Below are 121,896 nucleotides of genomic sequence, written 5' to 3'. Positions count from 1 at the left end.
ATAAATTACTATGGATGGGATGGGGCAGGGAATAGGGATTTAAGGCTTAAAATATACAAAGTTTCTCTTTGGGATGATAGGAAAGTTTTGGTTACGGATGGTAGTGATAGTAGCACAGCATTGTTAATGTAATTAACAACACTGCATTATTTTATTTAAATGTGGTTAAAGGGGGAAACTTTAGGAGATATATATATATGGTACTGGAATAAAATTTAAAACAATCCATGAGAACTGCACAACACAAATAGTAAACCCTAAGTTAAACCATGGACTATAGTTAATAGACAAGAGTCATTTTCATTGATGTCTGAGTCATGCTGATGTTGCTATTATAATCATTCTCATTTTCATTATCTGAATTCTTAGAAAACATAGTCCCAGTATTCACAACTACTAATTAAACTAGCACTATCTTAATACAAAGCACAAGCAAAGACAAAGACTGATTGTTAATGTTCATGAATACAATGCACTTAAATTACACACTTAAGTTGTATCACATTGTGACCTGCAACTAAGTTGCCAATAATAGTGGTCATGGGGAAAAAACAGCAATAGCAATTATGAAAGACAGAAAATGAATGCCATATTTATTTGACAGCAAACTCAGTGTTGCTTTTGTGAAAGAAGGGAGCTGACTCCGTCTTTCTGTTTCTGCAAGTTCTTTATTTGCTTTTTAGTACAAGGTTATATAGCATAAGCATTCTTTGGACTACGTGCCTGTTTTCCCGTTTCACAAGGGAACTGTGTTTTTTCTAAAATCATAAGACTCACATGTTTACAGCTTTGGGGAACAAACTTCAGAGTCATAATAACCTTGAGTACAATCTCTTCTAGGCAAGGTGGGAGGCATGGAGAGAACCCAGCTTCATTCCTTATTTTAGTTGCCTGCCTTCAGGCACACACAGCCTTGGCCTCCTCCTAATCTTTTAGGAGGCAGCCTCCCTGACTAACTTGTCAAGCTAGGAAAGCTTCTGTGCCTCTACAGCTTTCAGCTCTATTTTTTGGGCCACCATACAGGTTTTGTACTTCCTCCTCAACTTCCCACACCTATCCTCAAAAACTAGGACTTTTCAAGTCCCTGGGAGGGATTTACCGGGACAGTGTCAGGAAAACCCTGATTTAGTCTCTCCTCTTTGTTCAGTGTGTTTCTTTTTCTGTGTCTCAGTCTCCCTGTCTCTGTTCTCAATCCTTCAGCTTCCCCACCCCATCCCTTAGGCTCCAACTCTGTTCTTATGTCTTCCCACTTTTGCTCCTCAGTCTCCATTTCTCTGTTCCTCAGTTTCCACTTTATTTTCTGCCTCAATCTCCTCTTTCCCTCTCTTTCAATTTTCCTGTTTCCATTTCCTCATTGCTAAAGCAAACATCGTGCAATTTGTTGGCTTAAACAATGGGAATTTATTGCCTCACAGTTTCGAAACTAGGCGAAGACCTAAATCAAGGCGTCATCAAGGCAATGCTTTCTTCTAGAAGACTGTAGTGTTCTAGGGCTGGCTGCTGGTGCCAGTGCTCCTTGGTCTTTGGATTTCCTGTTATGCGGCAATGTACATGGTGCCATCTCCTGGCTTGCCCCTTCTTTTCAGGTACAAGTGACTTTCAATTTCTGACTGCTCCCTCCATCTTTCTCACTGTGACCTTCCCTTATAGGGCCTTCAGAAATAAGATTAGGACCCATCCTTTTACAGTTGGGCCACATCTTAACTGCAGCAACCTCGTCAAGAAGTCCTATTTACTGTTACGGTGCCTGCGAGTTAAAGTACGAGACAGCCAAACAGAATTTAAAGAGCCTTAATTAGCCGGCCGGGGACTGCCCACCGTCACTCCACGCAGGGAGTTCGGCAAGCAGCCTCGACCTGAGTGTGCTTGAGACTTATATAGGCAGAAACCACATCCTGAAAATGCAAGCAAGCTATTTTGACTAAAGCAGAGTTGGCGGTTAATTAATGGTTGCTTAAGATCTTTAACAAGGTTGAGAAATTTTCTCAAAGTCGGTGCAATGGTTAATTGTTGAAACGGTTATGCTTGGCTAATGCGTACATCCGCAAGTCTCACTCCCTAAAACGGTACAGTTTCACTCCCTTCTTCTCAGGGCTTAATGTTTACTTTGCAGTTGTTGCCGGCTGAAGGGGAAGGGGACTCTCTTGTTACAGATTAAGGGGAGGGGGCCCACTTCATTTACAAGGGTTTATACCCACAGAAATGGATTAAGTGTAAGAATGTGTTTTTCTGGGGTACATAGCTCCAGGCCACCACATTCCTTTCTTTTCCAGTCAGCCCTTGCAATTTATTACTGAAGCTGCAACCTCTCTAGGAGAGTTTCTTGTAATTGTTATTACCATAACATTTATTATTATTGTTTATCCTCTTCCTCTACTTCCTAGTGAACTCTTCCATCACATTTACCCCTCTATCCCACGATTGAAACTCCCAGAAGACTGTACAATTCCATCTTTTCTCCTCAGCAAGGAGAATCTCCTGGTACGGTGCTGCAGCGCTAATAAACACTTTTCGCTCTTAACAAGTAGAATCGCCTACGGAAAGATTGTACCATTCCAAAGTCTTCCTCTTTTACCATTTGCAGTCTTGAGGAGAGTATCATTCCAACTTCTTCCTCCATTTCTCTGTAAAAGTCTACACCTTACTGGTTTATGCCCTAACTTTCTTTTCCGTCATCTTCCTCCTCCCCTCCTTTACTTCGCTATCCTGGTGAAATAGCCCCATCTCTAGGATTGGAATAAATTGCATTTCTCCGCTTGTACGGAATTGACCAAACTCCCAAGATGGCGGCTCCCATAGTGAAGTAGTGCGTAGGAGCAGCCATATTGCCTTCAGGACAAAGCCTTAGAAGCTTGCGGAATGGGCAAAACCGCCTGATCGGGAACAGCGCAGGCTCCGGAGCATCGCAGGCTCAAGAGCAGCGCGCTTCGGTCAACGACTGGAAGTGGGCGGGTTCATCAAACTGGATGTGACAGTTTGATAACTGAATATCGGGACCTGATAACCGAATTGGGGTCAGAGGGGGGGGTTTTATGTGTTGAGCGATGGGGAAGTCTGGGATTGATAATGGAATGGGGGTCCGTGAGAGTGTGTGACCGTGTGAGGTCAATGATGGGAAGTCTCTGGGATGAATGTTGAGGGTGAAAGGGGATCAGTTATAGGGTGAGCTGTCTGATCGGTGGGTCAGAGATAGCTGGTCTGTCTGAGTGATGGGGGTATCTGCGTGTCCTGCGGTTTGTGGACCTGTATGTTCAGTGTCCTCAGTGGCGGGAGGTTGCTGTGAGGTATCTGTGATTTCTGGGCCTGGGGATTCAGAGATTTGTAGGGTCGTTAATGGGATCAGGAGCTGATAAAGGTTAACCCCAGTTTACTGGGAAAGGCCTCACATTATAGTCTCTGTAGGTCACAGATGACCAGGCTAGTCCCTCAAGTTCAAATACCTCCTCAGATGTTTTCTCAAACCATCATGTCCCCCATCACTCGTGTCCTCACAGAAGTAAACATCCTTTTGAAAACTGAACCAAACAAATCTAAAGGAATAAGTTTATTATTGTTACCTCTAGCCAAAGACCACCAAGAACACCCTGTAGTTGAACTAGTTGGGTTTATTGCTCAGGAAGCAAGGAAGAACGCACACCAAAGGGACTGATGGGGGTAGCTCAGTAGGAGACTGTTAGAGAGGACTTTCAGTATTTGGGCAAGGATTTAAGGAAGTAGGCCTAGTTCTGAATGGGATGCTGTCAGGAAGCAGGGGTAAATCAGTGACTGGGAATTTTAATAAATCTAAATAGAATGAAGAAAGACTAGGCTGAAGCAAAAGCTGTAATAGGTAAAGAAGTAACAGTCCTCATGTTAGCTGAGAGAGGGGGTTGTTTGGTATTTTGTGGCGTGGAGAATGTTCTTGTTTTCTCTGTGTTTAGAAATGATTTTAGAGAGGTCTTGTTTTTGTCTTGATCTATCATAGTCACAGAGTGGCCTTGTCCAATGTCAATGCTCTGTGAAATTATTTATGTTAAAGAGGAAATTTTGAATGCCACACCAGCTCTCAGATATCAGGGGCCGCTTTTCTTTTTCATTATGAAAGGTGTGACTTCAACCCTGCCCCTTCCTAAATTTATTGAAATCATTCTACAGTCTGTTCAACAAACATTTATTGAACACCTGCTGTTTATTTACTGCAGAGATGGGTGTCCAGAGACAGATGAGCATGACTGTTTCTCTTGGTTGTTTCCTTCCAGGGGTTCTTTGATAAAGCCTGGGTCACCTCATATGACACAGTCTCCCTGTCATGGGAGCTCCCACTTCCTCTGAACAAGTTCAGCCCTGTCTGCACAACCAATTCTGGGGTTGAAAAGAATTTACTAGGTAAGTACCTTCCTGCATTTGGTATATTCTCTTTTATCAGTGGTTCCAGCCTATCAGCATTTTTGTATGCAGACAACTGAACTGTTGAAACTGAGCAATAATCATTTAAACAAAACCCATCTTAAAAACGATGTTTTAGTCCATGAATATGGATTTGGCAGGAGAGTGCTAAATTGGGGGAAAATATGAGATGTCTTGGATAATTATTGGAATGCATCAGGAATGCATTCCTGTTTTCCAGTTGGTCACATTCCCATTCTTATTGCCAGTAAACTGTTGTTCCATCTGCAGTTAAATATTTTATATATATATATCCATGATTATTGCCTTATGATAAAGTTCTATGCTCTGGTTTGCTAATGGTGCCATTATGCAAAATACCAGAAATGGATTGGCTTATATAAAGAGGGGTTATTTGGTTACAAATTTACAGTCTGAAGGCCATGAAAATGTCCAAATTAAGGCATCAACACAAGTATACCTTCACTGAAGGAAGGCCAATGTCATCCAGAAAACCTCTGTTAGCTTCGAAGGCACATGACTGGCATCTGCTGATCCCGGGTTGTGTTCCAGGTTCTCTCACAGCACCTGTGCATTCTTCAAAATGTTGCTCTTGGGACGTTTTGTCCTCACTTTGCTTCTCCAGAGCAAACTCTGGGATAGAGTCTCCAAATTGTCAGCAAAAGTCTCCTTTCATCCTCCATCTCCAAAATGTCACTCTCAGCGGCTCTGAAGTCCTTCTGTTTGTGAGCACTTTTATAGGACTCCATTTATTAAATCAAGACCCACACTGAATGGGCAGGGTCCATACTTCCATGGAAATAATTTAATCAAACATTTCACCCACAGTTGATTGATTCACATCTCCATGGAAACAATCAAAGGATTCCAACCTAATCAACACTAATATATCTGCCCCCACAAGAATGCGTTAAAGAATGTGGCATTTTAGGGGACAGAATACATCCAAACCAGCACATTCTATAAGTAGAGTTGCTGGTTCAAAGGGGAACAATATGTTGTTAGTAATCATTAGGAAACACATCTTTATATCTGTCCAATTAAAAACCTGTCCAAGTTCCATATAATCATATGATAGTCACAAAAGGACTAAAGGTTGATGTCTCCTTCGCATGGTACTTGCTGACCTTTCTGTAAGGCCCAAATGACCTTCTTCATTCACCTGACTTCTGGTGGTGATTGTTTCTAGATTGGTGAATGGGGAAACTGCAGTCTGGATCTGGTTGTGAAAACTTCATTCTAGTCACTAGTGTTGCTTTTTCAGGCATCTGCTATTTTGCAGGAGAAGCCAAAAATGACAAAGTCTCAGGTAAGTTGCTTTGTTCATTTTTTATTCTTCCCTTGGTTTTTCATACAATCAAGTAGAATATTGCAGCTAGATTAAAATTAGGATTAGGGAACAAAAGGTAATGAGGATAAAGATCAAAACCTGGAAAGAGTTGGTAGGTAATATGCAGATAATCTTGTCTGAAACCATTTTTTATAAATTGATTTACACATTTTTCTGATCTTCCTAGCAAACATCATCAGTTACATGATTGGGTTTTCCATAAAGATAAAGCAGATAAATTTCCCATTGGAAGAAAATGTTTCTTGCTCTGTAGGACTAAAAGAAATTTCCCTTTTTGTGTCTTCTTTTAGGTAATAACATATACAATGTTCTCATCAACATTTCTGTAGTAAATGCAACAGATTTCTTGTAGCTGTGACTTAAAATACTTCTTTACAGGGCAGATATCATGTCAGAGCTGAACTCCGTAAGCATTATTCCTTAGGGAACCAAAGTGGTTTCAAAGGTTTCTGATGGTATAGTTTATCCAGATGTAAAACTTAGGTCAGATGGAATGACAAATGTCCACTTATCTGTAAAGTAAATATTTCTCTCAAATAGGTAGTTCTTTAGTCATAATTCTCTGGCAGAGACTTGGAGAATAGGGGTCTCTGTCTCTCCATAGCCTTTACTGTAGTCTCAGGGTTTGCCCCAACTTAAGGCAAGTTCTTTCTCTGTCCTGCCATTTATAAAGTCTTTTTAATATTTTTTTCCTGACCAAAATTATCTATACATAGTGTAAACATTTAAAAATCTCCCTCCTCTGAGAATAAACAGTATTTATAATTTGTGATGTTTAAATTTTTGTTCCATTTGAAATTATTTATTCTATTTTTTTCTTTTTTTAATTCATTTTATTGAGATATTTTCACATACCATGCAGTCATACAAAACAAAGCATACATTCAGTTGTTGACAGTACCATTACATAGTTGTGCATTCATCATCAAAATCATTCCCTGACACCTTCCTTACCACACACACAAAAATAACAAGAATAATAATTAAAGTGAAAAAGAGCAATTAAAGTAAAAAGAACACTGGGTGCCTTTGTCTGTTTGTTTGTTTGTTTCCTTCTTCCATTTTTCTACTCATCCATCCATAAACTAGACAAAGGGGAGTGCGGTCCATATGGCTTTCCCAATCCCATTGTCACCCCTCATAAGCTACATTTCTTTACAATCATCTTGAAGATTCATGGGTTCTGGGTTGTAGTTTGATTGTTTCAGGTATTTACTGCTAGCTATTCCAATTCATTAGAACTTAAAAAGGGTTGTCTATATTGTGCATAAGAGTGCCCACCCGAGTGACCTCTCAGCTCCTTTTGGAATCTCTCAGCCACTGTAGCTTACTCCATTTCCTTTCCCATCCCCCTTTTGGTCAAGAAGATGTTCTCCGTCCCACGATGCCAGGTCTAGATTCCTCCCAGGGAGTCATATTCCACGTTGCCAGGGAGATTCACTCCCCTGGGTATCTGATCCCACGTACTGGGGAGGGCAGTGATTTCACCTGCCAAGTTGGCTTAGCTAGAAAGAGAGGGCCACATCTGAGTAACAAAGAGGTATTCAGGAGGAGGCTCTTAGGCACAATTATAGGGAGGCCTAGCCTCTCCTTTGCAGCAACAGTCTTCCCAAGGGCAAGTCCTGTGGTAGAGGGCTCAACCCATCAAACCATCAGTCCCCTATGTCTGTGAGCACATCAGCAACCATCGAAGTGGGGAAGCCCAATACCCCTGCATTCTCCGCCAGCTCCTCAAGGGGGCTCTGCATATTTTTTTCATTGTTTTTTTTTTAATTAACTCTTTTTTTTAATCAACTATACAAAAAATAAAAAAAAATTAAAAAAACATACAATAAAAAACATTTCAAACAAACCATAACAAGGGAGTAAGAAAAAGACAACTAACCTAAGATAACTACTTTACTTCCAACATGTTCCTACTCTATCCCAAGAAAGTAACCTAATATAGCAACATTTCTGTGAACTTGTTCCTACTATACCCATCAGAAATTAACAGACCATAGTCATTCCTGGGCATTCCCAGAACGTTAAACTTACCCACGATAGCTTATCTGTTCTTATTGGATTATCGTTCCCCCTCCCTTAATTGCTCTCTATCACTAGTTCCCCTACATTCTACATTATAAACCATTTGTTTTACATTTTTCAATGTTCACATTAGTGGTAGCATATAATATTTCTCTTTTTGTGCCTGGCTTATTTCGCTCAGCATTACATCTTCAAGGTTCATCCATGTTGTCATATGTTTCACTACATCGTTACTTCTTAATGCTGCGTACTATTCCATCATGTGTATATACCACATTTTATTTATCTACTCATCTGTTGAAGGACATTTGGGTTGTTTCCATCTCTTGGCAATTGTGAATAATGCTGCTATGAACATTGGTGTACAGATATTTGTTTGTGTCACTGCTTTCAGATCTTCCAGGTACACACCGAGAAGTGCAATCGCTGGATCAAAGGGTAACTCTATATCTAGTTTTCTAAGGAACTGCCAGACTGACTTCCAGAGTGGATGAACCATTATATAGTCCCACCAACAATGAATAAGATTTCCAATTTCTCCACATCCCTTCCAGCATCTGTAGTTTCCTGTTTGTTTAATGGCAGCCATTCTAATTGGTGTGAGATGGTATCTCATTGTGGTCTTAATTTGCATCTCTCTAATAGCTAGTGGAGCTGAACATTTTTTCATGTGTTTCTTGGCCATTTGTATTTCCTCTTCAGAGAACTGTCTTTTCATATCTTTTGCCCATTTTATAATTGGGCTGTCTGTACTATCGTCATTGAGCTGTAGAATTTCTTTATATATGCAAGATATCAGTCTTTTGCTAGATACATGGTTTCCAAAAATTTTTCCCATTGAGTTGGCTGCCTCTTTACCTTTTTGAGAAATTCCTTTGAGGTACAGAAACTTCTAAGCTTAAGGAGTTCCCATTTATCTATTTTTTCTTTTGTTGCTTGTGCTTTGTAAAGTCTAGGAAGTGGCCACCTAATACAAGGTCTTGATGTTTCCCTACATTATCTTCTGAGAGTTTTATGGTACTAATTTTTATATTGAGATCTTTGATCCATTTTGAGTTAATTTTTGTGTAGGGTGTGAGGTAAGGGTCCTCTTTCATTCTTTTGGATATGGATATCCAACTCCCCCAGCCCCATTTGTTGAAAAGACTGTTATTTCCCAGTTCAGTGACTTTGGGGGCCTTATCAAAGATCAGTCGGTCATAGATCTGGGGATCTATCTCCGAATTCTCAGTTCAATTCCGTTGATCAATATGTCTATCTTTGTGCCAGTACCATGCTGTTTTGACAACTGTGGCTTTATAATAAGCTTCAAAGTCAGGGAATGTAAGTCCTCCCACTTTGTTTTTCTTTTTTAGGGTGTCTTTAGCAATTTGAGGCATCTTCCCTTTCCAAATAAATTTGATTACTAGCTTTTCCACGTCTGCAAAGTAGATTGTTGGGATTTTGATTGGGATTGCATTGAATCTATAGATGAGTTTGGGTAGAATTGACATCTTAATGACATTTAGCCTTCCTTTCCATAAACATGGAATATTTTTCCATCTTTTAAAGTCCCCTTCTATTTATTTTAGTAGAGTTATGTAGTTTTCTTTGTATAGGTCTTTCACATCTTTGGTTAAGTTTATTCCTAGGTACTTGATTTTTTTCATTGCTATTGAAAATGGTATCTTTTTCTTGAGTGTCTCTTCAGTTTGTTCATTTCTAGCATATAGAAACGTTACTAACTTATGTGCATTAATCTTGTATCCCGCTACTTTGCTAAATTTATTAGCTTTAGTAGCTGTAACGTCGATTTCTCAGGGTTTTCCAGATATAAGATCATATCATCTGCAAACAATGACAGTTTTACTTCTTGCTTTCCAATTTGGATGCCTTTTATTTCTTTGTCTTGCCAGATTGCCCTGGCTAGCACTTCCAGCAGAATGTTGAGTAAGAATGGTGATAGCAGGCATCCTTGTCTCGTTCCTGATCTTAGAGGGAAGGCTTTCAGTCTCTCACCATTGAGTACTATGCTGGCTGTGGGTTTTTCATATATGCTCTTTATCATGTTGAGGAAGTTTCCTTCAATTCCTACCTTTTGAAGTGTTTTTATCAAAAAGGGATGTTGTATTTTGTCAAATGCTTTTTCAGCATCTATTGAGCTGATCATTTGATTTTTCTCTTTTGATTTGTTAATGTGTTGTAATACATTGATTGATTTTCTTATGTTGAACCATCCTTGCATGCCTGGAATGAACCCTACTTGGGCATGGTGTATGATTTTTTAAATACGTCTTTGGATTCGATTTGCAAGTATTTTGTTGAGAATTTTTGCATCTATATTCATTAGGGAGATAGGCCTGTAGTTTTCCTTTTTTGTAGCATCTTTGCCTGGTTTTGGTATTAGATTGATATTAGCTTCATAAAATGAGTTAGGTAGTGTTCCATTTTCTTCAATGTTTTAAAAGAGTTTAAGTAAGATTGGTGTCAGTTCTTTTTGGAAAGTTTGGTAGACTTCCCCTGTGAAGCCATCTGGCCCTGGGCATTTATTTGTGGGAAGCTTTTTGATGACTGATTGGATCTCTTTGCTTGTGATTGGTTGGCTGAGGTCTTCTGTTTCTTCTCTGGTCAGTCTTGGTTGTTCATATGTTTCCAGGAAATTGTCCATTTCCTCTACATTATCCAGTTTGTTGGCATACAGTTGTTCATAGTATCCTCTTATAATTTTTTAAATTTCTTCGGAATCTGCAGTAATGTCACCTTTCTCATTCATTATTTTGTTTATATGGGTCTTCTCTCTTTTTGATTTTGTCAGTCTAGCTAGGGGCTTGTCAATCTTGTTGATCTTCTCAAAGAACCAACTTTTGGTGATATTTATCCTCTCTATTGTTTTTTTATTCTCTATGTCATTTATTTCTGCTTTAATCCTTGTTATTGCTTTTCTTCTACTTGGTTTAGGATTGGTTTGCTGTTCATTTTCTAGCTTCTTCAGTTGATCCATTAGTTCTTTGATTTTGGCTCTTTCTTCCTTTTTAATATGTGTGTTTAGTGCTATAAATTTCCCCCTCAGCACTGCTTTTGCTGCATCCCATAGATTTTGGTATGTTGTGTTCTCATTTTCATTCGTCTCTCTATATTTAGCAATTTCTCTTGCTAGTTCTTCTTTAACCCACTGATTGTTTAGGAGTGTGTTGTTTAACCTCCAGGTATTTGTGAATTTTCTAAGTCTCTGATGGTTTTTGACTTCTAATGTATTCCATTGTGGTCAGAGAATGTGCTTTGAATAATTTCAATTTTTTAAAATTTATTGAGGCTTGTTTTATGTCCCATTATATGATGTATTCTGGAGAAAGTTCCATGAGCACTAGAGAAGAATGTGTATCTTGGTGATTCGGGATGTAATGTTCTATATATGTCTGTTAAACCCAATTCATTTATCAGATTGTTTAGGTTTTCCGTTTCCTTATTGGTCTTCTGTCTGGTTGTTCTATCTGTAGGAGAGAGTGATGTGTTGAAGTCTCTCACAATTATTGTGGAAACATCAATTGCTTCCTTTAGTTTTTCCAGCGTTTGTCTCGTGTATTTTGTGGCACCTTGATTGGGTGCATAAACATTCATGATTGTTATTTCTTCTTGTTGAATTGCCCCTTTTATTAGTATGTAGTGGCCTTCTTTGTCTCTCATAACATCCTTGCATTTAAAGTCTATTTTATCTGAGATTAATATTGTTACTCCTGCTTTCTTTTGGCTGTAGCTTGCATGAAATATTTTTTTCCATCCTTTCACTTTCAATTTCTTTGTGTTCCTGTGTCTTAAGATGAGTCTCCTGTTTGCAACATATTGATGGCTCATTTTTTCAAATCCATTCTGTGAATCTGTATCTTTTAATTGGGGAATTTAATCCATTTACATTCAACGTTATTACCATGAAGGCATTTCTTGACTCAGCCATCTTATCCTTTGGTTTATGTTTGTCATACATATTTTTTCCCTCTCTCTGTTAATGTCCTTTAATGTACCCATACTGAATCTCTTTAGTACTGAGCCTTTCTCCATATCTCTCTCTCCTTTCTTTCTTTCTCTGTCGGTAGGGCTCCTTTAAGTATCTCAAGTAGGGCAGGTCTCTTGTTAGCAAGAGAAAAATTTAAGCTCTCCCTCAAATTTGAAGAAGAGCTTTGCTGGATAAAGAATTCTTGGTTGGCAGTTTTTCTCACTCAGAATTTTAAATATGTCATGCCACTGCCTTCTTGCCTCCATTTTGGCTGCTAAGTAGTCACAACTTAGTCTTATGCTGTTTCCTTTGTATGTGGTGAATTGCTTTTCTCTTGCTGCTTTCAGAACTTGCTCCTTCTCTTCCGTATTTGACAGTCTGATCAGAATATGTCTCAGAGTGGGTTTATTTGGATTTACTCTATTTGGAGTTCACTGGGCATTTATGATTTGTGTATTTATGTTGTTTCGAAGATTTAGCAAGTTTTCCCCAACAATTTCTTTGAATACTCTTCCTAGGCCTTTACCCTTCTCTTCCCCTTCTGGAACACCAATGAGTCTTATATTTGGATGTTTTATATTATCTATCATATACCTGAGGTCCATTTCGATTTTTTTGATTTTTTTCCACATTCTTTCTTTTGTTCTTTCATTTTCCATTCTGTCATCTTCCAGGTCACTGAATTGTTGTTCAGCTTCCTCTAGTCTTGTACTATAAGTATCCAGAATCTTTTTAATTTGGTCAATAGTTTCTTTAATTTCCATAAGATTGTCTATTTTTTTTATTTATTCTTGCAATTTCTTCTTTATGCTCTTCTAGGGTCTTCTTGATGTCCTTTATATCCTGTGCCATTGTCTCAGTGTTCATCTTTAGTTCTTTGATTATTTGCTCCAAGTATGTGTCTCCTCTGATCTTTTGATTTGGGTGCTTGGGCTTGGGTTATCCATATCGTCTGGTTTTTTCATATGCTTTAAAATTTTCTGTTGTTTTTGGCCTCTTGGCATTTGCTTAACTTGATAGGGTTCTTTAGGATTTGTAGACCGATTAAAACCCTTATCTCTAATTTGTCATAGCTATAGCTTCATGGAGTACACTTTCTCTAACTAACCAGCAGGTGGCATCCACAAGCCACCTATTCCCCTCAAGCCAGTCTCCGCCACTTTGTCTTTGTGGTGAGTGGGGGAGTGAGTCTTGTGGGGTCCGATTGGTGTACCAAGCTTGCGTGTGTAGTTGGTGTTGCCCACCCTGTATATGGGGCATCTGTCTGGGCGGTCAGGGAGGGGGGGTGGCTCTAACAATCAAATCTTCCTGGTGTTCCTGTAGATTTAAAGCTGCTGCAATAGTCTAATCCTTCAGTTCAGTCCTGCCACAGTTTGTCTCTGCCGCTGACCCACAAGTCCTTGGTATTGGCATATGGCCCCTGAGACTTGCGAGTGGGTCCCTCTTCCAGGCTGTGCACCCCCTGGTCCTCTGTTGAGTGCCATCCCCCCAGGGCGGTTCTGGGCTGCAGGGCTGCGTAGGGACGCTCCCAGTCTGCTGAAAGGATAGCTGAATGGGGCGTGTTAATTCACACTGCTCCACCTTCCCAACTCTGGGACAACAAGCTGAGGGTGCAGGGAAGGCTAATGTCCACGCCCAATTTTGTGGTGTGTGCGTGTGTTGTTGGAAGCACTTCCCATCACACTGGGTTGTCTGGGGCAGCTCTGGGCTGTGGAGCTGGCACCTGGCAGGAGTGTTCCCTGCCTACTGGGAAGATTGCTGTGAGGGGACGCCCCCCTTTTCTTGGGAAGTTGTGGTGTTTAGTGAATTTTCTCAGCCACTGGACTTATTGCCTTGTGTCTCAGAGCTCTCTTAGTTCTGCTCTTGTCTTGAGTTGCCCAAATTGCAAGTCTTTGAGCCTCTCTTCTTACTTCTTAGAGTACTTGTTTTAGAAAAAGAGAAAAAGATTAAACAAAAAAAAAAAGGGGAAAGGCCCTCCTTGCAGATCTAATGGGTTATTGAAAAGCTGAGAGACAAGGCAATTAGGGCCATTAAGGAACGGTCAAGGGAGCAGAGAAACCAGTTTTTCAGACAAAGAAACTCGTCTTCTGGATTTGCATATGAGCCTGACTCTGCCTGAGCTCTGCCCTTCCCTTTTTTAGGTTCACCAGAACTCCAAAAAGCCTCCAATTTTATTTTTGGGTTTTTCTTGCTGTTTTTGCGATCCCTCTCTCCTCTCTGGTGGGCTGGCTGCTCCCGGGTTCTCTGGTGTATGGTCTCAGTCTATCTATGCTTGGAGTTTGGATCAGTAGAATGAGTTTCTGATAAGGGCCGCAACTGCAGTTCTCCCTTCTCGTTCCTGGCACTGACAGGCCCTCCTCCCATGGAACTGAGCCTGGCAGGGAGGGGCGCAGGTCCCCTGGCCACGAAAACTTACAGATGTCGCTGATCTCAGCTGTTCCACATGTTCATGACATATGCCCAAAGTCAAATTGCTCTGCGGTGTCCGGTCCACGCAGGTCCTAGCTTTCTACCTACTGCCCTGGAGGAATAACTAAAACGTACACCTTACCACTTCGCCATCTTGCCCTGCCCCCCCATTCTATTGTTTTTAAAATGTGAAGTCACAACTTTATTATGTTCCTGATTGACTATCCAGTTTTCTCAGTGCCATTTGCTGCATAATCCACTCATTTGAAATGCTGCTTTTATTATTTATTAAATTCCCATTTATAATTACGTCTTTTTCTGCTTTTCTGTTCTTGTTGTCTGGCTCTTTTTGCTAAAGAGTCTTACATCATTTTTCTCAAAAGTTATGATGTAGAAGTGGGTATGTAGTTTTGCATGCTATGTAGTAAAAATTATGGCTAGGCATCCCTGAAGATCGAGAAAATGATTAACTGAGAGGAACAAGTAGCAACAGACAAGATAGGATTTAACAAAGGATTATGAATACTGAATCTTTATATTAATACCTTTTTTTAGATGCTAGGGTATTAGAATAGCTAGAAAGAAATAACCGAAATGGTAGAACTGTAACTCAAAACATTCTTTGAAATCTGCTCTATAACGAATCATTAAATTGTACTTTGAAAGTTATCACCATTCTGTATATATATTTCACAATAAAGAAATAACTGAAATTGTGGAACTGTAACTCATAACATTCTTTGAAATTTGCTGTCTAACTACTTGTTAAATCATACTTTGAAAGTTATCACTTGTTCTATGTATATATTTCACAATAAAAAATGTTTTAAAAAATGATGAGAATGATCATTTCAGATTGGACAGGAATATGCTATTACAGGGTCCCGTGTCATTCGAGGATGTGACTGTGGATTTCACCCAGGAGGAGTGGCAACAACTGGACCCTGCTCAGAGGACCCTGTATAGGGATGTGATGTTGGAGACCTATAGCCACCTGGTCTCAGTGGGTAAGGATGGCTTCCTTGCATTACTCAGAATTGTCTAATCCATTGCCTCTCCCTTCTCATTTGTTTGGGTCAGGTGGGACATATATAATAACTTTTATGTCTTATTCAGTAGAAGGTCAATACTTTTTTGAGGGTTAGCAGGACAGCTTCATTGTGCACCTTCTATTCTTTCTTCAATGCAGTCAACCCAATTCCTTTGTGATTTCCCAATAATAGGATATCCAGTTGCTAAACCAGACGTCATCTCCAAGTTGGAACAAGGAGAGGAGCCATGGATCAAAAAGAGAGACATGTCAAATTGGCTCTATCCAGGTGAAAATCTAGCAGATGTGAGATAAGGGACATGAAATCTCAGTTGGGTTGTTTTTGTTTTTTATTGACTGATGGCTTAAGACTTATGTCTCTGCCCAGATTGATACCTTCTATTCCTCAGGCTCCTGTGCTGAGCGTGTAACAGGCATTCAACAACAAATTGATTCCTAGTGAGCAACATACAAGATATTTCTTACTGAGCCACTTAACAATTGTGTCCTTACTGCCTTTCTAAGAGAGATTCAAAGGCAATAGAAAGCAAATGTCTTTCAGGAACATAATTGTACTTGGAAAGGCAAGGTATCAAGATTCACAGCTGTATAAAGTTACATGTCTAATACAGTTACTGCTTTAAAAGTCAGTGAAAATTATAACCTAAAGAGATGTGGCAGAATTTAAGAAGACATATTTCCCAGCATGTAGCAGCTGCTCTTTTAAGTGTGGAATAGGAAGAAGGAGGAGGTGAGAGGGCAGGCTCTGGGAAAGAGGACATGTAAAAAACTTTGAAGTTAAGAATAAACTTGACTTTTCTAGCAGAAATTACTAGTATTACATGACTTCATTAAAAGATATTTATTGAGGGGTAGTGGTTTTTAAGCTGGGGTACACGGTATGAATACAGATAGTGAACTTTTCATTAGCCGTATGCTGAATTTTTGTTATTTTAAACAGCTTTGAGATATAATTCACATAGCATACTATTCACCCACTTAAAGGTACAATTCACTGGTTTTTAGTATATTCACAGATGTGTACAACCACCACCATAGTCAGTTTTAGAACTTTTTCATCACTTCAGAAAGCAACCCCTTACCTTTTAGCTGATCCCCCCTAAGCAACCTCTAATCTACTTTCTGCCTCTATGGATTTGCCTATTCTAGACATTTCATATAAATGGACTCATAATATGTGACCGTTTGTGACAAGCTTCTTTGACTTAGCATGATGGTTTCAAAGTTCATCTGTGTTGTAACATGTATCAGTACTTCATGTTTATGGCTGAATAACATTTTATTATATGGATATGATGTATTTTGTTTATCCATTCATCAGTTGATTGACATTTGGATTGTTTCCACTTTTTGCTTTTATACATAATGCTGCCATAAACATTTGTGTCCAAGTTTTTGTGTGGACATATGTTTTCATTTCTCTTGGGTATATACCTAAGAGTGGAATTTCTGGGTCTTATGGTAACTCTATGTTTGAGGAACTGCCAGATGTTCTAAAGTGACTGCACCATTTTACATTCCCACAATCAGTGTATGAGGGTACAGAGTTCTCCACATACTGATAACGCTTGTTATTATCTGACCCTTTCATTATAGCCACCTAGTAGAAGTGAAATGGTATCTCATCATGGTTTTGATTTGCATTTCTCTGATGACTGATAATGTTGAGTATCTTTTCATGTTCTTATTGATCATTTATATATTTTTAGATAAAGTCTATTCAGATCCTTTACCCACTTTTTAATTGGGCTATTTGTCTGTGCTGGTTTGGATGTATTATGTCCCCCAAAACGCCATGTTCTTTGATGCAGTCTTGTGGGCGCAGACGTATTAGTGTTAATTAGGATAGAATGTATTGATTGAGTGTTTCCATGGAGATGTGACTCAATCAACTGTGGGCAAGACATTTGATCGGATAATTTCCACAGAGGTGTTACCTCACCCATTCTTGGTGGGTCTTAGTTAAATCACTGCTGCCATATAAATGAGCTGACAAACAGAAGGAACTCAGTGCAGCTGCAGCCAAGAGAGACACTTTGAAGAATGCACGGGAGCTGAGAGTGGAGCTGGAACATAACCTGGGATCAGTAGATCCCAGCCACATACCTTCCCAGCTGACAGAGGTTTTCCAGATGTCATTGACCTTTCTCCAGTGAAGATACCCTATTGTTGATGTCTACCTTGGACACTTTATGGCCTTAAGACTCTAATTTTGTAACCAAATAAACCCCCTTCATAAAAGCTGATCCATTTCTGGTATTTTGCATAATGGCAGCATTAGCAAACCAGAACATTGTCTTTTAATTATTGAATTGTAAGAGTTCTTTGTATATTCTAGATACAAGACCCTCATGAGAAATATGATTTGCAAATATTTATCCCCATTCTATGGGTTGTAGTTTCACTTTCTGGATAGTGTTTTTTGATTCACAAATGTTTTCAATTTTGATGAAGTAATTAAATTTATCTATTTTTTTTCCTTTTATTTTTCATGATTTTGGTGTCACATCTAAGAATCCATTGTCAAATCCAAGGCCATGGAGATTTGCCCCTATGTCCTCTTCTAAGAGTTTTATAATTTTCTATCTCTTACATTTAGGTCTTTGATCATTTTGAGTTAGTTTTGTATATGGTGTGAAGTTAAGGATCTAACTTCATTCTTTTGCAGGTGGATATCCAGTTGTCCCTGTACCATTTATTGAAAAGACTATTCTTTCCCCATTGAATTATCTTGGGACCCTTTTTGAAAATCAGTTGACCACATAGGTTTATTTTTGTATTCTCAATTCTGTTCTATTGATCTCTACATCTGTCCTTAAGCCAATACCACACCTTCTTGAGAACTCTTGTTTGAGGTGAGTTTTGAGTTTTGGAAATGTCATTCCTCCAACTTTGTTCTTTTCCAAGATTGTTTCTGGCAATTCTGGATCCCTTGTAATTTCCTATGAATTTTAGAATCAGCTTGTTAATTTCTACAAATAAGCAAGCTGGGATTCAGATAGGGATTGTATTGAATCTGTGGTTCAGTTTGGGAGGTAATGCCATCTTCACTGTTTTAAGTCTTTCAACCCATGACCATGCTTTCGATTTTTTTTTTTTAACATTTTATTTTGGAATAAATTCAAAGTTATAGGAACAGTTGCAAAAACCACACAAACCCCATACACAGAACTCCAGCATTCCCTGACCCCCCGATACCCCCAATACCCCCAATCCACAAACTTTAACATGTTGTCCCACTGCTATTTCTTTCCCTCCCTTCCTCCCTCCCTCCCTCCCTCTCTCCCTATCTATCATCCATCATCTATTGCTCTATCTTCTGAACATATGACAGCTAGCTGCACACATCCTTGAACAAACACTGTAATTCTCATATACAATTCCCATGAACAAGAACATTCTTTTATGCAATCCCATTAAGCACAGCTAAGAAGTACAAGAGATTCAACAATGATGCAAAGCTTGCATTCTATATTTCCTGTTCCTTATGTCTCAACTATGTCCCTTTGAGCCTCTTGTCCTCCATCGTCCGATCCTATCCAGGGTCATCCTTGGCATTCAACTGTTGTCTATTTAGACTGTTTTTTTTTCCTCAACTGTGGAAACATATATACAGCCTAAATCTTCCCATTCCACCCCCTCCCTAGGATTCCATTAGTGGGATTAATCACATTTAGAATGTTGTAATGCTATCACCTTCCCACCCTCCATTGCTAGAAATTTCCCTTCACCTCAAACAGCAACCTTACACTCATTTCTTAACTCCCCATTGCCCCTTCCCCCATTTCTCTTAACCCATACTCTACTTTTCATCTCTATGGTTATATTCTCTGATAATTTCTTTGTGTTTACTGTTGGGCTTAAAATTAACCTCTTAAATCCATAACAATCTTGTTTTTCTTTGACACCACCTCCACCTCAATAGGACACACAAACCATGCTCCCACATTCCTCCATTCCCCCTCTCAATATAGCTGTCCAAAATCACACATTTTACGTTGAGTCCAAAACCACTGATCCATCATTAGAGCCTGTGTACTCTACATCATGTAGGAAGTAAATAGTGGAGTTACAGTCCAAAAATTATTGACTTCTATTTGTAGTCCATTGTGGCCAGAGAATGCACCCTGAGTATATTCAATTTTTTTTTTTTTTTAAATTTCGTGAGGCTTGTTTCACATCCCAGCCCATGGTCCCTTCTGGAGAAAGATCCGTGATCACTAGAGAAAAATGAGTGTCCTGGTGATTTGGGATATAAGGTACTATATATGTCTGTTAAAATTCTCTGTATCTCTTTCTCCTTTCCTCACTTTTCCGTCGGTAGGGCTCCCTTTAGAATCTGAAGTAGGGCAGGTCTTTTATTGGCAAAGTCCCCCAGCATTTGTTTGTCTGTGAAAAATTCAAGCTCTCCCCCAAATCCGAAGGAGAGCCCCGCTGGACAAAGCACTCTTGGTTGGAAATTTTTCTCTCAGAATTTTAAATATGTCATGCCACTGCCCTCTCGCCTCCACGGTGATCGCTGAGCAGTCACAACTTAGTCTTATGTTGCCTCCCCTGTATGTGGTGAATTGCTTTTCTCTTGCTGCTTTCAGAACCCACTCCCTCTCCTCAGCATTTGAGAGTCTGATCAGAATATGTCTCAAAGTGGGTTTATTTGGATCTATTCTATTTGGAGTTCGCTGGGCATCCATGCCCCATGTATTGATATTATGTAGAAGGTTGGGGAAGTTTTTCCCAACAATTTCTTTGAATACTCCCTCCAGACCTCCACTCTTCTCTTCCCCCTCTGGGACACCAACGAGTCCCAAGTTTGGACTCCTTATTTTATCTATCGTATCCCCAAGAGCCACCTCAACCGCTTTGATTTTTTTCTCCATTCTTTCCCTTGTTCCCTCATCTTCTGTTCTGTGGTGTTCTAGGACACTGAGACGTTGCTCAACCCTCTCCAGTCCTGTACCATGAATATCCAGAGTCCCTTCAACTTGGCCAACAGTTTATTTCCATAAGATCTTCTATTTTTAAATTTATTCTTGCAATGTCTTTTTTTTTTATTTTATTGAGATATATTCACATACCACGCAGTCATACAAAACAAATCGTACTTTCGATTGTTTACAGTACCATTACATAGTTGTACATTCATCACCTAAATCAATCCCTGACACCTTCATTAGCACACACACAAAAATAACAAGAATAATAATTAGAGTGAAAAAGAGCAATTGAAGTAAAAAAGAACACTGGGTACCTTTGTCTGTTTGTTTCCTTCCCCTATTTTTCTACTCATCCATCCATAAACTAGACAAAGTGGAGTGTGGTCCTTATGGCTTTCCCAATCCCATTGTCATCCCTCATAAACTACATTTTTATACAACTGTCTTTGAGATCCATGGGTTCTGGGTTGTAGTTTGATAGTTTCAGGTATCCACCCCCAGCTACCCCAATTCTTTAGAACCTAAAAAGGGGCAATGTCTTCTTTATGCTCTTCTAGGGTCTTCTTTATGTCACTTATATCCTGGGCCATGGTCTTTTTGATGTTCTTTAAATCCTTTGCCATGTTTTAATTCCTCGATTGTAGTTCTTTGATTAATTCTGCCAAGTACTGAGTCTCTTCTGATATCCTGATTTGTGCGTTTGGAGTTGGATTCTCCATATCGTCTGATTTTATCATATGCATTAAGATTTTCTGTTGTTTTTGGCCTCTTGGCATTTTCTCTGCTTGATAGGGTTCTTTCAAGTTGTAAAAAAAAGATACCAATCTAATTTTTCAGAAACACAGTTTGGTAACGTACACTTTCTCTAACTAACCAGCAGATGGCGTCATGAGTCACCACACCCCTCAAGTCAGTTCTCAACCTTGTTCCCGCGGTGTGTGGGGAAATGATTCTTGTGGGGTTCAGTTGGAGAACTCAGTTTGGGTGTGTTGCTGGAGCTGTCCACCCTGAATGTGGGGCGTGTGTACGGGTGGCCAGGGAGGAAGGGCAGCTTCAATATTCAAATCCCCCAGCTCCCAGAGATTCAAGGCTGCCGCAAGAATCCAAGCCTTCATTTCATTTCAGCCCCAGACCCTCTCTCTTGCTGTTCCACAAACTACCAGACTTAGCGTAGTGTCCCTGGGTTCTCCGAGCGGGTCCCCCCTCCCAGCCGTGATCCTCCAGGAGCTCTGCCGAGGGAATGCCATGCTACCTCACAAGTGTGCGCCATCCTTCAAGGGAAGCCCCAGGCTGCCGGGCCATGCAGCGATGCTCTCAGCCTGATGCAAAGATTGCCGAACGGGGCTTCTAAACCCCCTCCTCCTCGCACAGTTCCTCCTTCCCAGCTCTGGGACAACTGGCAGGGCTCTGGGCTGTGGGCACAGCCCTGGGCAGGAGTTTATCCAGCCCTCTAGGGAGCCAGCTGCGAGCCATGGGGTTTCTTTCAGCTTCTGGCTCTCCTCTCCGTTCCCCCGGCCACAAGGGTATCTGCAGCGGACTATCCTCCAGGCCAGATACCGAGAGGCCATCCCAGCCCCCTCTTGCTGTGTTTTACTGTGTGGTTCCCACTCCCGCAACTGCAGCTGCTCCTGGGTTTTTCCCTTTTTTTTTTTTTTTTAAAGAGCCAGTCGGTCTCCAAACGCCAAGCCCTGGCTTCCCCACAGCGCCGCGCGGCTGCGGGTCTTCCAGTCAGCTTACTCACTTGTTTCAGAATGCAGACTCCTGGTTTCACCAAGTATATGGCCCCTGTGATACTAGCAGACCTCATCCAGCTGGCGCATCGCTGTAACCGGTATTCTGGGTCACTTTCTGGTTTTTATCTAGTGTTTTTCACGGAGGTGTTTTTTTGCCCTGTCTCACCTAGCCGCCATCTTAGTTTCCCCTGTAATATGCTTTAATGTCAGGAAATGTGAGTACTCCAACTTTGTTCTTTTTAGCTATACAGGACCCCTAACCCTTCCAAAAATTTTTGTTAATTAGCTTTTCCATTTCTGCAAAGTAGGCTGTTGGAACTTTGATTGGGATTGCATTGAATCTGTAAATCAGTTTGGGTAGAATAGACCTTAACAATATTTAGTCTTCCAATCCATGAACATGGAACATCCTCCCATTTATTTAGGTCCTCTTTCATTTCTTTTAGCAATGTTTTGTAGTTTTCTGTGTATAAGTCCTTTACATCCTTGGTTAAAATTATTCCTTGATATTTGATTCTTTAGTTGCTACTGTAAATGGATTTTTTTTCTTGATTTCCTCAAGTTACTCATTATTAGTGTATAAAAACACTAGTGAATTTTGTGTGTTGATCTTATATCCCACCACTTTGCTGAACTCATGTATTAGTTCTAGTAGCTTTTTGTAGATTTTAGGGGATTTTCTGTACATAGAATCATGTCATCTGAGGTTGCCACCACCATCTCGCATTGCCTTAGCTGTGCCCGGGGCCCAGCAACCATCTCACTGCCACCTTTGGCCTGCCTCTCCCATTCGAATTTCCTGAAGCCCTGTATTTAACTTTTTTATGAAGTTGCCAAACTGTTTTCCAAATTTGTTGTACCATTTTGCATTCCCACTAGCAATGTATGAGGGTTCCATTTGCTTCACATCCTCATCAGCATTTTGTATTATCTTTTTTTTGGGGGGGGGGTAGATAGTCTAGTGGCTGTATAGTGGTGTCCATTGTGGTTTTAATTTGCATTTCTCTAAAGACTAAAGATGTTGAGAATCCTTTCAGTGCTTTTGGCCATTTGTATTTAGTTTTTTTTGCCCATTTGAGAAATTGAGCCTTTGTCTTAATATAGAGCTATAAGAGTTTTTGTGTGAATATATCTCAATAAAACAGAATTAAAAAACAAATAGAAAAAAGAGTTTTTCTATATATTCCTTTGTCATATCAATGTTTTGTAAGTATTTTCTCCCAAACTGTGACTTCCTTTTTCATATTCTTAAGGAGAAAAAGTTTTTAATTTTGATGAAATACAATTTATCAATTTCTTTTATGACCAATCATTTATTTATCTTATTGAAGAAATCTTTATCTAACTCAAGGTCACAAAGATTTTCCCCTATTTTATCTTCTTGAACTTAATGATTTTAGTTTTTACCAGTAGGACTTTGATTAATTTTGATTTAATTTTTGTGTTTTGTGTAAGAAAAGGGTCAAGGTTCTTTTTCTTCCATACAGTTATCCAGTTACTCCAACCATTTACTAAAAAAGACTGTCCTTTGCTCATTGAATTACCTGGGCACCTGTTCCGGTTTGCTAATGCTGCCGTTATACAAAACACCAGAAATCAATTGGCTTTTATAAAGGGGGTTTATTTGGTTACACAGTTACAGTCTTAAGGCCATAAAGTGTCCATAGTAAGGCATCTACAATAGGGTACCTTCACTGGAGAAAGGCTATTGGCATCCAGAAAACCTCTGTCAGGTAGGAAGGCACATGGCTAGCCTCTGCTTGCTCCCAGGTTGTTCTCCAAAATGTTGCTCTTGGGGCATTTATCCTCTCTTAGCTGTAGCTCCTCTTCAGACTGTCACTCTCAGTTGCTCTCTGAGTCTGGGCCTGTGTGGCTCTTTTTAAAGTACTTCAGTGATCCAATAAAGACCCACCCTGAATGGGTGGGGCAACACCTCCATGGAAATAATCCAATGAAAGTTGATTGAGTCACATCTCCATGGAAACACTGAACCAATAGGTTCCAACCTAATTAACACTAATATGTCTGCCCCCACAAAATTGCATCAAAGATAATGGCATTTTGGGGGACATAATACATCCAAATTGGCACAGCATCTTTTTTGCAAGATAATTCATCACATAAATGTGGGTCTATTTTTGGATTCTCAATTCAATTCTCCATTGAGCTGTATGTCTATTCTTATGCCAGTACCATACTGTTTTGGTTATTACAGCTTTATAGTAGGTCTTGAAATCAGTATATCTGCTTATCTATCAATATATCTATCCTTGTGTCAGGACCATGCTGTTTTGACCACTGTAGCTTTGTAATGTGCTTTAAAGTCAGGAAGTGTGAGTCTTCTGATTTTGTTTTTCATTTTCAAGATGTTTTTGGCTATTTGGGTCTCCTTACCCTTCCAAATAAATTTGTTAATTGGCTTTTCCATTTCTGCAAAGTAGGCTGTTGGAATTTTGATTGGAATTACATTGAATCTGTAAATCATTTTGCAGAGAATTGACATCTTAATGATATTTAGCCTTCCAATCCATTAACACAGAATGCCCTTCCATTTTTTTTAAGGCTTCTTTAATTCTTTTAGCAATGTTCTGTGGTTTTCTGAATATAGGTCCTTTACATCTTTGGTTAAGTTTATTCATAGATTGCTTGTGTCTTTTAATATAAAGTGAATCCCTTATTCTCTTACCCAGTCTGACAATTTCTGTCTTTTGATCGGAGTGTTATTCGATTCCCAGTTAATGTAATTTTCAGATTGCTTTGATTTAGGTTTGCCATTGTGCTCTTTGTTTTTTATTTCTCTAATATCTTTTTTGGTTTTCGTTCTTTTTTACTGTCTTATTTTGTGTTTAAAGAATATTTTTAGTATGCCATCTTAATTTGTCTGTTGAATTTTTAGCACAATTCTTTGTGTGTATTTGTATATATGTGTGAGTGAGGGAGTTGCTCTAGGGATTACAATATGATCTTTAACTACTCACACTTACTTCAAGTTAATAATGTTTTTTTTTTCCAGAAAAATTTAGAAACTTTTCACCAACATAGCTTTCTCCACTCCTACCTCAACCCATCCTGTGTTCCTTTACTCTCTTGTAGTCATATATTTTACATTTATATTTGTCATAAATTTAACAATACAGGGTTATAACTTTTGCTTTAAAAAGGCTTTTTAAGAAATTAGAAGAAAAGAGAAAAAAATGCTCCTGTACAAAATCCCTTGTATTTGACCACATATGTATATATTTATTTCTAGTGTCCTGTGGATTTGAATTATCTTCTGGTATCATTTTTCTTCAGTCAGCAAGAGTTTCTATAGTATTTTCTGTAGAACACATCTGCAAGCAATTTATTTTTGTTTATCTGGAAATGTCTTTGTTTTGCCATCATTTTGAAAGGAAAGTTTCACTGAACATAGAATTCTTGGTTCATATGTTGATTTATCTTAGCACTTTGAGTATGTCAATCCATTGTTTCCTGGCCCCCTGTTTTTCTGTCAAGAAGTCAACTGACATTCCTATTATTTTTTTTAATGTGTGATGTGTCATTTTTATTGCTGCTTTCACAGCAATTTGGTTATGAGGTGTCTTTATGTGTAGGTACCCTACTTGTGGTTCATTGAGTTCCTTGCTTCTGTAAGTTGTTTTTCACCAAATTTGGTGATTTTTCAGACATTCTTCAAATATTTTTCTGCCTTCTCCCTCTTTCTGGCACTCCAGTTATACATGCCAAATTGCTTCTTATTATTCCTCATATGTATGAAATTATGTTTATTTTTCTTAAATCTTTTTTCTCTTTTTTCTATAGAGTGGATAATTTCTTAGTGATACATATTCATGTCACTGATTTTGTCTTCTGCCTTCTCAAATCTGCTAATGAGCACATCTAGCCAATTTTTTATTTTGGCTCTGGAATTTCCATTTTTTTTATTACTGTTAAAACTTATTTTTAAATTTACATGAAATAAAGTTCACCACCACAACAGAATATTTTTATTACACTTAAAATTCGCTCTACCTGCCTATTCATAGGTCAAATTAGTTCATTTATGTAATTTCCTTCTCCATTGAAATTATCTATTTGCTCACTTATTCCTTAGCATGTTTTCCTTTAATTGTTTTAACAGGTTTATAATAGCTTCTTAAAAATCTTTGTATGCTAAACATCTGAACCCACTTGGAGTCAGTTTCTAGTGACTGATTTTTTTGCATGTCAAGTAATTTTTTATTGAAAACTGAACATTTTAGACAATTGTGGTAGCTATGGATTCTTCTTATTCTTTTGAGGGTTGTTGAATTTTTGTTTTAGAGGCATGTCAACTTTCTTTGGATGTCAAGTAATTTTTTATTGAAAACTGAACATTTTGGACAATTGTAGCAGCTATAGATTCTTCTTATTCTTTTGAGGGTTGTTGAATTTTTGTTTTAGAGGCAATTAACTTGCATGGACTCACATTATGACATTTGTATCCCCTATAGTGTGCCATGGTTAATGTCTATGCTCAGTTTTTTGTGTGTTTTTTTTTGTCTGACTCCCTAAAGGACTCTCTTGTACATACCTAATTTATAGGTGAGCTAGTGATTTGCACAGAGATTTTACTAGGTATCTAAAAGAAGCAGAAAGGCTTCCACACTTTACTGCCTGAGTTGCATGTAGGTTGGAATGCTTCAAGATTATAGCAAGTTCACAAGTCTCCCTTGGCTTTTGATCATTGCTAGGCTGTCTGGGATCTCCTTGCGCTTGTATTTTAGCAGTCAAGTGGGGATGTGTGGTGAGTTTATTATCTCAGCTCTTTAAGGACTCTTTTGCTTCCAAATTCTCCCTGTTAAATTTCTAGCTGCTCTACCTTCAGTCTCAAACCAAGTTTGCTATCTGTGTCTGTTAATGCCATATAAGTTGGGAATGGGGTGGATGGGGAAGGCCAGGAAAAAGGCCCCAAACTCCCCATTTTTACCCATTAAAGCGGCAGTTTGTGATGAATAATCACTTTTCAACATGTGGCCTGCCTTTGGTCATTTTCCAGTGCCCTGAATTTACTGTTTTAATAATTTTATTCTTTTTTATACTTGTTTTCTGAGGGGGATGAAATCAGTGACCATCTCATGCGAACATTATTGAAAGTAAAGTCTATCTTTGTTTATTTATTCATTGATAAACTTAACGTGTTTTTCTGTGCTTCTAAATGACTTGACTTCTTCCCAGTTCTTTACTCATAGACCATTTTGGATAATCCATTCATTCTACCTCTTCTTTCTTTTACTATTCTTCTTTATATCTATTTGATTTCATCTTTTTATTTTTTCAGACAAAGAGAGTAGACTTGACACCCCTCAACTGGGTATTTTTGAATATGCTTTCTTCCCTAAGGAAATAATGGAAAATGTCACAACGGATCATTTGTCGTACTCCATTTTAAAAGTTTGGCAAGGTGATGACCAGCCAGATAGAGATCAGGAAATACAAGACAGAATTTTCTTGCCAGTTAAAATCATCAAGAACAAAGCAGTTACTGAGGAGTCATGCCGTACATATAATGCATTTGGAAAAATATTTCATGAGTGCACAGACCCAGATATTTCAAGACAAAAACTGTATAATAATTCTGATTCATTTGAAAAGGGCTTGAAGCCTAATATAAACCTGAGTAGTTCTAATAGGAGTTATGTGACAAAAAACACTGATGAGAATCTTGGGTGTGGGATCACATCTAGCTACAATTCTTCCCATTCTAAGCATGAGAAGATTCATAATGGAGTGAAACACTCTGAAGGGAAACATTGTGGAAACATTCTCAGCAGTAAACAATCTCTTATTCAATATATGAATGTTGAAACTGGGGAGAAGACCTGTGTTGTGTGTATTGAATGTGGAAAAAGCTTTCTCAAAAAGTCACAGCTCATTATACATCAAAGAATTCATACTGGAGAGAAACCCTATGATTGTGATGCATGTGGAAAAGCCTTCAGTGAGAAGTCACATTTAATTGTACATCAGAGAACTCATACTGGGGAAAAACCTTATGAATGTTCTGAATGTGGAAAAGCCTTCTCTCAGAAGTCATCCCTTATTATACACCAGAGAGTTCATTCTGGGGAAAAACCATATGAATGTAGTGAATGTGGGAAAGCCTTTTCCCAGAAGTCACCTCTTATTATACATCAAAGAATTCATACTGGAGAAAAACCATATGAATGTAGTCAGTGTGGAAAGGCCTTCTCCCAGAAGTCACAGCTTATTATGCATCATAGAGCTCATACTGGAGAGAAACCATTTGAGTGCACTGAATGTGGGAAAGCCTTTTGTGAGAAGTCTCACCTCATTATACATAAAAGAATTCACACTGGGGAGAAACCCTACAAATGTGCTCAATGTGGAGAAACCTTCAGCAGGAAGTCAGAACTCATCATACATCAAATAATTCATACTGGGGATAAACCCTATGAATGTATTGAATGTGGGAAGACCTTCTCCCGGAAGTCACAGCTCATCATACATCAGAGAACACATACTGGAGAGAAACCTTATAAATGCAGTGAGTGTGGAAAAGCCTTCTGTCAGCAGTCACATCTCATTGGACATCAGAGAGTTCACACAGGAGAGAAGCCTTATGTATGTACTCAATGTGGGAAAGCCTTCTCACAGAAGTCCCATCTCCCAGGACATCAGCGAGTTCATACAGGAGAGAAACCTTTCGTATGTGATGAATGTGGAAAGGCCTTTTCCCAGAAGTCAGACCTTGTTGTTCATAGGAGAATTCATACTGGGGAAAAGCCCTATCAATGTGGTATATGTGGGAAAGCATTCATCCAGAAGTCACAACTTACTGTACATCAAAGAATTCATACAGTGGTGAAGGTATAAGAATGAACTGAACGTAGAAAAGCCCCAATATTAACTCAAGCTTTAGTAAATACCACAAACCCAATTTTTGATGAGTTTTGGGATTACATCTCTGTTGATAAAAGTTTACAAGCGAAATCATGTTCCTAGTGTGGTATTCAACTTTTTATCAAAGACAATAGGAAAGTCTTAATTACATAAATGATGGGCATTTTTACTATAGCTTGTAAAATTTTAAAAATATGAACCGAATGGTTAGCCCAATAGTGGCACAAATTACATATATAATCTCCTTTGAAATTACATGTACCTGATTGTACCCTATTACAAAAATCAGATGTGGGGAAAATTGGTAATGTTAAGACCGTAATTATGGCCATTCATTAATTTCCTATAGAGGACATGAAGAAAGCTCAAGTCAAAAATGCTACAATCTAGAAACTGCATTCTAGAGAAGAGACCTGATCTTCACCTCTAAAGATACGTGTAAAATTCTTCTTGTAGAAAGATAGAAAGATGAGTTGATCAGATTCAATAAAGGTGGTATTTATGTGTTCTTGAATTTCAAGAATATAAGTTGAACTGTGTCTCTGAATGGACCAGGATCCTGGAATTGACACTTCTTGCTCATTTCTCCCCCTTACCCTGCCCCATTAGGGACTTGGTATGGTGGAAATACTTTGTTTCTGAAGCCAGATGGTCTTGGGATTTAATCCTGGTTCCACTTCTCATGTGTTGTGTGGTTTCAGACAAGCCCATTTCACTCCTTGGTGTCTGTTTCCTCATCTGTATATGAAACACCAGCATAGAGCACATTCTAAGCTGGTATTTATCCCCTTTGTCTTCACTTTCTATCCTCCTACAATATGCTGTTGATACCATTGTGTGAAATCCAAATTTAAACTTAATTTTCATTCCAGACACTCCACTTTTGACTGCCCAGAGGATTTCCTGTCCTCTCCCCTGTCCATTTCATTTTCCTGCATCTGGTGGCCTAACTCATGCTTTGTGAAGGTGATTTCAATTACTTCTATTTATTTATTTTGTAAACACATATAAATTGTAATGTTTCACCACAAAGACTGTATATATGCATCCCTAGCTCCTGTTTTGCCCCCCTTGCTGCAACTTCAACAATTTTCCCTGAGAAATTGAGTGGTCCTCAAAGAAAAAACCTTGAGGGTAGGGAATCCATGCCTGGGATAGTTTGCATGAGCAAATGTGATGTATAAATATATAAATCCTAACTTCTGTCTACAAAATGCTACTGTCCTCTTTGCTGTGGGCCCAACTCTTCTCCCATGAAAATCTTTCAGTCACCCCTCATGGGCAGAGGCCATACCTGGCAGGGATGTAGTGATTTGTATAGCTAAATATGGTGTCTGCAAATAAAGTTCCTGATTCCTCCACATTTCCTATCCACCTGACCTTCTTCCTGTAGGGTCTAAAGTCTACTCTGAGAAGTGAGAATCCCTTTGCATGAAAACATCTGCATAGGAAAGTGCACATCTCAAAAGGATGTGTGAACCTGTGTGGGCAAATTCTTTGTGTCATCAAGAATAGTGAGCTAAAAGCATTGATATCGTATCAGATATAATTGGCCATTTAGACTTGGGAAATAAAACCTGCTGGCATGTGTGTGGAAGATGGCCCACATAACCCTCATGGAAGGGTTAAAAGGTCAAGGGCTCATACTGGGCACATACAGAAATTATATGAGAAGGGAATTTTATATAATGACCTTGGGATATGGAAAAATGTTGAGTATTAATCATAAAGGATTGATAATTGGATTATATCAAAATTAAAATCTTTTTATTAAACAGTGATTAACTTATTTTATCTGGAATGGTTTTGGCTATATCTAGCAAAATTATACATGCAATTTCTATATATTTTTAGGAATCTGTAGATACAGTGTGAAAAATATTGAGATGTATCATGTTTATTCATTATAGCACTATTCGTAACAGCAAAAAGACAGGAAACAACCCAAATAATCATTGATAGAGGTCTTGTTGAATACAGTGGTATTTCTGCACATTGAGGACCATGCAACCATAAAAAGGAATGAGAAATAGCCCTATATACTGCTATGCACTAATCTCCAGGAATGTTAAAACAAGCAAGGTGCAGAAGACAAGTAAGGTATGCTATCTCCTATCTAAGAAAGGAGGGCTGTGTGAAAACAAATATACATATTTTATTGTATTTAAGTACAAATGGTGAAAAAAAACCAAAATATTAATAAAAATGTTTTTCATGTTAACAGAACAAAAGGGAAAGGATAGGAATTGAAGCTAGGAGTCTGAATGTACTTTTGTTTTGTGTAATTTACTTTGGAGTCATGTAAATATTTTCTATAGTAACAAAGCAATTAGAATAAATATGATCCCTAAAATTTTATAAAATGAAACAAAACTAAATATGTTATATAGTTGGTAGTTAACCACAGAAATAATTTCAAGTGACCTTAAAACAATCAACAAATCAGGGTGTCTTTCCATTTATTCAAGTCTTTGATTTCTTTCACCAGCATTTTGTAATTTTCTTCCTAAAGATCCTGTACATCTATTAAGTTTATAGTTAGGTTTTTCATTTTCTGTAGAAGAGTTGTAAATGGTGTTGTGTTTGTATTTCAACTGCCACATGTTTATTAGTATATAGAAATGTGATTGCTTTTTTTGGGTTGATTTTGTATCTGTGATGTTGCTTAACCAGTTTATTAGTTCTTGGAGGCTTTTGGTATGTTTCTTTGCATTTTCTACATAGACAATCAATCATGTTATCTGTAAATAGGGAGTTTTATTTATCCCTTCCTGATCTGTATTCTTCTTGTTTTCTTTTGTTATGTAAGTGGATTGAATTTCCAGTACTTTGTTCAATTAGAAAAGTGAGAATAAACATCCTTCCTTTGTTCCTAATCTTAGAAGGAAAACATTCAATCTTTCACTGTTAAGTATTTTTCCTGTAAATTTTTTTGGTCAATCATTTTTTATCAAGTTGAAAGTCCCCTCTATTCCTAGTTTGCTGAGTTCTTTTTTCTTAATCATGTTTTTGTGTTTGAGTTTGCAAATGCTTGATCAATATTGCTTGATATGATCATATGCTTATTTGTAGCTTGTTGACATGGTGAGTTACATTTTTTAAAAATTTTTAAATGTTCAACCAGCCTTGCATACCTGGAATAAATCCCACTTCATTGTGGCATATAATTCTATTACTACCTTGTTGGGATTTGGTTTGCTAAAATTATTTGAGGATTTTTTTCAAGTTCATGAGCGATATTGTCTATAGTTTTCTTGTACTGTCATTGACTCATTTTGGTAATAATTGCCTTTTAAAATGATTTGGGAAGTGTTCCCTCTTCTGTTTTCTTGGAGAGATTGTGTAATATTGATATTAATTCTTCTTGTAATTTTTAAATATATTTTCTTTTTGGGGAGACTTTAAATTATGAATTAAATTTATGTAATAGTTATAAGACTATTCTGATTATCTAATTCATGTTGTTTGAATTTTGTAGTTTATGGTTTTGAGGAATTCATCCATTTCTTCTACCTTGTCAAATTTATGAGCCTAAAATAGTTCTTAGTATTCTCTTAACATTTTAATGACTGCAGGATCTATAATCACTTTTTTTATTGTCCTTATCTGCAATTTCTAACATCTTTTGTCAGTTCTGGTTCAGTATTTTAACATTGATTTTTCTCCTTATTATAAGTATCACTTTTCAGTTTCTTTACCTACCTGAAAATTTTTCATTTGATGCCAGACATTGTGAATTTTACCTTTTTGGATGCTAGATACTTCTGTGTTCCTATGAGTAGTCTTGAGCTTTGTTTTGCAGTTCCATTATCTTACTTGGAATGAACGTGATCCTTTCAGGTCTTACTTTTCTGATTTGTTAGGTGGCACTAGAGGAAGATTTTAATTTAGAGGTAATTATTCCCCACTACTAAGGTAATATTCTTTTGAGTACTCATCTCAGTGTCTCAATAATTGTGAAGTCTGATGGGAATAGGCACTAATCTTGTTTTTTTGTAAGTTCAGGTTCCTGCTTCCTCTATTCTCTCTTTTCCCAGCCTCTGGTCATTTCCAGAGCAATATGCCAATGAATACTTGAGAGGAGACCTCTGCAAGTCTTCAGAGATCTCTCTCTGAGACACTTTCTCCTCTTTAGTCCTCTGCCTTGTGAATCAGCTGCCTTGGTTTTCCTGGATTCTTAGTTATTTTTCCCCAACTCTGGGTGACCACTGGCCTCTGTCCACATTCCCCCTTCCTGTCTTGTGTCCTGGAAACTTTCTCAAAACAGTATGCCAGGGCAATCAAAGTAGCACCTTATTTGTTTCCCATTTTTCAAGGATCGCTGTCCTTTATTTCATGATATCCAATTTCTTGATAACCATTGTTTTATATATCTGTCTTCTTTTTCAATTGTTTTGGTTGAAAGCATGCATCCATTCTCTGTTACTTCACCTTGGTCAGAAGCAGAAGTACGGAATTTGTTTTTTAAAATTTAGTTTTGTTTTATAATTATGTAAAATGTTTACATGGCTCTAAAGTAAAATGAACAGAAGATTCCATTGTACATTCCAAGTAGATCAGGTACTATTTCTGTCCCCTCTATCCAATTTCCTTCCTTCCTCTGGTAGGAAACATCTAAGAGGGTCCTCAGTGAACCCCACCTCCTGGTATTCATGGCTTTGTGTAAGCCCCTCCATATGAGTAAGTAGTTTCTGACCAATAGACTACAGCAACATTGAGAGATACACTTCTGTATAAGAGATGGTGACTTACATCTTGCTCAGAGACTCTCTCTTACCTTCTGAAATAAGCAAGCTGTCATGTTAGAGAGGCAAGGTACTGTGGTGGTTTCCAGTCAATAGCCATCAAAAAAGTGAATGCCCTCAGTCCAACAACCTTCAAGGCACTGAATCCTCTGAACAACCATGTGATTGAGGTGGGAAGTGGATCCTTCTCCAGTTGAGCCTTCAGATGAGACCCCAACCTGGCTGATACTTTGCAGACTTTGTGACCCTGAAGATGAAGCAGAGGACTAAATACCCAATTCACGGAAACTGAGGAAAATAATGTGTGTTGTTTTAAGCCGCTAAGTTTTGGGGTAATTTGCTACAGAGCTATATTATTAATAATTCCCTTCATGGATAACATTTTATATGATGCTTTATTTTTCCATATTTTTATTAATAAATATGCTTTCATTAATGTTAAAAAAACTTATTTATTTTTAAAAGATAAATGATTTTTTTCCACTTTTTTTCATATAGTCCCTTAAGTCACTGCATAGTAGTATATATAGTTCTAGCTCTCTCTTTTTTTATAACTCATAGTACTGCTTTATGCATATACCATAATTTATTCTACCAGACCCCTGTTGGTGGACATTTGGGTTGTATGGAGCCTGATTCAATCTGACCCACCTTAGCCCACCTAATAATAACATCTTCAAAAAGTTTTATTTACAAATAGTTCACATCCAAAGGAACACAGATTAAGACTTGACCATGTGTTTATGGGGGACATGGTTCAATCCCCATGGTTTGGTCCCTTCTAATTTCTCTAGCCTTCACTCCTATAACTCCTTGAGCTGAAGTTTGTGAATTAATCATTACTATACCTTTAGTTTCTCATACAGTGGCTCTATTGTCTTAAGAACAAGGCATGTAATAAATACTGATGTAACTGGAAGATTAAATTGAAGTGAGAAATAAAATGACCACATGTAAAATAGCTGCCTAATTACAGAAGCCAAAACTGATGGCTAGTGTGAAAATTACGATCATTCAAAACTGTATTCACTCATGCGCATGAAACATCACCTCGTTTACATGCGTTTTAAAAAGCATAAAACCTTGATGTAGGATCTAAAGGTTAAGATAAGAATTCTAATATTCTTTTTCTGCAGCAAGTGTTTTGCTGGTTTATTTCTTTTTATCAAGTGATTTCTGCTCTCTGAAACCTAATGTCCTCAGCCTCATCCTATCTCTCACCGTGTCCTTTTTCTTCCTGTTTTTCAGTATCCTTTCTGTTTCTCAATCTCCCTGTCCCAGTCCCCTGTGCTCTTTCCCTTAGTCTGCCACTTCTGTTACCAGATCTCCTTCCCCCCCCTTCTCTCTACCTATATAGGCCTCACCTTTGTTCCTCACTATTTGTTTTCTGTTTGATTCTGGAACCCTCGCTGTTTAACACTCTGTTGTTCAGTGTTTCCTTTACTGCCTTGCAACTTTCTTTTCTTTTCCCGTCGGCCCTTGCAACTTATTATTGCAGTTGCAATCTCCCCTAGGAGAGTTCCTTATAATTGTTATTAGCAAAATTAATGTTTGTTATTGTTTATCCCCTTCTTCCGCCCCCCCCCCCTCCCAATCTCAGTACATTTACCCCTCTTCATTAAGATGGAATCTCCTAGGAGTGGACTGTACCACTCCACGTCTTCAACCCCCAGCAAGCAGACTCTCCGGCAACGGTGCTGTACCATCTGCAAATACTCTTCCCTTTTACCAAGTAGTATTGTACCATTCCAAATTCTTCGTCTTTCACCAAATGCAGTCTTTCAGTAAAGGACGGCTCTCACTCCCACCCCATATCCCCATAAATATCTCTCTGTAAAAGTTTGCAATTTACTTGTTTGTATACTAACACTCCCTTCCGTCATCTTCACCTTCGCTTGATCTCTTGTACCGGAAAGAATCTGATTCTTCCGCTTGTACGGAATTGACCGGACTCTCCAAATGGCGGCTCCCATAGAGAAACCACCCGTGCGTAGGAGCAGCCATATTGTCTCCAGAACAAAGCCGTTGAATGACGCGAAATGAGCAAAAACGACCGTTACCAAACGGCGCAGGCTCGAGGCAGCCCCGCGTTTTGTTCGCCGACAGGAAGCCGGTGAGTTCACTAACGTGGAGGTAACAGCCGTCCGGGTTTAAGCTGAAATGGACGTTTCTGGACCTGATAATGAAGCCGCGGGTGAGAAGGAGGAGATGTGTGGTGAGTGATGGGTGAGTCTGTGGAATTGGTAATGGGGACTGGGGACCTTAGGATCGAGGATCAGTGATCGGAGGCTTATGAAATTACTGGTGAGGGAAGTCTGTGGGATTAGTTTTGGGTTTATTTAGAGATCACGGATGGAGTAAGCTATATAATTAGTAATTGGGGAATGACAAGTCAGTAATGGGGTGTCTTTGGACTCAGCGGTGGGGATTACTGGGGTCAGTGATTTGGGGGGTTCTTTGAGAGATCAGTGACTGGGCTGTCGTGTGCTAGTGATTTAATAGAAAGTTGTGATTATGTGATTGCTGGACATGAAGATTCAGAGATTTGGAGGTGCCGAAATAGGGCCAGGGCGTGATGGTGGTCAGCCCCGATTTATTGGCCACGGAGAGACGAGTGGAGGTGGCTGGGAGAACTGGTGGGCCTTAGATAGATTAAAATTTCCAAAGGTTAATAGGTAACCATTGACTTCTTAAAGGGTAAGCCCCTTCTCAGGTCTGTTCTCAATCCACCCCTGCCCCCAAGTCGCCTCCTTAATCTCATGCCCCACAAAGAAATGAACGTCATTTTAAAACAAGACCTAATAAATTTAAAAGCATAGGATAATTAAGAAAAGCGTGGTTTTGGCCTAGCCTCTTTCTAAGTTTATTGAAATGATTTTGTATTTTATTCAAGAAACATTTTTTGAGCACCTGCTGAATGTCCAGAGATGAATTTAACTGTTGCTCTTGATTGTTTCCTTCCAGGGGTGCTTTGATAAAGCCTGGGTCACTGCATATGAAATATTTTCCCAGTCATGGGAGCCCCCACTTCCTCTGAACGAGTTCAGCCCTGTTTGCACAACCCATTATGGAACTGAGAAGAATTTATTAGGTAAGTACCTTCCTGCATTTTGGTGTATTCTTTTATCAGTGGTTCCAGCCTGTCACCATTTTTGTATGCAGACAACTGAACTGTTGAAAATCAGCAATAAACATTTAAACAAAAAACATCTTAAAATCGCCTTTTTAGTCCATGAATATTGATTTGGCAGGAGAGTGCTGAGTTGGGGGAAAGTATGAGAGGTCTTAGGTGATTATTGGAATTCAGCTGTTGGTTTTCTCTGGGGTAAATGGGAATGTATTCATGTTTTTCAGTTGGTCATTCCCATTCTTCTTGCCAGGAAACTGTTACATTTGCAATTAAATATTGTGTGTGTGTGATTATTTGCCTTATGATAAAGTTCTGTAAGTGGAATTGCTGGTTCAAAGGGGGAACAATATGTTGTTAGTAATCATTAGGAAACATATTTACATCCGTCTAATTAAAAACTTACAAGTTCCATGTAATCGTATTATAGACACAAGAGGACTAAAGGTTGATGTCTCTTTCACATGGTGCTTGCTGACCCTTCTGTATTGCTCAAATGACCTTCTCCCACATGGTAGCCCTGCATCCACCTGACTTCTGGTGGTGATTATTTCTAGATTGGTGAATGTGAAAGCCGTAATCTGGATCTAGTTGTGAAAACTTCATTCTGGTCACCAGTGTTGCTTTTTAAGGTAGCTGCTATTTTGCAGGAGAAGCCAAAAATGACCAAGTCTCAGGTGAGTTGCTTTGTTAATTTTTTATTCCTCCCTTGGTTTTTCATACAATCAAATGGAATAGTGCAGATAGATTAAAATTAGGATTAGGGGGAAAAGGTAATCCTGTTTTAGGATAAAGATCAAAACCTGAAGTTGCTAGGTAATATGTAGATAATCTGGCCTGAAACCATTTTACACATTTTTCTGATTTTCCTAGCAGACATCATCAGTTGCATGATTGGATTCTCCATAAGAAAAAGCAGATCAGTTTCCCACTGGAAGAAAATATTTCTTGCTCTGTAGGACTGAAAGAAATTTCCGTTTTTGGGTCTTCCTATACATAGTAGCATGTACAGTTCTCACCAACACTCCTGAAGTAAATGCAACAGATTTCTTTTAGCTTTGTCTTAAAATATCTTTTAGAGGGAAGCTACCATAATATCAGAGACAAACTCTTTGAACATTATAGGGGCTGGCAAACTATATTGCCCGTTTTAATTTTTTAGGCTACTCCAGCAAATACCATGAAATGGGTTGGCATAAACAATAGGAATTCATAAGCTTACAGTTTTGAGGCTGTGAAAATGTCCAAATCAAGGCATCATCAGGGTGATGCTTTCTTCCTGAAGACTGGCTGCCAGTGATCCTTGGCTCCTCTGCCACATAGCAAGGCACATAGCAGCGTCTCCTGGTCTCTTCCTTCTGTTCTGGGTTCTGTTTCAGCTTCTTGCTTCCTGTGGCTTTCTCTCTTTCTCTGTATTCATTCCATTTATAAAGGATTCCGGTAATAGCATTAAGACCCATCCTGAATAAGGTGGGTCATTCCTTGGCCAAAGTAGCCTCATCAAAAGGTCCTATTTACAATCGGTTTACACCCACAGGAATGGGTTAAATGTAAGAACATGATTTTCTGGGGTACATACAGCTTCAAACCACTACATGGTCCATGGACCAAATACGGTTTCCCAATTGTTTTTATAAGCCAAGTTTTATTAGAACACAGTCATGCCATTTGTTTCTGTATTATCTATGGATATTTTCATGCTATAATGGCGGAGTTAAGTAATTATAATAGAGACTAAATGGCCTCTGCCAGTCTTACTTTAGAGTAACTGAGGCTTCCTATGGTCCATTTTAATTAGGGATAAAATGTATATAACATAGAAAGATAAGCATACTTTTAATGGACTTCCAAAATAAATATTTCTCTCAAAAGACAGTTATGGCAGGTTCCCTAAGACCATGCTCAGGGTGAGTGATTTTCTAGAAGGATTCACAGGACTCAGAAAAGCTGTTACAATCCTGGTGGCAGTATTTTTGTTTGTTTGTTTGTTTACAGCCAAAGAATATAGTTTAAAACAGCAAGGGGAAAAGCCACATAGAGTAGTCTAGGAGAAACCAGGAGCAAGCTTCCAGTTGTCCTTTCCCAGTGGAGTCTCACAGACAGCACTTAAATCTAGAACAATGTGCTGTAACATATGCAACGTGTTGCCAACCAGGGAGGCTTACCTGAGCCTTGGTGTTCAGGGTTTCTATTGGGGATCAGTCAAGTAGGTATAAAATATTTGCATGACTGACCTTAGCTACTCTGTCTCCAGCTGCTCCAGAATTCAAACTCATAAAGCATGGCCCAGGGTCCCAGGTAAACAACAACAGGTGTTTACTATAAATCACATTGTTAGCCTAAAGGATCTGGCATGGCACAGGCCCTAGGTATACAAAGACACTCTTCTCAGGCAGGATATTCCAAGAGCTCAGAGGTTATCTCCCAGGTGCCAGTCAAGGTCCAGTCCTATTGAAGACAGTCCTTTCTTTGGCATGTGCAGGGTTCAAGCACTCCAGGCTTGCTGAATTAACCCTTTACTCCACAGCAGTTCTTAAGTTATTATTTTCTGGCAGAGTTTTGAAGAGTAGGAATCCCTGATGCTCCAGATCCTTGCCTGTGGCTTCAGAGTTTGTAGGATCACTCTCCAACTCAAGGCCAGTTCCTTCTCTGCTCTCCATTTTTTAAAGTCCATTATTTTTTTCTCCCTGCCAAATTTATCTATACATGGTATAAACATTTAAAACAACGTAAAAAGATAAAAATTAAAACCAAAGTGGCCTTTTAACTTAAACCCCCCCCCATCTGGGATAATCAGTGTTAATCATTTGTTTCTAATCTTCCACATCTTTTTCAATATGAGTATAACTCAGATTAAGTGTATTTATGTGAAAGTGCAAATGTGTGAGAGTATCTCTTATTTTCTTGTGTTTTTCTTTTGGAAAAATAATGTTACAGAGTAAATATTTTGTTCTGCAACTTGATTTTTTTTAACTTCACTAGTAATTGACTAATATAAACATTTTTGGATACTATTTGAATATCTTCCCATGTTAGTTCATAAAATTCTCCTTTATTAACTTAACAGATACATGCTATTTCCTTGGGATCAGGCTACCTGGAATTTTTTCCCCATGTGTAAAATGGAGATTGTAATCCCCATAGAGTGTTGTGAGGATTAAATAAATTAAAATTACACTTAGAACCATGATTAGGTCATAATTTGTACTGTGTTTAAGTATTAGTTGTTCTGATTACATCTTCACCATTGTCATTGTCAAATCTGGAAAACAACTTTTACATTAGGAGTCCTTACGTATATTTTATAACAGAGTTTAACAATTGAGTTCTTTTACAAAAATAGGTTCTTTTTCTTCTTGAATGTCACAGCTTTTGAACACTTCAAATTGGCTAGTCTGAATTGAGATGTGCTCTAAGTATAAAGTGCTTACTAGAATTTGAAGATTTAGTACCAAGAACCTCATTAATAAGTTTTTAAAGATTGATTACATGTTGGAGTGATAATATTTTGGATATATTGGGATAAATGTCTATAGTTAAAAATATTTTTTTGAGTGTGGCTTTTAGAAAATTTAAAATTACCTACCTGACTAGCTTCATATTTCTGTTGGACAATGCTGCTTTAGAGGATGAAAAAGTTACCTGCATGCTGATTGAAGACTTTTTATTAGCCCAGTAAATCTGACTACCATGACTAACTGATTAATGCCTGTTCCTTTAGGAACATACTGTCCAGTGCTGAATTCATCATATACACTCTCCTTCCCTCCTCTGTCCAATACTACTCTCCTTCCATTCACCTCTAATCACTCAAGCTGTGAAATTGTTTTTATATAACAAAAGTACAATTTCCCACTGATTATGCATTATATTTTTACATATGAATATTAACAAAATTTAATGCATACTGAGTATATTGAAGTATCTGAGTATCAGTAATTAAAGCAAAATCAGAATGTCGGAATTATAACATCTATTCACCTATCAAAATGGATTTCCTCTATATTCCACATTTGTTACCTTTCTCATTTACTGTTCTTCTGATTAAATGACTATAATTGACTAATGCACAAAACTTTTTAACTAAACATGAATTTCAATTTCCCTTATTCTCTATGATCTTCATTCATTTTCAGCAAACAGTTTTTGAATACCCAATGTACATCATATGCACTGGCTAGCTATGGAACATCTCAGGAAGATTTAGGCATGGTTCTTTTCTGCCAGAACTGCAGAGAAAAATGGGGGTAAATAAATGTGAAAACCAATATAGACATAGGTAGGCTGTATAATAGACATGAGAGCTAAGTACTGTTAGAACAGAGAGGAGGGAGCAACTGTCTCTATAAGGAAGTTAGGCGCAGGCTTACAAGATTATTGAACCTTGGGTCATGAAGGAGTAAGGTGAGGAGGGGAAATAGCATTTGCAAAAGTAGAATGGACAATGATTTTAGGAAGGATGAGAATTTGAGGAAAACAAAAGTAGAGGATAGTTTATGGAAACTTTGACTGTGTGACATTGAAGAGATAAAATATAAAGGATCTTGTTTACAGTATCAAGGAGGCAGTTTAGAGTGTGGTGAAGAACCCAGGCTATAAAGTCAGTATACCTGCTTTTAAATTTGAGAGTTAATCACATATTCATTTACCATCTGGGAAGTAATAGTGGTTACTTGACCACTGTAATCCTCAGTTTTTTTACATGTAAAATGGGAAAATTAATAGGGTTGTTAGGATGAAATGCTTGGCAGCGTGATTGGAGTGAATATGGAACTTGGTGTGGGATGAGAGAAAGCTTGAGATTGAGATGACTAAAATGAAACTGATTTTGTATGCAACAGAAGAACCAAAGGTGGTTTTTAAGCAGGGGGATGTTGATATTTGAAACAATATTTTATTTGTTTTAATTCTGAAAGCAATATTTGATAATAATGGAATATTTAGGGGAAAACCCAGAAACATTATTTAAAATAATACAAATCACTCAAATTCCACTAGTAGATGACAACTATAGCAAATATAATGGTGACATAATTAAAATAGTCAGTTTCCCCCCCCCCAAGAAATACTTTATGGCTCTTCACTTACCCAAGTTCTTTATTTTAATGCCTCCTCAGTAATTTGTTGTGGTTTATTTCATGAATTTTTCCTGCACATTTCCTATTAAGTTTATTCCTTGGTATTTTTATTTTTGTTGTTATTTTGATTATTTCATTATATTTTGCTATTGCTTACATATAAAAGCTATGAGATTTGGGGGAAGCTAAGGGTTTTTTTTCCTGTAAAATGAGGGGATTAGACTAATGATCTTGAAGACTGACATTGTATGATTCTCTAAATACGGCTTTTCTCTTTTTTTTTATGTCGTACTTTAAAAGGCCTTTTCCATGCTAATTATCAGTAAAAATTCTCCTATGTTTTGTTTATTACTATTATTATGTGTGGTATTTTTTAGAAGTTAAATTTTTGCTCCATCCAGAATTTATTGTTTTCCAAGGAGTAAGGAATGGCTTCAATATTATTCTTTTCCTATCAACTGTCCAGCTGTTTCAATACTTTATGTTGAATAATCCATCTTCATTTCAGTTACTTGAATGCTGCCTTTATCATTTATTAAATTCCCATTTGTATTTAGGTAGGTCTCTTTAAGGTTTACTTCTTCTGTTGCCCTGATCTAATTGGTTCTTCTTGTTAAAGACAGGATTTTACATTGTTTCTCCCCAAAACTGTGATGTAAATTAGGTGTAATTATAGTTTTGCATACTATAATAGAAATGATGAGAATGATTGCTTCAGATTGAATAGGAATGTACTGTTACAGGGGTTAGTGTCATTCAAGGATGTGGCTGTGGATTTCACCCAGGAGGAGTGGCAACAACTGGACCCTGCTCAGAGGACCCTGTATAGAGATGTGATGTTGGAGAACTATAGCCACCTGGTCTCAATGGGTAAGGATGGCTTCCTTGCATAACTAGAGTTGTCCATTCAAGTGCCTTTCCCTTATTAGTTGCTGTGGTTAGGCACTTTCCTGATACATATAATGGCGTTTGTGCCCTTCTTCCCTCCCCAAATGGAGTTCATTCCTTTTCTGAGGGCCAACTAGATTGCTTCATGTGGACTTCCTAAAGCTGCACCTCCTCTTTTCCCTTCAATGCCGTCAATGCCAATTCCTCTGATTTCCATTTTATAGGGTATCCAATTTCCAAACCAGATGTCATCTCCAAGTTGGAACAAGGAGAAGATCCATGGATCTTAAAGAAAGACATATCAGATTGGATCTATCCAGGTGAAAAGCAGGCAGATGGGAGACAAGGGAAATGAAATAATCAGTTTGTTTGTTTTGTTTTTTTAATTGATTGGTACCTGTGGCTTATGTTTCTACCCATATTGAAATCTCTTATTCTTCTTTGCTCCTGTGCTGAGCATTTAGTAGGCATTCAATAAGTAGTTAATTAAATAATTGTGAACCTTTCAGAGAAAGAAATTTCTTAATGATCTTCTCAACATCATATCTTTAATGTCTTTTATGAAAGGGAATTAAAGACTTAGAAGACAAATGCCTTCTAAGAACATAGGTTGCATTTTAGAAAATAAGACACAGATATAAGGGTTACAAAATTAAATGTCCAATATAGTTATTATTTTACAAGTTCAGTGAAAATCAGAGTCTAAAGAGGTGGCAGAGCAGCCCTGGAAGTTATATTCATTACTGATTAAGCTGAATAGGGAGAGTGAAGGCAAGCTGTGTGGAGGAGAGAGTATATGTACAGAACTTTGCTGTAAGAATAGACATGGGTTTTTTTGGAGAACTTTGCTCGTTTTACTTTATGTGTATAGAAAGTATTTATTAGGAGATAGTAGTATTCAAGCTTGGGTTCCTGGTGTGAGGCTAGGTATTGAATCCTTTAGCTGGACCTTGGATTTTTCTGTTTTTTTTGTTAGTTGTTAATTAGGAAAGTAGACTGAGAAGAGTAAAAGTATTTTGAGTACAGAAGTGACCTTGTTTCTTTGGATAGTGGTGGCAGGATTACAGCAAATGGTTTATAAGATAAATGAATTCAAAAGGTGAAAAAAGTTTCTATTCAGGAGTAGGGGAAATGGGAAGATCCCAGAAGAATAAGTCAATATTGGAGTGATAAGAACCCAGACACTTTTCTGTCTCCTTCAGGTCTAGTTTTTACCTATTTCTCTTTAACATTCTTGTCTATCTATTTATATGATCATCCTACATGCCATATTATCTTCCAAAATGGCCTGTCTTTATTGCTGTTTTCTGAGTTCATTGACAACTTTGGATCATTCATTTATTCCTCTTGTTCTGTGCTCTGTTAACTGATCTTTATGACTGTTTGATTTTATCTTTCCTTCTTTTAGACAGGAAGAGTAACCTTGACAACCCCCAACCATGTATCTTGGGGAGTATCTCCTTCCATAATAAGATATTGAAAGGAGTCACAAAGGATGGTTCATTGTACTCCATTTTAAAAGTCTGTCAAAGTGATGGCCAGCTGCAGAGATATCAAGAAAACCAGGACAAACTTTTCAGGCAAGTCACAATAATTAACAACAAAACAGTGACTGAGGAGTCAGGCGATAAATATAATGCATTTGGAAGAATATTTCAAGAATGCATAGACTCAGATACTTCAAAAGAAAGACGCCATAAATGTGATGCATTTGAAAAGATCTTGAAACTTAATATGGATCTACCTGGTTATAATAAAAGCAATTCAAGAAAAAATCCTGATGAGAGTGTTGGGTGTGAAAAATCATCTAGCTACAGTGTGTCCAATTCCAAACTTGAGAAAATTCACAATGGAGTAATGCCCTCTGAAGATAATCAGTGTGGAAACATTCTTAGCAATAAACAATCTCATATTCAGTATGAGAAAGTCAGAACTAGGGAGAAAAACTGTGTATGTATTACATGTGGAAAAGCCTTTGCTAAGAAGTCACAGCTCATTGTACATCAAAGAATTCATACTGGAGAGAAACCATTTGATTGTGGCGCATGTGGAAAAGCCTTTAGTGAAAAGTTTCACCTCATTGTACATCAGAGAATTCATACTGGGGAGAAACCTTATGAATGTTCTGAATGTAGAAAAGCCTTCTCTCAGAAGTCATCCCTCATTATACACCAGAGAGTACATACCGGGGAAAAAACCATATGAATGTAGTGAATGTGGGAAAGCCTTTTCCCAGAAATCACCTCTCATTATACATCAGAGAATTCACACTGGAGAGAAGCCTTATGAATGCAGAGAGTGTGGGAAGGCCTTTTCCCAGAAGTCACAGCTTATTATACATCATAGAGCTCATACTGGAGAGAAACCATTTGAATGCACTGAATGTGGGAAAGCCTTTTGTGAGAAGTCCCACCTCATTATACATCAAAGAATTCACACTGGGGAGAAACCTTACAAATGTGCTCAATGTGAGGAAGCCTTCAGCAGGAAGACAGAACTCATTACGCATCAGTTAGTTCATACTGGGGAGAAGCCCTATGACTGTACTGAATGTGGGAAGACCTTCTCCCGGAAGTCGCAGCTCATCATACATCAAAGAACACATACTGGAGAGAAACCTTACAAATGCAGTGAGTGTGGAAAAGCCTTCTGTCAGAAGTCACATCTCATTGGACATCAGAGAGTTCACACAGGAGAGAAGCCTTATATATGTACTGAATGTGGGAAAGCCTTCTCACAGAAGTCCCATCTCCCAGGACATCAGCGAATTCACACAGGAGAGAAACCTTACATATGTGGTGAATGTGGAAAGGCCTTTTCCCAGAAGTCAGATCTTGTTTTACATCAGAGAATTCATACTGGGGAAAAACCCTATCGATGTGGTGTATGTGAGAAAGCCTTCATCCAGAAATCACAACTCACTGTACACCAGAGAATTCATTCAGTACAGAAACTGTAAGAATGAACTGGACATAGAAAAGCCTTCAGTATTAGCTCAAGCCTTAATAAATAATAGAAACTGATAATTTGATGAGTTTGGGGGGAGAAAATAAGTTGATAAAATTTTATAAGAGCAGTCATGTTTCTACTGTGGTGATACTGAACTTTTTTTCAGCAAAAATGGTAGACTATACTTAATTGTAAAAAATTAACTATATTTACCATGGCATGTCAAGCTTTTAAAATTATGAATTGAATGCCAGTACTACAGTTGAACAAATTATATATACAAAATATTGTCAACCTACATATTCCTGATTCTACCATATAAGAATCAGATATGGTGAAATTGCTAATATTAGAGTAGCAAAATCATGACCATACAATAATTCCCTATAAAGGATATGAAGACATTTTGAATTAAAAAAAAATCAATTCTTAGGAGCTGCATTCTAGGAAGGGTTCTTGAGCCTAGTCCCTAAAGGTACATGTAAAAATCTTGTAAAAAGATGGAAAGATGGGTTAATTGGATTCAATAAAGGACCTTTATGTGTTTTCCCATCTCAAGCATATAAGTTCTTTGGAAGGACTCAGAAGTTGAAATTGATGCTTGACCAAGTCTCCCCTTTACTGGGAACTACTGGGACCTTGATGTAGTGGAAAGATTTTTGGTACTGAAGCAAGATGGTCTTGGGTTTTAATCATTGTTCAACTACTAACAGATTGTGTTACTTTAGTAGCCTACTTCACTCATTTGGATATTTTTTCTAGTCTGTTAATAAAAATACAATGTAGAACACGTTTTTAGTATTAGTCTTTTTATCTTTCCTCTTTAGCCCCCTACAACATCTGAACTTGCTTTGCACTCCAGATATTCTGCTTTTGATTGCCCACCCCTGTGACTAGTCCATTTTACTTCCTTGGCCTTGGTGAGCTTTTTCTTTCTATTTTAATGTTAATGTTAATTCTGGTTTGTTTCTTTTCATTTATTTTATTTTACATGCTTATATAATTTGTGGTGATTGCATGTAAAGACCGTGCCTAATATCTCTTCAGCTCCTGCCTGCCCCCTGCCCTGCACCTCCAGTTGTTTTTCCTGAGAACCAAGGATGCCTGCAGAGGAAAATCTTGGGGTGAGAAGTTATACCTGCCATAGATTTGAGGACTTAATGTCCCTAAAATGTCTCTTACTCTTCTGCCTGTTTGTTTCCCTGTTCCTTCATGAGCAGCTTCAAATGTGCTCCCCTACTAGAGGTGCCCTGTAGGAGAGCACACCTGAGTTGAGGGATTCTCTGTGGGTAAACATGATGTCTGTACATAGTTCCTCCTTGATTCCTGCCCACGTGATACCCTTCCTGCATGGCTAAACTGTCTACTTTGAAAAGTCAGGTCACCTCTATGTGAGAACTTCTGCATGGGAAAGGGCATACCTGACAGCAGTGTGGGAACCTGCATGAGAAAATTTTTGATATCACCGGGAACAATGAACTGAAAACACTGACATCGAATGTACTTGGCCTTTCAGACCTGGGAAAGAAAGCCTAGAGATATCTCTTTCATGGGTTGAGCTACTCTGAGGGTTCCTGATGAAAGAGGGCCCAGCCCTAGGAAGGCATGAGAAGGACAAGGGATCATATAGAGAACACAGATTTTGTGATGAGGGTATTCTGTGTAGACACAGCTATGGAAGTTTTGTCAGTGTAACAAAGATTCATAGTTCCTACCTTATAGCCCTCCCTTTATGTCTTTCTATGGTCGCAGTTCCAGGGAAACGTGATATGATAATGTGTTTATGTAAAAAATCCATTTCAAACTTTGTATTACTAGTTTAATACTTCATCACTTATATTCAGCATTTTACTAGAGGAGATAGCCAGTGCATTGAGGGGAGGAAAAAAAAAAAGCAGACATAAGAATTAGAAAGGAAAAAGTAAAATGTAATTTTCAGATAATATAATTGTATATAAAGAAAAAATTATACTGATTATGTGTTAGAAATAAAGTTCATTCACTTTATACAGTTTTAATATTTAAAAAATAAACTAATTCTACACACCAACACAGCATGAAAATTTAAAGATACCGTTTACATTAGTATTTGAAAATATAAAATATAAAAATAAATTTGTTGACAAAATACAATACCTCTACATAGAAAATTATAAAACATTATTGAGAAAGATAAACACTGGAACAAATAGATATTCCAAGTTCATTGACTGGAAGACTCAGTACTTTAAGGATATCATTTTGCTCCAAAATGATTTACACGTTGTTGGAAAAAAGAAAGAAACTGAAATCCAAAAGGAGCAAGCCAATTCATAAATACAGAGTTAGCCGATTTTATTATTGAGGAAAAAAAATTACCCTGTTGCATGAATATAGCCAGCAACTGCTTATAAAGTTGTAATGTATTTTCAGCTCTGTTTATATGAAATTAAAGCTAAAGTTGTTACACATCATCCTACTTTTAGTAAACAGCAGATATTCAGTTTATGTCGGTAGTTACACTGAGCTTACTCTGACATCTTTTCCCATAATTCTTTATCAGGCTTACTCTGATGCTCTGTTCTTCATAATCCTTTGTCTGTACTTCCTATGGTTGGTCCTGATAGTGTATCTAGCACATATGATTAGTCATATCCTTCAACATTTCTGATAAAATTAGATTTAAGTTCAGTTTCCTACAGTTTCCAGTATTCCTTATGAAGATCCCAAAAAGCTTTTGAAATCTTAAAATTTGATTCTAAAATGTATATATAGAAATGCTAAGGGGAAGGAATTAGCCAAGAAACTTTGAAGAACATATTTGGAGAATTTACCAGTCTTAAGTCTTCCTATAAAGCTGTAGTAATTAAGACAATGTTGTATTTCACATGAGTAGTCATATAGACAAATGGTACAAGATGATCCAGAAATAGACAATTAATTATAGACATTTGATTTATGACAAAGGTGGCACTGCAGAGCAGTGGGAGAAAGTAGTCTTTTTGACAAATATTTCTGGTTCAATTAATTTTTTTTTTAATTTTTTTTTTTATTAGAGAAGTTGTGTGTTTACAGAAAAACCATGCAGAAAATATAGAGTTCCCATTTACATCCCCTCCCCATTATTAACACTTTGCATTAGTGTGGTACATTTGTTACAACTGATGAAAGAATATTATTATAATTGTACTATTCGCTATAGTCTATGTACTATTTTTTTAATCTTCATTTTATTGAGATATATTCACATACCATGCAGTCATACAAAACAAATCGTACATTCGATTGTTCACAGTACCATTACATAGTTGTACATTCATCACCTAAATCAATCCCTGACACCTTCATTAGCACACACACAAAAATAATAAGAATAATAATTAAAGTGAAAAAGAGCAATTGAAGTAAAAAAGAACACTGGGTACCTTTGTATGTTTGTTTGTTTGTTTCCTTCCCCTATTTTTCTACTCATCCATCCATAAACTAGACAAAGTGGAATGTGGTCCTTATGGTTTTCCCAATCCCATTGTCACCCCTCATAAGCTACATTTTTATACAATTGTCTTCGAGATTTATGGGTTCTGGGTTGTAGTTTGATAGTTTCAGGTATCCACCAGCTACCCCAATTCTTTAGAACCTAAAGAGGGTTGTCTAAATTGTGCGTAAGAGTGCCCACCAGAGTGACCTCTTGGTTCCTTTTGGAATCTCTCTGCTACTGAAGCTTATTTCATTTCCTTTCACACCCCACTTTTGGTCAAGAAGATGTTCTCCGTCCCACGATGCCAGCTCTGCATTCCTCCCCAGGAGTCATATTCCACGTTGCCAGGGAGATTCACTCCCCTGGGTGTCTGATCCCACGTATGGGGGAGGGCAGTGATTTCACCTTTCAAGTTGGCTTAGCTAGAGAGAGAGGGCCACATCTGAGCAACAAAGAGGCATTCGGGAGGAGGCTCTTAGGCACATTTATAGGGAGGCCTAGCCTCTCCTTTGCAGCAACCGTCTTCCCAAGGGTAAAACCTATGGTAGAGGGCTCAACCCATCAAACCACCAGTTCCCTATGTCTGTGGTCATGTTAGCAACCATTGAGGTGGGGTAGGCCAATACCCCTACATTCTCCACAGGCTCCTCAAGGGGGCACTACATATTTTTTTCCTTTTTTTTTTTTTTAACCTTTTTTTCCTTTTTAAATCAACTATATGGAAAAAAAATTAAAACAAACAAACAAAAAAAAACATTCAATAAAAGAACATTTCAAAGAGACCGTAACAAGGGAGTAAGAAAAAGACAACTAACCTAAGATAACTGCTTTACTTCCAACCTGTTCCTACTTTACCCCAAGAAAGTTACATAATATAGCAACATTTCTGTGAACTTGCTCCTAATATATCCATCAGAAATTAACAGACCATAGTCATTCCTGGGCATCCCCAGAATTTTAAATAGCATATCTGTTCTTCTTGGATTACTGTTCCCCCTTCCTCAATTGCTCTCTATTGCTAATTCCCCTACATTCTACATTATAAACCATTCATTTTGCATTTTTCAAAGTTCACATTAGTGGTAGCATATAATATTTCTCTTTCTGTGCCTGGCTTATTTCACTCAGCATTATGTCTTCAAGGTTCATCCATGTTGTCATATGTTTCACTAGGTCGTTCCTTCTTACTGCCGTGTAGTATTCCATCGTGTGTATATACCACATTTTATTTATCCACTCATCTGTTGAAGGACATTTGGGTTGTTTCCATCTCTTGGCAATTGTGAATAATGCTGCTATGAACATTGGCGTGCAGATATCTGTTCGTGTCACTGCTTTTCAATCTTCCGGGTATATACCGAGAAGTGCAATCGCTGGATCAAATGGTAACTCTATTTCTAGTTCTTTAAGGAACCGCCAGACTGACTTCCAGAGTGGCTGAACCATGATATAGTCCCACCAACAATGAATAAGAGTCCCAATTTCTCCACATCCCCTCCAGCATTTGTAGTTTCCTGTTTGTTTAATGGCAGCCACTCTAATAGGTGTTAGATGGTATCTCATTGTGGTCTTAATTTGCATCTCTCTAATAGCTAGTGAAGCTGAACATTTTTTCATGTGTTTCTTGGCCATCTGTATTTCCTCTTCAGAGAATTGTCTTTTCATATCCTTTGCCCATTTTATAATTGGGCTGTCTGTACTATTGTCATTGAGTTGTAGGATTTCTTTATATATGCAAGATATCAGTCTTTTGTCAGATACATGGTTTCCAAAATTTTTTTCCCATTGAGTTGGCTGCCTCTTTACCTTTTTGAGAAATTCCTTTGAGGTGCAGAAACTTCTAAGCTTGAGGAGTTCCCATTTATCTATTTTTCTCTTTGTTGCTTGTGCTTTGGGTGTAAAGTCTAGGAAGTGGCCGCCTAATACAAGGTCTTGAAGATGTTTTCCTACATTATCTTCTAGGAGTTTTATGGTACTTTCTTTTATATTGAGATCTTTCATCCATTTTGAGTTAATTTTTGTGTAGGGTGTGAGGTAGGGGTCCTCTTTCATTCTTTTGGATATGGATATCCAACTCTCCCAGCCCCATTTGTTGAATAGACCATTATGACTCAGTTCAGTGACTTTGGGGGCCTTATCAAAGATCAGTCGGCCATAGATCTGAGGATCTATCTCTGAATTCTCAATTCGATTCCATTGATCTATATGTCTATCTTTGTGCCAGTACCATGCTGTTTTGACAACTGTGGCTTTATAATAAGCTTCAAAGTCAGGGAGTGTAAGTCCTCCCACTTCGTTTTACTTTTTTAGAGTGTCTTTAGCAATTCGAGGCATCTTCCCTTTCCAAATAAATTGATAACTAGCTTTTCCAAGTCTGCGAAGTAGCTTGTTGGAATTTTGATTGGGATTGCATTGAATCTGTAGATGAGTTTGAGATGTAGATTGTAGAATTGACATCTTAATGACATTTAGCCTTCCTATCCATGAACATGGAATATTTTTCCATTTTTAAGGTCCCCTTCTATTTCTTTTAGTAGAGTTACGTAGTTTTCTTTGTATAGGTCTTTTACATCTTTGGTTAAGTTTATTCCTAGGTACTTGATTTTTTTAGTTGCTATTGAAAATGGTATCGTTTTCTTGAGTGTCTCTTCAGTTTGTTCATTTCTAGCATATAGAAACATTACTGACTTATGTGCATTAATCTTGTATCCCGCTACTTTGCTAAATTTGTTTATTAGCTCTAGTAGCTGTATCGTCGATTACTCAGGGTTTTCCAGATATCAGATCATATCATCTGCAAACAATGACAGTTTTACTTCTTCTTTTCCAATTTGGATGCCTTTTATTTCTTTGTCTTGCCGGATTGCCCTGGCTAGCACTTCCAGCACAATGTTGAATAACAGTGGTGACAGCGGGCATCCTTGTCTTGTTCCTGATCTTAGAGGCAAGGCTTTCAGTCTCTCACCATTGAGTACTATGCTGGCTGTGGGTTTTTCATATATGCTCTTTATCATATTGAGGAAGTTTCCTTCAATTCCTACCTTTTGAAGTGTTTTTATCAAAAATGGATGTTTGTTGTATTTTGTCGAGTGCTTTTTCAGCATCTATTGAGATGATAATTTGATTTTTCTCTTTTGATTTGTTAATGTGTTGTAATACATTGATTGATTTTCTTATGTTGAACCATCCTTGCATGCCTGGAATGAACCCTACTTGGGCATGGTGTATGATTTTTTAAATATGTCGTTCGATTCAATTTGCAAGTATTTTGTTGAGAATTTTTGCATGTATATTCATTAGGGAGATAGGCCTGTAGTTTTCCTTTTTTGTAGCATCTTTGCCTGGTTTTGGTATTAGATTGATGTTAGCTTCATAAAATGAGTTAGGTAGTGTTCCATTTTCTTCAATGTTTTAAAAGAGTTTAAGTAAGATTGGTGTCAGTTCTTTTTGGAAAGTTTGGTAGACTTCCCCTGTGAAGCCATCTGGCCCTGGGCATTTATTTGTGGGAAGCTTTTTGATGACTGATTGGATCTCTTTGCTTGTGATTGGTTGGCTGAGGTCTTCTGTTTCTTCTCTGGTCAGTCTAGGTTGTTCATATGTTTCCAGGAAATTGTCCATTTCCTCTACATTATCCAGCTTGTTGCCATACAGTTGTTCATAGTATCCTCTTATAATTTTTTTAATATCTTCAGATTCTGCAGTAATGTCACCTTTCTCATTCATTATTTTGCTTTATATGGGTCTTCTCTCTTTTTGATTTTGTCAGTCTAGCTAGGGGCTTGTCAATCTTGTTGATCTTCTGAAAGAACCAACTTTTGATGATAGTTATCCTCTCTATTGTTTTTTTGTTCTCTATGTCATTTATTTCTGCTTTAATCCTTGTTATTTCTTTTCTTCTACTCGGGTTTAGGATTGGTTTGCTGTTCATTTTCTAGCTTCTTCAAGTTGATCCGTTAGTTCTTTGATTTTGGCTCTTTCTTCCTTTTTAATATATGCGTTTAGTGCTATAAATTTCCCCCTCAGCACTGCTTTTGCTGCATCCCATAGGTTTTGGTATGTTGTGTTCTCATTTTCATTTGTCTCTGCATATTTAGCAATTTCTCTTGCTATTTCTTCTTTAACCCACTGATTGTTTAGTAGTGTGTTGTTTAACCTCCAGGTATTTGTGAATTTTCTAAGTCTCTGATGGTTATTGACTTCTAATTGTATTCCACTGTGGTCACAGAATGTGCTTTGAATAATTTCAATCTTTTTAAATTTATTGAGGCTTGTTTTATGTCCCAGCATATGATCTATTCTGGAGAAAGTTCCGTGAACACTAGGAAAGTATGTGTATCCTGGTGATTTGGGATGTAATATTCTGTATATGTCTGTTAAATCTAATTCATTTATCAGATTGTTTAGGTTTTCAATTTCCTTATTGGTCCTCTGTCTGGTTGATCTATCTGTAGGAGAGAGTGATGTGTTGAAGTCTCCCGCAATTATTGTGGAAACATCAATTGCTTCCTTTAGTTTTGCCAGTGTTTCTCTCATGTATTTTGTGGCACCTTGATTGGGTGCATAGACATTTATGATTGTTATTTCTTCTTGTTGAATTGCCCCTTTTATTAGTATGTAGTGGCCTTCTTTGTGTCTCAAAACATCCCTGCATTTAAAGTCTATTTTATCTGAGATTAATATTGCTACACCTGCTTTCTTTTGGCTGTAGCTTGCATGAAATATTTTTTTCCATCCTTTCACTTTCAATTTCTTTGTGTCCCTGTGTCTAAGATGAGTCTCTTGTATGCAACATATTGATGGTTCATTTTTTTTGATCCATTCTGCGATTCTGTATCTTTTAATTCGGGAGTTTAATCCATTTACATTCAATGTTATAACCGTGAAGGCATTTCTTGAATCAACCATCTTATCCTTTGGTTTGTGTTTGTCATATATATTTTTCCCCTCTCTCTATTAATATCCTTTATTGTACCCATACCGAATCTCTTTAGTACTGAACCTTTCTCCAAGTCTCTCTGTCCTTTCTTTGTTTCTCTGTCTGTAAGGCTTCCTTTAGTATCTCCAGTAGGGCAGGTGTCTTGTTAGCAAATTCTCTCAGCATTTGTTTGTCTGTGAAAAATTTAAGCTCTCCCTCAAATTTGAAGGAGAGCTTTGCTGGATAAAGTATTCTTGGTTGGAAATTTTTCTCACTCAGAATTTTAAATATATCGTGCCACTGCCTTCTTGCCTCCATGGTGGCTGCTGAGTAGTCACTACTTAGTCTTATGCTGTTTCCTTTGTTTGTGGTGAATTGCTTTTCTCTTTCTGCTTTCAGAACTTGCTCCTTCTCTTCTGTGTTTGACAGTGTGATCAGAATATATCTCGGAGTGGGTTTATTTGGATTTATTCTATTTGGAGTTCGCTGAGCATTTATGATTTGTGTATTGATGTTGTTTAGAAGATTTGGGAAGTTTTCCCCAACAATTTCTTTGAATACTCTTCCTAGACCTTTACCCTTTTCTTCCCCTTCTGGAACACCAATGAGTCTTATATTCGGACGTTTTATATTATCTATCATATCCCTGAGGTCCGTTTCGATTTTTTCAATTTTTTTCCCCATTCTTTCTTTTATGCTTTCATTTTCCATTCTGTCATCTTCCAGGTCACTGATTCGTTGTTCAACTTCCTCTAGTCTTGTACTATGAGTGTCCAGAATCTTTTTAATTTGGTCAACAGTTTCTTTAATTTCCATAAGATCGTCTATTTTTTTATTTAGTCTTGCAATTTCTTCTTTATGCTCTTCTAGGGTCTTCTTGATATCCTTTGTATTCTTACTATGGTCTCATTGTTCATCTTTAGCTCTTTGAGTAGCTGCTCTAGGTGCTGTGTCTCTTCTGATCTTTTGGTTTGGGTGCTTGGGCTTGGGTTGTCCATATCGTCTGGTTTTTTCATATGCTTTATAATTTTCAGTTTTTTTTGGCCTCTTGGCATTTGCTGAACTTGATAGGGTTCTTTTAGGATGTGTAGACCAATTGAAGTCCTTATCTCTAATTTATCAGATCTACAGCTTTGTGGAGTACACTTTCTCTAACTGACCAGCAGGTGGCGTCCATGAGCCACCTGTTCTCCACAAGCCAGTTCTCCCCTGCTGTGCCTTTGTGGTGAGTGGGGGAGTGAGTTTTGTGGGGTCCAATTGGTGTACCAAGCTTGCGTGTGTAGTTGGTGTTGCCTGCCCTGTATATGGGGCGTGTTTCTGGGCAGTCAGGGAGGGGGGGTGGCTCTAACAATCAAATCTCCCTGGTGATCCTGGAGTTTTAAAGCTGCTGCAATAGTCTAATCCTTCAGTTCAGTCCTGCCACAGTTTGTCTCTGCCACTGACCCACAAGTCCTTGGTATTGGTGTATGGCTCCTGAGACTTGCATGTAGGTCCCTCTTCCAGGCCGTGCACCCCCTGGTCCTCTGTTGAGGGATGACTGTGCTATGTCACAGGTGAGTGCCGTCCCCCCAGGGCGGTTCTGGGCTGTTGGGCTGTGTAGGGAGGCTCCCAGTCTGCTGAAATGATGGCTGAATGGGGCTTTGTTAATTCACACTGCTCCACCTTCCCAGCTCTGGGACAATCAGCTGAGGTTGCAGGGAAGGCTAATGTCCACGCCTAGTTTTGTGGAGTGTGCCTGTTATTTGAGGCACTTCCGTCCCACTGGGTTGTGTGGGGCAGCTCTGGGCTATGGGGCTGGCGATGGGCAGGAGTGTTTCCTGTCCACCAGGATGATGGCTGTGAGCAGACACCCCCCTTTTCTTGGGAAGTTGTGGTGTTTAGTGAATTTTCTCAGCCACTGGATTATTGCCTTTTGTCTCAGAGCTCTCTTAGTTCTGCTCTTGTCTTGACCTGCCCAAATTGCAAGTCTTTGAAGCTTTCTGTATTGGGCTTCTTAGAGTAATTGTTTTAGAAAAAGAAAAAAGGGATTAAAAAAAAAAAAAAGGGCCCTCCTCACAGATCTAATGGGTTATTGAAATGCTAAGAGACAAAGCAATTAGGGCCATTAAGGAAAGGTCCACAGGGCAGAGAGATCAGCTTTTCTTCGGGATTTGCATATGAGCCTGAGGGCCTGAGCTCTGCCCTTCCCCTTTCTATGTTCACCAGAACTCCAAAAATCCTCCGCTTTTATTTTGGAGTTTTTTGTGCTGTTTTTTTCTATGTCTGTCTCCTCTCTGCTGGGCTGGCTGCTCTCAGATTCTCTGGTGTCTGGTCTCAGTCTATCTATGGTTGGAGTTTGGATCAGTAGAATGAGTTTCCGATAAGGGCTGCCACTGCAGTTCTCCCTTCTTCCCGGAGCTGACAGCCCCTCCTCCCACGGGACTGAGCCTGGCAGGGAGGGGCGTGGGTCCCCTGGCCGCAAAAACTTACAGATTTCGCTGATCTCAGCAGTTCGACGTGTTCATGAGTGTTGTATGAAGTATGCCCAAAGTCAGATTGCTCTGTGGTGTCCAGTCCACGCAGTTCCTGGCTTTCTACCTACTTTCCTGGAGGAGTAACTAAAACATACAGCTCACCAGTCCGCCATTTTTCCCCGCCTCCTCTCAATTAATTTTTAATATGGGTAAGGCAAAAGTGACCTATTGCACACCATACACAAAATCAATTCCCAGTTTAATTGTAGATTTATATGTAAAAGACAAATTTAGAAAATTCTATAGAACGTTTTCATGACTGTGGGATGAGGAGTGAGGTAAATGATTATTTATAAAGGAGAAGATTGATAACTGTAATATGTTTTAATTTAAAACTGTTGTTTTACAAAAGAATGATTTCTTTCCTTTGGAGCATATTTGGCTATGTATATTCAAACAACCTAAAATCATTGTTAAGGAACTTGAATAAGGCACTATATATTCACACGGTAGGGGGCTGTTCCTTATGAAAATAATGAGAGAATATTTTATATTTGCTGTGGAATTGTCTCTGTTAAACAACAAAAATGCCAGGTAGAGAGTGGGAAGTTGTCTTAAGTTTCCTATCTCTGCATAAATTTATTTCCCAGTTTCTATGGGCCAGAAGTTCAGACAACAGCATGACTGGATTCTCTGTTTAGGTCCTCAAAGGCTGAAATCAGGATGTTGGCTAGACTGAGTTTTTGTCTGGAGGCTCTGGGGAAAAATCTGCATTCAAGTTCATTTATGCTGTTGGCCAAATTCAGTTCATTACCATTGTAGGACTGAGGTCCTGTTTTCTTGCTGGCTGTCCACTGTGAATTTTTCTCAGTTCCTACAGGTCACCCACATTGCTTTCCACATGCTCCCTTCCCATCTCCAAGTAAGCAGTGGTGCATCAAATCTTGTGTTTCAAATCTCTGACTACCCTTCTGTTTTTTAAAGGACCCGTGTGATTAGGCAATGCCTAAGTGGTTAATCTCCCTATCTTACAGTCAGCTAATTTGGAGCTTTAATTATGTATGCAAAATCACAACAGTACCTAGATTAGTGTTTGATTGAATAACTGGAAGACAGTGTGTATACCAGGAGCTGTGAATCTTGAGAGGCCGTCTTAGAATTATTTCTACCACAAACCACATTTTGGTCCCTGAAGATTCAGGTCCCTCTCAAATGCAAGATATATTCACCCCTCCCAAGGTTTCTGTGGGTCTTGTCCCATTACAGAATCAGTTCAATATCAATATCTCATTTCAGTTATCTTAGAGTGTGGTTTGAGGAGCCACACTATAATCCATGAATTAGGTTAAGCTCTTGGGCACAATTTGTCTTCCCCTGTGAAAGTGGAGACAAGTTATCTTCCCCCAACATCTTAATGTATAATGATACAGAATAACAGTTACAGACATTCTGGTTCAAATTGCTGTGATGGTGGTGGTGGGAATTGAACGTAAATAGGAGTCACTGGTTTAAAAGTTTTGAAATCCACCCTGGCAAGTTCCAGTTGAAGTTCCTTAATTAAATTTCAAAGCTTGGAAATGATCCTTTCTTGTAGTCGGCTTTGCCCTTTGGATTCTTTGTTCCACCCTCTGAGTATTCTTCCTTTTCTCATGAAAGGTAGTGTTTGTTGCAGTTGAATAATTTTAGCAGCCTGCTTGCTGCCGGTAGAATTTTGGAGGTCTAACCGTCTCTTTTTATTTTGTACTCCCTCCGTCTCTTTCAGTTGAAGCTGGAATATTGGCAATGTTTTTGCTGATATAATTTTCTCAAGAAACTTGTCAGCTGTGTGTAGATGTCATAGGGCATTCACCTCAATAGAACAAAGCCATAGATCTTTTTGAGATAATCTTTTTTCTGTCTTGGCTTCTTGCTAAGATGGATGGGGGAACAACACCCTTAAAGCTTCCTAGAGGCCCTCGGTTTGATTGACAAGATCTTTGAAGCACAACTTTGAAGTTTTCTGAAGTTTTTGCAAAAGGTATAGCCACTTCCTTGAATTATTTTCTATACCATGTTTTCCAAAGCAGTCTCTTCAGTTCAACATCTTTTGCCATCTGAAAATATCCCGAGTCATCAAGTCCTGGTTTCTTTTTATTTTTTTTAAATTTTATTTATATATAAATTCACATACCATGAAGTTCACTAAAATGCCCAAGTAAATGGTTTTTAGTGTATTCACAGAGTTGTAAAACAATCGACACAATCCAATTTTAGAAAATTTCACCTCAGAGATAAACTCCATACCATTAAGGGTCACTCCCAATTTCCTCTCCTTCCCCCACCCTAGTCCTAGTCAACCATGAATCTACTCTCTGTCTCTATAGGTTTGCCTATTCTGGATATTTCATATAAATACAGTATGTGGTCTTTTGTAACAGGCTTCTTTCACTTAGTGCAATGTTTTCAAGATTCAGCCATATTGTAGCATGTATCACTATTTCATTCCTTTTTATGGCCAAATAATATTCCATTGTCTAAATATACCATGTATGTTTGTCCATTCATCAGTTAATGGACATGTGGGTTGTTTCCACTTTTTGACGACTATAATTAAGGCTGCTATGAACATTTGTGTACAGGTTTTTGTGTGGATTTATGTTTTCATTTCTCTTAGGTATATACCTAGGATTAGAATTGCTGGATCACAGTAGTTATTTGTTCAACCTTTTTAGGAACCGCCAAACTGTTTCCCAAAGTGGCTGCACCAGTTGACATTCCTAATGGTAGTGTGTATGAGGGTTCCAATTTCTCCACATTCTTGACAACACTTATTACTGTCTGCCTTTTTGATTATTGTCATCTTATTGGATATGAAATGGTATCTTTGATTTTGATTTTCATTTCCCTGATGACTGAAGATGTTGAGCATCCTTTCACATTCTTTTTTGGCTATTTTTCCTCTTTGGAGAAAAAGCCTATTAAAATCCTTTTTTCCATTTTAAAATTGGGTTATTATTGTATTACAAGAATTCTTTATGTATTTATTTATGATTCCCTTACTAGATACATCATTTGCAAAAATTTCCTCCATTCCAGTTTATCTATTCCCTTTGTCGCTCATACTTTTGGTGTCATATTTTTTTTCAAAAAATGCAAGGTCACAAATATTTGCCACTATGTTTTCTGCTAAGAGTTTTATAGTTTAGCTCTCCTGGTTTGGTCTATGACATGTTTTGAATTAATTTTTGTGTAAGATGTGAGGTCTAGCTTCATTCTTTTGCATGTAAACCCAGTTGTTCCAACAGCATTTGTTGAAAAGATAATTCTTTCCACATTGAATTGTCTTAGCACCCTTGTTACAAATCAGTTGACTACAAATGTAAGGATTCATTTCTGGACTCTGAATTCTGTTCCTTTGCCCTACAGTCTATCCTTATGCCAATACCACACTGTCTTGAATACTGTGCCTTTATAGTAATTATTGAAATTAGGAAATGTGACTTCTCTAGGTTTGGTCTACTATTATAAGATTGTTTTGACTATTTGGGGTACCTTGCGTATTTCCATATGAAATTCAGGATTAGCTGTCAATTTCTGTAAAAATATCTTCTGTGATTTTGATAGCGATAGTAATAGTTTTCTATTGCTGCCATAACAAATATTGTGACTTTAAATGACACAAATTTATTATCTTATACTTCTATAGGTCAGAAGTCCAGCATGACTCTTAGTGGACTACAATGAAGATGTAGTCTGAGCTGTATTCCTTTTTGGAGGCTCTGTGGGAGAATCCTTTTCCTTGCCTTCTTCAACTTGTAGAGGCTGCCCACATTCCTTGGCTTGTGGCTTATATGCCATACCACATTATCTTGATTACTGTAGTTTTGTAGTGATTATTAAAATTGGGAAATGTGAATCCTCTCCATTTGGTCTTCTTTTCCAAGATTGTTTTTGGTCTATTTTGGGTTCCTTGCATTTCCATATGAATCAGCCTGTCAGTTTTTCCACCAAAGCTGGCTGGGATTTTGAAAGGATTTCATTGACTCTCTAGATCAATTTGGGGAGTATTACCATCTCAACAATGCTAAGTCTTCCAATACATGAAGATAATATCTTTCTATTAGTTTAGATTTTTAATTTCTTTCTAGATTGTTTTATAGTTTTCAGTGTAGCAGTCTTGCACTTCTTTTGTTAAATTTATTCCTATTTTGTTTTTTTCAGTGCTATCATAAATGAATTTTTCCTTAATTTAATTTTTGGATTATTCATTGCTGGTATGTAGAAATAAAAATTATTTTTATATTGGTTTCATAACCTGCAATTTTCATAAACTCATTTATTAGTTGTAATAGTTTAGTGGATTCCTTAGAATTTTCTACATATTAGATCACTTTATCTGGAAATATACAGTTTACCTTCTTCCTTTCCAGCCTGAGTGCTTTTTGTTTCTCACCTAATTCCTCTGACTAGAACTTCCAGTACTGTGTTGAAGTGGTGAGAGTGGATGTCTTTGTCTTGTTACTGATCTTAGGGGGAAAGCAGTATTTCACCATTATTTATGATGATAACTGTGGGTTTTTTGTAGATACACTATATCAGGTTAAAGAAGTTTCCTTCTTTTCACAGTTTATTGATGTTTTTAAGCATGAAAGGGTGCTTTTCTCCCAGTGCTTTTTCTGTGTCTGTTGAGATGATTGTGTGATTTTTTTTTCCTTTATTAATATGGTATATTACACTGATTAATTTTTGGATGTTGAATCTTCCATTCCTGGGGAAAAAAACCCACAGGGTCATGGTTACAATTTTTAACATGTTGATATATTCAGTTTGCTAATATTTTGTTGGTAATTTTTATGTCCCAATTATGAGAGATACTGGTCTGTAGTTTCTTTTTTAATGTGTAGTCTTTGTCTTGGTTTAGTGTCAGGATAATACTTACCTCTAAATGAGTTGGAAAGTGTTCCCTCCCATTTTTTGGAAGAGTTTGTGAAGGATTGATATTAATTATTCTTTAAATGTTTGGTAGAATTCATCAGCGAAGACTTATTTGTTAGAAGTTTTAAAATTACTATTTCAATCTCTACTTGTTACAGGTTTATTCAAATTTTCCATTTCTTCTGGAATCAGGTTTGATAAGTTTGTTTTGTTTTTTCTTAAGAATGTGTCCATTTCATCTAAGTTATCTAATTTGTTGGGATACAGTTGTTCATAGTATTCCCTATATTCTTTTTTTATTTTTGTAAGGTGTAGTGATGTCCCTTTTCATTCCTTATTTATTAATTTGAATCTTCTTTCTTTAAACTTTGATCAGTCTACCTAACAGTTTGTCAATTCTCTTGGTCATTTCAAAGGACCTACTTTTGGTTTTCTCTCTATTGTTTTCCACTCATAATTCTTTCTGTTTCTTCTCTAATCGTCATTATTTACTCAGTTCTTCTTGCTTTGGGGTTTGTTTGCTCCTTTTTATAGTTTCTTAAGGTGGGAAATTAGATTGCTGATTTAAGATACTTCTTTTTTTTAAAAATCTAAGTTCATAACTATGATTTTCTCTGTAAGGACTGCTTTAACTGTATCCTATAAGTTTTGGTAGATTTTGTTTTTATTTTCATGCATCACACAATACTTTATTTTCCTTGAGATTCCTTCTTTGTTTATTTAGGAGTGTGTTAATTTCCACATATTTGTGAATTTTCCAGGTTTCTGTTATAGATTTTTTATTTCGTTTCATGTGGTCAGGGAACACAATTTGTGTAATTTAAACCCTTGTAAATTTATTGAGGATTGTTTTTTGGTCTATCATATGGTCTTTCCTAGAGAATGTTTCATGTGCACTTGAGTAGAATATGTATTCTGCTGTTATTGTTGTGTTTTATAGATGGCTATTAGATCTATTTGGCTTAGAGTGTTCTGTAATCTTCTATATCCTTGCAGATTTACTAACTATTTTATCTGTTATTGAGAGTGGTGTACTGCAGTCTCCAATTATTATTGTCTACTTCTCCCTTCAATTCTGTCAGTTTTTGCTTCATGTATTTTGAGGGCCTAGTATTAGGTGCATGTATGTTTATAATTATATTTCCCTGAGGAATTCACTTTTTAATCATTATAAAATGTCTCCCTTTATTGCTGGTAACATTTTTCTTAATGCAATTTTATTAAGATATAGTCACACACCATATAATCCATCCAAAGTATACAGTCAGTGGAATATAGTATCATCATATAGTTGTGCATTCATTGCCACAGTCAACTTTCGAGAATTTTCACTACTCCAAAATAAAGAGAAAAATATTTAAAAATATAAAAAAAGAAGAAAATAAAAAAGAACACCCAAACCATCCCATACCCCTCATCGCCCCTATTATTTATATATATTTTTTCATTATTTTATTACTCATCTGCCCATACAGTGGTTAAAGGGAGTGTCAGTCACCAGGTTTTCACTATCACACGGTCACACGATAAAAGCTGTATCATTATACACTTACCAGGAGTCAAATTTACTGGATTACCATTCAACAGATTCAGGTATTTCCTTCTAGCTATTCTAATGCACTAGAAACTAAAAAGGAGTATTTATAGAATGCATAAGAATAACCTCCAGATTGACCTCTTGACTCTATATGCAATCTCTCAGCTACTAAAACTTGATTTTGTTTCATTTCTTTTCCCCCTTTTGGTCAAGACAGCATTCTCAGTCCCATGATGTCAGGGCTAGGCTCATCCCTGGGAATCCTGTCCCTCGTTGCCAGGGAGACTCACATCCCTAGGAGTCATGTCCCATGTAGGGGGGAGGGTAGTGAGTTTATTTGCAGAGTTGGCTGAGAGAAAGAGGCCACATTTGAGCAATAAAAGAGGTTCTCTGGGGATGGCTCTGGGCATAATTATAAGTTGGCTTAGCTGCTCCTTTGCAAGGGTAAGTTTCTTAAGGGCAATCCCCAAGATCAAGGGCTTGACTTATTAAATTGGGATTCCGTAATGATTGTGAGAATATCAGGAAGTTCCCAGGTGAGGAAGTTTAATATTTCCACATTTTTCTCCAGTCCCTCAAAAGGACTTTGCAAATATTTTTTCATTTTCTGCCCAAAGTATACTGGGGGTGCATCAGGGTGTCCTATTAACCTATGCAGAATAACAAGATCTCATTCCCTATTCTAGGTTCCATGCAACCATGTTGTTTAAATAAACTGACCGTACAGTTTATATGAGAAAGGGAGTTACAGAGAATATAAATTTTGTAACAAATAAACATCTCTTAAATAACAGTCAAAACTCAGGAAAATTTGTGACTGCTGTAAGAGCTTACAATCTAAGAACCTTTACAACAAGCCTTGTTGAACATTCTACACTCCTGCATTTTCAATAACCCAATTTCTATCCAGTTCTATCCCCTGGTACATATGCTCTTGAAATCAGTTCTCAGCATTTGCTCATTATATTGAGTTTATATTAGTGAGGACTTAAAATATTTGTCCTTTAGTTTCTGGCTTATTTCACTGTCTTCAGGGTTCATTCACCTAGTTGCATGCCTCACAACTTCATTCCTTCTTGCAGCTGTTCAACATTCCATTGTATGTATACACAACATTTCACCCTTCAGGTCAATGGTTGCTGTATCCTGAGGCTACCTCCATTGATTGCAAATTTTGAATACTGCTATAAACACTAGTGTGTAAATGTCTATTATTGTGTCCCTGCTTTCAGTTCTTCCAAGCATATACCAAATAGTGGGGTGGTAGATCATATGGCAGCCCTATACGTAACCTCCTGTGGATTCTGTTAACATATTTGCTTTAAAGTCTATTTTGTTTTATTAGCATTATCTTTCCACCTTTGAAGTGGTTGCTGTTCGTGTGGCATGTATTTTTCCATCCCACTACATTCAACCTATATGTATCTTTGAGTCTAAAGTGTCTTCTGTAGACAGCATATAGTTGGAATTTTTCCAGTCAGACAACTGTTTGGATTGTTTATTCATTCATATTTAACATTATTGTTATGTTTGGCTATTTGTCTGCCATCTTTTGCAAGTTCCATGTCTTTTATTCTTCTTTTCCTCCTTACTGCTTTCTTTTGCATTAAATAGATAATTTTCTAAGGTAACATTTCAATTTCTTTAATGATTTTTAACCTATATTGTACTTTATCACAATCTACTTTAGATTTATAATAAATTAATTACAGTGAGACATAGAAAATATAATTCCATATAGGTCTATTCTGTCCCCCCTTTTTGTGCTAATATTGTTAACAGAGTCAAAAATGCAGTGTTATAATTATTACTTTATATCATTTCATGTCTTTTAAAGAAGATGAGAAAAGAAAAGAGAGCAAGTAAACATGTATAAAGTTTATTATGTCATCTTTCTTATTTGTCATTTCTGGTTCTCGTCATTTGTTACTGTGGATTTGCGTTATCATCTGGTGTCGTTTCCTTACTCCAATACCTCTGCTTTCCTACCCCTTCCTTGGGCTGTAATTGTCAAATATATTAATTACATTTCTATATGTTATAGGTCCAGTGATACAAGTATAAAAATATTCTTTTATGCAATTTCTTTTCAAATTAGTTAGGAGAAGAAAGAAAAAATTTGCAATTATACTGTCTTTTATATTTACCTACATAATTAGCTTTGCTGGTGGTTTTTTTTTCTTCCTTCATTGAAGACATCTGATGACATTTGCAGACAGCCTGAAGAACTTTTTTTTTAAAATAATATATTTTATTTACACATTCTCCATCACTTTCAAACATACTGTTCCCCTTCCCCCTTTCCACAATTCCCTGGTAATCTCTAATCTACTTTGCTGTTTCTAGACATCTCTTACAAGTAACATCATAAAATATTTGTCCTTATGTGTCTTGCTTATTTCACTGAGCACAGTGTTTTCAAGGTTCTTCCATATTGCAGCATGTCTAGAACATCATTCTTTCTTATGACTAAATAATAATCCATTTTGTGTATGTACCACCTGAAGAACTTCTTTTAATATTTCTTGTAAACAGGTCTGCTAGCAGTGAAGCTCTCATTTTTGGTTTATCTGGGAATATTTGTATCTTGTCTTTATTTTTGAAATACTTTTGCTGGATATGAGAATCTTGGTTGATTGTACTTTTCCTTCAGTACTTTGAACATGTCATCTCACTGCTTTGTCACTTTCATTATTTCTGATGAGGAGTCACCTGTTAATCTGATTGGGGAAGGGCGTTTTATGTGATCAGTCTTTTTTTTGTTGTTGCTGATCTCAAGATTTTCTCCTTGGCTTTCAACATTTGACTATGATGTGTCTATATGTCTCTGTATTTATTCTAGTTGGAGTTCATTACGTTTCTTGGATGTGTAGACTTGGGAAGTTTATAGCCATTATTACTTTTAATATTTTTATGCTTCTTTCTCTGTCTTCTCTCCTTCTGGCACCCCCATTACACATACATTGGTGTGTCTTAGTTTGGAAAGGTTGTTATGACAAATAACACACACTGGTTGGCTTAAACAATAGGAATTTATTGTTTTGCTGTTTTGAAGGCTGCAAGTCCAACATCAAGGCATGTTTTCTCCTGGAGTCTGTAGCAATCCAACACTCCTCCATCACATGGTGCTTTCTCTCTGTGTGTCTGCTCTTCTGATTTCTACTGACTTCTGGCTTCTACTTCCATGTTCAATTTCCTATGCTTATAAAGACTTCAGCTATTTTGGATTAAGGCCTACCCTGATTCAACTTGATTTCATCTAAATAGGATTTTTGAAGATCCTATTCACACATGACTCCACTAATGTCTTCAAAGGTTCTACTTACAAAGGATACAAACCCATAGGACCAGGGTTAGGACTTGAGTATGTTTTTATGGGGGATGTGATTTAATCCCCAACAAGGTGTTTTTGATGGTTCCTCATATTTTTTCTGAAGCTCTGTCTATTTTTTAAATCTCTTTCTGTCTGTTCTTCAGATTGCACAATGTCTATTTAATATGTCTTTAACTTTGCTATTTCTTACTTAAGCCACCACATATCTGTCATTGAGGTCATTAGTGAATGCTTTATTTGCATAATTTTACTTATGAACTCCATAATTTTCCTTTGGTTCTTTTAAATAATTCTGCCTCTTTTTTGATATTCTTTATTTGGTGAGACATGGTAATCATGCCTTCCCTTACTTTTTTAAACCTGAGCTCCTTTAATTCTTTGAATGCATTTTTTCATAGTAGCTGGTTTGAAGTTTTTGCTTGTAAAGCTGACATCTGAATCCCCTCAAAGGTACAGTTTCAATGGCCTGCTATTTTTCTTGTGTATTTAAGATGATACATTATAGCAACTATGGATACTGACTCCCCTACCCCCTTCACAACTGAGGCTTGTTGTTACTTGTATTTGCTTTTCATTTGTTTATTTTTAATGACTTTTAAAAATTTGTTCACCACAATGTGGAGCCTTTGATTCCATGTTATGATTTTTCCTTTCCTTTTTTTTTTTTTTGTCTGGCCACCTAGGGCTTGCCATTTTTTTTTTTTGTCAATGATTGTGCTTACCCCACTTAGCCAATTTCATATTCACCCTTTCTGTTAGATTTGCCTGTGGTCTGAAGACTGCATTCACATTTCAGTGAACTTGAATGTTGTCTTACATTAAACCAGTGATAGGGTACCTTGGAATTTCCATCTCCTGTCACACAGTCAAGACCATCAGGAATAAGTGTGATTTTTCTTTATTTGTCTATACTTTTAACTGGAGAAGTTGTAGGTTTGCAGACAGTCATGCAGAAAGTACAGTGATCCCAATGCCGTCTACACATGTAGTTTTCCCTATTATTAAACTTTGCATTACTGTGGTATTTTGGTTGCAATTGATGAAACAATATTATAATTGTACTGTTAACTTAGTTCATAGTTTATATTAGGGTTCACTGTGTTGTACAGTTCTATGGTTTTTAAGAAATTTTTATTCTGGTAATATTTATAAAACCTAAAATTTTCCATTCTAACCATTTACAAATACACAATTAGTGGTATTAATTACATTAAAAATGACATGCTACCATCATCACCATCCATTACCAGAACTTTTCCATTGCCCCAAATAGAAATTCTGTACCAATTAAACATTAATCCCCCATTCCCTACCCCTACTCAGGCCCTTGGCAATGTGTATTCTAGTTTCTGACTCTATGAATTTGCATATTCTAATTATTTCATATTAGTGAGATCAAACAATATTTGTCCTTTTGTGTCTGGCTTATTTCACTCAACATTATGTCTTCAGAGTTCATCTATGTTGTAATGTATCAGAACTTCATTTCTTTTTACAGATAAATAATATTCCATTGTATGTATATACCACATTTTATTTATCCATTTATCAGTTGATGGATACTTGGGTTGCTTCCATGTTTTGGCAATTGTGAATAATACTGCTGTGAACATCAGTGTGCAAATATCTGTTTGAGTCCCTGCTTTCCACTTTTGGTATATAACTATAAATGGGATTGCTGGGTCATATGACAATCCTGCACTTAACTTTCTGAGAAATCATCAAACTGTTTTACATTCCCACCGTTTGACATTCCCACCAATCATGAATGAGTGTTCCTCATTTTCCATATCCTCTCCAACCCATTATTTTCCATGTTTTTATAGTAGCTATTCTAGTGGGTGAGAAATGGTATCTCGTGACTTTGATTTGCATTTCCCTAATGGCTAATGATGTTAGCATCTTTTCATATGTTTTTTGGCCAATTTATATCTTCTTTGAAGAAATGTCTATTCAAGTCTTTTGCCCTTTTGCCTTTTTAACTGGGTTATTTATCTTTTTTGTTATTGAGTTGAAGGCTTTCTTTAGATACTCTGCATATAAAGTTGATGATTGGCTTTTCCATTTCTGCAAAGAATGCTGTTGGAATTTTTATTGGGATTGTATTGAATCTGTAAGATGTTTTGGGTAGGATTGACATAACAAAATTTAGTCTTGTGGTCCATGAACATGGGAATGTCCTTCCATTTATTTGGGTCTTTGATTTCTTTCAGCAGCATTTTGTAGTTTTCCATGTACAAATCCTTTACACCCTGGTTAACTTTGTTCCTAAATATTTGATTCTTTTAGTTGTTATTGTAACTGAAATTTTTTTTCTTGATTTCTTCTTTTGATTATTCAATACTAGTGTATAGAAACACCACTAATTTTTAGGTGTTGATCTTGTACCCTGCCACTTTGCTGAATTTGTTTATTAGCTCTAGTATCTTTGTTGTGAACTTTTCAAGATTTTGTAAAAACAGGAACATGTCATCTGCAAATAGGGAAGTTTTACTTCTTCCTTTCCAATTTGTTGCCCTTTATGTCTTTTTCTTGCACAGTTGCTCTCTTTAGAACTTCCACTACAATATTGAATGTCTGTGATGACAGGGGTCATCTGTGCCTTGTTCCTGATCTTAGAGGGAAAGCTTTCCATCTTTCACCATTGAGTATGATGTTACTATGAATATGGTATAGAATTCTTTAAATGTGCTGTTGTATTCAGTTTGCTATTTTTGCATCTATATTCATTAGGGATCTTGGTCTGTAATTTTCTTTCTTGTTGTATCTTTATATGGCTTTGGTATTAGGGTGATACTGGTACCATAGAATGAATTAGGAAATACTCCCCCCTCTTCATTTTTTTGAACAAGTTTGAGCAGTATTGGTGTAAAATTCTTCTTTGAATGTTTGGTGAAATTCACCAGTGAAACCATCTGTCCTGGGCTTTTCTTTGTTTGAAGGTATTTGATTACTGATTCAATAGCTTACTTGTTATATGTCTGTTGAGCTCTTCTATTTCTTGTGTCATGTTAGGTAGTTAGTGTTTCTAGGAATGTGTCCAGTTTATCTAGATTATCTTATTTGTTTGTGTACAGTTGTTCACTGAGTATAATATCCTCTTATAATCTTTTTTATTTCCAGGGGGTTGGTAGTAATGTCCACCCTGTCAATTCTGATTTTAGTTATGTGTGTGCTCTCTTATGTTCATAATAACCAAAAACTAAAAACAACCCAAATATCCTTTAATACCAGAGTAGTAAATAGTGGTATATTCATACAATAGAATAGTGAATGCAAATGAAAATAAATGCATTGGAGCATTGTGCAACAATATGGATAAAGCTGAAAACATGATGTTGAGCTAAAGGAGTCTTACACAAAATTAAATATAATGTATGGTTCCATGTATAAAAAGCTTGAGAACAGGTGAAACTACACCATTATTTTAGAAGTTATTATAATGATTACTTTTGGGGAAGAGGCAAGAAATAGTGATTAAGAAAGTGTACTACAAGGGATTCTGGGAAATTGGCTATGTTCTACTTCTTCATAGGGTGATGGATACATGGATGATCACCTTAGGATCACTCATTGAGGTGTATATTTTCAGGTTTGTACATTTTGTGTATGTGTAATTTTAAAACTTATCATTATATGTTTTTTAGCTAATTCATTTGCTATTATATTTTTTTTCTGTTTGAAAATTTTGGTTCGTAACAATGTTAAAATAAATACTTAATTACTGTCATCTAATGTATTTTAAAACTATCAGCTACAATAATATAGGTGATAAATGCTATGCATTTATTTTTAATATGGAAAACCCACAGTTCCCTTTTTTTCTGTTTGAATGGATATCAGATCCTTAAAAATTAAGAACAAATTATAGTGCCAATCTGCACACATGGAATTAATGTAAACTTTTATACATTTTGTATAGTCTTCCACCTGTAGCCATAATTTTTCTTTAATTTACTATCATTTTTCAGCATTGAAAGAAACTTCAGGTATATATGAAACCACATATTCCTCTCCATTCTGTACAACCAATTCATTCTCTCTCTTTCTCTCTTTCTAAAATAGAATGACCAATCAAAATTCCAACAACCTTCTTTGCAGAAATGGAAAAGCCAATCATCAAACTTACAAGGAAGGATAAGGGGCCTTGAATACCCAAAGTTCTCTTAAAAAAGAAGAATGGAGTTGGTGGACTCACACTTCCTAATTTTAAAACTTACTACGAAACCACAGTAATCAAACCAGCATGGTAATGGCACAAGAACAGTACCTTGACAGTATCAAGACACATAGACCAGTAGAATCGAACTGAGAGCTCAGACATCAACCCTCACATTTATGGGCAACAGGTTTTTGACATGTGGGCAAAGACCACTCAATTGGGAAAGAATAGTCTCTTCAACAAATGTGCTGGGAAAACTGACTATCTATATGCAAAAGAATCAAGGTGGGCCCTACCTCACACCGTATGCAAAAAGCAACTCAAAGTGGATCAAAGGCCTAAATGTATGAGCAGAACTATGAAACTCTTAGAAGAAAACATAGAAAAGCATGCTCAGCACTTTGTGTTAGACAGGGTTTCTTAGAGTTTATACCCAGAACACAAGCAGCAAAGCAAAAGTAGAAAAATGGATGTTGTTCTGGTTTGCTAAAACTGCCAAAATGCAATATGCCAGAAATGGATTGACTTTTACAGTGGGGGATTATTAGTTCACAAATTTACAGTTGTAAGGCCATGAAAATGTACCAGTTAAGGCATCAACAAGATGTTACCTTCTCTGAAGAAAGACCGATGGCATCTGGGGTTCCTCTGTCACATGGAAGACACATGGCCAGTGTCTGCTAGTCCTTCTCTCCCAGTTTTTTTTTTGCTTTCAGTCTTTGGCTTCAGTGGCTTCCTCTCTCAGCGTCTGTGGTGTCTCCTTGTCTCACAGCTTCTCTGGGGCTTCTCTCGGCTTTCCGGGCTTTTTCTGTGTGTCCCTCGTCCTCTTACAAAGGAGTCTTTTGTGAGGGAATTAAGACCCACCTTGAATGGGATGGATTACATCTCAATTGAAATAACCTAATCAAAAGGTCCTACCCACAATAGGAATGGATCAAAAGAACATGACATTTTCTGAGGTACCTGACATTTTCTGGGGTACATAACATGTTTCAAACTAGTTTGGAGAGGATGTGGAGAAATAGGAACACTCATTCATTGCTGATGGGAAAGTAAAATGATGCAGCACTGTGGAAGACAGTTTAGCAATTCCTCAGAAAGTTACAGAATTACCAAAGGACTCAACAATCCCACTTCTAGGTATATACCCAAAAGAATTGAAAGCATTTGCACACCAATGCTCATAATGGCATTATTCACAATTGCCAAAGATGGAAGCAACCCAGGTGTCCATCAACAATGAATGGATAAACAAAATGTGATATGCAAACACAATGGAATATTACTGAGCAGTAAAAAAGGAACTAAGTTCTGCTACATGTGGCACTGTGGATTAACCTTGAAGATAAAGGTTAAGTAAAATAAGCCACACACAAAAGGACAAGTATTGTATCATCTTAGTGTTTTTTTTTAAATCATTTTATTGAGATATATTCACATACCACGCAGTCATACAAAACAAATCGTACTTTCGATTGTTTACAGTACCATTACGTAGTTGTACATTCATCACCTAAATCAATCCCTGACACCTTCATTAGCACACACACAAAAATAACAAGAATAATAATTAGAGTGAAAAAGAGCAATTGAAGTAAAAAAGAACACTGGGTACCTTTGTCTGTTTGTTTCCTTCCCCTATTTTTCTACTCATCCATCCATAAACTAGACAAAGTGGAGTGTGGTCCTTATGGCTTTCCCAATCCCATTGTCACCCCTCATAAGCTACATTTTTATACATCTGTCTTTGAGATTCATGGGTTCTGGGTTGTAGTTTGATAGTTTCAGGTATCCACCACCAGCTACCCCAATTCTTTAGAACCTAAAAAGGGTTGTCTAAAGTGTGCGTAAGAGTGCCCACCAGAGTGACCTCTCGGCTCGTTTTGGAATCTCTCTGCCACTGAAGCTTATTTCATTTCCTTTCACATCCCCCTTTTGGTCAAGAAGATGTTCTCCGTCCCACGATGCCGGGTCTACATTCCTCCCCGGGAGTCATATTCCACGTTGCCAGGGAGATTCACTCCCCTGGGTGTCTGATCCCACGTAGGGGGGAGGGCAGTGATTTCACCTTTCAAGTTGGCTTAGCCAGAGAGAGAGGGCCACATCTGAGCAACAAAGAGGCATTCAGGAGGAGACTCTTAGGCACAAATATAGGGAGGCCTAGCCTCTCCTTTGCAGCAACCGTCTTCCCAAGGGTAAAACTTATGGTAGAGGGCTCAACCCATCAAACCACCAGTCCCCTATGTCTGTGGTCATGTTAGCAACCATGGAGGTGGGGTAGGCGAATACCCCTGCATTCTCCACAGGCTCCTCAAGAGGGCACTACATCATTTTTTTTTCCTTGTTTTTCTTTCTTTTTTTTTTTTTTTTAACTTTCCCTTCTTTTTTAAATCAACTGTATGAAAAAAAAAGTTAAAAAGAAAACAAACATACAATAAAAGAACATTTCAAAGAGACCATAACAAGGGAGTAAGAAAAAGACAACTAACCTAAGATAACTGCTTAACTTCCAACATGTTCCTACTTTACCCCAAGAAAGTTACATAATATAGCAACCTTTCTGTGAACTTGTTCCTACTATTTCCATCAGAAATTAACAGACCATAGTCATTTCTGGGCATCCCCAGAACGTTAAAAAGCTTATCTGTTCTTCTTGGATTATTGTTCCCCCTTCCTTAATTACTCTCTACTGCTAGTTCCCCTACATTCTACATTATAAACCATTTGTTTTACATTTTTGAAAGTTCACATTAGTGGTAGCATATAATATTTCTCTTTTTGTGCCTGGCTTATTTCACTCAGCATTATGTCTTCAAGGTTCATCCATGTTGTCATATGTTTCACGAGATCGTTCCTTCTTACTGACGCGTAGTATTCCATCGTGTGTATATACCACATTTTATTTATCCACTCATCTGTTGAAGGACATTTGGGTTGTTTCCATCTCTTGGCAATTGTGAATAATGCTGCTATGAACATTGGCGTGCAGATATCTGTTCGTGTCACTGCTTTCCGATCTTCCGGGTATATACCGAGAAGTGCAATCGCCGGATCGAATGGTAGCTCTATATCTAGTTTTCTAAGGAACTGCCAGACTGACTTCCAGAGTGGCTGAACCATTATACAGTCCCACCAACAGTGAATAAGAGTTCCAATTTCTCCACATCCCCTCCAGCATTTGTAGTTTCCTGTTTGTTTAATGGCAGCCACTCTAATAGGTGTTAGATGGTATCTCATTGTGGTTTTAATTTGCATCTCTCTAATAGCTTGTGAAGCTGAACATTTTTTCATGTGTTTCTTGGCCATTTGTATTTCCTCTTCAGAGAACTGTCTTTTCATATCCTTTGCCCATTTTATAATTGGGCCGTCTGTACTATTGTCATTGAGTTGTAGGATTTCTTTATATATGCAAGATATCAGTCTTTTGTCAGATACATGGTTTCCAAAAATTTTTTCCCATTGAGTTGGCTGCCTCTTTACCTTTTTGAGAAATTCCTTTGAGGTGCAGAAACTTCTAAGCTTGAGGAGTTCCCATCTATCTATTTTCTCTTTTGTTGCTTGTGCTTTTGGTGTAAAGTCTAGGAAGTGGCCGCCTAATACAAGGTCTTGAAGATGTTTTCCTACATTATCTTCTAGGAGTTTTGTGATACTTTCTTTTATATTGAGATCTTTCGTCCATTTTGAGTTAATTTTTGTGTAGGGAGTGAGGTAGGGGTCCTCTTTCATTCTTTTGGATATGGATATCCAACTCTCCCAGCCCCATTTGTTGAAAAGACCATTATGGCTCAGTTCAGTGACTTTGGGGGCCTTATCAAAGGTCAGTCGGCCATAGATCTGAGGGTCTATCTCTGAATTCTCAATTCGATTCCATTGATCTATATGTCTATCTTTGTGCCAGTACCATGCTGTTTTGGCAACTGTGGCTTTATAATAAGCTTCAAAGTCAGGGAGTGTAAGTCCTGCCACTTCGTTTTTCTTTTTTAGAGTGTCTTTAGCAATTCGAGGCATCTTCCCTTTCCAAATAAATTTGATAACTAGCTTTTCCAAGTCTGCAAAGTAGGTTGTTGGAATTTTGATTGAGATTGCATTGAATCTGTAGATGAGTTTGGGTAGAATTGACATCTTAATGACATTTAGCCTTCCTATCCATGAACATGGAATATTTTTCCATCTTTTAAGGTCCCCTTCTATTTCTTTTAGTAGAGTTACGTAGTTTTCTTTGTATAGGTCTTTTACATCTTTGGTTAAGTTTATTCCTAGGTACTTGATTTTTTTAGTTGCTATTGAAAATGGTATCTTTTTCTTGAGTGTCTCTTCAGTTTGTTCATTTCTAGCATATAGAAACATTACTGACTTATGTGCATTAATCTTGTATCCCGCTACTTTGCTAAATTTGTTTATTAGCTCTAGTAGCTGTATCGTCGATTTCTCAGGGTTTTCTAGATATAAGATCATATCGTCTGCAAACAATGACAGTTTTACTTCTTCTTTTCCAATTTGGATGCCTTTTATTTCTTTGTCTTGCCGGATTGCCCTGGCTAGCACTTCCAGCACAATGTTGACTAACAGTGGTGACAGCGGGCATCCTTGTCTTGTTCCTGATCTTAGAGGGAAGGCTTTCAGTCTCTCACCATTGAGTACTATGCTGGCTGTGGGTTTTTCATATATGCTCTTTATCATGTTGAGGAAGTTTCCTTCAATTCCTACCTGTTGAAGTGTTTTTATCAAAAGGGATGTTGGATTTTGTCAAATGCTTTTTCAGCATCTATTGAGATGATCAATTGATTTTTCCCTTTCGAGTTTTTAATGTGTTGTAATACATTGATTGATTTTCTTATGTTGAACCATCCTTGCATGCCTGGAATGAACCCCACTTGGTCATGGTGTATGATTTTTTTAATGTGTCTTTGGATTCGAATTGCAAGTATTTTGTTGAGGATTTTTGCATCTATATTCATTAGGGAGATTGGCCGGTAGTTTTCCTTTTTTGTAGCATCTTTGCCTGGTTTTGGTATTAGATTGATGTTAGCTTCATAAAATGAGTTAGGTAGTGTTCCATTTTCTTCAATGTTTTGAAAGAGTTTGAGTAAGATTGGTGTCAGTTCTTTCTGGAAAGTTTGGTAGAATTCCCCTGTGAAGCCATCTGGCCCTGGGCATTTATTTGTGGGAAGATTTTTGATGACTGATTGGATCTCTTTGCTTGTGATGGGTTGGTTGAGGTCTTCTATTTCTTCTCTGGTCAGTCTAGGTTGTTCATATGTTTCCAGGAAATTGTCCATTTCTTCTACATTGTCCAGTTTATTGCCATACAGTTGTTCATAATATCCTCTTATAATTTTTTTAATTTCTTCAGGATCTGCAGTTATGTCACCTTTTTCATTCATTATTTTGTTTATATGGGTCTTCTCTCTTTTTGATTTTGTCAGTCTAGCTAGGGGCGTGTCAATCTTGTTCATCTTCTCAAAGAACCAACTTTTGGTGATATTTATCCTCTCTATTGTTTTTTTGTTCTCTATGTCATTTATTTCTGCTTTAATCCTTGTTATTTCTTTTCTTGTACTTGGTTTAGGATTGGTTTGCTGTTCATTTTCTAGCTTCTTCAGTTGATCCATTAGTTCTTTGATTTTGGCTCTTTCTTCCTTTTTAATATATGCGTTTAGTGCTATAAATTTCCCCCTTAGCACTGCTTTTGCTGCATCCCATAGGTTTTGGTATGTTGTGTTCTCATTTTCGTTCGTCTCTATATATTTAGCAATTTCTCTTGCTATTTCTTCTTTAACCCACTGATTGTTTAGGAGTGTGTTGTTTAACCTCCAGGTATTTGTGAATTTTCTAAGTCTCTGATGGTTATTGACTTCTAATTGTATTCCATTGTGGTCAGAGAATGTGCTTTGAATAATTTCAATCTTTTTAAATTTATTGAGGCTTCTTTTATGTCCCAGCATATGATCTATTCTGGAGAAAGTTCCGTGAGCACTAGAAAAGTATGTGTATCCTGGTGATTTGGGATGTAATGTCCTGTATATGTCTGTTAAATCTAATTCATTTATCAGATTGTTTAGGTTTTCAATTTCCTTATTGGTCTTCTGTCTGGTTGATCTATCTATAGGAGAGAGTGATGTGTTGAAGTCTCCCACAATTATTGTGGAAACATCAATTGCTTCCTTTAGTTTTGCCAGTGTTTCTCTCATGTATTTTGTGGCACCTTGATTGGGTGCATAGACATTTACGATTGTTAATTCTTCTTGCTGAATTGCCCCTTTTATTAGTATGTAGTGGCCTTCTTTGTCTCTCAAAACATCCCTGCATTTGAAGTCTATTTTATCTGAGATTAATATTGCTACACCTGCTTTCTTTTGGCTGTAGTTTGCATGAAATATTTTTTTCCATCCTTTCACTTTCAGTTTCTTTGTGTCCCTGTGTCTAAGATGAGTCTCTTGTATGCAACATATTGATGGTTCATTTTTTTTGATCCATTCTACGAATCTGTATCTTTTAATTGGGGAGTTTAATCCATTTACATTCAACGTTATAACCGTGAAGGCATTTCTTGAATCAGCCATCTTATCCTTTGGTTTATGTTTGCCATATTTTTCCCCTCTCTCTATTAATATCGTTTATTGTACCCATACCGAATCTCTTTAGTACTGAACCTTTCTCCAAGTCTCTCTGTCCTTTCTTTGTTTCTCTGTCTGTAGGGCTCCCTTTAGTATCTCCAGTAGGGCAGGTCTCTTGTTAGCAAATTCTCTCAGCATTTGTTTGTCTGTGAAAAATTTAAGCTCTCCCTCAAATTTGAAGGAGAGCTTTGCTGGATAAAGTATTCTTGGCTGGAAATTTTTCTCACTCAGAATTTTAAATATATCGTGCCACTGCCTTCTTGCCTCCATGGTGGCTGCTGAGTAGTCACTACTTAGTCTTATGCTGTTTCCTTTGTATGTGGTGAATTGCTTTTCTCTTGCTGCTTTCAGAACTTGCTCCTTCTCTTCTGTGTTTGACAGTGTGATCAGTATATGTCTTGGAGTGGGTTTATTTGGATTTATTCTATTTGGAGTTCGCTGAGCATTTATGATTTGTGTATTGATGTTGTTTAGAAGATTTGGGAAGTTTTCCCCAACAATTTCTTTGAATACTCTTCCTAGACCTTTACCCTTTTCTTCCCCTTCTGGGACACCAATGAGTCTTATATTTGGACGTTTCATATTATCTATCATATCCCTGAGGTCCATTTCGATTTTTTCAATTTTTTTTCCCCATTCTTTCTTTTATGCTTTCATTTTCCATTCTGTCATCTTCCAGGTCACTGATTCGTTGTTCAACTTCCTCTAGTCTTGTACTATGAGTGTCCACAATCTTTTTAATTTGGTCAACAGTTTCTTTAATTTCCATAAGATCATCCATTTTTTTATTTAGTCTTGCAATGTCTTATTTATGCTCTTCTAGAGTCTTCTTGATTTCCTTCATATCCCGTACTATGGTCTCATTGTTCATCTTTAGTTCTTTGAGTAGCTGCTCTAGGTGCTGTGTCTCTTCTGGTCTTTTGATTTGGGTGCTTGGGCTTGGGTTATCCATATCGTCTGGTTTTTTCATATGCTTTATAATTTTCTGTTGTTTTTGGCCTCGTGGCATTTGCTGAACTTGATAGGGTTCTTTTAGGGTTTGTAGACCTATTGAAGTCCTTATCTCTAATTTATCAGATCTACAGCTTCGTGGAGTACACTTTCTCTAACTAACCAGCAGGTGGCGTCCACGAGCCACCTGTTCTCCACAAGCCAGTTCTCCCCTGCTTAGCCTTTTTGGTGAGTGGGGGAGTGAGTCTTGTGGGGCCCAATTGGTGTACCAAGCTTGCGTGTGTAGTTGGTGTTGCCTGCCCTGTATGTGGGGCGTGTTTCTGGGCAGTCGGGGAGGGGGGGTGGCCCTAACAATCAAATCTCCCTGGTGATCCTAGAGTTTTAAAGCTGGTGCAATAGTCTAATCCTTCAGTTCAGTCCTGCCACAGTTTGTCTCTGCCACTGACCCACAAGTCCTTGGTATTGGCGTATGGCTCCTGAGACTTGCAAGTGGGCCCCTCTTCCAGGCTGTGCACCCCGGGTCCTCTGTTGAGGGATGACTGTGCTATGTCACAGGTGAGTGGTGTCCCCTCAGGGCAGTTCTGGGCTGCTGGGCTGTGTAGGGAGGCTCCCAGTCTGCTCAAATGATGGCTGAATGGGGCTTTCTTAATTCACACTGCTCCACCTTCCCAACTCTGGGACAGTCAGCTGAGGTTGCAGGGAAGGCTAATGTCCACGCCCAGTTTTGTGGTGTGTGCCTGTTATTTGAAGCCCTTCCGTCACACTGGGTTGTCTGGGGCAGCTCTGGGCTATGGGGCTGGTGATGGGCAGGAGTGTTTCCTGTCCACCAGGATGGTGGCTGTGAGCGGACACCCCCGTTTTCTTGGGAAGTTGTGGTGTTTAGTGAATTTTCTCAGCCACTGAATTATTGCCTTTTGTCTCAGAGCTCTCTTAGTTCTGCTCTTGACTTGACGTGCCCAAATTGAAAGTCTTTGAAGCTTTCTGTATTGGGCTTCTTAGAGTAATTGTTTTAGAAAAAGAAAAAAGGATTAAAAAAAAAAAAAAAAAAAAAAAAGGGTCCTCCTCAGAGAGCTAATGGGTTATTGAAATACTAAGAGACAAAGCAACCAGGGCCATTAAGGAAAGGTCCACAGGGCAGAGAGATCGGCTTTTCTTCGGGATTTGCATATGCGCCTTAGGGCCTGAGCTCCGCCCTTCCCCTTTCTGTGTTCACCAGAACTCTAAAAATCCTCTGCTTTTATTTTGGAGTTTTTCGTGTTTTTTTTTTTTTTCTATGCCTGTCTCCTCTCTGCTGGGCTGGCTGCTCACAGATTCTCTGGTGTCTGGTCTCTGTCTATCTATGGTTGGAGTCTGGATCAGTAGAATGAGTTTCCGATAAGAGCAGCCACTGCAGTTCTCCCTTCTCCTTCCCGGAGCTGACAGCCCCTCCTCCCATGGGACTGAGCCTGGCAGGGAGGGGCGCGGGTCCCCTGGCCGCAAAAACTTACAGATTTCGCTGATCTCAGCAGTTCGACATTTTCATGAGTGTTGTATGAAGTATGCCCAAAGACAGATTGCTCTGTGGTGTCCAGTCCACGCAGTTCCTGGCTTTCTACCTACTTTCCTGGAGGAGTAACTAAAACATACAGCTCACCAGTCTTCCATCTTGCCCCCCCATCTTAGTGTTTTGAAACAATTAGAATAAGCAAACTCAGAGAGTCAGAATCTAGAATATAGATTTGTATAGAGTTTCTATTCGGAACAGTAGAAAAGTTTTGATAATGGATGAGTGGTGATAGTAACACAAGTTGTGACTGTAATTAACGACACTCAAGTGTATATTTGAATGTGGATAAAAGGGAGAATTTTATATGTGTTACTAGAATAAAAATTTTTTAAAAATCCATGGAATTGCACAACACCAATAGTGAACCCTACATTAACCATGGACTATAATTAATATTACAATTATAAAAATGTGTTATCATCAGTTGTAACAAATGTTCCACACCAGTGCAAGACGTTAATAATAGTAGTTGTGTCCTGATTGATGATACTTTCTCTTCATTGTAGATGGTGCCAAAAAAATTACCAGCAGATCCTGGCTCTGGATTTTGTTACGGAGAAGATCAACAGGAATCCTGATCAAATGCCTAATAATTTCTCTGCGATTTCTTATCCAAGGTGATCCTTGGAGAGCTCCCTGCTATGGCTGTCAGAAGAGGGTCACACCATACACAATTACAGCTGCCAGAGGTAGATCAAGTCACTGGTTATAATTTGAGAGGCCTCATGGTCATATGCTGGCAAAACATGACCATGAGCATATTGTAAGGCTTGTTAAACTATACGTTAAGTGGTATAATATTACTTTAAGGCATATTGGGATAAAGTTGTATAGTAGAAACACTAAACAAACCATTAAAATAAAATGAAGAGTTATGGCTAATAATCCAAAAAAGGAGATTAAAATGTTACCGTAAAAAGATTCAGTTAATCTAACAGAAGACAGAAGAAGAGGAAACAGAGAACAAAGAAAAGATAGGACAAATAGAAAATAATATCAAGATGATATTCTTAATCTAATCATGTAAATAATCACATTAAATACAAGAAACATACTTTAAATATAAAGACATATATAGGTTAAAAATAAAAGGATGGAAAAAAATACTGTGCTCAGACTAGTTAAAAGAAAGCTGGAGGGACTATATTAATCACCAAAGTAGATTTCAAAATAAAGAAAATTACCAGGGATAATGGAGGCCATTTCATATTCATAAAGTGGTGACTCTGTCAAGAGGACACAATAATTCTAAATGTTTGTGCACCTGATAAGAACTTCAAAATACTTAAAGCAAAGAACAATAGTATTATGAAGAGAAACAGACAAATCCATATTTTTATAGTTGGAAATTTCAGTTTTTCTCTCAGCAAGGATATAGTAGATAGGCATAAACACTATCAACTAAATTGACCTAATTGACATTTGTTAAACATTCGACACAGAAATGGCAGAATATACATTTTTAAAAAGTGCTTGCAGAAGAGATTTACCAAGATAGACCATATTCTGTGCCATAAAATAAGACTCAATAAATGTAAAAGGTTTTGAGAAATTCAAAGTGTGCTCTCTGACCACACAGAATTAAATTTGAAATCATTAAAAGAAAAGTAACTGGGAAATCTCCAAATATTTGGAAACTAAATAACAAGTGTCTAAATAACTTATGAATAAAGGAAGAAGTCAAAAAGAAAACTGAAAAGTGTTTTGAACTAAATGCAAATGAAACACAACATATCTAAATTTGTAGGATGTTTCTAAAGAAACACTTAAAGGGAAATTTAAAGAACTAAATGCCTAGATTGGAAAAGAAGACAAGGCTCAGATTAATCACAATTGCTACCTTAAAAAACTGACAAGAAGAAGAAAAAAATTAAACCCGATGTTAGAAAAGAAGGGAAAAAAAGTTCAGAGCCAAAGTTAATGAAATAGAAAAATATCAACAATAGAGAAAATTAATGAAAGTAAAAGCTAGTTTTTTGAGAAGATTGATTTAAGTCAGGCTGATCAGGTAAAAAGAGAAAAGACACAAATTACCAAAATAAATGAAAGACATGACATCACTATGATGTTTTATAGATATCCAACTGATTATAAGGGAATATTATCAATATCTTAATGTCAATGAATTTGATAAATGAGATGGACAAATTATTTTAAATATACAAGCTACCAAAGCTCACTCAAGAAGAAATAGATAATATAAATAGCTGTGTCAATTAGAAAAGAAAGAAATTGATTTGTACTTAAAAACCTGATCACAAAGAGAAGCCCGCACCCAGATGACTTCATTTGTGATTTATACAAAACATTTAAGGAAAAAATACCAATCCTACACAAACTCTTCCAGAAAATTAAAGAGGAAGAAAGGATTCCCAACTCATTCTTTGAGGCCAGTATTACTCGTATACAAAGACAAATGTATTACAAGAAAATAAGACTATACATCAATATCCCTCATGAATATAGATGCAAAATTTTTAAGTGAAAATTCAGCAGATTGAATCCAATATTATATAACAAGGATAATACATCAAGATCAAGTGCGGTTTATCCTTGAAATGCAAGGTTGGATTAACATCTGAAAATTAATCAATATAAGTCACCACATTAACAAACTAAAAGAAAAATCATATGATCATCTCAATTGATGCAGAAAAAAGGTATTTGACAAAATTCAACATCAGGAGTTTCTTCAACCAGATAAAGAGCAAATGAAAAACCTTCAGCTAACATAATGCTTCATGGTAAAAGACTGAATGTTTCCACCTAAGATAAAGAATGAGGCAAGGATGTTTCCTTCCATCACTTCTGTTCACCAATGTACTGTAGGTTCTAGCCTGTACAAAAGCCAAGAGAAAGAAATTTTTAAAACAAGGAAGAAAAACTATTTGCAGATGATGTGCTCATCTGTGTGGAAAATCCTAAGTAATCTACAAAAAAGCTACTAGGACTAATGAGTCATTCAGCAAGGTCATAGTATACAAGATCTATATACAAAAATCTGTTGTATATATACTAACAAAGAACAATTGGAAATTGAAATTAAAAACACTACTACTAGCAATTGTATTAATTAGTATGAAATACTTATGGGCATATCTAATCAAATATGTTCAAGACCTATACACTCAAAACTATAGAATATTGCTGAGAGAAATTTTGAAAGACTAAAATAGATGGAAATACCTGGTATATGATTTGAAAGTTTCAATAATGTTAAGACCTCATTTCTCCCCAAATTCATCTGTGGACACAACACAGTTCCTATCAAAATCTCAGTAGGCCTTTTTTTTTTTCTAGAATTTGACAAGCTGATTCTAAAATTCATATGGAAATTCAAAAGACCTGTATAGCCAAAACAGCTTTGTAAAAGAAAATAATGTTGGAGGAATAATACTGTTTGATTTCAAGACTGATAAAGTTACAGTGGTATTGATGTCATGATAGGCAAATGAATCAATGGAATAAAACAGAGTCCAGATATAGACACACACAAATATAGACAAAGGTGCAAAGACTTTTTGACAGAGGTACAAAGGAAATTTAGTGGCAAAGTATAATCTTTTCAAAAAATGCTGCTGGCACTATTGGATATCCATATATAAACAAACAAATTTTGATCTGTACCTCATACCCTGTACAAAAATGAACTTAAAATGGTTGGGGGTCCTAAATGTAATACATAAAACATGAAATTCTATAAGAAAACATAGTGGAATTTTTTTCCTGATCTTGTTTAGGCAAAGATTTATTAGATACGACACCAAAGCCCAATTCCCAAAAAAAACAAATTGATAAATTAGACTTCACCAAAATTCAAAGCTTCTGCTCTTTAGAAGACACTGTTAGAAGAATGAAAGACAAGCTACAGAATAGGAGAGAGGATTTTCAAAGCATATATCCTATAAGGAACTTATATTCCCAAACTGATACAAATTAAATGCAGTTCCCATTAAAATTTCAGGAGATTTTTCTTTTTCAGAAACTGGTGAGCTGATTCTAAAACTTATATGAAAATGCAAGGGACCTAAAGTAGCCAAAATAATCTTGAAAATGAAGAATAGGTTTGTAGGATTCACTACCTAATTTCAATTCTTTACATAAAACTACAATAATCAAGACAGTGTGATACTGTCCTATATACAGTGAAATCTGTGTAACCCCATTTATACAAAATTCTAAATAGGCAAAATTGATTTATGATTTCAGACATCAGAACAGTGGTTGCCTCGGTGGGCGGCATTCACTAGGAAGGAACATTAAAATTTCTCACATGATGGAAATGTTCTATATTTGGGTAGGGGTATGGGTTACAGGGGTGTATGCATTTCTTAAATCTCATTGCACAATACGCTTTTTTGCACTTCACTGTGTGTTAATTGTACCTCAATGAAAGAAATAAAAACAAAAATTACATTGCAAACAAAGCAAAAAAAAAAGAGGATCACAAATGAAAATTATTTCAGTGAGAAAACAATTTGAAAGGTGCAATGTACTTCATCTTTTAAAATAATAGTTCAAAGTATTCCCCCTGAGGTTCTGATTTCTTAGGAAAGGATCTTCATATTCTCAGTAACAGTATAAAGCAATGGGAATATTTGGAAAACTTGCTTTAATGTCTGTATTTCTTGGTTATTTTCACATTTCCTCTTTAGAATTTATACTTATGTGTTAAAAATTACAATCTCCTTTCCACTGGTTTGTATGAGAGGTTTCTTGTCCAGGTTTCTTGGAACATGATTACAAAAAAAAGCAATAGTTATGTCTTCTTTTGCTGGTAATATGTTCTTTCAGTTTTTGCCTGAAAATGTCTTTATTTCACTTTTATATTTGAAGGTTTTTTTTGCTGAATTTAGAATTCTAGGTTTGAATTGATTTTGTCTCAACACTTTGAGACATTCTTCTGTCTTCTGGATTTTTTTTAAGTCCAATAATTTTCACTTTTTATTTGAAGGTAATAATATGACTTTTCCTCTGGTTGCCCTTTTCTTTTTCAGAGCCGGTCTGTTTCCTGTTTGCTTCTAGCTTAGGTATACTTCAGGGTCCCAATCAAAAGCCTAAGGTCTTTACCCAAAGCCCTTCCTCCTCAGCATGCTCTGAACTCCCATTTTTTCCGTTTCTTGAGTGTGTCAGCACCTCTATTCAGATTTCAAACTCCCAACCATTTTTTTTCAGAATTGAAAACCCCTGGAGGTAAAAAGTAAATCCAAATGTCAGATTCAGTTACCTTGGCCTCATGACTCCTTTCTACCTTCAAACATATTTTTTTTTCCTTCTTTCCAACTTTTCTTAGTGGGAGGATTGATCTAAAATAATAGTCCACTGGCTGAAGCAGAAGAAATCATCATTGCCCTTTTAGGCTGAAATACAACCTGAAATGAAGTCTTCAAAAGATGAACTAATTATACAAGAAGGAAAGGTGAAGGAAGGCCTATTTGAAAGAGTTTGAAGTTTTGAATATTGAGGGTAGAAGGGATGAAGAAAAAACGAGAGAACAAGCTCAAAACTCCTCCTAATTTTTAAAGCTCATTCCTCATTCACTCGTATCTTCCTTTGATTGACTTTTTTTTTTCAATCAAGACTTGATCATTCATCCAGATTTATGGCTGGGGATATAATATAATTTCACTCTGTACAATTAAAAAGCAGATTCTAATGAGAAAACACAATTTTTCTCTTAGGCTGAATTGTGCAATTCCTAGTCTAGCAATATGGATTTCAATAGCAGTGAGTGACATAAATTTATTTCCTGGACCCACTGCTTATTGTAAGTTTGTCAGGAGTCTTTTCCTGCTATAAATGTCTTGAATCAATAAAGACTTGGCTCCATTTCAGAGTGAGATAGAGTAGTTAACAGCTAGCCAATACTCCCACTAAAAAACCAGATAAATATAAAACTAAATCATATTTTTGAAAACATTGAGAGCCAAAGAAACATTGAGGCCTGGAAAGAGTAAAATTTCAAGAAAAGATGAATTTTCATAGGTAAGCTGAAGATCAGCAGCTATCCCTGAAGGTATTTTAAAATTTCAGACTTGGGCAAAAAGCTGAGAATCCAGCTTGGCTCAGGCATAGGGCGCTGGTGGGGTTGACAGAGAAGTCAGCAGTAATTTTGACAGTTGCTTGGGGCTGAGGTGACAAAACTGAAGACTTGAGATGTCTAAAATGCAGTTGGTCTCCCCTTCAAAAGTGGAAGTTAAAGTTACATTGAAAACCTCTAAAAGTGAAGTAGGAATTCCTGAAGTCTTGGAGATAAGTTGACAGAATCACCAAACTCTCAATTGAAACCTCTGGTGGACAACATCCTAGCAATAGGTGTGAGCCAGAAGTAAACTGAATTTTATCAAATATGTAACCCAGCCTCAATATCAGTCCCTCTCTGGATTAAGGTGATCAGCCCAACAATCGCTCTATCTAGCAGAAAAAAAGAGTAAAATATCTCTAATGGGAGATAACATCATCTGCAACCTCTTTGTTTTCAACATAATGTCTGGCTATTTAAATTTGAATTTAAGTTAAATTAAAAATTAATTTCCTCATTTGCACTAGTGCTATTCCAAGTGCTCAGTAGCCTCATGTAACTAGTGGCTACCATATTGGACAGTTCAGAAGTTACAGAGCTTTTCCAGATTGGAATCCAGATCAGAGTTACTTAGCTTGGCAGTTTCCTTTTTTTTTTTTTTTTTTTGGTTTTTTTTTAAATAATTTAATTTTATTGAGATATAGTCACATACCATGCAGTCATACAAAGCATACAATCAATTGTTCACAGTACCACCATATAGTTGTGCATCCATCACCAAAATTAATTTTTGAACATTTTCATTACCACACACAAAAAAGTAATAAGAATAAAAAAAAAACAACTAAAGTAAAAAAGAACCCTGGGTGCCTTTTTTTTTTTTTTTTTTTTTTTGCCCCCATTTTTCTGCTCATCCATCCATAAACTGGACAAAGGGGAGTGTGGTCCACATGGTTTTCCCAATCACATTGTCACCCCTCATAAGCTGCATTTTTATACAATCATCTTCAAGAGTCAAAGGTTCTGGGTTGTAGTTTGATAGTTTCAGGCATTTACTGCTAATTACTCCAATTCACTAGAACCTAAAAAGGGTTGTCTATATTGTGCGTAGAAGTACCCACCAGAGTGACCTCTTCACTCCTTTTGGAATCTCTCAGCCACTGAAGCTTATTTCATTTCATTTCACATCCCCCTTTTGGTCAAGATGTTCTCCATCCACGATGCCGGGTCTAGATTCCTCCCTGGGAGTCATATTCCATGTTGCCAGGAAGATTCACTCCCCTGGGTGTCTGATCCCATGTAGCGGGGAGGGCAGTGATTTCCACCTGCCAGGCTGGCTTAGCTAGAGAGAGAGGCCACATCTGAGCAACAAAGAGGCATTCAGGAGGTTCTTAGGCACAATTATAGGCAGGCCTAGCCTCTCCTTTGCAGCAACAGTCTTCCCAAGGGCAAGTCCTGTGGTAGAGGGCTCAGCCGTCAAATCAGAAGTCCCCTATGGCTGTGAGCACGTCAGCAACCATCAAGGTGGGGAAGCCCAACACCCCTGCATTCTCCCCCAGCAAAGTTCACATTAGTGGTAGCATATAATATTTCTCTTTTTGTGCCTGGCTTATTTCGCTCAGCATTATGTCTTCAGGGTTCATCCACATTGTCATATGTTTCATGACATTGTTCCTTCTTAGGAATAAGTTAAACCAGGGAAAGACTTGGACACTGCATCTACAAAGCACCACTAAAAACAATTAAAGACACCTAAATGGATGGAAAGACACCTGTGTTCATGGATTGGAAGACTGAATATTAGGATGTCAGTACCTCCTAGAGCAGTCCCAAATTCAGTAGTCTCTATCAACATCCCAGCAGCCTTTCTTGTAGAAGTGGAAAAACATTCTCAAAATTCATGTGGAATTGCAAGGTGCCCTGATAGCCAAAACAGCCTTGAAAAGGAACAAAGTTGGAGGACTCACACTTCCTGATTTAAAAACTTTCTACAAAGCTACAGTAATTGAAACAGTATTACTCTCATGTGGACCGACTTACAGACCAATGGCAGAGAATCCGGAGTCCAGAGATACATCCACACGTGTGGCCAACTGATCCTCAACAAGAGGCCCCTCTGCTGGTGGGTTTCTTTACTCCAAACATCGACCTCCCACTTTCTAATTAACAAGTCATCTGTTGCATGACCAGATGAGGCTGTGTAAGTTTTTTTCCAGGAGAAACTCTCCAGTGATTCAGCATCCATTGATGATTCTTGCCTGCATCGGTTATTACCTTGATGGTTGGAGATGGTGATTTTCTGTGGCCAGAGCCCCATGAGGGGAGCAGAGCGTGGAGGGCTAGGGCAGGAGGTTGCAGGGCAGGCCCTGTGGGGCCCTCTAGGGCACACAGGAGTCTGGATTTTATTCCTTCGTGCAGTTCTGTGCCTTCAAGGTTCAGGCGAGACCGAGGCCTGTTTATGCTTCTGGCTGTGCCTGGAAGGAGCTGCCCACCTCTTCCTGCTGCAGCTCTCGGGGCCTCCTGCACCAGCCCCCTTCTGTTTGCTCCCCAGTGACACGGCACATAAAAGATCTCCTGGAAAGAAACTCTCTGCTGTGGTCCCTGGGCAGCTTCTAGACTGCTGGGGGTCACTCCTGCACTTCTCCTGCATCTCCACTGGGGCCACCTGAAGCTTTGGTGCACTCAAGGTGGCCCAGCAGGGGCCCTTTGGGGGCCAGGGAGCTGAGCACATGCCCAGGTGCCCCCGGGTGGCAGTGGCCTCCTGACACAGAAACTTGGTGCCTGCAGGGATGAGAGGAAGTAGAGGCCATGCAGACAGGAGGTGACCTGGGTGGGAGAGGAGAGGGCTCAGAGCGGGGCAGGGGGCCACAGAGGGGGAAGGCTGGGGCTGGCCCGAGACTGAAGAAGCCCAACGTGGAGGAGATCCGGCACGCCAAGAACGCGGTGTTCAGCCCCTCCATGTTCGGCAGCGCGCTGCAAGAGGTGATGAGTGTGCAGAAGGAGCGCTACCCTGACCGGCAGCTGCCCTGGGTGCAGACGCGGCTCTCCGAGGAGGTGCTGGCCCTCAACGGCGACCAGACGGAGGGCATCTTCAGGTGCCGCGGCCAGCCCGGGGGTGGGGCCTTTAAATCCGGAATCTATCCTGCATCCAGCTCCGCCTTTGTCTGGTTGGTAGATGTGTCCTTCTTAGAGATATGTTGCATGTTTATCATTTCTTCTTTTCTATGGTCATTTTCCCTGTCTGGACTCTGTACTTGGAGAATACTTAACCCTTCCCTCCACAGTTCTCCTTGTTCTGACTGTGAATGCACTTCTGATATGCAGACCTGATACCCCATGAACATCAGATGATTAATATTCTCCAGCATAACATCTCTGAACATCTTTTTCTGGTTTGTGTCCAGCATGGCCCACTCTTCCTTGATAAAGTTGATAGTTACATCACTGAAGGTCACTGATTCCACTGGTTTCATTGTCAGTAGTTCTGCCATCAACTATCTTCCTCTGGGTTTTCATTCCAAGCACAAAGCATCCAAGCTCAGAGTTCCAGGAGCCCACTGAGCAGCATGTCATTCAGATGTTTTCATCCCTTCATGTTTACCAAACTGAAGAAGGAGCAGTTCCCAAATATGGTTCAGTTGCTCAATGCAGCTAACAGAAGTCACACTGAACCAGCGGGGTCTCCAACGCCTGGCTACTCCCCGCCTCCATTTCCGCAGCCTAGGGAACTTTGCTGCCTTGGGTGGAGGCCTGGGCGCCAAGGTGGTTCCAGGGGCGGGGCCGCCGGGATCGCCGGCAGGTTCCTTTTAAGAGTCTCTTTCTTTTCCACAGTAGCCTCAACGTTGTGCTTTTTTACTTGCTTCTTTTCCTTGTATGTTTTGGATTTCTTTTTTGACATTTTGGAAGGCATTAATAGTTTTTTTTTTAGTAGGCTTTGGACAGTTTAGTAGAATTGACCAGGGGATAAGGTTTCCAGAAGTCTTAGAGGTGTATTTGTCTTGCTGGTCTTCATAAATGCTTTATTTCAATTAAAATTTTCATTAGGTAGGGCTTAAGTCCATTGACCTGGAGTGCTAGCGGAATTCAAATTAGAATTTAAAGTCTGAGGAGGATTTGAGTCAAACAGGTGAGTTGAAGGCAGAGGTGGAGGAGTGGGATGGCATTAGCGGCAGGAAGTGGTGGAAGAGATGCAGCAGCTTTATTACTGGTGGGATTCAAATAACAATTTAATGTTGGTCATAGTATATTTGTCTGTTGATATATTCAGGCTTTTTATTCCTTAAGGGATCAGTGAAATCTGAATCCAAAGCCATTTTGGAGAAGAAGATGCAGCTTCTCTACTACAACATTTAGGAAATTCTGAATGGCTAATGCAGGCAGGATTTTGAGATGGATTTGGTTTTCTAGACAATACTAATTCCAGTGACTATCCATTTCATTATATCAGACTAATCTCTTTGAAGTTCTTTAAAAATGTAATTCTTCAAGGTGTGTCAAAGGTCCTTAGGATTTTGGTTGGCTACTTGTTGCAGAATTGTTCCTATGGAGTTCTTGTCTGTTTGTCTCTATCTTTTTGAAATGGAGCAAGCATCTTAGGTTTCTTGTAGGCCATCAGTGCCAGTAAGTGAATCATTCTGTCCCTATTTGGCTTCAGAGAAATGTTGCCATTGACTTGGGTCTTGGAATCATATAAAAATACCAAAACCCTGGTATTGCAGGGTTCATCAGGGTTGATCTTTTCCTCTCAGGCACTACACCTAACAACTTAAGGTACTTTAAGAATTTGCACTCTTTTCCCTACATCAGGTTCACCAGGTTTGATAAATTTTGCTTTGGTTGGCAATTTCTCCTCTGCCTGGGTCATTCTTTCTTGTGTCTTCTGAGCCCTTTGTTGCTCACACTATAATTTTATCTTTTATAAATCCCAGGAAATGGAGCTGAGAGTCCCCAGAGCTGAAGAACATTTGCTGTATGCTATCAAAGCAGCCCCGAAGATGGTCTTTATTCACATTTGACAAGTAGAAGTTCAAGTTATGTGCTGCATTGGTGGGGGTTGTTTGGGGGAGTTTTGTTGACATGCTTCTGATCCTGTGACTTCCACTTCTAGGAATCTAGACCCTTTGAGCCCTTGGAACTGAATTGAAGGTTGAAAAGAAATTAAACTCTTCTGGGCCCCGGTAGGTCTCGAGTGCCCAGATTGTTGTCTTGGTGAACTTCAGGTGCGATCCATTGATGTAGTCCTGCCCAGTAGTGCTGCTGCTCCCTCTGCCCTGTCCCCCTGCCTCCATCATTAACTCCCTGGGGTGCTGGCATCACTGCCACTCAGGCTTTATCCTCTGCAACTACAGCTGCTTGGGCTTCTACAGCCATGCCACAGCTGTGGCCACCCCACTGCTGAATTTTTGTCACTACATTTACTTTTATTGAGTCATGTTTCACATACAAAAATTGAACAGACTTTAAATATGCAGATAAATGACTTTTGACAATTGTATGTACCTGTCTGACCACCTGTTTCTATCAACCCAGATAATTCTCTTATGTCCCTTTCCAGTGAATTCTCCCAGAGTCAGTCACTGTTTTGGTTTCTCTCAACATAAATTTTATTCTTAAATTTCACAGACATTGAATCTCAAAATATGTATTTGCTACGTCCACAAAAGGGTCTTCTTAGGTTCATCTATATTGGGGTAGGCAAAATATGGCCTGAAGGCTAAATTTAGCTCATGGCTTATTTTTTTGTACAGCCCACAAGAATGGACTTTAACTTTTTATTTTGAAATTATTATATCCTGACAGGAAGTTGCAAAAATAGTACAGAGAGGTTCCTTGTGCCCTTCATCAGTTTCCCAATGGTAACATCATACATATCTATAATACAATTTCAAAACTGTGAAATTGATATTGGTACAATCCAAAGACCTTATTCAGATTTCACCGGTTTTACATGCATCCATGTATGTAAATTATGTGTGTGTGTATGTGTGTTTCTATCCATTGTATCAAATGTATAGATTCATGTAACCATCACCACAATCAAATTACAGAACTGTTCCATCACAAGATTTCCCTCTTGCTACCCCTTATAGTCACACACCCACCTCTGGTAAATAACCCCTGGCAACCACTGCTTTGTATCCCATGTCCATAGTTTTGTCACTTTGAGAATTTTGTAAATATCGAATCATACAGAACGTAACCTTTTTGAGATTTTTATTCACTCGGCATAATGCCCTTCAGATCCATCCAAATTGTTGTGTATATCCATAGTTCATTCCTGTTTTATTGCTGATTAGTGTTCCATGGCATGAATGTGCTAGTTTGTTTAAACATTCACCCACTGAAGAACATTCAAGTTATTTCCAGTTTGGAGGCTATTAAAAATAAAGCTGTTACGAATATTTGTGTGCAGGTTTTTGTGTGGACATAAATTTTCATTTCTGTGGTATAGATGCCCAGAAGTATGCTTGCTGGGTCATATGGTAATTGGATGTTTAATTTTATAAAAACCAGACAAACTGATTTCCAGAGTGCTTGTACTGTTCCCACCAACAACATATGAGAATTTCTGCTTCTCCACATCCTCACCAGCATTTGGTATTATCACTATTTTTTATTGTAGCTGTTAATAGGTTTCATCATGTTTTTACTTTGTGTTTCCCTAGTGGCTAATGATGTTGAACATCTCTTCATTTGCTTATATGACAGTTGTATATCCTCTTTGATGAAATGCCTGTTCACATATTTTGCCCATTTAGTTATTGGATTTTTTAAACTATTGATTTTTGAGAGTTCTTTATCTATTTTAGCTACAAGTCCTTTGTCAGATATGTAGTTTGCAAATACTTGCTTTCAATCTGTATATATATATATATATTTTATTCTCTTAACAGGGTCTTTCACAGAAAAGATTTTAATTGTGATGGCATTTAACTTCGCAGTTGCTTCTTATGGATTTGTCTTTGGTGTCACATCTAAAAATATTTCACTTAGCCCTAGATCCCTCAAGATTTTTTACCTACATTTCCTTCTAAAAGTTTTATAGTTTTACACTTAAATATATGATTCATTTTAAGTTACTTTTTAAATATTTAATTGCTCCAGCACCATTTGTTGGAAAGGCTATACTTTCTCCATTGAATTGCTTTTAGACCTTTGTAAAAATCAATTGGGAGGGAAAAGGCGGCCTCAGCTTAAGAGTCAAGGCAGTCGCGAGCCCTCCGCGGAGTGTCATCTGGGAGCAACCACTTAAGAGCTGGGAGTTGGGGACACGACTTGCCTGACCTGCTTACCATGGCCTTTGCTGCCGCCTCCCAGAGCCTGAGGTACCTGGGCTGGAGGAGCCAGGGGGACGCGCGGACTAGCGGGGTGAGAGGTCTGGGGGCAGGATGGGGGGCGGGTAGCCCAGAATTGGCTGCTCTGTGTCCTGGAGGAGACAAAGCACAACTTTCCTCTGCTTCTGCACCAGGGCTGGGCTCCTGCTGCCACCAGCGCCACCGCCACCACCGCTGATGCTCTTCCCGCTGCTGTTCTCCAGGCCCTGCGGTGCCTTAGCTCGACAGATTATTGTGGAGCCACGTGTCATAGCAGCGTAGGGAAAGACTGTTTCACTGAAGTTTTCATTGAAGTAAATGAAACCATAACCGATTTCATGGGAGAAGATACATGGTAAAAGTTCACAGATTGCAGTTCATCATCCCCAATCTGGACTCTCAGTTCAGGGGGAATACCAGGGAAGAGTCTTGTTTAAGGACTATTCACTTAATGATGCAACAGTTGCTCTACATAACATAGGATTCTTTGCTTCTGGAGAATGCACATGCAAAGCTTACATTCCCAGGTGGAAATGCCCAGTCTTCTACAACTGTAACTATATTACATGAACCCACTGTGAGCCTGATTAAAGGGCCAGATTCTTTAACTGATGGAGAGAATGAAAGAGTAGCAGCCATTTGTACAGCAGCCACTGGCAAACATATTGATTGGGAAGGTGATCTTGGTGAAATGGAATCCACTACAACCTCCTTTCCAAATGAAATGGTGATGATTTCAGCCAGTACAAGCTGTTTCCTGTCAGATTTGCTCAAGGAAGATGAATTACTTGTGTTCTGAAACACCCAACTTGGAAAAAGACATCTGATATTGTTTCATATTAGATGTACAGTATGCTCCTGAGGTTTCTGCAACAGGTATGATGGAAATTGGTTCATAGGAAGAAAAGGTTTATCTCAAGTGTAATGCTGATGCAAACCCACCACCTTTTGAATCTGTATGGAGTAGGTTGGATGGGCAGTGGCCAAAAGGTTTACTGGCTTCAGACAGTACTCGTCATTTTCTCTATCCACTGACTTTCGATTATTTCTGGTATTTATGTCTGTAAAGTGACCAATTCCCTCAGTCAAAGAAGTGATCCAGAGATCATTTACATTTTAGATCCCCCTACAACCACCCTTCAGCCTACAATTCAGTGCATCTCTCAACTGCTGACAGAGGATCTAGCAAAAGAACCTAAAAAATTGCCGTTCCCATTGTCAACTTTGTCAACAATTAAGGATGACACAATTGGCTCGAATATTGCTAGTGTAGTGGGTTGGGATCTCTTGGTAGTACTTGTAAGTGTTTTGGCTAGAATATTCTGCTACAGGAGAAGACAGACATTTTGCAAAGACTACTGTGCCAAGAATTACATTCCATCTTCAGATATGCAAAAAAGAATCACAAATTGATGTTCTTCAATAGGATGAGCTTGATTCTTACTCAGACAGTGTTAAAAAGGAAAATAAAAATCCAATGAAAAATTTAATTCGTAAGGACTATTTAGCAGAGCCTGAAAAAAATTCAGTGGAACAATGTAGATATCTCAACAGGTTTGAAAGACCAGTGAATTATTATGAAGACCTAAAAATGGGAGTGAAGTTCATCAGTGATGAACAATATGATGAAATTGAAGGTGACTTAGTTTCACATGTAGATGGTTCCATAATTTCCAGGAGGCAGTGGTGTTTAACAACCACTAAATTTGACTTAACTGTGTACAGTGTTTCATTCATATTAGTTGATCATTTTCAGATTGTTCATACTTTTTCTTGAGGAAGAATAAGCTTTTTCAAGTTGGTTTTCAAGCTGTTTCTGTTCTAATCTGACAAATGAAAATATAAAATCTGGCTTTAATGTATCTGAGTTGCTTTACAGTTTTGTCTCAAGATTTAAATTTTAATGCAGAATACTTGATTGGTCTTTGGCACATAGGTAAGAAGGAAATGTCAACATTAAATGTATGACTTTTTTTGGTACAAAAATTTAAAAAAGAAAAAAAAAGTAACTACCTTGGCATTGTGTATTAAATGTTTACCTAAGACTGTAATCTCAAATATAATGTTTCCTCCACTTCCGCCCCTGGGGCCGGGCTCCTGCTGCTGCCACTGCCACCACTACTGGTGCTTCTCCAGCTGCTGTTCTCCTCCCGGCTCACAATTTATCACCAGTAAATGATGCTGCATCAAAATTGACTATAAACTAATTTTAAAATGTGTATATATATATATACTTTAGTATACGAAAAGTATTCAGCTGGATAAAACATATGTCCTTTTCAAACATTATTTTCTAGGTTTCTATACAAGTAGAATCGTTAATGTCTGCATTTGTGTGCCTTGCTGTAATGACTGTTGAGTGGCTTTTTAAAGATATTTTGTTGCACTAAAACTATGGTAGTAAACTCAGTGAACATGATTTATGGAAGAGCATAATTGACTGATCAATATTTTTGTCCAAAATATGTACAATAGTTATAAGACACATGTTTTTTAAACATACTTATTACAATTTTTTTTTCAGTACAAGAAACTTCTTGTATTGTTAGGAGAACATGAATTTTGGTACTTTGGTAGTTTTGCTTTAATACTTTATGTCATAAATATAAAAGTTATAGTAAAAAGATGATAATGCAGTTAAATACAATGCATAGAGGGCATTGCAGAATATCAAAAAGTATGGGTAAATTAGCTTTGAAGCACCAGTTTACAAGTGAGGATTTTCAGCCAAGAATCTATACAAATAATTTTCTAGACCATCTTGTTTTTAGTCATTTAATGTTGCTGTTGTTCAAATGAGTAAATGTACAGAAAAAATTGGAAAATTTGTATTTAACTAGAGAAATCTGAATTATAGGACCAATTATTGATGGATTTGTGCAAACCATCCCTTTTCCTCCTAAATGTATATATTTGTTTCAAGATTTTTGTTTTTCCAATTAAAACTGGAAACCTTATCATGAGGGTTTTTGTTTTTGTTTTTTAAATATAATTAAGTGTATTCTTTTGAGAAATTATGTATCTTATGAGAAAGAAATGTTACCTAAATCTTCAAATATGGATCTTCTTTGTGAGGGATTAAATTGCTCCTACAGTGGAGTCTTATAAAATTCTAATGACAACTATTTTGAATTCCAAAGGGCATGTTTTTCTACTTAAGATTCATTTGGAAAAAAAAAAGGACTGTCTAGAATTGCCTTAGATTTTTGCAGGACAATGAAGTAGAAGTTAGGAGAATCATAAATTAAATAAATTGTTTTGTAAATTAAAAAAAATCAATCGGTAATACTTGTATGGATCTATTTCTGGATTCCCAGTTCTGTTTCTTTGATCTATGTTATCTCTCCACCACTACTACACTGTCTTGATTACTGTTGCTACTGTCTTAAAATAGGGTTGAATAGTTTCTCCCACATTATTATTCCTTTAAAAAATTGTTTTAGCTATTCTTTTATATTTCCATATAAATTTTAGAATGTTTTTCTATATCTACCAAAAAGTCTATATATCTATTTGAAGAGAATTGACATCTTCACTGTGTTGAATATTCCAATCCATGAACACAGTGTGCCTCTTAATTTACTTAGATATTTTTTACTTCTTTAATCGGCATTTTTAGATTTATATCCAAGTATTTAATTTTTTTTTAGGTATTGTAAATGGTTTTGTGTCTTAAATTTTGATTTCCATATGTTCATTGCTAGTTTATAGAAATAAAAAATCAGGCACCACTCAGAAACATACAAATGGCCCCTGTCACAAGATGGCCATCCTGACAGTTTTTCTCTTAAGACATCCATCTGAGCTCAGATATGAAGAGGGCACAAGTACGTCTTACCGAGGATCAGTATCTCTTTCTCAGGTTGTTGTCTTTTTCTCCATTCAGAACAAGAGAATCCCTTTGTGTCCCACCAGGGGCAGCATCATCCTTAGCCTTTGTCTCTCATTTATGGAGAATTCTGTCAGTCTATGCCTGACTCTTAAATCCTTAAAAAATAATGTTAAATTTCTTAAAGTAATGCACTAAATACCCGTTTTAACAAGGTTTTCTCCTACTACCACTCTTCTATCAGTCCCACCCCAGAAGCAGATCTGGGTTTTGTAAGGCTTGATTGTTAATACAATGTGAGATCCATCCTAAAAAATACAAAATTATGTAGAAAAGTGTATATTTGGTATGAGAAGAAAAATCACAATAAATCATGAATTAAAAATTATTCTTTCATTAATTTATTACCACATGCACAATGAAAACACAAAAGGGACAAATACTTAATAAGGAGCAATGGAAATTTATTTTCTTTTTTTTTAAATTCAGTTTTATTAAGATATATTCACATACCATACAATCACCCATGATGTACAATCTACTGTTCACAGTACTATCATACAGTTGTACATTCATCACCGCAATCAATTTTTGAACATTTTCATTACTCCAAAAAGAATGAAAATAAGAATAAAAAATAAAAGTAAAAAAGAACACCCAAATCATTCTATTTCCCCATCCCACTCTATTTTTCATTTAGTTTTTGTCCCCATTTTTCTACTCATCCATCCATACCCTGGATAAAGGGAGTACGGGCCACAAGGTTTTCACAATCACACCATCACACCATGTAAGCTACATAGTTATACAATCATCTTTAAGAATCAAGGCTACTGGGTTGCAGTTTGACAGTTTCGGGTATTTCCTTCTAGCTATTCCAATACACTAAAACCTAAAAAGGGATATCTATATAGCATATAAGAATGCCCTCCAGAGTGACCTCTCAACTCCATTTGAGATCTTTCAGCCACAGAAACTTTGTTTTGTTTCATTTTGCTTCCCCCTTTTGATCAAGAAGATTTTCTCATTCTCATGATGCTGGGTCCAGGCTCACCCCCAGGAGTCATGTCCTGTGTTGCCAGGGAGATTTATACCCCTGGGAGTCAGGTCCCATGTACGGGGTGGGGGGGTGGGGGTGGTAGGGCAGTGAGTTCGCCTTCTGAATGGGCTTAGAGAGAGAGAGAGAGAGGCCGCATCTGAGCAACAAAGAGGTTCTCTGGGGGACACTCTTAGGCACAATTATAAGTAGGCTTAGTCTCTCCTTGGAGCAATGGAAATTAACGCAGGAGTATGCCCAGCCTTTTATTATTGCAGGGACTTTCTCTAAGGAAAATTCTGAGTATTCCTGATTAGTTCTTGGCCTTTCCTGTGTGCTCAGGATAATGCATCGTACAGAAAGAGAGGCAGAACTGGAAAGAAATTAAACAGGCCAATGCAGTCTCTGTTCTGAGAGACTTGTTATCCAAACATTCCTATAGCTATATCTAGAAAAGGAAAATGGGGATATGTGCCAGCAAGCTGTGGACCAGGAGGCACCATTAATCTTACATCCATTTACAGCCACATTCAGTCTAAGAGGATAAATGCTCATTATTGGAGAACATCCTGAAGAGAGAAATGGCTGGAGAATGGGGACACATAGAGTCACTGCCACTTTTGTTGTTGAAGTCAACAAATAACTTTATTCTTGTGTAAGTACTGAAGGAATTTAGGTTAGCTGGTTCAGAAGCCATTCTGTATCCTTCATGCATGAATGCTTCTGTATGTGGATGTTTGTATATATGTGTGTTCCTGTGTATGTTCTGTGTATGTTTGCTATTTGCCTGAATTAGGTGAAAGTTGTCTGGATACAGAAGTGGAAACCTCTAGTGCCTTTGTGGATAACATGATATAAAAAACACTTGGAATATTGAGACTTTTTCAGCTCTATTTGGTGAACTTCTGGGAAAGATGGCAGAGTAGAGAGCTCCAGGACTCAGTCCTCCCACCAAAAACAACTATTAAAAAGGCAGGATGTGTTCAAAACAACTATTTTAAAACTCCAGAGGCCAGAGGAACACTGTACAGCATCCAGGGAAGAACAAGAACAAGAGGCTGATAAATTTCTGTAAAGAACAGTAAATTTTCTCTCTCTACATGGTGCTACTGGCACCCATCCTCCACTCATGCCAGGCCACCAGGGGTCCATTCCCTGATTAGCTGCTGGTGACAAGAACAGGGGTGGGCACAGTTGATCGCTGATCATGGCTTCTGATCAGCAAATTCAGATCTTGATCCTGGCTCTGAGGGTAGTTGTTATTTCAACCCACCCCTGACAAAGGTGGTAGCAACCATTGTTTCAACCCCCCCCCAAGACAGTGGGAAAGATTAAGACATTTTCAGCTAAACAAAAGCTGAGGAAGTTCATCACCACTAGATCACCTCTATAAGAAATGCTAAAGGGAGTTCTTCAGACTGGAAGAAAGGGATACTAGACAGTGGTTCAAAGCAGCATAAATAAATAAAGACCTGCGGTAAAGGTAACCATTTTGACAATTATAAATGCCAGTATTATCGTATTATATTGTTTGGTATGTAACTCCACTTCTTACTTCCTATAGGTGCTAAAATGCAAATGCATAAAAAGTAATGATAAATCTAGGTTTCTGAACATACAATGTGCAAAGATATAAGTGCTAACAAGTACAAAAACTGGTGAGGGACAAAGGGGTATAGGAACAGTGTATGTGCATGCTATTGAAATTAAGTTGTTATTAAACCAGATATGATTGTTATATATTGAGGATATCAAATTTTAACCCCATGGTAACCACAAGGAAAATAGATGAAATATATATCCAGATAGAAGTAAGAAGGCATGCAATATGTTAAAAATTTTAAAAAAAGCAAATAAATATAAAAGTAGCCCTTAATGAAGTGAGGGACAAAAAAGGCATAAGACTTACAAAGGCAAAAATAGCAAAAGAAAGTCCCTTAATATCAGTAGTGACTTTAAATGTAAATGGATTAAACTTTCCATCAAAAGGCAGTGACTGGCAGAATGAATAAAAAAGCATGACCCAACTATATGCTGTCTGCAAGAGACTCACCTTAAAGTCAAAGATACAAGTAGTTTGAGGATGAAAGGATGGAAAGAATATTTACCATACAAGTAGTAACCAAGGTGAGCTGGGGTGTCTATACAATATCAGATAAAATGGATGACAAGTCAAAAACAATTTGGAGGGACAAAGATGGTCACTATACACTGATAAAGGGGACAATTCAACAGGAATATGTAACAATTATAGATACATATGCACCTAACAGAAAAGCCCTAAAATATATGAAGCAAATGCAGATAGATTTGAAGGGAGAAATTGATAGTTCTACATTAATAAGAAACTTTAATACAAAACTCTCAATAATGGATAGAACATCTAGGCAGAAGATCAATAAGGAAGTACAGGACTTGAATGATACACTAAGCCAACTAGACCTAACAGACATATATAGAACACTGAACCCAATGAAAAACCAAATACATATTCTTCTCAAGTGTGCATGGATCCTTCTCCAGGATAGACCATATGTTGGTTCACAAAACAAGTCTCAATAAATTAAAAAATATTGAAAGCATACAATGTAGATTCTCCAACCACAACAGAATGAAGCTAGAAATCAATAACAGAGGGAGAAATGGAAAATTACAAATATGTGGAAATTAAACAACATATTCTTAAATAACCAATGGGTTAAAAGGGAAATCAGAAGTAAAATCAGGAAATATCTTGAGGTGAATGGAAATGAAAATACAACATACCAAAACTTATGAGATGCAGGGAAGGCAGTGCTGAGATGGAAATTTATAGCTCTAAATGCTTACCTTAAAAAAGAAGACTTCAAATCAGACTTTATCTCAAAACTGAAAGAACTAGAAAAATAAGAGCAAATTAACAAAAAGTGAGCAGAGAGAAAGAGATAACAAAGATTAGAGCTGAGATAAATGAAATAGAAGACCAAAAAAAAATAGAATCAACAAAACCACAAGTTGGTTCTTTGAAAATATCAATAAAATCAACAAACTTTAGGTAGATTGACAATGAAAAAGAGGATACAAATTTTTAATTCAATTTTATTGAGATATAATCACATAACATACAATAATTCAAAGTGTACAGTTGTTCACAGTATCATCATATAGTTGTGCTTTCATCACCACAAACTTTGAACATTTTCATTACTCCAAAAAATAAAATGAAAATTTAAAATAAAAAAGAATATCCAAAACATCCCATTCCCCTCTTCCCCCACTATTCATTTACTTTTTTTTTAAATACAGTTGAGAGATATAGTCACACACCCTACAGTCATCCACAGTGTACAATTATTCACAGCACCATCATACAGTTGTGTATTGATCACCAGAATCAATTTTTGAACCTGTTCCTTACTCCAAATTAAAAATAAAAGCAAAAAACACCTAAATCTTTCCATCCCCTCCAACCCACCTATTCTTCATTTAATTTTTGTCTCCATTTTTAAAGAGGATACAAATTTTTAAAATCATAAATGAAAAGGGGGACATTACTACAGACCCTGCTGAAATAAAAAGAACTATAAGAGGATACTATGAACAACTAACTGTATGCCAATAAACTAGATAACCTAGACGAAACGGACAAATTCTTAGACACACATAAACTACCTACATTGACTCAAGAAGAAATAAAGGATCTCAACAAACTAATTACTAGCAACAAGATTAAATCAGTAATCAAAAACTTCCCAACAAAGAAAAACCCAGAACCAGATGGCTTCACAGGGGAATTCTACAAAACATTCCAAGAAGACTTAGCTCCAATTTGGCTCAAACTGTTCCAAAAATTAAAGAGTTAACACTCTCTAACTCATTCAACATTACCCTCATACAAAGCTGGATAAAGATACCACAAGAAATGGAAACTGCAGACTAATAACTCTTATGAATATAGATACAAAAATCCTCAACAAAATTCTAGCAAACTGAATCCAACAGCATATTAAAAGAATTATGCAGCATGATCAAGTGGGCTTTATCCCTGGTATGCAAGGTTGGTTCAATATAAGAAAATCAATTAATGTATTACACCATATTAACAGAATGAAAGAAGAAGCATACATGATCATCTCAATTGAAGCAGAAAAGGCATTTGACAAAATCCAGCACCTTTCTTGATAAAAAACACTTAGAACACTAGGAATAGTAGGAAACATACTCACATGATGAAGGGCATATATGAAAAGCCCACTGCTAACCTACTTAATGGTGAAAGATTGAAAATTTTTCCTCTGAGATCAGGAACAAGACAAGGATGCCCACTGTAACCACTGCTATTTATCATTGTACTGGAAGTTCTTGCGAGAGAAATTAGGCAAGAAAAAGCAATAAAAGGCATCCAAATTGGAAAGGAAGAAGTAAAATTTTCCCTATTTGCAGATGATATGGTCTATTTACAGAAAACCCTGAAAAATCCATGACAAAACTCCTAAAGCTAATAAATGAATTCAGCAAAGTGGCAAGGTACAAGATTAACACTCTCAAATCAGTAGTGTTTCTATACACAAGCAATGAACAACCAGAAATCAAGGCAAAAATTCCACTCACAATAGTTAACTAAGAAAATCACCTATCTATGAATAAATCTAACCAACCGTGTAAAGGATTTGCGCAAAGAAAACTATAAAACATTGCCAAAAGAAATTTAAAAAGACATAAATAAATGGAAGGACATTCCATGTTCATGGACTGAAAGACTAAATATCATTAAGATGTCAATACCACAAAATAAATTTAATGCAATCCCAATCAAAATTCCAATAATCTTCTTTGCAGAAATATCAATTCTGCCAATTATCAAATTTATATGGAAGGATAAGGGGACCCAAGTAATAGAAGTCATCTTGGAAAAGAAGAATGAATTTGGAGGACTCATACTTTCCAATTTTAAACCTTACTACAAAGCCACAGTAAAAAAAACCAGCATGGTACTGGAACAAAGACAGATATATAGACCAATGGAATAGAATTGAGAGCTCAGATATCAACCCTCACATTTATGGCCAACTGATTTTTTACAAAGGGTCAAAGACCACGAAATTGAGAAAGAATACTCTCTTCGACAAATGATGCTGGGAACTGTATATCCATTTGCAAAAAAAGGACAACCCCTACCTCACATCACATTCAAAAATCAACTCAGAATGAATCAAAAACCTTAATATAAGAGCTAGAACTATCAAACTCCTAGAAGAAAATTTAGGGAAGTATCTTCAGGACCTTATTTAGATAATGTGCTCTTTGACTTTACACCTAAAGCACAAGAAACAAAAGAAAAAAAAATAGATAAATGGGGCCTCATCAAAATTAAAAACTTTTGTTCCAGAAAGGACTTTATCATTAAAGTAAAATGGCAAACTACCCAACAGGAGAAAATATTTGGAAACCACATATCTGATAAAGGATTAATATCCAGAAAATGCAAAGAAATCCTTCAATTTAACAACAAAAAGACAAACAACCCAATTAAAAATGGGCAAAAGATTTGAAGAGACATATCTCCAAAGAAGATATAGAAATGGTCAAAAAGCACATGAAAAGATTCTCAACATCATTAGCCATCAGGGAAATGCAAATCAAAACAGAAATACCATTTCACACTGATCAGAATGGCTGCAATTAAATGAGCGGAAAATAATCACAGTTGGAGTGGATGCAGTGAAATAGGAACATTCATTCATTGCTGGTGGCAATGGAAAATGGTGCAGGTTCTGTGAAAGTCAGTTTGGCAGTTCCTTGGAGAGCTAAGTATAGAACTACCATAAGACCCAGCAACCCCACCAGTAAGTATATACCCAAAAGAATTGAAAGCAGGGACCCAAACAAATATTTTCCCATTGATGTTCATAGCAGCATTATTCACAACTGCCATGTATTAGGTAAAAATATCAAATTGCTGAATAAAACCTTAGGTAAAATAACATTTATATCAAAACATATGGAATACACAATTATATATATATGTATATATGTAATACATATATGTAAATTGTGTTAACAAAACTGTAATAGTGATTATTTCTTGGGAGGGGTCTGTAATTGGGAAGTAATCCCCTAGAGTCAAGGGGGACTTTACCATATCTGAATCGATTGAATTAACAATTTCAATATATTAGTTACATCAATTCACTAAATTTATGAAAACCTTGTGAAATTATAAAAACATATAAAAATGCTTTTTCACCTTTCATTCCCAAAGACATAATCATCATGCTGGCTCCTCCTTTTACAACTTTCTTTTCTTTCTTTCCTTGAATTCACAAGCATTCTCTCTTGTTGCCTCCTCCTCCTACATGTTGTTTCTTTTCCCTCATTAATAGTCTGTGCCTTTCTTAGATGATGTCCTCATTCCCCTTCTCTCTTTGATTCTGCTTCCAGTGGACTTTACCAGTCAGCACTGAGAGCAAGGTATCTTTTAGAGGAAGTGATTGAGAGCAATTATACTTTAAATGAATGAATCCCTGTCACATAGTTTTAATAAAAAATAGTCTGATTTTCAGGTAGTGTATTATAGGTGGTAAAGTAATGACGCCGTAGCATTTTTTGGGGGTATCTCATGGTGTGCAATATATTTTAAAAAATAATCCCATATTTTGGTTTCATGTATTTTTCGGCGGGTGCAGAAATACCGCTGGAGATTGCTTTCTTGGGCTTGATGAACTATAGTAATTTATTAAAGAATGTCATGAATACAACTTTCTTTTTCATTTACTGATTGATTTTTCTGGGCAGATTGTTGGATGAGGGAAAAGCGCGCCTCAGTTTTCCCTCTCACAACCTCTCAGGCACACAGGCTTTGCCGTCAGATAACTAATGAATCCTTGGAAGTATCTCTGGACAATTCCCAAATAGGGACAATCCATAAGATTTTCTATTTTCACCTTCTGCTTCAGTTGTTTCTCATTGTGATCCAGGGACATGTTATCCCAAGTGCACTGCAGCTGTGACTAACGGATTGAAGATCTGCTTTTGAGAATCTGATGGTGGAAACCGGTGGCTTGTGACGTCCGGATTTTTATGACTCCTTTTTTCTAAAGAAACTTGGAGTCGCTCTTGGCATTCCGGCATGACTTAGCATCCTTTTCAGATGTCTCAAAAGCCTGAAGATTTCCCTCTTTTCTGGGCCACGCAGGGCTCAAAGGCAAGTCCCAGCCAAGAGCGCAGCACAACTCACTAGCGTCATCAGCCAAGACACCGCCCACTGCGAATTCCAGTGATTCACCCGGATCGCCGGGAGGGGGCGCGCGGGCACCGCTAACAAGCGAGTGCAAGGTTCCCTTCCCTGCGGCACCGACAGGCAGAAGGCGGCCGTGATTTGATTTTTAGATCAACTGGCGCCAGTGCAGGAAATGCCTCCATTTTCGGCGCTGCAGGCTTTGCTGCCGCTCCCACCGTAAGCCAAGAGCTGCCTTTGCAGCAAGACCTATGCCTGAGGGAGCAGCGGTTTCTCAGACCAACTTAGTGCCACCTCAATAGTGAGAGAAAAAAAAATCTTCCATTTCTCAGTCCTCACTGATGAAGCGGAAGCTTTTCTGAGGCATCTCGCGAGACATTTTTCTTCAATAGTGAGCACAGAACCTTTCATTCTCTGAACTGTTCCCATGCAGTTTCTTCTTTACTTCCTCATATAACATTTTAGGAGGACTTATTGTGCAAAAGTATCCATTTATTGAGGAGGTGGGGCTCGAATTCTTAGCGTAGCCTCGCGTTTTGTTTTTGCTTTTTAACAGATTCAGGGTGGCCTCTGACGAGAAATCTCTTGATAAATTCAGAGGAAAAGAAAACACCGACATACTCAGGAAATGAATATATAAAATACTGAGACTTTACAGTTGAATGAGTTCAGGACGTGGCCAGTACTGGGTTTTGGAGCCCAAGGCTAAAGGGAAAACGTTGATCCTTTTACCCAAGCTTGGTTCCTGGGACATCCTTCTGAAGATGGTGGGGTGGGGTGGGGTTGGGGGGACAAATCTCTCTCTGGCTTTGACCAATTATTTTATTTTATTTTTTTTCTTTTCTTCTATTTTAGAGAATCTGAATGTCCTCCACTGAGCTGGGCTTGGCTGATCCCACCTGGGGATGTGTTTGCAGAGCTCCAGTGGAGTGTTAATTTTCTCCTCATCCTTCTCTTAAGTCTCTCTTCTTTTTATCCAACCCATTTTCTCTTTTTTTCTCTCATTTTCCAACTTTTGTTGTTTTTAGTTTTCCAAGTCAACACTTTGGAAAGTTCCTTCACTTCCAGTTTGTTCCCTACATATTTCCATTATTGACTTTTTATTTCAGATGTTTTAAAAGATTTCATTTTAATGGTCTGTATTGTGTGAACTATAAGTAATTTTTGAACATCTTTCTTCTTTTCTGCTCTTTTTCTTCCTTAGTTAGGAAGACCAAGGAAAGCTGAATACTTCTCCTCAGGTAAGGTGAGTTCTCACCTGCCGTTGTCCACAGACATCTCAGGCATCACTGCATGAGTGAATATGAAAGGGTAACATCCTTCTCCAATTTTCAGTTTATCTGCATAAATCACATTTAGTTTAGGGCCAAATCATCTGTTTGCCAAGAGCAGTGGCCCCATTTTGATGGCTAAAATCACAAGATCATAACTTTTTAAATAGTCAAAATAAATTTCTCCATGGAAGTTACTGAGACCGCTTTCAAGAATTCAGAGCATGATTCATTTCATTTTGTCAATTTTAGCAGCAAAGTTCTAGTAATTACACATGCTTAGAGTCAAAGTTTTTTCTATATCTTTGGGTGGTTTGGAGCTGTCTGTACCCCAGAAAAACATGTTCTTAAACTTAACCTACTCCTGTGGGTGTGGACCCATTGTAGGTGGACCTTTTGATGAGGCTGGTTCAGTTAAGCTGTGGCCCACCACAGTCAGGATGGGTCTTAATCTTATTACTGGAGTCCTTTATATGCAGAATGAAATTCAGACATAGGGAGAGAAAGCCACAGGAAGCAAGAAGCTGAAAGTCAACAGAACCTGGAAGAGAAGGGAGAGGTGAGGAGAGGCCACCATGAGCATTGCCATGTGACAGAGGAGCCCAGGACCAAGGATCACTGGCAGCCAGCCCAAGAACACTAGTCTTCGAGAAGAAAGTATCACCTTGATGGTACCTAGATTTGGAATTTTTCCTAGCTTCAAAACCATGAGCTAATAAATTCCCATTATTTATGCCAACCCATTTATTTGGTGTTTGCTTGAGCAGTCAAGGAAACTTAAAACACAATGTATCCTATGAAGCATTCAGCATAACATTTTGCAGTTGCATTTTAGTGACATTAATTCTAAAAGAGTACGGAATATAGGAAGTTTTCCTGCAATCATTCAATCAACAAAAGCTGAGTGTCTCCTGTATGTCAGATGCTATGAGAAGATGAAATAGGATAGACATTAGGGACTCAAGAGATGTTTGTTGCATTAATGAACCATATAAATAAGACAGTATATTAGGCATTCATTGGGATAGGAATAACCCACAAGTAAACCAAACTTTGTTTCTGCCCTCGAAGTACATACAATGTAGTGAGGGAAAAAGGTATATGCACTTACACTAAGTAGGGAAAAAGAGGGGAGAAGATATAGAAAATGTGGTGAAATTTATATTGCTTAAAGATGGAGTTAAAAGGCCTTAAAGGTTCCCAGGTCAAAATCTGCCATCCAAGTATAAAAGGAACACTTCGGAAAGGCAGCCTTCCTGAAGATTTGGGTATGTTCTGTGATGCTGAGTAGGGTTGAGGTAAGTTCCCATGTGAAGATGGTCAGCCTGTCCTCTTTTCTGGAAAGCTGACCTTCGGTAGCGGTCCTTCCTGGTTCTGCTCCTGACAAGCCACCTGATTCCTTTCCCCAGCCATCTGGCCAGTGATATGGAGGAGGGCCACCAGGGCTCTAAGCATTCAATATTTTCCTTCCTCTATGGGAAGAATCACAACCAGTGCCTCAAGTTCGAAAAGCAGTTATTCCAGGTCTTCAGTTCTATGGGCTACCAGGCTTAGGTTTTCCAAGAAGAGTATGAGGAGATAGGGCTGTATGGATTTGTGCTGGTGTGGGGCTGGATGGAAGAGAGAATGATTCAGGAAATGAAGAGAGCTGGAGGCTCAACAATTTGAAAGAGAGCTGTTTCGGTCTGGAGAGTCTGCATCGGTACTGAAGCCTGTTTATCTTTAGGGAGCCAGGCTCTTCTTATAGAAGGAGGATGGATTTATCATACTTGCTAACAGTTATGACATGATCATTTCCAGTGAGCCAGCAGTGACATCACTGCCATTACCTATTACATTCTGACTCATAGGTTTTCATACCTCATTCATTGTGCTGCTGGATAACCACCAACTTCACCCCTCCCATCACAGCATTGCCATGTGCAGCCCACCATCACAATCCATGCCTCAAGCATCATAACACTGTGGATCTAAAATGAATAATTGTCAAAGAATCCATTTAAAACATCTGTTATTTGCATGGGAAAAGAGTTAGCCTCCAAGATGAACAGCCTTCCACTGTAGAAGTTAAAAATCTAGTGGAACAGTAAACATAAAATCTATTACTTGCTGTAGCAAATGCCTATCATATCATGTGAAGATGCTCTTTCTCTCAGTTTTGGGAACTTTAAAAGTCTAAACAACACAAGACAGACAAGGGATTCAGATCAGATTCCACCAGGACCCTAAGAAGTCATGATCTGTCCAAAAGGAGATTCCAAAAGGAGCCAAGAGGTCTCTCTGGTGGGCACTCTTATGCACAATATAGACAACCCTTTTTAGGTTCTAATGAATTGGAATAGCTGGCAGTAAATACCTGAAACTATCAAACTACAACCCAGAACCCATGAATCTTGAAGACGATTGTATAAAAATGTAGCTTATGAGGCTTGACAATGTGATTGAGAAAGCCATATGGACCACACTCCCCTTTGTCTAGTTTATGGATGGATGAGTAGAAAAATGGGGGAAGGAAAAAAACAAACAAACAAACAAACAAAGGCACCCAGTGGTCTTTTTTACTTTAATTGCTCTTTTTCACTTTAATTATTATTCTTGTTATTTTTGTGTGTGTGGTAATGAAGGTGTCAGGGATTGATTTCGGTGATGAATGCACAACTGTGTAATGGTACTGTGAACAATCGGATGTACGCTTTGTTTTGTATGACTGCATGGTATGTGAATATATCTCAATAAAATGAATTAAAAAAAAAAAGTCATGGTCTGACCACCCCACTGCTATCGACCTAGAACTGGACATTGCAGAAAAAGCAACACAATTTTCATTAACATTCCATTTGGAACACAGAAACAAAAAAAAAAAACCTTATATTTAAGCCTCTTTTTGATACCTGGGGTCTCAGCCTGGTTTGGGGCAGAAATTCTGAGATTGGTAAAACTCATCTTACTTTACCTGAAATCTAGTTTTTCCAACAGGAGATGCCTTTTTGGTGACTTCTCCTCTAAAATGGACACTGGTATTTTGCCCATTTTCCATGTCCTGGAATAGGGTGAGGTGGGCTCTGCATTCTCCTTGTTTCCCTCAGCTCTTTCCAGAATATTTGTCTTCCAACTTCATACAAAAACTCTTCCTGCCCCAGTTTCTACAAACTTGCTCTTTATCTTGTATTGCACTTTGTCAGTCATCTACCAACCTCCCAATTATGCCATCACGTTACCTAGGTGACTTTTTCAACTAGCCCAGGAGGTCCAACATCACTTGAGACAAACCAAATGCTAGTATTGGAAAGGATAGTTTAGCACTTAATAGCTTAGCTATAGAGTCAGACAGACTTGTCTTCAAATCCTGGCTTTTTCTTTTCAATCTATATGACTTTCAGTAAATTATTTCATATCTCTGAATCTCAATTTCTTCATTTGTAAAATAAGGATAGCACTAATTCCTTGGCCATTTTGAAGACTGAATTGAATTATACATGATAACTTCTTTGCACAGTTCCTGGCATCAGAGTATTCAATAATGTTAGACATTATCTTTGATAAAACTAATATTACTAGTAGAAAGTTTATCTAATTCCTCTTCAACTCCAATGAGATTTGTTTCAACTTACCTTCAGCAACCCACTGTCATGGCCACCCTCCAAATACTGTCATTTACCCACTGCTTCATGTCTACCATCTTAAATTATGGTATAATACTTTTTTTAAAAAAATTCAATTTTATTGAGATATATTCACATACCATGCAGCCATACAAAGAGTATATTCAGTTGTTCACAGTACCATTATATAGTTGTGCATTCATCACCAAAATTAATTTTTGAACATTTTCATTACCACACACACAAAAATAATAATAAAAATTAAAGTGAAAAAGAACAATTAAAGGAAAAAAGAACACTGGGTGCCTTTTTTTTTTTTCTTTTTTTGGCCCCCAGTTTTCAACTCATCCATCCATACACTGGACAAAGGGGAGTGTGGTCCATATGACTTTCCCAATCACATTGTCACCCCTCATAAGCTACATTTTTATACAATCATCTTCAAGATTCATGGGTTCTGGGTTGTAGTTTGATAGTTTCAGGTATTTACTGCTAGCTACCCCAATTCATTAGAACCTAAAAAGGGTTGTCTATATTATGTGTAAGAGTGCCCACCAGAGTGACCTCTCGGCTCCTTTTGGAATCTCTCTGCCACTGAAGCTTATTTCATTTCCTTTCACTTCCCCTTTTGGTCAAGAAGATATTCTCCATTCCACGATGCCGGGTTTAGATTCCTCCCCAGGAGTCATATTCCACATTGCCAGGGAGATTCACTCCCCTGGGTGTCAGATCCCATGTAGGGGGGAGGGCAGTGATTTCACCTGCCAAGTTGGCTTAGCTAGAGAGAGAGGGCCACATCTGAGCAACAAAGAGGTATTCAGGAGGAGGCTCTTAGGCACAATTATAGGGAGGCCTAGCCTCTCCTTTGCAGCAACAGTCTTCCCCAGGGCAAGTCCTGTGGTAGAGGGCTCAGCCCATCAAACCACCAGTCCCCTATGTCTGTGAGCATATCAGCAACCATCGAGATGGGGAAGCCCAACACCCCTGCATTCTCCACCAGCTCCTCAAGGGAGCTCTGCATATTTCTTTAATTGTTTGTTTGTTTTTTTAAATTAACTTTTTTTTTAATTAACTATATCAAAAAATTTAAAAAAAAATAAAAAATAAAAAAAAAATTTCAAACAAACCATAACAAGGGAGTAAGAAAAAGACAACTAACCTAAAATAACTACTTTACTTCCAACGTAATCATTATATCTCGTCCCATATTGTTATGGACCTTACTTTGTGTACAAATCCAGTTCTTTCTTGCATAATCACCCCCAAAATAACATTTCCATTGAGCTTATTGAAAACTTCAACATACTTCTGTCATAAAACAAGTCTCTTTTGGAGCCCAGCTCTCCCTTTAGCAACTTTCTTATTACTTACATTTTCCTCAGAGCCAAGATTTTTTTTAAAGTTGTCTAGAACTCTTTTCTCTCCAACTTTACTTTCCATTCACTAGTCATCTCATTGCAGTATATTCCCATGCTCTGACCTGTAATTTCACAGAAGTCTATTTCTATGCCAAATATGAGATTCTACCTTCCAAATTTGATAGATATCAACTTTTTAATTTTTATTTTAAAATAATTTCAAACTTACAGGACAGTAACAAAAATAATACAAACCCCATACATAAAGCTCCACCATATTGCCATCCCCCCCGGAAACCCAGATCCACCAAAGTTAAAATTTTGCCACATTTGCCATATCATTCTATCTATCCGTCTATCAACCCTTCTCTCCATTCATCTTCTATTTATCCATTTCTCTATGTATTTATCAATCTGTTTTCTGAACATTTGGGTGTAGGTCGTATACATCAAGATCATGAAATTTAACATTGATATAAAGCTTACAGTCTATATTCCATATTTTTTCATATGTTCCAATAATGTTCATTTGAGCCTCTTCTCCCCCTTTAATATATCCCATCCAGTATCACATATTGCATTTAATAGTCTTTGTCTCTTTAGTTGCTCTTTCTTTCTTTTTCCTTTAAATTGTGGGAACATGTATATGACATAAACTTTCCCATCTCAACCTCTCCCAAGCATACCTTGCAGTAGGATTAATCACATACACAATGTTGCAATGCCCTCACCACCACACATTACCAAAGCTTTCCGATCTCTCTAAATAGAAACCCTACATCCATTATGCATTAACTCCCCACTCCCCCCTGCCCCCAGCCCGTAGCAACCTGTACTCTTTCTGTCTCTATGAGCTTGTTATCTCCAATATTTTCTTTGTAGTTACCATAGGACTTAAATTTAACGTCCTAAATACATAACAATCTCATTTGCTTTGATACCAACATAACTTCACCCCGACCCCCACCTGATGTAATTCTTGTCACAAGTTACATATTTATACATTATGAGTCCAAAACCACTGATTTATCATTGCATTTTATGCATTTGCCTTTTAGATCCTGTAGGAAGTAAAAAGTGGAGTTACAAACCTAAAATACAATAGTACTGGCACTTATATTTACCCATGTTATTATCCTCACCAGAGATCTTAATTTCTTCAAGTGGCTTCAATCTATTACTTATTTTCTTTTCCTTTCAATTTACAGATGCCAAAAGCATCTCTTGTAGGACCAGTCTAATGGTGAAGAACTCCCTCAGCTTTTGTTTACATGGCAATGTTTTAATCTTGCCCTCATTTTTTTTTTTTTTTCTCACTGCCTTTTTCATCTGGTCTTTATTCAAAATAAGGTGTCCAATATAATTTGACTTTTATGGAATAAGCAATTTAAACAGCAGGCTTCTTTTCTTCTGTGGTAGGTTTCTGTTCTGCTGGCTTCTTGGTATCTGCAGCCTTCTTTCCCACCGAAAGCTTCTGCTTCTGTGGCTTCTTAACACCAGTAGCCTTCTTTCCTTTCTTCCCCACTACAGGCTTCTTGCCTGGAACCCCCTTCTCATCTGATTTGGCCTCTAGTGCTGCTGCAGCTTTATCCATCCTGAGTTTGTGATTCCTAGCCTGGCGAAGAATGGTGTTTCGGCGCATAGTCTTTGCATAGGGATTCAGTTTCAACATGATTCTCAGGTTTTTCAGTGGGTTCTTCTTTTTTTTTTTTTTTTTTTTTAATCATCATTTTATTGAGATATATTCACATACCACGCAGTCATACAAAACAAATTGTACTTTCGATTGTTTACAGTACCATTACATAGTTGTACATTCATCACCTAAATCAATCCCTGACACCTTCATTAGCACACACACAAAAATAACAAGAATAATAATTAGAGTGAAAAAGAGCAATTGAAGTAAAAAAGAACACTGGGTACCTTTGTCTGTTTGTTTCCTTCCCCTACTTTTCTACACATCCATCCATAAACTAGACAAAGTGGAGTTTGGTCCTTATGGCATTCCCAATCCCACTGTCACCCCTCATAAGCTACATTTTTATACAACTGTCTTCGAGATTCATGGGTTCTGGGTTGTAGTTTAATAGTTTCAGGTATCCACCACCAGCTACCCCAATTCTTTAGAACCTAAAAAAGGTTGTCTAAAGTGTGCGTAAGAGTGCCCACCAGAGTGATCTCTCGGCTCGTTTTGGAATCTCTCTGCCACTGAAGCTTATTTCATTTCCTTTCACATCCCCCTTTTGGTCAAGAAGATGTTCTCCATCCCACGATGCCGGGTCTACATTCCTCCCCGGGAGTCATATTCCACGTTGCCAGGGAGATTCACTTCCCTGGGTGTCTGATCAGTGGGTTCTTCTTTAGAACTCGGCGATGAATCTTCTTGCGTGGTGCTCTGAGGGCTCGTTGGATCTCTGGGCTTTTCAAGATTCTGCTAAGGTCTGTATTCATCATCTTGTGCATGGGAAGGTTGTAGTTACTCTTGAGGGAAGCAGCTTTACGCCACGTGCCATACAGTTCATCTAACTTGCGGAAAGCACTTTCAGTCCAAATGCAGAAACGTCCCACATGCCCACCAGGAGCAAGTTTCAAAATATTCAGCTTGCTTACATTAAGCAGAGTAATTCCAGGGATGTTTCTGAAGGCCTTAATGATACCATTGTCCTCATTATAGATGATGCATGGTCCCCTGCGCTGTATGCGACAACGGTTTCTCATTTTGCCCTTGCCAGCTCTCATTCGCTGAGAGGCATAGATCTTTTTGATATCATTCCAGGCCTTAAGTTTCTTAAGAAGCAAAACAGCCTCCTTGGTCTTCTTGTAGCCTTCAACTTTATCTTCCACCACCAAAGGAAGTTCAGGAACTTCCTCAATGCGATGACCTTTAGACATGATCAGCACTGGTAAGGCTGAGGCAGCCAGGGCGGAGCAGATGGCATATCGCTTCTGTGTTGTGTTTACTCTACGGTGCCATCGACGCCATGTTTTGGTTGGTGCAAACATGCGACCTCCACGACACATATTTCCAAAAGCACCCTGGCCAGATCGGTGAGTCCCACCGCCTCGAACTCTGGGGATTCGAGCCACAGCTCTGCCAGTGCCCCAAGACTCAGCACTGGTTTGATGACCTGCTAACTCACTGACAGCATAGGGCTGTCTGTTGTTTTTGCGCAAGCTGGTGTGAACGAAGTTCACAATATCTGGTCTAATGGGAGCCTTGAACACAGCAGGCAAAGTAACATTTTTGCCAGATGACTCCCCCTTTTCAGAGTACACCGATATCAATGGACGAGCACACGCCATGTCGGGGAGAGGAGAAGGCCACACTCCTGTCAACCCGGCGGCTCCCACAGGAAAAGGTTACAAGAAACCTTATGGGAGGCATTAAATTACCATGGTGTAAATTTACATTTAAAATTAATTCACACTCACAGGAAGCTCATTTGTATGAAGAGTTAGATATTTTTAGAAAAACTGTTATGTAAAAAAGTACTGTTTCCCTACATGTACTAAAATTTATTTTTCAAAATAAATGATCAGAAATGTGTCCTAATGTTGTCACAGCCAATACCTCCATTAACACTTGCATCCATAGAAAAATTCTTCTCAAAATTAAAAATTATCAAAAATTATTTGCGATCCTACATTTACCAAGAGCAACTCACTTTTGCTTTCAATTATAACAATTTGAAAATAAAGTTGCTAAAAGTATAAAGTTTCATGACCCAATAAATATGCAAATAGGCAAGACAAAAATCCTATGGTAAATCAAGATATCACAATAATAAAATATTTGTTTATTGTATTATATATATTTATGATACCAAAAATAACATTTTGCCATTTTTAAGTTTATGTTCTTATATATCATTATTATTCCTATTAAATTTTTTTTTTTTTATTATTATTAAATTCAATTTTATTGAAATACATTCACACACCATACAATCATCCATGATATACAATCCACTGTCCACAGTAAGATAACATAGTTATGCGTTCATCACAACAATCTATCTCTGAACATTTTCCTTACATCAGAAAGAACCAGAACAAGAATAAAAAATAAAAGTGAAAAAAGAACACCCAAATCATCCCCCATCCCACCCCATTTGTCCTTTAGTTTTTATCCCCATTCCTCCACTCATCCATACACTAGATAAAGGGGGTGTGATCCACAAGGTCTTCACAATCACACTGTCACCCCTTGTAATCTACATTATTATATAGTCTTCAGGAGTCCAGACTGCTGGGTTGGAGTTTGGTAGTTTCAGGTATTTACTTCTAGCTATTCCAATACATTAAAGCCTAAGAGGTGTTATCTATATAGTGCATAAGAATGTCCACCATAGTGACCTCTCGACTCCATTTGGAATCTCTCAGCCACTGAAACTATTTCGTCACATTTTGCATCCCCCTTTTGGTCAAGAAGATACTCTCAGTCCCACGATGCCGGGTCCACATTCATCCCCGGGAGTCATACTCTGCGTTGCCAGGGAGATTTACACCCCTGGGAGTCGGGTCCCACGTAGAGGGGAGGGCAGCGAGTTCACCTGTCGAGATGGCTCAGTTAGAGAGAGAGAGGGCCACATCTGAGCAACAAAGAGGTACTCAGGGGGAGACTCTTAGGCACCATTACATACAACTTTAGACTTTCCTTTGTGGTAATGAGCTTCATAAGGCAAGTCCCATGCTCAAGGGCTCAGCACATCACATACATCTTTCTAAGATCACAAGCTCCATGAATGCCAAGACCATGAGGTCATGCTCACTGTGGTCCCCAGTCGTAGCCATTGCTGCTCAGTCATTGTTGGTTGAATGACTTGGATGAAGGGCTCTCCCTCCTCCTGTCCAAGGTTGACTCTTCCATGTGTACTCTTTTTTTTTTTTTTTTTTTTTTTTTTTAAATCATCATTTTATTGAGATATATTCACATACCACGCAGTCATACAAAACAAATTGTACTTTCGATTGTTTACAGTACCATTACATAGTTGTACATTCATCACCTAAATCAATCCCTGACACCTTCATTAGCACACACACAAAAATAACAAGAATAATAATTAGAGTGAAAAAGAGCAATTGAAGTAAAAAAGAACACTGGGTACCTTTGTCTGTTTGTTTCCTTCCCCTACTTTTCTACACATCCATCCATAAACTAGACAAAGTGGTGTTTGGTCCTTATGGCTTTCCCAATCCCATTGTCACCCCTCATAAGCTACATTTTTATACAACTGTCTTCGAGATTCATGGGTTCTGGGTTGTAGTTTGATAGTTTCAGGTATCCACCACCAGCTACCCCAATTCTTTAGAACCTAAAAAGGGTTGTCTAAAGTGTGCATAAGAGTGCCCACCAGAGTGACCTCTCGGCTCCTTTTGGAATCTCTCTGCCACTGAAGCTTATTTCATTTCCTTTCACATCCCCCTTTTGGTCAAGAAGATGTTCTCCGTCCCACGGTGCCAGGTCTACATTCCTCCCTGGGAGTCATATTCCACGTTGCCAGGGAGATTCACTTCCCTGGGTGTCTGATCCCACGTAGGGGGGAGGGCAGTGATTTCACCTTTCCAGTTGGCTTAGCCAGAGAGAGAGGGCCACATCTGAGCAACAAAGAGGCATTCAGGAGGAGACTCTTAGGCACAAATACAGGGAGGCCTAGCCTCTCCTTTGTAGCAACCGTCTTCCCAAGGGTAAAACTTATGGTAGAGGGCTCAACCCATCAAACCACCAGTCCCCTATGTCTGTGGTCATGTTAGCAACCATGGAGGTGGGGTAGGCGAATACCCCTGCATTCTCCACAGGCTCCTCAAGGGGGCACTACATCTTTTTTTTTTTTTTTTTCCCCTTGTTTGTCTTTTTTCTTTTTTTTTTTTTTTTTTTAACTTTCCCTTCTTTTTTCAAATCACCTGTATGAAAAAAAAAGTTAAAAAGAAAACAAACATACAATAAAAGAGCATTTCAAAGAGACCATAGCAAGGGAGTAAGAAAAAGACAACTAACCTAAGATAACTGCTTAACTTCCAACATGTTCCTACTTTACCCCAAGAAAGTTACATAATATAGCAACATTTCAGTGAACTTGTTCCTACTACAACCATCAGAAATTAACAGACCATAGTCATTTCTGGGCATCCCCAGAACGTTAAATAGCTTATCTGTTCTTCCTGGATTATTGTTCCCCCTTCCTTAATTGCTCTCTACTGCTAGTTCCCCTACATTCTACATTATAAACCATTTGTTTTACATTTTTCAAAGTTCACATTAGTGGTAGCATATAATATTTCTCTTTTTGTGCCTGGCTTATTTCGCTCAGCATTATGTCTTCAAGGTTCATCCATGTTGTCATATGTTTCACCAGATCGTTCCTTCTTACTGCCGCGTAGTATTCCATCGTGTGTATATACCACATTTTATTTATCCACTCATCTGTTGAAGGACATTTGGGTTGTTTCCATCTCTTGGCAATTGTGAATAATGCTGCTATGAACATTGGCGTGCAGATATCTGTTCGTGTCACTGCTTTCCGATCTTCCGGGTATATACCGAGGAGTGCAATCGCTGGATCGAATGGTAGCTCTATATCTAGTTTTCTAAGGAACTGCCAGACTGACTTCCAGAGTGGCTGAACCATTATACAGTCCCACCAACAATGAATAAGAGTTCCAATTTCTCCACATCCCCTCCAGCATTTGTAGTTTCCTGTTTCTTTAATGGCAGCCATTCTAACCGGTGTTAGATGGTATCTCATTGTGGTCTTAATTTGCATCTCTCTAATAGCTAGTGAAGCGGAACATTTTTTCATGTGTTTCTTGGTCATTTGTATTTCCTCTTCAGAGAACTGTCTTTTCATATCTTTTGCCCATTTTATAATTGGGCTGTCTGTACTATTGTCATTGAGTTGTAGGATTTCTTTGTATATGCAAGATATCAGTCTTTTGTCAGATACATGGTTTCCAAAAATTTTTTCCCATTGAGTTGGCTGCCTCTTTACCTTTTTGAGAAATTCCTTTGAGGTGCAGAAACTTCTAAGCTTGAGGAGTTCCCATTTATCTATTTTCTCTTTTGTTGCTTGTGCTTTGGGTGTAAAGTCTAGGAAGTGGCCTCCTAATACAAGGTCTTGAAGATGTTTTCCTACATTATCTTCTAGGAGTTTTATGGTACTTTCTTTTATATTGAGATCTTTGGTCCATTTTGAGTTAATTTTTGTGTAGGGGGTGAGGTAGGGGTCCTCTTTCATTCTTTTGGATATGGATATCCAACTCTCCCAGCCCCATTTGTTGAAAAGACCATTATGGCTCAGTTCGGTGACTTTGGGGGGCCTTATCAAAGATCAGTCGGCCATAGATCTGAGGGTCTATCTCTGAATTCTCAATTCGATTCCATTGATCTATATGTCTATCTTTGTGCCAGTACCATGCTGTCTTGGCAACTGTGGCTTTATAATAAGCTTCAAAGTCAGGGAGTGTAAGTCCTCCCACTTCGTTTTTCTTTTTTAGAGTGTCTTTAGCAATTCGAGGCATCTTCCCTTTCCAAATAAATTTGATAACTAGCTTTTCCAAGTCTGCAAAGTAGGTTGTTGGAATTTTGATTGGGATTGCATTGAATCTGTAGATGAGTTTGGGTAGAATTGACATCTTAATGACATTTAGCCTTCCTATCCATGAACATGGAATATTTTTCCATCTTTTAAGGTCCCCTTCTATTTCTTTTAGTAGAGTTATGTAGTTTTCTTTGTATAGGTCTTTTACATCTTTGGTTAAGTTGATTCCTAGGTACTTGATTTTTTTAGTTGCTATTGAAAATGGTATCTTTTTCTTGAGTGTCTCTTCAGTTTGTTCATTTCTAGCATATAGAAACATTACTGACTTATGTGCATTAATCTTGTATCCCGCTACTTTGCTAAATTTGTTTATTAGCTCTAGTAGGTGTATCGTCGATTTCTCAGGGTTTTCTAGATATAAGATCATATCATCTGCAAACAATGACAGTTTTACTTCTTCTTTTCCAATTTGGATGCCTTTTATTTCTTTGTCTTGCCGGATTGCCCTGGCTAGCACTTCCAGCACAATGTTGACTAACAGTGGTGACAGCGGGCATCCTTGTCTTGTTCCTGATCTTAGAGGGAAGGCTTTCAGTCTCTCACCATTGAGTACTATGCTGGCTGTGGGTTTTTCATATATGCTCTTTATCATGTTGAGGAAGTTTCCTTCAATTCCTACCTTTTGAAGTGTTTTTATCAAAAAGGGATGTTGGATTTTGTCAAATGCTTTTTCAGCATCTATTGAGATGATCAATTGATTTTTCCCTTTCGAGTTTTTAATGTGTTGTAATACATTGATTGTTTTTCTGATGTTGAACCATCCTTGCATGCCTGGAATGAACCCCATTTGGTCATGGTGTATGATTTTTTTAATGTGTCTTTGGATTCGATTTGCAAGTATTTTGTTGAGGATTTTTGCATCTATATTCATTAGGGAGATTGGCCGGTAGTTTTCCTTTTTTGTAGCATCTTTGCCTGGTTTTGGTATTAGATTGATGTTAGCTTCATAAAATGAGTTAGGTAGTGTTCCATTTTTTTCAATGTTTTGAAAGAGTTTGAGTAAGATTGGTGTCAGTTCTTTCTGGAAAGTTTGGTAGAATTCCCCTGTGAAGCCATCTGGCCCTGGGCATTTATTTGTGGGAAGATTTTTGATGACTGATTGGATCTCTTTGCTTGTGATGGGTTGGTTGAGGTCTTCTATTTCTTCTCTGGACAGTCTAGGTTGTTCATATGTTTCCAGGAAATTGTCCATTTCTTCTACATTATCCAGTTTGTTGCCATACAGTTGTTCATAATATCCTCTTATAATTTTTTTAATTTCTTCAGGATCTGCAGTTATGTCACCTTTTTCATTCATTATTTTGTTTATATGGGTCTTCTCTCTTTTTGATTTTGTCAGTCTAGCTAGGGGCTTGTCAATCTTGTTGATCTTCTCAAAGAACCAACTTTTGGTGATATTTATCCTTTCTATTGTTTTTTTGTTCTCTATGTCATTTATTTCTGCTTTAATCCTTGTTATTTCTTTTCTTCTTCTTGGTTTAGGATTGGTTTGCTGTTCATTTTCTAGCTTCTTCAGTTGATCCATTAGTTCTTTGATTTTGGCTCTTTCTTCCTTTTTAATATATGCGTTTAGTGCTATAAATTTCCCCCTTAGCACTGCTTTTGCTGCATCCCATAGGTTTTGGTATGTTGTGTTCTCATTTTCATTCGTCTCTATATATTTAGCAATTTCTCTTGCTATTTCTTCTTTAACCCACTGATTGTTTAGGAGTGTGTTGTTTAACCTCCAGGTATTTGTGAATTTTCTAAGTCTCTGATGGTTATTGACTTCTAATTGTATTCCATTGTGGTCAGAGAATGTGCTTTGAATAATTTCAATCTTTTTAAATTTATTGAGGCTTGTTTTATGTCCCAGCATATGATCTATTCTGGAGAAAGTTCCGTGAGCACTAGAAAAGTATGTGTATCCTGGTGATTTGGGATGTAATGTCCTGTAGATGTCTGTTAAATCTAATTCATTTATCAGATTGTTTAGGTTTTCAATTTCCTTATTGGTCTTCTGTCTGGTTGATCTATCTATAGGAGAGAGTGATGTGTTGAAGTCTCCCACAATTATTGTGGAAACATCAATTGCTTCCTTTAGTTTTGCCAATGTTTCTCTCATGTATTTTGTGGCACCTTGATTGGGTGCATAGACATTTACGATTGTTATTTCTTCTTGCTGAATTGCCCCTTTTATTAGTATGTAGTGGCCTTCTTTGTCTCTCAAAACATCCCTGCATTTGAAGTCTATTTTATCTGAGATTAATATTGCTACACCTGCTTTCTTTTGGCTGTAGCTTGCATGAAATATTTTTTTCCATCCTTTCACTTTCAATTTCTTTGTGTCCCTGTGTCTAAGATGAGTCTCTTGTATGCAACATATTGATGGTTCATTTTTTTTGATCCATTCTGCGAATCTATATCTTTTAATTGGGGAGTTTAATCCATTTACATTCAACGTTAAAACCGTGAAGGCATTTCTTGAATCGGCCATCTTATCCTTTGGGTTATGTTTGCCATATTTTTCCATCTCTCTATTAATATCCTTTATTGTACCCATACCGAATCTCTTTAGTACTGAACCTTTCTCCAAGTCTCTCTGTCCTGTCTTTGTTTCTCTGTCTGTAGGGCTCCCTTTAGTATCTCCAGTAGGGCAGGTCTCTTGTTAGCAAATTCTCTCAGCATTTCTTTGTCTGTGAAAAATTTAAGCTCTCCCTCAAATTTGAAGGAGAGCTTTGCTGGATAAAGTATTCTTGGCTGGAAATTCCTCTCTCTCAGAATTTTAAATATATCGTGCCATTGCCTTCTCGCCTCCATGGTGGCTGCTGAGTAGTCACTACTTAGTCTTATGCTGTTTCCTTTGTATGTGGTGAATTGCTTTTCTCTTGCTGCTTTCAGAACTTGCTCCTTCTCTTCTATGTTTGACAGTGTGATCAGTATATGTCTCGGAGTGGGTTTTTTTTGGATTTATTCTATTTGGAGTTCGCTGAGCATTTATGATTTGTGTATTTATGTTGTTTAGAAGATTTGGGAAGTTTTCCCCAACAATTTCTTTGAATACTCTTCCTAGACCTTTACCCTTTTCTTCCCCTTCTGGGACACCAATGAGTCTTATATTCGGACGCTTCATATTATCTATCATATCCCTGAGGTCCATTTCGAGTTTTTCAATTTTTTTCCCCATTCTTTCTTTTATGCTTTCATTTTCCATTCTGTCATCTTCCAGGTCACTGATTCGTTGTTCAA

General features: G+C 37.7%; 3 protein-coding genes and 1 pseudogene across 5 annotated transcripts; 2 read left to right on the top strand and 2 right to left on the bottom strand.

Annotated features, from left to right (window-relative positions):
* Nucleotides 1-2,840: 2,840 nt before the first annotated feature.
* On the top strand, nucleotides 2,841-29,275 carry LOC119507961 (zinc finger protein 300-like). 3 transcript variants are annotated; one of them, XM_037801319.1, is made up of 6 exons: nucleotides 2,841-3,014; nucleotides 4,239-4,365; nucleotides 5,651-5,695; nucleotides 15,025-15,151; nucleotides 15,368-15,463; nucleotides 27,162-29,275. In XM_037801319.1, exons 3-6 carry the CDS (start codon nucleotides 5,681-5,683, stop codon nucleotides 28,715-28,717), a joined length of 1,794 nt encoding a protein of 597 aa, XP_037657247.1. In that variant the 5' UTR covers nucleotides 2,841-3,014; nucleotides 4,239-4,365; nucleotides 5,651-5,680; the 3' UTR covers nucleotides 28,718-29,275. The 3 variants fall into 3 exon arrangements, with proteins under 3 accessions (XP_037657247.1, XP_037657248.1, XP_037657249.1); XM_037801321.1 differs by lacking the exons at nucleotides 2,841-3,014; nucleotides 4,239-4,365 and adding an exon at nucleotides 23,323-23,329 and having other exon boundaries at nucleotides 5,657-5,695; nucleotides 15,368-15,480; XM_037801320.1 differs by lacking the exons at nucleotides 2,841-3,014; nucleotides 4,239-4,365 and having other exon boundaries at nucleotides 5,612-5,695.
* A 6,069-nt stretch (nucleotides 29,276-35,344) lies between these two features.
* On the top strand, nucleotides 35,345-46,646 carry ZNF300 (zinc finger protein 300). Its single transcript, XM_037801322.1, is given in 8 exon segments — nucleotides 35,345-35,715; nucleotides 36,454-36,580; nucleotides 37,174-37,293; nucleotides 42,438-42,564; nucleotides 42,807-42,902; nucleotides 43,991-44,775; nucleotides 44,777-46,451; nucleotides 46,579-46,646. Coding segments are annotated over 5 exon segments (1,788 nt in total). The 5' UTR covers nucleotides 35,345-35,715; nucleotides 36,454-36,580; nucleotides 37,174-37,278; the 3' UTR covers nucleotides 45,542-46,451; nucleotides 46,579-46,646.
* Nucleotides 46,647-89,133: 42,487 nt separating this feature from the next.
* LOC119507793 lies at nucleotides 89,134-90,517 on the bottom strand (annotated as a pseudogene).
* A 21,919-nt stretch (nucleotides 90,518-112,436) lies between these two features.
* On the bottom strand, nucleotides 112,437-114,408 carry LOC119508083 (60S ribosomal protein L4-like). The gene is made up of 2 exons (XM_037801530.1): nucleotides 113,430-114,408; nucleotides 112,437-112,767 (listed from the first exon to the last, which is right to left on the bottom strand). Exons 1-2 carry the CDS (start codon nucleotides 114,368-114,370, stop codon nucleotides 112,452-112,454), a joined length of 1,257 nt encoding a protein of 418 aa, XP_037657458.1. The 5' UTR covers nucleotides 114,371-114,408; the 3' UTR covers nucleotides 112,437-112,451.
* Nucleotides 114,409-121,896: the final 7,488 nt, after the last annotated feature.

Source organism: Choloepus didactylus, chromosome 13, assembly GCF_015220235.1.
Source record: "Choloepus didactylus isolate mChoDid1 chromosome 13, mChoDid1.pri, whole genome shotgun sequence".
In the NCBI taxonomy this organism is placed as follows: Eukaryota; Metazoa; Chordata; class Mammalia; order Pilosa; family Megalonychidae; genus Choloepus; species Choloepus didactylus.
The sequence above is the reverse complement of the archived record's forward strand: the minus strand, read 5'-3'. Positions and strand labels throughout refer to the sequence as shown.

Excerpts from the sequence above, each read along its gene's own strand:
- LOC119508083 (XM_037801530.1), bottom strand. The coding sequence starts at position 114,370 with ATGGCGTGTGCTCGTCCATTGATATCGGTGTACTCTGAAAAGGGGGAG. Across the intron at positions 112,768-113,429 it reads AAGATTCATCGCCGAGTTCT|AAAGAAGAACCCACTGAAAA; the intron begins AAAGAAGAACCC and ends AAAAAAAAAAAA.
- LOC119507961 (XM_037801321.1), top strand. Across the intron at positions 15,152-15,367 it reads TAGCCACCTGGTCTCAGTGG|GATATCCAGTTGCTAAACCA; the intron begins GTAAGGATGGCT and ends TCCCAATAATAG.